The sequence below is a fragment of the Phacochoerus africanus genome, chromosome 10 (genome assembly GCF_016906955.1).
Source record: "Phacochoerus africanus isolate WHEZ1 chromosome 10, ROS_Pafr_v1, whole genome shotgun sequence".
Classification (NCBI taxonomy): domain Eukaryota; kingdom Metazoa; phylum Chordata; class Mammalia; order Artiodactyla; family Suidae; genus Phacochoerus; species Phacochoerus africanus.
In genome coordinates, this window is record NC_062553.1 from 19,162,422 (window position 1) to 19,306,600 (window position 144,179).

Below are 144,179 nucleotides of genomic sequence, written 5' to 3' on the forward strand. Positions count from 1 at the left end.
CAGTATTTTGAGAACTGCTTATATTAATTTTTATAATGGAAACTTAGTAAGTTGCTACTGTTTTATATCCTAAAATTAAAATAGTGTGGAAATATTTTTAAATGGTCTGACCAGACCAGAAAAGTAAAGTTGAGATATTTAAGATGAGATTATAAGTCAAGTACAGTGATTATTTTTGTAAATTTTCATGGACTTCATTCTTATTTAAATATTGTGTTCATTTTTTCAGTGAGTATATTTATAGTGTCAAACATGGCAGACTAGAGGTAATAAAAATCATCGTCTTAAGACTAGATTTCTCCCGAAGTGTGTATATTGCCTATTTGGAATGTTTGTGAACACACTGATAAGTGACGCCAAAATATCATTTTCGTACTTCATGTGTTAGTAGTACAGTTTAATTCTTTATCACCCCAAAGGATGTATTTAACTGAAATCTTTATAATTCAGTTTTTTTCAAATACATGCTGCCTTACTCTCCCCCAATTTTGTCAGCAATTGAAGACTGTGGAAACATTTTTTTTTTTTCCAGTCTCGGGAAGAATTCGATTCACAACACTTCTTTTAAATTTAGAGTTTTGTACTAATGGAATTAAAACCTTATTAAAAAACAGTGGTGATGATTTCTTTGATCGGGTTACATCCGAAATCCTTCTACAGATACAAGAAGAGACAGCCAGCATCTTATGTTTTATGGTCTTACCTGCTTTGCCACAGTTGCTCGGGCAGCTGTACAGAGACGTGGCAAAGATTCTCAGTGTTGCTTTGTTCCCGAGCCTCTCTTGCAGTCAGGCTGGGGCCATGTGACTGAGGTCTGGCCAGCGAGATGTGGGGGAAAGGGGTGTATGTGCCTTCCAGACCTGGCAGCAAAGCTCTCTGCGTCACAACCGGTGGGCACTGTTGACCATCCTCTCGTCTTCCCAGTTCTCCATAAACAAGGATTCACAAAGCAGCCAAGGCACGTGAGTCAGCTTGGAAACCTACCAGGAGAGTGTGCTGACTGCACTGGGCTGTGCAACATGAGCAAGAAACAAGGGCTCGTGTTTAGTCACTGAAATTTTGCATTCATTCTTTAAAACTTACCATAGTCTGGTCTGTCCTTGGCATTGCAGTATAAATGGAAACATATAAATCGTTTTAAAATAAAAAACCAATTATAGGAGGCCAGAAAGCAGCAGCGGTGGGTAGTTTTTTAACCTCAAATCCCCACAGAGCGACTAGGCTAGCAAAAGAAATATCACAGTGACACCATCTTCACTAAAATTAGGTGATGGAGTTCCCCGATGGTCTAGTGGTTAGGATTTGGCACTTTCACCACTGTGGCCCAGGTTCAATCCCTGGTTTGGGAACTGAGGTCCCACCTCACGCCACTGCAGAAAAAATGAGTGATGGAATATCCCAGTGGATCCAGAAATGAGCAGTTGGGGCTAAAACCATCAATAGCCACAAGATCCTAAGGGAACAACAGCTTTGGAGGAGTGAACACAAGGAAAGTGAGGCAGACTCGTGGGGGTCCTGAGAGAGAACCCAGAATCTGCTGGCATGTGCTCAGCCCCAGAAGGAGGGGCCCCCACTAGTCCCAGCAGTCTCAACTGGTGCATCCAAAACACAACCAAAAGTGGGAGAGGGCCGCCCAGCATTCCGCTGGCATCTGGAAAAGGAGCCTGCATAAAGGAATGAGGTTGCCAGGGCAGCCTGGTCTTCAGGGCTCTCAGAAGTAGCTGTTGAGAGCACACGGGCCTGCAGTGAAGGGTAGAACCCATGGAGAACTCTGGGGATAGAGGAGGAGACCAGAGGAGCCAGTTCAGAAAGTACTAGGAAGGCACACAGAAAAGCATGTTACCTAATGCTTCGTAGTAACTACAGAAGAGAGAAGAACCCTAGAACCCCCAAACCTGGAAACTCCCGGCCCACCTCAGCATCCACACAGGAATCTTCTGAAAATAATAGAAGGAAAAATATGGGAAAATCCATCTCACTTAAACATATCTACATTGGACAGTAAACTTTGAGGAAACAGGATAGGAGTTCCCTAGAGGCCTGGCCGGTTAAGGAGCCTGTGTTGTTAGTGCTGTGGCACAGGTTCCATCCCTGGCCCAGGAACTTCTGCATGCTGCAGGCACCACCCAAAAAAACGAGAAAACAGGATGACAGAAAATGAACTATCTCAGAAATATTTACAAAGCAGAGGTAAACAGTAATAGTTTTTAAAGTACTGAAGAAATTCAAGGAATGATGGAAGCTGAGAAAGAACAATATAACATCAAAATTTCTAGAAAAGTTCAGAAATTAGATGGGGAAGCAATGGGGGGAAATAAAATGAGAGCCGACAGAGCTTAGAGGAGATATCAGAGTTAACAGTATGTCCCAGAAATAACCTAGAAGGAACACAGGAGCAAAGAGACAACACATCCACAGAAACTCTGCAGCAAACCGCATACTTAGTGCTGGAAAACCTACAGCATCCTGTCTTCGTTTTCTGTTGCTGCTGTAGTAAGTAACCACAAACTCTGGTGGCTTAAAACAACACACACTCATTCTCTGATGGGCCTGCAGGTCAGAAGCCTGACACAGGTTTTACTGAGCTAAGATCAGTCAGCAGGGCTGCATTTCCCTCTGGAGGCTCAAGGGGAGCCCTTTCCAATATCTCTGGACCTCTCACATTCCTTGGCTTGTAGCCTCTCCATCTCCAAAGCTGGCAACAGCGGATTGAATGTTTTGCTCATTGCATCATTCTGACACTGACCCTTCTGCCTCCCTCTTGCACTTTTAAGGACCCTTGTTATTACACTGGTAATAGTAATACATTGGTGGTAATTGGTAATTACCAGCCAGGTAATCTAAAATAATCTCCCTGTGTTAAGGCCTGTTTGTAAAACCTTAATTTCAATCTTTTTTTTTTCTTCTTCTTCTTTTTTAGGGCCACACTCGAGGGATATGGAAGTTCCCAGGCTAGGGATCGAATCAGAGCTATAGCTGCCAACCTACACCACAGCTCACAGCAACGCCAGATCCCTGACCCACTGATTGAGGCCAGGGACGGAACCTGCACCCTCATGGATACGAGTCGCATTCATTTCTGCTGCACCATGACAGGAACTTCCTCTTGGTTTCAATTTTAATCTTAATTTTTACCCTTAATCTTCAATTTTAAATCCCCTTTGCTGTGGAACATATTCACAAATTCTAGAGATCAGGACATAGAGAGATCTTTGGGGACCACTATTCTGCTTTCCACACTTTCTCTCTCAGATCAGTAATGTGACAAGAATGCCTACTTTCCCAATTTATACTCAGTAATGTACTGGCTAGCATAACCAGTGCAGTAAAGGCAAGAAAGAGATAAAAGGACTGAGAATCGGAAAGAAAGAAGGAAAATTGTTATTATTTAAGGCGACATAACTGTGTATGTAGGAAATTACAAAGAATCTACCACTATTTGAATTAATAAATGAATTTTGCAAGGTTTGTATACCAGCACCATTAGTTAGAAGAAGAAAAATTTTAAAGATACCATTTACAGCAGCAGCAGAACATACCAGATTCCTAGGAATAAGTCTGACCAAAAAATGTGCAACTCCCCACACCAACTATAAGAAGAGCATTGAGAAAAATTAAAGATTGAAATGAATGGAAGGCAATATTGTGACTATCAAAACAATATCAAGATGTCGATGCTTCCAAGTTTGTCTATAATTTCAACACAATCAGAATCCCATCTGATTTTTTTTTAATTGACAAGCTAATTCTAAAATGTACATGGAAGGGAGTTCCCTGGTGGTCTAATGGTTAGGATCTGGAGCTTTCACCACTATGACCCCAGTTCAATCCCTGGTCTGAGAACTGAGATCTCATATCAAGCCACTGTACATGTGGCAAAAATAAAATAAAAGGTATCTAGAAATGTTTTGGCCAAACTGTGAGACAAGAACAAAAGTTGGAGGATTTACATGCTACCTTCTCTCAGAACTTAGAAAGCTACAACCATCAAGACAGTGATAATTGGGGTAAAGATAAACATATACATCAGTGACACAGAATAGCAAATCTAGAAACACTGCACACATGATAAACTGATTTTCAACAAAGGTGCCAGGGCAATTCAATGGAAAGGGTAGTCTTTTCAACAAATGCTGCCATAACCACTAGACACGCTCACAGTGAACTTTCACCTTCAGTCCATGCAGAAACCTAAATATATGAGCTAAAACTTTTAGAAGAAAATAGGAGAAAAACTTAGCGACCTTGTTTTTATAAAGATTTCTTAGATAACAAGTGGTACAAACCATAAAAGAAAAAATTAATAACATCAAAACTAAAAACCTTTTTTTTTTTGTCTTTTCCAGGGCCGCACCCACAGCATATGGAGGTTCCCAGGCTGGGGGCCTAATCGGAGCTATTGCTGCCGGTCTACACTAGAGCCACAGCAACGCCAGATCCAAGCCACGTCCGCAACCTACACCACAGCTCTCGGCAATGCCCAGATCCCCAACCCACTGAGTGAGGCCAGGGATCGAACCTGCAGCCTCATGGTTCCTAGTCAGATTCGTTAACCACTGAGCCTCAATGGGAACTCCCCAAACCAAAAACTTTTGCTCATCAAAAGACACTTAAGAAAATAAAATTTCTAGTCACAAGCTGGGGGAAAAAAATGGACAAATATATCTGATAATCTGTCTCCAGAACTCCAGAATATAGAAAAAGATTACACGCCTCAAGAATAAGCAGTAAAATAACTCATTTAAGAAATGAACAAAAGAATTTTAAATGGACACTTCACAAGATAAGATAAATGAATGGCCAGTAAGCACATAAAAAGATGTTCATCATTATCATAAGGTAACTGGAAATAAACCCACAATAAGGAAAGTTAAGCATATACCTCCCACAGCACCCAGCCATTCCTCCTCTTCCACTCACTCAAGAGAAATGGAAGCAGACGGCTGCATAGCAATGTCCATAGCAGCCTTTTTAGTAATACCCTCACCTGGAAATGACCCAAATTCACCAATAGGTGAATAGATAAGCAAACAATACATCCACACAATAAAAAGGAAACAATAAAAAGGATAATCCCAGGAATCTGGATGAATTTCGGAATCATGATGCTCATAAAAGAAGCCAGACAGAACATAGCATATGGTTCCTTTTATAGAAAATTTTCTAAAGTGAAAAAGGAAGTCATTGTTAAACAGTCCAGTGACTGCTTGGGGACTGAGGTGGTTGGGGGAGACGGTTTGCCTAGAGGCCTGAGGAAGTTTCCAGCAATGATTTCACAGGTGAATACAGTAGTCAAAGATCATCAAATTGCACAGCTCATTGTGTGTAAAGTATTCTTCATGAGACAATAAACAATGAATTATCACTTCAGTCCTATCAGATCTGGGAAAAAGTAGAAGCCTGAGAATTGGTCCAGTCGTTCTGGAGAGCAATCCCTAGTAAAATTAAAGATGCAGATACTCTGGTAATATACGCATTCATAAAACTGGTCCACGCTGTAGTGTTTATAATACTGAAAAATTGAAAACAACCTAAGCATCAGCAGGAAAATGGGTAAGTATCTTGTGGTATACCCATACAAAAGACGACTACAGAGCACTGAAAACAAACTGTAGCCACACGTATCAAAATGTACACAGAAATCTCAAAAGTGTTAGGGAAGAACCTGTAAGTTGCAAAAATATTTACACACCTCCTTTATGTAAATGCAAAGCAGTACCATATGTTGCTTTAAGGAGATATTTTTCTTTTTTTTCTTTTCTTTCTTTCTTTCTTTCTTTTTTTTTTTTTTTAATGGCTGCACTCTTGGCATATGGAAGTTCCCAGGCCAGGGACTGAATCTGAGCCATAGCTGTGACCTGCACCACAGCTGCAGCAATGCCGGATCCTTTAACTCACAGCATCTCACAGGCCAGGGATCAAACCCAAGCCACTGCAGTTGGCTTCTTAAACTGACTGGTTCTGTATACTTTATACTGCATTTATATCAAGAGTTAGATAAGAGGTTTAATTTTTATCAATAAATTCATCATGGTAGGGGAGGAAATCCCAAAAGGCCCAAGAGCTGTGAAAACAGGAACTCTTTACACAAATCTAAAAATATTCTGTTTTATGGAGTGTGGTTAGACCTCCACCCCCATTTCTTCGAAAACTTTTGTCTTTTTTTTTTTTTTTTGGCCACACCTGTGCAGCATATGGAAGTTCTCAGGCCAGGGATTGAATCGGAGCTGCAGCTGCAGGCCTACGTCACAGCCACAGCAACAGTGGATCCCAGCTGCACCTGCGACCTACGCCACAGCTCGCTGCAACACCAGGTCCTTAACCCACTGAGCAAGGCCAAGAGAGAGAATCCACATTCTCGTGGATACTCGTCTGCCTTGTAACCTGCTGACCCACAATGGGAACTCCCTTGTCTTTTTTCAATTGGTGAGTTGTTCTTGTATATTCTCTTTTTTGATGATGATGACGATGATGACGACGAGTTAGTTTTCATTAAGCAAATGTACCAATTTGTCACAATATGGCAATATTCATGCATATTGCCATGAATGATGACAGCACATTGCTGTGAGCTATTTTGCCTTTATTCAGTGCTTCTCCCATAAAGATTCTTAAATGTTAAGTGAGCCTGTAGATTGAACTGTGAAAATATATAGCAAAATATATTGGTCTGGATGTTTCCTGGTGCTCTAGTACCCACACTTTCACCACTGCATCCCCACGTTCAATCCCTGGTCTGGGAACTGATTCCACATCAAGCCGCTGCTTAAGTAGACATATATATGACATATTTGACATATATGACAAATATATGTATGTTAGAGTTCCCATTGTGGCTCAGCAGGTTACAAATCAGACTGGTATCCGTGAGGATACAGGTTTGATCCCTTGGCCTTGCTCAGTGGGCTAAGGACCTGGTGTTGCAGAGAGCTGTGGCATAGGTCACAGATGCAGCTGGGATCTGGTGTTGCCGTGGCTGTGGCATAGGCCGGCAGGTGCAGCTCCTAGCCCAGGAACTTCCATATGCTGCAGGTGTGGCTGCAAAAAAAAAAAATATATATATATATATATACACACTTATATTTATATATAAATATATGCAAATATACACACTTATCTAAGCGAAGTGCATTATCAAGCATCATTTTATTCAGTAAATTTTAACCTGCTTCAGAATCTACGTAAAGAGTCCTTTGAGAAAATAAATCCTTAAGCTCGGAAGTTTTTATTCTAACCTGCAGTAATACAATAGATTTAACTTTTGTCATCTTGAAAAGCTGTAAATTAACTTCAGAGGTTTGTAACAAGGATGAAATACAACAACGTACAGGTATTTCGTGAGAGGTGCGGAGTACAAATTCTGGTAGAGATTTGGTTTCTATCCGAGCAGCTATCTGTGTGTATTAATGGCACTTTTGGATTTGGGGTTTTAGATGATGAAATAAAGCATACATCTGTGTTTATGGATTTGGATTATTGCATAAAGTTCTAGGCTGGATATCATCTTTTCCAGAGCATGGTGACAGATTTGGATTCAAAGGCTATTTTAAAATTTTCTGTTGTGTGACCTACGGGGTTGATCTGGGGTTGAGAGGAAAAGGCACCTGAGGTCACTGGGAAATAAGTAAGAGATTTATCCAAACATGACTCCCTGAGAAACTAAGCGACATTTCAAAAGATATTTGTTCAGAATCTTAACATTGGTTCCAGCTGGGAAAATGCTAATCTGGCAGCCTGTGGCTGGTGCCTCTGCAGGTCGCCTTGTGGGTTTTTTTAGACGTGAAAATTGAAAGCATGTGATCTCAAAAAGAAGCAGCTAATCTAGTCTGTATGCAAAGAGATGTGTTTATGTTTCCTTTGGCTCCAGGAACCCTGGTTGCTCCTCAGCTCTGGTTTCACAATTGCCACGTGACAGTTAAGGCTTAAGGAACCACTGAGCTTTTCAAAAACTGCAGAAAAGTCAGCGAGCCTTGCATTTCCCAAGAGTCAGAAAGTTGTGTAAACATTTAGAGCTGGTCCCCTGGCTGCAGGAACTGGTTTAACCAGATTCAGTGACTTTCCTGCCCAAACGCCTGTCACGGTGAATAAAACCGCCTTTCATCTCCCTGTGGCTTTGGGAACAATCCAGAAAGCGATTCTACCCTTCCAGTGCTTGTTTTAAACTGCAGCATTGATGGATAATCAGGAATTGTGTTTAAAACAAGGCACTGGTTTAAACCAAAATCTCCACCGTCTTAGCATAGCTTCTAGAAATTTAGCATTGCTCTCGGTGCTGTAGGTTAGGAATTGGAAATACGTAGTCATCTGAAACTCTAGCTTAAATGCTGCTTGTTTCCTGGGACAACATCCCCCTTAATATGGTTTGAGGGCAAACATTACTCTAACGTTTCAAAAGTCTGTGGTTCGGAGAGGGCAAGATGTCCTTGCTAACGTGGAAATTTGATATCATCTAGAGGAATGCAGTAGAAAAAGCCTGTAAGTAACTCTGGGTGAAGAGATGGAGAGAGAGCAGAATATGCCACTTTGGCATAAGGGCGATTTGGCACTGAGGGCACCTGAGAATCAGCAGATGTAAGAAAAGCTCTCTGTCCTCCCCTTATTTGCCTAAAAGCAGGACAGTGTTGAGATGCCACCCCCGCTTGCTGACTCCCTCGACTCTTAAGATGAAATTCATAGATAATGTAATCTATCAAAACATCTAATTGCAAATAAAATACACAAAATATTTTAAAATAAAAGGACTGGTGGAGTTCCCACTGTGGAACAGTGGGTTAAGGATCTGATGTTGTCTCTGCAGTGTCTTGGGTCACTGCTGAGGTGCGGGTTCAATCCCAGGCTCTGGGCGGTGGGTTAAGGATCTGGTGTTGCTGCAGCTGTGGTGTAGGTTGCAGCTGTGGGAACTTCCATATGCCATGGGTATGGGGAGGGGGGGGAACCTGGGAGTTACCAGGTGGTGCAGTAGGTTAAGGATCTGGCACTGTCACTGCTGCAGCTCGGGTTACTGTGGTGACTCAGGTGTGAACACTGGCTCCAGAATTCCACATGCTGCAGGTATGACCAAAAAATGAAATGGAATGAAATGACAGTTATATAAAATTAGGTAATTATTATGTAGAGGGATCATCAGTGCCCCTGATGTATGTTCTGGAGGCTACAAAGGATGCAGGAGGAGCATCCAACCCAGTCTCGGGGCTCCCAGAAGGCTCTCCCAGAGGAGGTGGTGTCTGAACCGTCATGACAGCACTAGGTGTTAAGCAAGAGAATGGAGAAAGGGGCCACCAGAGGGGCAGGCAGCATGCTCATCCCTTGAAGCCAGGACCAGGGTGGCCTCTGCAGAGGCTGCTGAAGGAGTGTGAGCACTGGAGCTGGAGGGATCTTGGTTGGAATCCCGCCTCCGCTCCAACCCTGAGTCATCATAACCAAGCTTTCTCAATTGCTCCCTACGTTCCAGGCACTTTGGTAAGTGTTCCACATGGATTAGCTTGCTAAGTCCCTCATCCCTCTTAGACAGAAAGGTTAAGTAACTTGCCTAACGTAGCAAGTGATGGGGAGCCCCTAGAACCAAGACCATCTGACTCCAGAGCTGACACCCCTCACCGCTACCCTGTGCAGCCTAGCCGCCGATCCTGCTTCCTCATCTGGAAAGTGTGGGTAATAGTAGCTCCCCAGAGTTGATATAGAAATGAAATATTTATATTTAAGCACCAGACACATTGATAGGTGATTGTTTAAAGTTCCAATCCTTCCATTTTCAAGGGAGGAGCATCATCACCTGGAGAGCATCTAGTGTCCATGGTTTTACTTACAAATCACATTTTCATTTTGTATGTTTTGTTTTGTGGCATGTGGAAGTTCCCAGGCCAAGGATCGAACCTGTGCCACAGCAGGGCACTAATCCCATTGTGAGGACCCATCCTCATGCCTTCATTTAAGCCTAATTATTTCCCAAAGGTCCTGCTTTCAGGACCATCATATTGTGTGTGTGGTGGGGGCGGGGGGGGTAGCTTCAACCTGTCAACTTCAGGGAGTTCCGGCTGTGGCATAGCAGGTTAAGGATCTGGTGGTGTCTCTGTGATGGTGCGCATTTGATCCTTGGTCTGGGAACTGCCATGTGCCATGGGTGTGGCCAAAAACAAAAACAAAACATACCAACTTCGGTGAGAGGGGGAAGAGTTCCATCCATAGCAGTGACCCCCATCCGCAGAGGAGTCAGGATTCAGAGCCAGAGAGCAGAGACTGCCATGTAAAGTCTTGGAGGATCCTTTGCTACTGGTGGTCTCCCCTGACAGTTTTCCTCTTAAAGAGAAATAGATCTGTGTGCTGACTTTGGGGCAGCAAAGCAAAAGGTAGCCAAGGAGCCTGGGTTCCACCCCAAGAGCAAAAAGGACAGATAGATGGAAGGGAGCATAGCAGGCAGGTCAATAGGTATCCTAGCAGGGAGAATGGGGAGCAGGGTTAGCCAGTCCTTGACTGGAAAAGGGCATCGAGGCTTGCTGGTGAACAGATAGAGCCGTCCAATACTGTGGCTATGACCACAGAGCATAAGTTGGCATTCTTGGTAGTGATTGATAGAACCGATCCCATTTCAAACTGGCTTAAGGACACAACGGAATTTATTTATTTATTATTATTTATTTATTTATTTATTTATTTATTTATTTATTTATTTGGTTTTTAGGGCTGCACCCACGGCCTATGGAATTTTCCAGGCTAGGGGTCCAATCGGAGCTACAGCTGCCGGCCACAGCCACAGCCACAGCAATGCAGGATCCAAGACACATCTGCAAGTTCATGGCAATGCCAGATCCTTAACCCACTGAGTGAGCCCAGGGGTCGAACCTGAAACCTCATGGTTCCTAGTCGGATTCATTTCTGCTGTGCCACGATGGGAACTCCGGGAATTTATGACTCATATAACGAGAAACTTCAGGCATGGCTGGATCTAGGTGCTCATGTGGAATCATCGCATATTCCTATTTCTGCTTTCCCCCTATTGTCTTCTTGCTAAGGCAGGTGCTCCTTAAGTGGTGGGAAACACTACACCAGCCACTTGGTTGCCCCAGTGAAGAGTGCTTTTGTGATAGACTGTGTCACTGGCTCCAATTTTTTACCCCTTCTGACCTATGCCCTTTGCCATATAAATTTGCAATGTTTGATCACATAACTTGCTGGAGCTGAAAGAATGAGGTAGAAAGGGCAGTGATGGCTCAATCCAGGCCTTAAGAAGCTTGTCTGTTTCTCCTAGCTCTATTGTGCCCCTGTCATTTCTTATGAGAAAGATGCGCCCCAGGCTGGCCTGCAGGTTATAGCAGGAGGCTGAGGATACAGGCAGCTGAGTTCCTCTTGCCAAGATCAGCTGGTTGCTGGATGCCTGACTTAGCTCAGATAAGACTAGAGAGCTGAGCCCCTCGTGTTCATGAGAAATCATCGAGGTGACAAAATAGAAAGATTACAGCTTCCTTCTCAGCCATTCCAGCAGGAGCGTGAAGTCATCTGTCCAAACCCAAGCCAGTCCCTATGGTTCTTTGTACTCGCAACCTACAATGGGCTAACACTGGGGATGGCTGTCTTTCCAAAGGAAAACTGGAGTTCTGTTACAGAAGACAGAGAAGGCAGTTAGGGACCCACAACAAAATGCTCCTCTGGCTGCACTCACTTTCTCTGCAGGAGATCTGGGCATTGAGGGTACATATTCTATTAGGAAAGCCAAGGAGTGAGACTTCCTGATCCCTACAGAGAGCTCCCCTGTTTGTCCACATCTCTTGGTGGGGGAGACACCCAATTAGAGTGTGTCTTAGCAGCCTTAGAGATGGTGGTCTCTGAGATGGGTGGGTGACAAGGTCTGTCTCAGAGTCCTGCTGTGACTCTCAGGTTTTCTCTGCTCAAAGGCTTTCCTGTACAAATTAAAAACATTATTAGACAATCAAAAACATTCATAAATTACTGTCATATTTGTGACCTCTTCAGCAAAGATCCAACATATGCTATTTAACAAATATATCTGAATATCATGGGAGATTTCAACTTTCTCCAAAATTACCCCCCAGAAGAGAGGGAACTGGCTTAGTTTTGAAAACTTCAAAGTCTCTCACACTAAGGGGTGCTCCCTCATTCCTTATTTGGATCAACTTTTGTTACATTTTTTTCTGTTCAGGGATACTTACCTGTGAAGGCTGCAAATCCATACTGATCCAGGCTGTTATAGTGGTCCCCTCACAGAACCAGATTTATTGAAGAGAAAATAAAATATAGAATCAGAAGCTATTTCTGGTGGTATGATGTCATGAATTCAATTGCAAATTTTGTAAACAAGTCTTTTAAAGATCACAAATCTGTACTTATAAGCCAATCAAAAAAATAGAAGTGTTAACGCTAATGAGAATGATAAGGGCTTGAGACAATATTTCCAAAAACAGCATCAGCAGTGGGTCCAGAAAGTTTCCCATCCAAAGATGTAGGAGGGCAGATAATGGTCCCCGGGAATTTTTGCTGGACAACTTGGAAAAGGGCATTGTCACCTCAAAGACCAGATGCCACCGATGCCAGTGAAGATTTGAGTGAAATCACTGCATAAAACGTTCATGGAAAAGAGAAATATTTCTAAATTAATATACCTTAGTATTAAATGTGTGAGTTTAAATGTGTATGAGTACCACTGTTTTTTAAATGCTAGAAAGAGAAATTGATTATTTCATCTACAATCATACACGTATGTGTTTACCACAATTACATGTCTTGAAATGGGGTAAATTGATTCCCCTCGCTTTATTATTTTTCAAAATTATTTTAGCTCTTCTAGTTTCCTCAGCTTTCCATATAAATTTCAGAATAATATTGTCTATATCTACAAAAATCTGACCAGAATTTTGGTAGAAATTGAGCTAAACCTGTATCTGCCCTAAACTTGGGGATAACTGATCTCTTCACAAAGTTGAGTTTTCTAATCGATGAACACAAGATGTCTCTACACTTACTTAGATTCTCTTTGATTTTTTTCATCAGCATCTTGTAGTTTTCAACATACAAGTCCTATACATGTTTTGTCAGATTTACACCTAAGAATTTCAGTTACTTGAACAGTTATAAAAGGTATTCTATTTTTAATTTTGGTGTTCACCTGATCATTGCTAGTATATAGAAGAGCAACAGAGTTTTGTGTGTTTATATGGTATCTTGCAACCTTGCTGAACTTAGTTTAAACCAGAGTTATTATTGTTGATTCCTCGAAATGTTCTATATAGGCAATCACGTCATATGCAAACAGGGACAGTTTTCTTTCTTTCTTTCCAATATATGAATGTCAGTGGATGTGCAACTGTAACAAGCATCTATAAACATTGATCATAAGGTAGAAGATGACACTGTGACTCTGGAAAAAAGAAGCTGGTTTCATCAAGCGCCGCTGCTTCAGCTATGTCTCTTGGTAGCTGCTGCTGCTGTTGAGGATGCTGCCTTTTGGATTTACAACCAGACCAAATCTTTGGTCCACTGCGAAGAGCCGTCTCATCTCTGGGCTATATTCTTACGCAAGGAGGGTATTCACAGATGCTAAAGTGCTAAGGCAGAGGCAGAAAATAGGTGGGCTTATTGCCCCGGGTCCAACAAGTTGCCTGCGAGTCGTCCCCACCCCTACCTGACCCCGGCCACCCCAAGTCTCGGTACTCCTTAGTGGCAGTCTCTGGCCCGCCAGGGACGGATTTGGGGACATGGCCTCCGACCCAGAGGCCGAAGCTCCTCCTAGGCGCGGGGGGGCGCTGTGAATTACTGCTGGTGGCGGCGGCGCTCTTCCTCGGCCTCTTTGAGTCGAACTGAGGCTTTCGGGACGGCGGCGGGAAGATGGCGGCCCCCAGGGACGAACCTGGATCCGTGGAGGCAGAGGGCAGCTCCGGTCGCCAGGGGAGCTCGGGAGTCAAGGTGGTGCTTCCCTCCGATCAAGCCACCCCCGCCCCGCTGTGCCCTCACGGTAGGTCCGCGTCTGGGTTCAGCCTCGCTGTTGGGCGCCAAGGGGGCGTGAGTTACCCCGAAAGCACCTTGGGCTTTTGGGGCTCCTTGATTTTTATCTACTCTCCCATACCGAGTGTTACATCTAGAAAATGCTCCTTCCTCGGGAAGTTGGGGTCTTTAAACGTTGTAGAAAAGTCCCCACTGCAGTGGTTTTGGCTCCGCGGCTGCTATAGCTTTTTTGAAGGGGCGGAGCAGGGGCAAAAAGGTACGTTATTAAGTACTTCCCATTGCCAAGTACCTGGCGATTTCATTTGTTCATTTACTGTTCTTTCAGTTAAATTTTTAGAAAGTTAGGGAGCACGAGGGAATGAATTCTTGCTTAGAAACTAGACCTAGTTTTTCTGTTAACTTGCGGAGAGAGGATGTGTCCAATTCTAAAAGCTCAGATTTTCGTTGAAAGGATAACTGAGCGGCGGTGGCAAAGTGCTCAGCAGTTTGGACCTGGCCCTTGTTGTGTCAGAACTCAGACCCTTCACCGCATCTGTACTGACAAGTACTGACAATGGCTTTTTTTTTTTTTTTTTTCCCCTGAAGAAACCAGTTTTCAAAATTTATTTTTTAAGTAGTCAGTGTCTGATTGTTGTGACTTTGGGAGAAAAAATTGTTAACCAGTAGTGCATTATGACAAATTGTGTGTAAAACTAAAACAAGTTTTTATTTAAGGGCAGTGGAAACTAGGAACTTGATGTAGATGACTATTTGACATTTTTTCCTATTCGGAACTAGGACCCACTCTTCTGTTTGTAAAGGTGAACCAAGGGAAAGAAGAAACACGGAGATTTTATGCCTGCTCAGCTTGTAGAGATAGAAAAGATTGTAATTTTTTTCAATGGGAAGATGAGAAGGTATATCAACTTTTTGGATATTTATTTTTTATTTTTGATGTGCATGCCATTCTAATGTGAATGTATGAGGTAAATCTCTTAAGAGATGAAAATACCCTGTTTTTTGGTTCGAGATACTGGAGTTTCTATTTACTCTGAACTTACTCTGATGACTGACATCTTAAACTACTGTCTCAAAGACAGTTCTTTAAGACTTTCTGAGGTGTTAGCATTGGGTTTGCAAATGTAGATTTCTCCCTAAAGAGTGCAGGTCATAGTCATTCCAGGAAGTGTTTTAGAAAAACACTTTGGGAAAACATTTTCATTGGATATCCTTTATACAGCTGCTGGGTGACCCATGAAAGCACTTAGAGAGACAGTTAGGAGCTTGATATCCTCTTGGACTCAGGTCCAATTAAAATTTTTGAAAGTTTTGACTAGAAAACTTTCAGCTTTGTTAGGATTATTGGAAAACAGTCTTACATGCCACTCTTCTGCAGACTCGTTAAGATCACCCTGTGTGAATTAATCTCCATGCTTTAATATATTGTTTATTGTTTCAAAGTGCTGTAGAATTTCCCCAGGTTAATGTGTATTGTTTTGTTTCCCCCTGAAATGAATGCTTGTCTACAGCTTTAAGCCACTTGAGTTTCTGGCTTCTTGATGTCAGAGTGTGATAGCAGTTTTTCTAGGATGGTAACAAGTTTGATGGCTTATTAAGTGGCTTTTGTACTCTCTTTCAGTTGTCTGAAGCCAGACTTGCTGCCCGAGAAGCTCACAACCAAAAATGTCAGCCCTCTTTATCCCGATCGCAGTGTGTGGAAAGGTACTGATGCAGTGGGGTCTGTTAAAGATATCTTCCTGAGATTCTTAGTAGATTTTAAAGTCCTTTGATGGAGGAAGACTTTTCTTAAGATACTTTGATTGCCCAGTTAACTACTGTACTTAATCAGTGAGGTCTACTTCATTTATGGGAATTAAGTCAACAACAAAAAAATGTTGAAAATGGAATTAATGTAAATTGAGCACCACTGAGCGAGGCACTCTTCCAGGTGTTTTCAATGAGATATTTAATCCTGCCCAGGTGGTTTACTTAGATGAGAAAATTGTGGCTTGCAGGTGAAACTTCATTCTGTTTATGCTACTAGAATGACTGAGCAGTGACTCAAACTTATGCCTCTCTGAAACAGTATTTGTAAGCATGTAAGCAGACAGTCATCAATATATCATGTGTAGTGATTTAATTTAAGGAGCTATAAGAATATAAAACATAAACAGTTTTGTAGAGATAGGTATTACTATGACATTATCATAATGAGGTAAAATAGAATATCAAAGATGCCGAAAGTAGAAAATGTCCCCACGGTTTTTCCCTTTGAGCCCATCATCTTGGTCATTTTGTAGTACTTCCTCCTGACCTTTTTTCCTGTGCGAAGGTTTGTTTTACAAGGTTGTGGTCATAATGTGTACAGTTTTATTATTATTATTATTTTTAATAGTTATTTCCCCAGTACAATTTTTTTCCTACTGTACAGCATGGTGACCCAGTTACACATACATGTACACATGCTATTTTCACACATTATCATGCTCCATCATAAGGGACTAGACATAGTTCCCAGTACTAGACAGCAGGATCTCATTGCTAATCCATTCCAAAGGTAATAGTTTGCATCTGTTAACCCCAAGCTCCCCAACCACCCCCACTCCTTCCCCTTATCCCTTGGCAACCACAAGTCTATTTTCCAAGTTCATGATTTTCTTTTCTATGGAAAGGTTCTTTTGTGCCTTATATCAGATGCCAGATATTAGTGGATATCATATGGTATTTATCTTTCTCTTTAGGACTTCACTCAGTGTGAGAGTCTCTAGTTCCATCCATGTTGCTGCAGATGGCATTATTTCGTTCTTCTTTATGGCTGAGTAGTATTCCATTGTGTATATATACCACATCTTCCTAATCCAGTCATCTGTCAACAGACATTTGGGTTGTTTCCATGTCTTGGCTGTTGTGAATAGAGAATGAACATGTGGGTGCATGTCATAATGTGTACATAGTTTTATACTCTGTCTTATCACTTTTATCAGCTAGGCATGCATTTCATATTATTAATAAGGATATTGGTGATTCACATAAACTCTATAAGAAACTTAGATGATCTTCTTTCCTCACATTATAAGATTTTAGTGTGGAGCTAAACCACTGTTCAAGCCTTTGAACTGCCAGAGAATGGTTTTCCATATTGCAGAATTTTTGAAATTCATATTTCATGTTAATTAGAATATAAAGACACTGGCTAAAATATGAAGTATTAAATAATTTTCAAAAGGTCATTTCTTGGGGCTGTGATTTTATCTGCTGTCTAGTACTGATTCTTGAGAGCACATCTTAATAATTTTTAACACCTAAATCATCTGTGACTCACAACCTCAGATTTTGTTGCCCAAGTCTCCATCCAACCAGCCAGCCTTCTCTCTATCCCGTCATTTATTCATTCTTTGTCGAGCACTCAAGAAGAACTTAAAATGCTAGTAATGGAGTTGAAGTATATTTCAAGATCATACAGTACAAACGAGGAGTGTGGTGAGAATGTGTTGACAGTATTTGTAGAAGAGATTGAGTACTCTGGAAAGTCAGAAGCTTTCCAGCGAACTTGTGCCTTATGTGATTGATACAGTTTAAGGACATGGTATTTGAACAGGTTTTGGAGGATGAGTAAAAGTTTAAGCTTTCTGAAATATGGTATCATTGATTTCACTGCATTACTTCATAATTTCTGCTTTTTGCTTCTTATGTGCTTTCTATAGAGTAAAAAATTAGAAAACAGCCACTTCTCAAAAAAATTTTTTGGAGTTCCTGTCGTGGTGCAGTGGTTAACGAATCCGACTAGGAACCACGAGGTTGTGGGTTCGGTCCTAGCCCTTGCTCAGTGATTAAGGATCCGGCATTGCCATTGCCATGAGCTGTGGTGTAGGTTGCAGACACGGCTCGGATCCCACGTTGCTGTGGCTCTGGCATAGGCCGGTGGCTGCAGCTCCGATTCGACCCCTAGCCTGGGAATTTCCATGTGCTGCGGGAGCGGCCCAAAGAAATAGCAAAAAGACAAAAAAAAAAAAGAAAGAAGGAAAGAAATACACTAACCTTTGCTACTTGATTTTTATTATGGACCTGGCAGTATTGCACAGATTTCTTGGGTCTACCGAATAGGATTTGATATTCATTTTTCTAATCTCACTCGGTGAACCATGCTTTATATTTCAGATGTATTCAGTTGACAGATTTATGTTTCGTGCCTGAGGCTTGACTTCTAGTTTTTAGCTGCCTGTTATGCCCTGAAATGTGTTATTCTATGATGTAGTATGTTGGCACCTTTAACGGGACCCCTGAAGTCTTAGGGAAGACATATTTTAATGCTAAAATCAGTATTAATTTATGTGCATCCTGATAGTTTTGTTTAGTTGGTATTTCATTTGGTTACGTTTTTTCAGAGCTCATTTAACTCAGATTTTCGAGTCTGCTATTAGGGAAATGCTGTAAACATAATTTGTCTACTCCCAGAAAGGCAAATGGAACATCAAATGGAGATCAATAAAAATGACATTTCAAAATGCTAGCCTGCAATTTGTGAGTCATGCTGAGCCATGCAGCAGGATGAATTCCCCCCCCCACCACCACCACCACTCTTCGCTCTGGAGAGTCCCATGTTCTTTCTACCCAGCTTAAAACACCCTTGTATCTGAATGCTACACTTACAGCTGTGTAGTTGAATGATGATGATGTGACTTTGAATTGAGAGAGGTGTGCACACGATCTCAGTTGATCTTTTGTCAAGAGACGGTTAATAAACTAATAATAAAGGCTTTCTGAAGGACAGTTTCGACCAGGCACAAAATACATAAGTGGAGGTTCACTTAACATTGTTCTCCTTTTCCTCCTTTTAGAAATAATTAAACATGGTGCCTTAAGTGCCTTAAGGTAGTCCTGCGTAGTGAGTGAATTGTCCTATTAGCCCCTCATTGCTTTGAACTGTCATCTCTTCCTGATTTTGCAGCTTCTCCTGCCTTCAGTTGGCCTCACTTGGTGTGTGATAGGCAGTCCTTTCAACCATATTAAAGTAACAGAACCTGACACAGCGTCATCTATTGGGGGAGCTTCTTTTCTCCTTTTTTTCTGTAAAGCCCTTGATTGCTTTTGTCATTCATTCACTAGTGAATATTTTATTTCTCTAATATCAAACGTGTGCTTTGACTCCATTGCTCTGTTTTGGTGCTTGACTGCATGTATGGTAACTGTGTTTCGGGACCAAATCATAGGGTGATGGCAGTGCCACCCCCCTACAGTGTGCCTGTTGGCAGTTTGATAAATCATGTCTCAGTACCATAGATGCTAAAATGTGAAAATGTATGCATCTTTGAAGTGATGAAATAAAGTGATTGGATTTTGCTTTGTGATCCAGTCTGAGAGCCATTTTCATAGTGGATGTGACAGGTGTTTGTGGTCTTAGCTTCATTGTATTATCTTATGCTTTCTATTTTTATTGCTTCTTTTTATTCTTTTTTATTCTATGATCTATGTTTGCGTTTCTTTTTTAACGTATGTTCTATATTTTTGTTCTCATGGTTGCCTCTGTAACTTTTAATGCTATATTTAATCCTTTTTTTTTTAGATTGTCTTCATCTCTCTAAAAATGAGAAATGATGACTGAGTATATTCTGCTTCTTTTCTCTTTCCTTCTCTACAATTACTGTCCAATTTTAGTTGATTATTTCTTTTTATATATTGCTGGTAGCTTTTTTCCTTGATTTTTCAGTTTTAAATTATATCTTTTGGTTTATGGCGCTAAAACATGAGAAAATTAGTATACTTCCACTGTTTCCCACTTCTCTTCCTCTTCCCCAACCACTTTTATCTGGAATTAAATTATTTACATTTTGTACTCAAATTGTAATACACATGTTTTTTCTGTTTTTATTCTATGGTCAAATGGATTTGGTGCTGACTGACAGCCCCTTTGCTGTAGTTTCTTCACTCATCTCCTCTTTGGCTGAAATTGATCCTCTAGCAGGTTTTTTTTTTTTTTTTAAGGCTTTTATTTTAAAAAAAATTAGATAAAAATATTTAGGTGGCTCCTGTATGATTCCATTTATATGAAATATATATAAATCATAATAACGTCCCTTTCCTACACAGCTTCTTGTTTTCCTGCCAGCGAATAACAGTTTGGGACTTTTTGTTGTTTTTGTAACAGCTGTTTGCTCTGTTATTTACGTGTTCATCACAGGTTCAACTACAAAGCCCCTGCCGGTTGTCTGAATCCCTTCTGAACATTCAGATACAGCGTCATCTATGGGTTCCATCTTCTGGGAGACTCTGTCCTCGAGCTTTCAGAAATGCTTCCTTCTGGAATGGTTGCCCTTTCGACTTGGCATCCAGCTGTCCAGGAGGTTCTTCATGAAGGATCCAGGTTGTGTAACTAAATAACCTGAGTTCTTCCAAGTCCAGAAATGTTGCCTTAACTCCCTTCTTCCCGAGTGGCTCTGTCCTGAAGAATAACACTCTTTGGGCACATGCTTTCCTTGGGGACTTTGCAGTTCCCGAGCCATGACGGGCACTCCTATATACGTGTTTGAGTGACTAAATTTCATTAATAATTTTGAGTTTGGTGTTCACGAAGTATATCGATCTTTAGTTTTCCTATAGTTTTTTTTTTTTTTTTCCTGGTTTTGGTATTGGAGCATTGTTGGCCTAATGAAATGAGTTGAGAGTTAAATGCTTTCTGTTTTCTGGGAGAATTTGTACAGAATTGGTATCTCTCCACTGTTTTCTTATTTCCAACGGGAGTAGGGAACTCTGGTATTATTCTTATGTTTGTTCCTCTGACATAATAGGGTCCTTTTTCCCTCAGGTTTCTTGTAAGATTTTCTCTGTATCAACTGACTTTGAATAATTTTATTAGGCTGTATCTTACAGTTTTCTGCATTTCTTGTGCGTGGGACTCACTGAGCTTCTTTGATCTGGTGAGGTAATTTTTGAAAATTGTAACCATTATTTTTTCAAAAAATTTTCTGATCCCCCCACCCCCACCGCCATTCACATATTGGGCCCCTTGGTGTTTCATTTGGGATAATTTCTAAGGCTGTGCCTTTGATTATAGGGATCTTTTGTTCTGTGGTATCTCAACTGCTGTTAGTCCCATCTAGGGTATTTTTCATTTCAGACAATTAAAAAAGTCTTTATAGGTTTGATGTGGATCTTTTCATATTTTCCATGGCTTTACTTAGGCTCATGCTTTCCTTCACCTTCTTGAACATATGGAATATAGTTATAATAAAGCGGCTTAAATGTCTCTGTGTACTGATTGTATTATCTGCCATTTCTTTCTTTCTTTCTTTCCTTCCTTCCTTCCTTCCTTCCTTCCTTCCTTCCTTCCTTCTTCTTTCTTTCTTTCTTTCCTTCCTTCCTTCCTTCCTTCCTTCCTTCCTTCCTTCCTTCCTTCCTTCCTTCCTTCTTTCTTTCTTTCTTTCTTTCGCTGCACCCACAGCATATGGAAGTTCCTGGACTAGGGGTTGAATTGGAGCTGCATCTGCCAGCCCCAGACATAGCCACAGCAACACGGGATCCAAACCGCATCTGCAACCTACACCACAGATCAGGACAACGCCGGATCCTTAACCCACTGACTAAGACCAGGGGGTTGAACCCGTGTCCTCGTGGATACTAGTTGGGTTGTTACCAGTGAGCCATAGGAACTCCCTTATCCGCCATTTCTGAGTTGATTAGAATTGATTGATCGGTTTTTCCCTAATCATGGGTCATGCTTTCCTTTCTTTGCCTCCTTGGTTATGTTTAATTCAGTGCTGGCAGTGTGATTTTTACCTTGTTGTATACTAGCTGTTTTTTATGTCTGTGTATTTTCGAGCTTTGGTCTAAGATCTGGTTAGGTTACTTGGCTGTAGTGTGGTACGCTGGAGCAGGATTTGGCAGACGACAGCCTGCAGGCCAGATCTGGCCATGCCTGTTAATTTCCTTTTGGTTTGTGGTTGCTTTCATGCTACCGTGATAGAACAGTTGTGACAGAGAGACGAGTGGTTGGCCATGCTTGAGATATTTACTGGCCGATCCTTTCTTGTCCCTTGCTTTTGAGGGCTTATCTTTAAGCCTTTTAGCAGCAGAGCAGCAGTTGGGTAGGGCTGGTTTCTCCGAACCCTGAGGCCATCCGTCCTGAGCACTCTACCTGATGCTTGTGGATTCAGGGGTTTCCTATTCTGTGCACCGGGTGACTGTTCCACCTGCTCCTTTCCAGTGGGTCTCTCCCTCTTTTCACCCACCCACTGGTGAGTACTCAGCATAGATCGGAGGGGAGCCCTAGCTCACCTGGAGCGCTCACGCGGTGTTTGTGCTGTCTGCCCTCAGTGTCCCGGCCTTGGCGGACTCGAACCCCACCTCATTGACTTGCTGTGCTCTGTTTGGGGCTCCACCCCATGCTGCCAGCTCTCCGTGGGCAGGACCCTGGGCAGCTGTGCCACTCACTCCTCTCTTCCCTTCTCTCAACATTCACTGTTTGGGCTGCCAGTTGTCCAGTATCTTCAAACTGTAGTTTCATGTATTTTGTCGGTGTTTTGAGGGCCAGGATGGTGAATCTGGTCTCTGTTGCTCTGTCATGGCGGGATGTGGATGTCTTCGACAATTAACAGTTACTAATGAATGGTACTGATGGTAAATTCATGCATCTATTGCCGAGAAATATACTGGTTCTTTCCACCTGCGTGTCATGTCTTAGGGGCCCTTTTCTCTGCTGACATTCTTACTTGGAATTACTATTAAGGTTTCTTCTAATATCATGCTCTGTTTTCATTCTAGTCATAGATAAAGCTGTCAAAAGAACAGTTATCATAGAAATAGAAATTTAAATTATGGGCACGATAAGCTTATTTCTTGCTGTAGCCATTCAGAGTATCTATTTGTCACTGCCTAGGGTGCTTTGATGTGAAACTGGCTGAGATACAAGAAGTTTTAAAACCCACTTTGATTCTGTGTTCAGTTCACAGTTTTTACAGTGCAGTTCAGAATTCAGTTCAATTGAAATCATGTGACTCTTCTCAAACTCTGAGAATCCTTTAGTGCACTTTTTGACATACTTAAATTTAGACGTTTCTCACCCTCTCTGAGTCACAAAAATCTTACTTATTTTTCCTTTGTTTTCTTGTTCTGATTTCTTTTTTAAAATGATTTTTATTTTTTTCCATTATAGCTGGTTTACAGTGTTCTTTCAATTTTACGCTGCTGTACAGCAAAGTGACCCAGTCACACATACATGTATACATTCTTTTTCTCACATTATCACGCTCCATCATAAATGACTAGGTATAGTTCCCAGTGCTATACAGCAGGATCTCATTGCTTATCCTTTCCAAAGGCAATAGTTTGCATCTCTTAACCCCAAATTCTCAGTCTTTCCCATTCCCACCCCTTCCCCTTGGCAACCATAAGTCTGTTCTCCATGTCCATGATTTTCTTTTCTGTGGAAAGGTTCATTTGTGCCATATATTAGAGTCCAGATATAAGTGATATCTTATGTCATCTTTAACGTTCTGATTTACTTCACTTAGTATGAGCATCTCTAGTTTCGTCCATGCAAATGGCATTACTTTGTTCTTTTTTATGGCTGAGTAGTATTCCACACCTTCTTAATCCATTCATCTGTCAATGGACATTTAGGTTGTTTCCATGTCTTGGCTGTTGTGAATAGTGTTGCAGTGAACCGTGGGTGCATGTGTCTTTTTCAAGGAAAGTTTTGTCCGGAGAGATGCCCAAGAGTGGGACTGCTGGGTCATATGGTAGTTCTATGTGTAGATTTCTGAGGTACCTCCATGTTGTTTTCCATAGTGGTTGTGTCAATTTACATTCCCACCAACAGAGCAGGAGGCTTCCCTTTTCTCCACACCTCCTCCAGCATTTGTTACTTGTAGACTGATTAATGATGGCCATTCTGACTGGTGTGAGGTGGTACCTCATAGTAGTTTTGATTTGCATTTCTCTAATAATCAGTGACGTTGAGCATTTTTTCACATGCTTGTTGGCCATCTGTATGTATTCTTTGGAGAAATGTCTATTCAGGTCTTTTGCCCATTTTTCCATTGGGTTGTTGGCTTTTTTGCGGTTGAGTTGTATGAGTTGTTTGTATATTTTAGAGATTAATCCCTTGTCAGTTGCGTCATTTGAAACTATTTTCTCCCATTCCATAAGTTGTCTTTTTTTTTTTTTTTATGGCTTCCTTTGCTGTGCAAAAGCTTGTCAGTTTGATTAGGTCCCAAAGGTTTATTTTTGCTTTTATTTCTGTTGACTTGGGAGACTGACCTGAGAAAACATTTGCAAGGCGGATGTCAGAGAATGTTTTGCCTATGTTCTCTTCTAGGAGTTTGATAGTGTCTTACCTTATGTTTAAGTCTTTAAGCCATTTGGAGTTTATTTTTGTGCATGGTGTGATTGTTCTGATTTCTTAGCTGGTATTGCATGTACAAATTCAGCGGTTTTAAAAACATACTAAATGTGATTGTCTCCTCTTTTTAATCATCAGTAATAAAATGAAAGGAGAAAAAAACCAAAAAACAAAAAACCACAAACCAAAAGTGGCAACTTTGAAATAAGATATAAAGATGACTTGAAGAGTTCCCATTGTGCCTCAGCAGGTTAAGAACCTGACATAGTGTCTGTGAGGATGTGGGTTCAATCCCTGGCCTTTCTCAGTGGGTTAAGGATCCAGCATTGCTGCAAGCTGAGGTGTAGGTCACAAATGTGGCTCAGATCTGGCATTGCTGTGGCTGTGGTGTAGGCTGGCAGCCGCAGCTCTGATTCAACCCTTAGCCGGGGAACTTCCGTATGCTGCAGGTGTGGCCCTAAAGATAAAAAAAGAAAGATGACTTGAAAGGGATCAACTAGGATATTGGTGTCAGATTTTTTAAGGCTGTGATGATTGTTTTACTTCAGAACTGCCTCGATCAGTACTGCTAAGAATAGAGGAATTTTGTAGGAACATTTTTTCTTTTAGGGGGTAATTTTTCTTGCTAAGTATGCCATAAGAAATTGGAGAATGATCTTAATTTCTCACTTGAAAATGACTGTCTTACTGAGCTAGACCGTTTAACGCTTCCAAGTTAGACCACATGGATTTGTCAATAAGTTTAAAGATGGTAGTCGTCTCCATTCCTACCACGTTGTTGGAGTAATATATTATATTCATGTTTTAAAAGGATATTGATCTTCATCCCGTGACTGAATTGGAGCATCTCAATTCTTATGAAATCGCTGATGCTTTTCGCCTTTGTAAGGATGCAGCCAGACATAAATTCTAGCCAGCATTCCACAGATTCCTCTGTACCTTTGTTTCTTCACGCAGTATTCCTTTGGAAGTAATAGTCCTTTTTGTCCATTAAAACTGGTGAAAATCAGTTGTCTTTAAAGCAGCAAACTTACAAGGTGTTCCTTTGTGTTTTGTTGTGTCTCGAAGGTACTTGAAGTTTATTGAGTTGCCCTTGTCTCAGAGAAGGTTCTGTCAAGGATGTCAGCAGTTGCTGCTGCCAGGCGATGGGGAGCAGCATCGTGAGCATCAGGTCGTGGGTGACATTTCTATCACCCAGTTAAAAAGGCCCAGTCAACTCCTTTATCCCCTGGAAAACAAGAAGACAAATGCCCAGTATTTGTTTACTGATAGGAGCTGTCTGTTCTTGGTAGACCTGCTCTCTGCCCTCGGCTTCAGGAGAGTCCTGTGTGTGGGGACGCCAAGGTATGTTAGAGGTCGTTTTAAACGCTCCTCCCATCTCCCCGGCTTAAACTGTAAGCTGGAGTTCCCGTTGGATACAGGTTCGTCCCTGGCCTCACTCAGTGGGTTGAGGATCCAGTGTGGCCGTGAGCTGTGGTGTAGGTCGCAGACGCAGCTTGGAACTGGCATTGCTGTGGCTGTGGTGTAGGCCGGCAGCTGTAGCTCCGATTGGACCCCTGGCCTGGGAACCTCCATACGCTGTGGGTGCGGCCCTGAGAAGCAAATAAAGAAATAAAGAAATAACTGTGAGCAGATTTACTCGGTAGTTATTTACTGTGTGCAGGGTACAACATGAACCGTCAGGTATACAAAGAAGGTATAAAGCATGGTCCCTCTGAAGGGGTTTGCCGTCTTTATTCCATTTGAGAGAAATCTTTGTAGAGTTCTGATGTATGATAGAAAATTCTGATTTGATTCTTAAGTGATTTATTATAATTTTAAAGTTCTCTGTTTCAGATGAGTTCCACCCTTTTAAAAATAGTTGCGAAATTGAAACCTGCTAGATTTTCTTCAGTGTTTCAGGGACATATGAGAAATATAAGGAAAACGTTGAGGAGTTTTTTTATCTGTTTGCCTGTTGCTTGTGACGTTTGTTATTTCTTACTAAATTTGCTTGCATTAATTGCTTTAGGTTGCATGAGCTGATCAGGTTGAAAGCATCAGGGGACAAGAAGTCTAACATTAAAAGCCTTTTATTGGATATTGACTTTCGGTAAGTTTACGAAATATAATATTTATTTTCCTTCATTGTCTCCTGTTTCTTTTTAATGTCTTCCTCTTGTTAATCCTGTCACAGTCCTTTATTTAACATTTAGAAGCAATAATTGGTTATAAGGTATCATTTTAGTCAGATAAACTCAACATGTAATCTTCCGTATGTCAGACAGGGAGGCAGTAGTTTGCTCTTTTTGCTAGTGTGCTCCCAAAATTTTCTCTGTGAAAGTGTCTCGTTGTCTTTGGCTTATAATTTAGAGACATATTTCTTTTGAGTGAAATTTCTTCTCGTATACTTATTTTTCAAAGGTAATTCTGAATTTCCTCCAAGATTTTGTTTGGTCATGATGTTTTAAGTGTGGTAAAACATTTATTTTATTTTTTTTACTGAATGATGGACATACTGTCTTTCCCTGAAGTGAAGGGAGTGCTCACTGGGGAGCAGACAGGTCCCAAGGCAGAGGATCAGCAAACAGATAAGCTTTGTGGGAGGGGTCAGAATTAAAGGGCCCTGATGTGTCGGGACAAACAGATGAGACAGTGGACCACACCATGAACCTGCCGTCTGGTGGTAATTGCAACAATACAGACTTTTGATGTCCAGCAAGGATGGCGAATGTGTCTATGCATAGATTCCCTCATGCTGTGAACTTGACATACTCTTCCCAGTTTCTGTAATTGTCTGAATTCCAAGAGTTCATGGTGAGCGAGTCTGTAAGACAGCAAGTTTTTAGTATTTTTTACTTCTTCTTGATTGTATTGAAGGAATCAAGCTTTGAAGTTTTTTAAAAAATTTACTTAGTCTGGTAGCATCTATTTGGCCAATATTACAGTAGTTACTGGAGAGAGTCTATGAAATTAGAGATATTTTTTCTTCCTGAATACAAGGTAGATAGACATTTACGATGTAGAAAGTCACAATAAAAAGCATAGCTTTTGTCATTTTTTTCTTTAGATTTCCAAGTCAGCTTTAGGTTATCCAGTGTAAGCAGTACGTTTCTCAGAAATGACCCATTCTTTCTGCAACCCTCGTCCCTTATTAACAGGACTAGTATACTTACAAATGCCTGCTTGATAGGAGTGATCCTTTGCAAAATGGAATTCTGTAAATAGTATAGATTTCCTCTGAAAGATAAACTTGATTTTTTTTTTTTAAAGTTGAACTGTAAGGAGTTCCCATTGTGGCTCAGCAGGTCAAGAATCTGATCAGTATACGTGAGGATGCGGGTTCAATCCCTGGCCTCGCTCAGTGGATTAAGGTTAAGGATCCGGTGTTGGAGTTCCCGTCGTGGCGCAGTGGTTAACAAATCCGACTAGGAACCATGAGGTTGCGGGTTCGGTCCCTGCCCTTGCTTAGTGGGTTAACGATCCGGCGTTGCCATGAGCTGTGGTGTAGGTCGCAGACGCGGCTCGGATCCCGTGTTGCTATGGCTCTGGCGTAGGCCGGTGGCTACAGCTCCAATTCGACCCCTAGCCTGGGAACCTCCATATGCCGCGGGAGCGGCCCAAGAAATAGCAACAACAACAACAACAACAACAACAAAAAAGACAAAAGACAAAAAAAAAAAAAAGGATCCGGTGTTGCTGTGAGCTGTGGTGTGGGTGCAGACATGGCTCAGATCCAGGTCGCCGTGGTTGTGGTGTAGGCAAGCAGCTGTAGCTCCGATTCAACCCCTAGTCTAGGAACTTACATATTCTGCACATATGGCACTAATAAGAAAAAAATGAAATGTAATTCACTTAAAATTTAACATTTTCAAGTGTGTATTTCAACACTCTTGGGTATATTCAGTATGTTTTACAACCATCACCTATAATTCCAGAACATTTTTAATCACACTGAAAAAATTCTGTACTTCCTCTGATAACCACTGATCTGCTTTCTGTCTCTGTGGATTTGTCTGTTCTGGATGTTTTATATAAATGGAATCATACAATGTGTGACCTTTGTGTCTGGCCTCTTTCATTTAGCATAATGTTTTCAGGATTCATCCATGTCATAGGATGTAACTGTGCTTCTTTTATGGCTGTGTAATATTCCACTGTATGAATATATCTACTTCCTTTTTAACTACCATGATTCTTTCCTAAAGTATTATTGTTAAATTATTATAAATGTATTATTTTAGGGAGTTCCCGTCGTGGCGCAGTGGTTAACGAATCCGACTAGGAACCATAAGGTTGCAGGTTCGGTCCCTGCCCTTGCTTAGTGGGTTAACAATCCGGCGTTGCCATGAGCTGTGGTGTAGGTTGCAGACGCGGTTCGGATCCCGAGTTGCTGTGGCTGTGGCGTAGGCCGGTGGCTACAGCTCCGATCCGACCCCTAGCCTGGGAACCTCCATATGCCGCGGGAGCAGCCCAAAGAAATAGCAAAAAGACAAAAAAAAATAAATAAAGAGTATTATTTTAAAGTTAGAAATTTAACTTTGGGGTTCTTATAATAACAGTATTGTCATGTGTCAATCCCTGTTCTTTTTTTTTTTTTGGCGTTTTAGGGCCACACCCATGGCATGTGCAGGTTCCCAGGCTGGGAGTCGAATTGGAGCTACAGCTGCTGACCTATGCCACAGCCACAGCATCCTAGCCAAATCTGTGACCTACACCATAGCTTTAGGCAACGCCAGATGGCCACTGAGCGAGGCCAGGGATCAAACACGCAACCTCATGTTTACTAGTCGGATTCGTTTCCGCTGCACCACAATGGGAACTCCCTCAATTCCTATTCTTACTCCTTTGTGAGAGTAAGGTCCTCACAGTAGCCCTGTAAGATGGATGCTGTTAACATCCTCCTTTTCCTCAGGTGGGAAAACTGAGATACAAAGAGATTAAATAACTTGACCAAAGTCACAGTCTATAAATGTCCAGGTCAGGACTTAAACCCAGTCACTCTGGCTCCAACAAGTAAATTATCCTCTAGAAGTAACTTTGCTTTCGGAAGAGTATATAGCCCATTTCGCTTATCATCCTTCTAGCTTTCTCTTTCTCCATCTATCTCCTTTGTTTGTTCCACAACAGTTTTCAAATGAGTCAGTAACTAGTTCCTAGATTATTTGTATTAGAATAAGGCTCTCATGTTAGTCAGGAGTCTTTCTTTCATGAGAGTCCCAGAAATCCATTTATGTCAAGGAGAATGTATTGGCTCACGTTACTGGAGCCTAAGATGTGGCAGGCTTTAGTCTAGTCGAGATCCTGGGCCCCGGGCCCCACACAAATTGTCAGGGCTCCGTCTTTCTCTCTCCACCTCTCGTTCTGTGTTTCTCTCTGTATTGGCCTTGTTTTACAGGCAGCCTCCTCCATATTGCCAGGGACTTGGTGGGCAGCAGGTTTTAACTTACATAGTCTAAACTTAACTGCCCAGTAGAGAAAGGCAATCTTTTCTGAGATCTCCAGCAGCAAAACTCCAGGGAATACCCTGCTTAGCTTGGCTGGGGGCACACATCCATTCCAGAACCATCACTGTCGCCTGGCAGATAAGGTTCCCTGGCCGGCCCTGACCAGCCTCAGGGAGTGAGTTCTCCATAGAAAGTAGCTGTTTGAATGAAAGGAAGGGAGATGTGGCTGCTGTAAAGACAAAAAAAAAAAAAAAAACCCAAAAAACAAAAACAAAACTCAGATGTCCACAACTGAATTATTCCAGACAGTGTATATCACCTGTCAGCAGCATGTAGGTTTTCATCTCTCTTGGGATTGTCGTAGTCTGCCAGGGCTGCCATAACAAGACACCACAGGCTGGAGGCTAGAAAGCCCAGGTTAAAAAGTGTCCGTAGGTGTGCTCTCTTCTGAGGCCTCTTACTTGTGGATAGCTGTGTCCTCGCGTGGGCTCCCTCTGCGTGTGCACACCTCTGGTGTCTCTTTGTCCACATTTCCTCTTCTTATAAAGACACCATCATATGCATTGGAATCCACCCTAACAGCTTCATTTTACCTTAATCACTTCTTAGTACAGCTGACACATAATATGGTACTTCGAGTCTGTTTCAATTAAAAGTTTTTGAAAGATTAAGTGCATAAAAATTAACTTGATTACCTCTCTAGAGGCCCTAATCTCCAAGTACAATTACATTTTGAGATACTGGGGGGGTTGGAGCGTCAGCATATGAATGTGGGGTGGGAGGAATCAACTGAGTCTCTATACTTAGGTGTAGAATTGCTTGGTCATATGGTAATTCTATGTTTAACTTCTTGACAAACTGCCCAACTGTTTTCCAAGGTGACTGCACTGTTTTACATTCCCACAGCAATGTATGAACATTCCAGTTTCTGCACTTCCTGCCAACACTTGTTATTGTGTCTTTTGGGGTATCTCATTGTGGTTTGTCCTGTATTGTATTGATTGTAATGATGTTAAGCATCTTTTCATGTGCTTATGGCCAGTTGTTTATCTTTTTTGGAGAAATGTCTATTCAGCCTTTTGCCCATTTTTGAATTGCTTATTTGTCTTATTGTTGAATTGAATGAGTTTTTAATATATGCTGGATACTGGGTCCTTATAAGATACATGATTTGTAGATATTTTCTCCTAGTCTGTGAGTTGTATTTTCACTTTTGATGATGCCCAGTTAATCTCTTTTTTCTTTGGCTGCTTGTGTTTTAGGTGTCATATCTAAGAAATTATTGCCTAATCCAAAGTTAGGAATATTTGCACCTGTTTTCTTTTAAGAGTTTTTAATTTTAGCTCTTCCATTTTGGTCACTGATTTTTTTTTTTTTTTGAGTTAATTTTATATATGGTGTGAGGTAGGAGTCCAGCTTCATTCTTTGTATGTGGGTATCTAATCGCCTTGACACCATTGGTTATTCTTTTTCCATTGAATTCTCTTGATACTGTATTGAAAACCAAATGACCATGAATGTATGAATTTATTTGTGGACTTTAATTCTGTTCCATTGATCTATGTCTATCCTTATGCCAATCCCATGCAATCTTGATTATTGTTGCTTCATAGTGAGTTTTGAAATTGGAAAGTGTGAGTCTCTCAACTTAATTCTTTTTCAAGATTATTCTGGCTATGTGATTCCTTGCATTTCTGTATGAATTTTAGAATCAGCTTGTCAGTTTCTACAAAGCAGCCAGCTGAGTTTTTACAGGGCTTGCTTTGAATTTGCAGATCAATTTGAGGAGTATTCCCATCTTCATATGTTCTGGTTCATGAATATGAGATATCTTTCCATTTATTTAGATTTTCTTTATTTCTTTAAACAATATTTTATAGTTTTCAGTGTGCAGGTCTTACACTTCTTATGTTAAGTTTTTTTTCCTACATCTAATTTATTTATTTTTTTGTTAATTAAATTTTTTAAAAAGTTTATCTTGGGAGTTCCTGTTGTGGCTCAGCGGTAACGAACCTGACTAGTACCCATGAGGATGAGGATTCAATCCCTGGCCTCACTCAGTAGGTTAAGTATCTGGTATTGCCGTGAGCTGTAGTGTAGGTCACAGACATGGCTCAGATCCCGCGTCGCTGTGGCTGTGACTAGGCTGGCAGCTGTAGCTCCAATTCTACCCCTAGCCTGGGAACACCCATGTGCTGCAGATACCACCCTAAAAAAGACAAAAAAAAAGTTTATTTTGCGTTGTTCATTGCTAGTGCCCTGATTTAGTTTTTTAAATTGCGGTAAAATACACATAGTATAAAATTCACATCATTAACCACTTTTTAGTGCACTATTTCATAGTGCTAAGGAAGTGAAGTTCATTTACATCTGTGGGCGCCATTCGCCAGAACTCTTTGCATCTTACTTGATTTAATTTGAAAGATTTAACTTTTCCTCTTTAACTCTTTTGCCTTAAATGCCTGGCCTTGTAGTTTGACCTCTCTTGAGCCTGTAGTTGAACTCCTCTGGTCAGAGTAGGGAGTAGGGGATGTGGATCAAGTTGCTTTGTATTTTAGGGAATACACAGATACTGTTTTCTTTTCATGTCTGTAAACCTGTGTGTGTGTGTGTGTGTGTGTGTGTGTGTGTTCCAAACAAGAGCTGAAGGTATCATACTGTGGCTATCCTAGTTTAGCTTCTTTGATAGCCTACTCTGTTTCTGAGTCAGTTCTGCAAAAGGTCAGCATTGGGTGCTAAGCGAGAGCTGGTTTATTGAAATATGTTAGTAGCCAGAAAAAACTCAGCCCACTGTCTGTGTTTACATTAAGATGGCGTGTGAGGCTGGTTCAGATTTTTCATAGGGATCACAGTTGAGTGAGGAAAACATTCTGATTTAGAGTACAGAATGGCAATGAATAGTTCCTTTTGGCACTTTGTGGCTCGTTGTTGCTCCACAGAAGGTCTGCGTGCAAGGCTGCCGAGGACCGCCTCAACTCCAGTGCTCTCCGTACTTGTGCTGTAAATGTCCCTTTCAGGGGGTCTAAGATGTGAAGTTAACATTCACTAAGATGGATTTCTACATGCTCTAATTTTAGCGTGAAAGATGTGAAACTCTTTGGCAAACTATCATCTAAATAAAGTTATATCAAAAAATGAGTTTCTTAGGTTCATTTCATGAACTAATTTTATTCAGCTCCTGATTACATTTCCTGTGTGTCGAACATGTTTCACACTTGGTAACTGACTCTCATTTGAAGAGAATGAATGGCCAAATTAAAGGAATGTCCTTTTGAGCAGTTTTCAAGTGCATGCATTTCTGATTGGTTTTGTTTGCCTTATTCATTGGAGAGAATAATTCTATGTGGCAAATTTCATTTTAAGAGGGTAATGTTGAGTGATTTTTCATAATTTAAAATGTGAATAATTATGCTCCCTTGTTTGTGTTTGATGGAAACTTAGAGCTGAAATCTTGGCTTTTTTTCTCTCTCTGACTGTGCCCACTGCTGCCCAGAACATTTTGGACAAGTGTGCTGTCCTGAATTTTATGTACATAAAATTTTCTTTTTTGATTTAAAAAAAATGACGATTAATAGTTTCATTTTGAAGCAATGAAAAAAAATGGAGGGGGTCTGAAATATATTTTAAAAGGGAATGTATTTTCCTTTGCTCACACAAAGCAATGCAGGAGCGAATACCCTCAAATGACATTGGAGCCCACAACTGTGCTATTATTGATACATATGTAAATTTAATAACTGATATATTATCAGCTATTTGGGATTTGGTTAAAGAGGAAGACATTTGTTTATTAATGATAGTTGACACTGTCCCATTCCAGTGGGCCAGTTTCTGGAATGTTCCTTAGGTTACAGTTTATACAGTTTATAGTTTAAGTATTCTTCAGTTATCTAAACCCTCTGTTTCTTTCTTTCTTTCTTTCTTTCTTTCTCTTTCTTTCTTTCTTTCTTTCTTTCTTTCTTCCTTCCTTCCTTCCTTTCTTTCTTTTGTATTGTTTTGCTTTTTAAGGCCACCCTCTTGGCATTTGGAAGTTTCCAGGCTAGGGGTCAAATCAGAGCTGTAGCCACCGGCCTACGCCACAGCCACAGCAACTCAGGATCTGAGCCATGTCTGCCACCTACACCACAGCTCACAGCAACACTGGATTCCTAACCCACTGAGCAAGGCCAGGGATCGAACCTGCAACCTCATGGTTCCTAGTCGAATTCATTAACCATTGTGCCACGACGGGAACTCCCTCTGTTTATTTCTTCTGTGCAAATTTATGTTTTATGAAATCAGCAGATGTACTAGCAGTATCTTAAAGGATCCTAAGGGATATTGTACTGAGAATGGCAAACAGCTATTTTTCCATCTCCATAGAACAAGAAGACATGGGTTTAGATTATAGGAGAAGAATTTGATTGGACTTAAACACAATTCCCTAGTATTAGGAATATTGAGACATAAATCTTTATAGCTGGTATTTATTAAAATAACAATCCCTAACATTTCCAAATACGCTGTATAGTTGGCATTGTAATAAAGCACTGTACATACATTATCTTATTTATTCTTACCAAGTCCATTGAGGCAGAAACTATTTTCCCATTTTGTAGATGAAGAAACTGGGGCTCAGATAGGTTAGATAACTTACTAAGATCGCACAGGTAAAAAATGAGAGACCCAGAGTTTGAAACCAGATCACCTGACTGTAGCGCTGTACTCTTAGCCAAAGTGTAATAGGAAGGGGATAAACTAGGCTTGTCCTTCGTATTAAATGCTCAGCAAGGATGGTGAATCAGTTACAGATGGTAGTGGACAACTGTGAGTAGAAGACAAGCAAAGAAGTGCCACTGTCATGATTTGGTTCAAGAAGTGGTGTTAAGTAAGGATGTGCCCTTGATTTTTTTTTCAGGCGTCCCCCTAGATTATGAATTCTGTAGAAAGATGGTGTGGTTCATATTTGAATTGTTTATGACAAAATTGTGAAAGTTCAAAATCCTGTTGAGATAAAAGAAGTTTCTGTATTATACAAAAAACCTCAGAAATCAGCAAGAGAGACATAAATGGAGAAAACAGAGATAGGCAGTACAAATATAATTAAGGAATAAAGAAAACTCAGCCTTGTAAGAAATCAAATAAATGCAAATTTAAGCCATAATGTGGTATGAATTTTGCCTAGTAAATTAGCAGAAACTTATAAAATGTTAATACCTAGAGCTGGTACTTTCATTCATTACTGATTGCATTTTAAAGTAGTTTGTTAGAAGAATAAAATGATTCAATCAGTAAATAAATATCCTCTTTCCTGGATTAATTCAGTAAATATGAAATGCACATACTTCTTTTTCTTACATATTGAAAAGCATATTTTATTAAACTAATCTGCAATAGACTAGAAAAACTTTGTATTAAATACCTTTTTTCGTTAACCACAGAAGAAAATAATTAACAGCTGTTGAGCAGAAAGGTTGATTCAGTATTTTCCTTAAAATTATTAACTATGAGAGATGTATTTTAATTGCCAACACATCTCAAGCTTAGATTGCATAATAATCTATCAGGGACATGGTTATTTATATATAATTTTTTGTTCCATAGGAACATGTTTTTTTATATATGAATATTCTATAGTTTTGTCACTGGCCTATTAAACTTGAGACCATAAATTAAGTTTGTCATTCACCCACTATTATGGATTTTTTGAGATTTGGGGGAAGTATTCTTTTTTTTCAAAAAAAAATTAAAGGAAGATGAAATTGCGTTTATTATAGGTGAGATTTTGTAGTTTTTAAATTTTTTTTCATAATTTTAAAATTTGGTTTATAGTTATATACTCTATAGCTATGACTGGAGAAGTAACTACAGTAAAAAACAAAATTATTTTACAGGTATTCACAGTTTTATATGGAAGACAGTTTTTGCCATTATAACATGTTTAACCATCACTTCTTCGATGGAAAGGTAAGAATAATAACCATGTCTCTTTCTTCTTTTATTGTATTTCCGCCCTTATTTTCCTAGGGTCCCTCAAGAGCAGATGGTGGCTGTTCCACCATTTATTGATATTTATTTTTGTTCTTTCATTGAGTGCATATAGAGCATCTAGAGGTGATCACATGATTCGTCCTTCATGACTTCACTGCTTTTGGGGTAAAGATCCACTTTCGCATCAAGGCCTCCGTAGCTTTGTGTGATCTGACCCCTCCCACTCTCCAGCCTGTCCTCTCCTCATTCCTGCTTTGTTGTTTGTGATCAGGACATATGATATTCATCGCAAACTGGCCTCTCCACCACAGGGGCTCTCGCCCATGCTGTTCCGTCTATCTTGTCAGCTCTTTGCCTTGTTAATTTCCCTTCATCCTTCAGAACCCTCTTTCAAGTCACTTTCTCCAGCCTCCCCTAACCCTCAGACAAGGTCAGGTTCTCCTTTGTAGATTTGTGATACTATAATTAAATAATTCTGTGGTTAGTTGTTAGGTGTTTGCCTCCCTGATAAATTTCAAGTCCCAATTAAGGGGATTTATGGTTTTATTAAACTGATCCTTAAAAAACAGGCAATGTCAAGAGTTAACCCCGCTCTAGGAACTCTGGGTGATAATGCTGTCGATTAGGTTCATTGCTTTTAACAAATGTCCCACTCTGGTGGGCGATGTTGATAGCGGGGAAGGTTATCGTGTATGGGGCCTGGGGAGGTGGGATATCTCTGTACCTCCCTCGCAATTTTGCTGTAAACCAAACATTTCTCTTAAAAAATAGCCTTAAGAAAAAGTAGAGTGGCTTAAAAAACAACTTCTTTCAATATGATGTTAATAACATCATTGTAAATAGCATAGCAAAGCTGATATTTTTACTCCCAATTTGAGCTCTTTGTCAATCCTATTACAGAATAAAATCTATAACCAAGTAATCACACCTGACAGGAGGCTGGCCAAAAGCATTTGAAATTATCAAGACTACTTGAAGCATGTCCATACATATATGCATACATATCAATTTTTAAAGAATTGCGAAGTGTTGCTGCTGTGGCACAGTGGATTAGGAATCCAGCTGCAGTGGCTCCAGTCACTGCAGAGGCATGGGTTTGATTCTCAGCCCAGCGCAGTGGATTAAAGGATCTGGTGTTTGTGGAAGGTGTGGTGTCTTGGGCTCAGTCCTGCGGCTCGGATTCAGTCCTTGGCCTGAGGACTTCCACATGCTGTGGGTGCGGCCATTAAAAAAAAAAAAAAAGATAAAATTGTGAACATGTTTAAGTATATATTGTGCTTTAAGATATCAGCTAATGATAAAATGACTAAAAAACTAAGCATTCAGGAAATGAAAACAGGTTCAAAATTGTTGGTTGGGATTAAAAAATGAGTCTCCTGACTCAGTAAGTATACCCAGTGATTCATTCCTTCCATCAGAGTCAGTTTAGCATTGGGAGGCTTATTTTTCAGCGGTAGAAGCTGTGAAAACCAAGTATTGAAATAAAGAGCTGTTAGAATTAGATGTATTTCACTGCCTTCCAAAAGGCTTATGTGGTTGATAATCACTCGAATTTGAGAACTGGTTAGATGACCGTGAAGAAGAACAAGGAATGAAAAATCGCTTGACTGTAGGTGGTGAGGAGTTTCTCACCTCAGACAGTGACGGTGGGGAAAAGATAAAAAAGAGATGGATTCCGAAGCATTTCGCAGATGGAAACAAGAAGTCTTGTTGTAATTACTGTGTGTACACCTGAAACTGATAGAATGTTATATGTCAGTTATACCTAAAAAAAAAAAGGGAGAAAAAGAAGACTTACTGACGTGTGCCGGGGAGAAGTCAGAGATGATGTGGGGGCGAGACCTGGATTCGTCTCTCATCCCTCCTCATAGAGAGCAGGGAAGTGAAGTTTGGAAACGGGTTTGCGGGGCTGGCGGAGAACATCCACATGCAGTGTCCCGCGGGGCCTTGAGCTCAGGGCTGCCCTCAGCCCTAGGGACACATGAGGAGGTCATGGGTTTATCGTACTGCTTGATGCTGCAGTAGCGGGTCAGGTGTTTGTTTTGAATACCATGCCTGATTTCGCTTTTTATTTTGAACAATGACGAGAGTAAAATTACATTCAAACACTCAGGAGTTGGCTAGCAGTTTCATATATTTTAAGAAAGGAATACATAATTAGCCTTTTTCTAGGAAGTTCTCTGTAACATTTATTGGGAGTTCATAGAATTACCTTACAAGTTTCTAGAATAACAGTCGGAATAAGCTGCCAAGACTGAACTCCAAGCCATCTTTCCCAGAAGAAAACAGTCGTTGCGCTCAAGCTCTCCTTTCTCTGTATTTTAGGAGCCGCGCCACTGGAGAGAATGGTCTATGGAAAAGTATTGTTTCGTAATTTTCCTGTCTGCCCTTTTTCCACCCACTTCCTGAGTCAAGGCTTTCAGCGGAGATCACCATCTGCTAATCAATCACTAAAGTGTTTAAGTGGCTTCTAGGTGCCTGTCTGTGAAGGCATATAAAGCCTCTGAGGCACCAGGCACCTCTTAGGGTCTAAGGAAGCCTCTGCCACTGCACAGAAGCACTTCACAGTCCACGGGATTAAACAGCAGGAGTTTCTTGCATGGGATTTTTTTCACAGCAAATAATATAGTCTTTTGGGTAATAAGAAACGTCATAGGCCTTAATTATGAAGTGTGTATAGAAGGGCTTGTTTAAAATGCCAAGCTCTTGGAGTTCCCGTCGTGGCGCAATGGTTAATGAATCCAACTAGGAACCATGAGGTTGCAGGTTCAATCCCTGGCCTTGCTCAGTGGGTTAAGGATCCGGCGTTGCCATGAGCTGTGAGCGTTGCTGTGAGCTGTGGTGTAGGTTGCAGATGGAGCTCCGATTCGACCCCTTGCCTGGGAACCTCCATATGCCATGGGAAGCCCTAGAAAAGGCAAAAAGTCATGAAATAAAATAAAATGCCAAGCTCTTTTTTAGCGGTAACTGAGATGAAGAAAAGTTTTAAGTTACTGTCAACATTGGTGGCCTAAGCAAGGGTCTGTGTCCCGTAGGTGGTCAACATAGGACCCTCGGCAGCTCAGGATGGGACATTCCACCATCGATGCTTTCCTGGAAAGATATTCTTTAATGTTTTTTTAAATTTGGTTAGGGGTTCAAGGTTTGTTTGCTCACTTTTCTTTTTTCCACTTTTGACTCTAAGGAATCTGAAGGTTTTTCAGTAATGTCGTCTGTGCTGTTAGTCCTTGTTGGTGTTGGCAGGAAGTGCCAGGCAGCTTTTGAAAAATGGTCAACCTTACTGACACCATCCGTCGCTATAGGACTTCTCGGAGGAAGTTAATAAAAAGATTTTCCTTTATTAGGAGAGGAATTAGGATGTTGTGATTTTTTTCCTTTCATCAATTGGGTCTTCTAAGTTGACTTAGTAGTAGAACGATATACATTTTATTATAAAGTACTTATAGGTTTATTAAATTTTAAATGCCATTAAACTTTAAAATCTTCTGCCATTCTGTATTCCGGAAGTTTTTATTTGCTTTTATAGGTAAGTACTTGAAAGCAACTACAAAGTCAGTAGGCTAGAGCTACTGTTACAGGTCTATCTCTTATTGATTTGTCTCAAAGCAAAAAGTGATAAATATCCTAGAATTTTTTTTTTTTTTTGGTTGTGCCCATGGCACATGGAAGTTCCAGGTCAAGGATCGAACCCACGCCACAGCAGTGACAATGCTGGATCCTTATTAACTTCTAGGATTTTTAATGTTAACTTTGCAATTACTAAAAACACTTCAGTTTGTTGTGAACGGTGTTAGTAACATGATTTCATGGTCTGGATAAATTCTGTTATTTGTGAACCTTCATTTCCTTACGTTGCATGTTCACATGTGCCTGTCCTTTACGTGGTGCTCAGAAACACGTGCCTGTTTAACTGGTAATTTGTGGCTCTTATTAAACTGAACTTCCAGTGGTGGACTAACCAGTAGGAAGAATGTCTTATTTGTTTTTGTGTCTCCAGTGTTTAGCACAGTCCCCGCTTCTGTTTTTTGAACCGAGTTTAGCGTTTTAGATAGTCTCCGTGGGTAGTGAGTTTCTCTCTTAGGTTACTAAATTTAATTTTTTAATTTACCCATTTGAAATGTGTAGACCTCTGATAGTGATCGTGTTTGAATTCACAATTTAAAAAACCCATTTATCAAGGAACCCAAAGATAAAAATCTCACGGGGCTGAATGAGAGCGGCTTCAGGATGTCACTGAGGGATTCTGGGAGGCAGGAAGGGTGAGATGGAGCCTCATACATTCTCCTCTGAATAGGATGAAGTGCCTCCTGCTGGTCCTAATCTCGAGATGAATGTGTATTTGTTCCAGGCTGCCCTTGACGTGTGCAGAACGTTTCTCCAGGAAGATAAAGGTGAAGGAGTCATTATGGTGACAGATCCTCCCTTTGGTGGCTTGGTTGAACCTCTGGCTGTTACATTCAAGAAGTTAATTGCTATGTGGAAAGAAGGTCAAAGCCAAGGTATGTAATTTATTACTTACTGCAAAATAAACATGCATCTGTGTATCTACTTCCTGTCGAGTATGAGCAGAGCTCAGCGAATCAGAGCACCGATTCATGTCTTGGGTTCTCTTCTTTTTTTAAAAAAATAGACTTATTTGATAATGACTTTATCATCATGATATACTCTGTATTGTTCTAATCATGGGTTTTTAAAATGGCTCATAGGTAAAATATTTGTTTATGGTGGGCATAAGGGGACATTATGAAGAGTAGCAGTGGACTGTTGTCATTTATTCAGCAAATGTTTACTGAACGGCCACTGTGTTCCAGATACTGTTTAGGTGCTGGGGATGGAGTAGTGGAGACAGACACTTGTCTCTGCCCTCATGGAGCTTCCAGTCCCTCTTCCCAAAGTCTTACCCGGAGCTCCAGGAGGGCCCCAGCCTCTGGGCCAAGCTCTAAACCATTCTAAGAGTTGTGTGGGAAGCTTGGCTATCCAGCAGCCTAACAGTGGTTCTTGGTGACACACTCGACCCTAGCAGGGGATCAATGACTGGGGGACATTCAGTTTCAAGTGTCTTAGAACTTAAGAGTGTTTTTTATAATTATCTAATTAGTCAGGACAATCATTTTTCAGTTTCCAGCTGGAAAGTTGATAAATATGAGTGTCAGGAATTTGTGATCAAGCTTCTCCATTAATTGTGCTATATAAATCGTGTGCTTTGGGGACAGAATGCAGATGAAGTCTAAAACATGACTCATAATGCTAAGTATTCCACTTATTTTTGGTTCTGAAGTCTACTTATCAGAGTGGATAAAGTCACTGTTGTTGAGGAAGCAATAAGGAGGTTTGTGGGCTTGAATTCCATTCTGCTGCTTGTTAGCTGCATGGATTTAGACAAATTGCGTATATTTTGAAGCTTCAGTTTTCTATCTGTAAAATGGGACTACTAAATTCCAGGGGTTATTGAAAGGAGTTAACACTTAGAACGTATTTAGCATTGTGTTTAGCCTGTACTAGGTGCTCTGTAACTAATAGCTGTGTCCTCTGTCTCTTATAAAAATTAATTTTGATAAAATTGTTCATAAGCCTCTTGATTCAGAAAAGATGGATTCACCCCGAGAGCTGGAGAATGAGTTATGGCGGAGCTGGGATTCGGACCCAAGGCCTTCTGCCTTCTGATCCAGGAACCCTTCCACCACGTCACAGCCACCTTTGTGCTTCGAAGTCACGCTCATTTTTAATTTCTCACTTTTTTGGTATTATATTTGCCTAGACTATAGGGATATGCATATCCTGTGTAGCTGTGTTTGGATACAACAGAACGTTTCCATTGACTTTGGGGAAAGGTCAAACTGTAAATGGCGTTGCGGTACATAGTTTCTCCTTTTGTATGATTTGGGTTTTTGAAGGATTACAATTTCTCCCAGTACCAGATGTTTTTCAGTTACACCTGGCTGCTTTATTTTTTTTCCTTATAATATCAGTCCCTAATTTGCTTTTCTCTTGTTTTCTTTTGTGATCCATTAGATAACGGGCACAAAGAATTACCCATATTCTGGATTTTCCCCTATTTTTTCGAAGCCCGAATTTGTCAGTTTTTCCCAAGCTTCTGCATGCTGGATTACCAGGTATAGTAAATATTCTGTTTTCTGGCATGGTCGAGGAATGGATTTTCTGCTTAAATAAATATTCTGATATGACTGTCCATCAGTTTCATTAAATGTATACACGATAAGCTGTATAAAACACTAAGACCATACCGTAGGTAACTTAGTGCACTGGTTCCTACATGTCTCTAAGCTCTAAGGTGCTTATTAAAAATATAGATTCTTAGGTATCTATAAACCTACTATATCCAAATCAGAGGGTAAAGCCCTAAGAAAAATGATTGTACCCAGCTTCCCAGGTGATTCTGAAGGGCAGCTGGGTTGGAGACCAAATGATCTAATCTTTTATCACCAGGCGAAGCGCCCCCAGGATCATCATTATGAATGTGGGTTTTCTCTGTTTGGAGGTTCTGCAGAAGCAAATCGCTTTTGCTGGTGGGTGGAAGGCCACATGCACTTTCCTCTGCTACTCAGAGGATGCCAGGGGCCGAGGAGGGGTGTGCCCAAGGTCGTGGGGTGACAGGGAAGCAGAGTTGCTGGGGTGCGTGTGTGCAGATCCAGAACCGGCTCACCCGACCTCCTCCTCGCATCCCCGCCCTCCACCTCCTCCTGCCTTCGTGTCCGCTCTCCTAGTAACGTAGGCTGTCTAAACAAACGGTCATTCATTACTTCGCATTAATTGCTCTCATGGGCTTTATTCTAGACCTGCCTTCTTTTGCCTCCTCACCATTTCAAACCCTTGTCCACAGTGAAAACTCGTCTCTAAATGTGGACAAAACCGTTTTCTGAGGGATAACGTGTTTTGCCATTTTAGTGTCTCAGGTACTGCACAAAAAAAGACCTGAAGAAAGAAGAGTTTTACCCCCACTCGGGGACTGTATGAGGGATGACAGTCTAGGGATGGCTGTGACCATGCCGACAGCAGTAACCTTCCTCTGCATGTGTTGTGTGTCAGGCACAAGGCTAAGCCTTTTAACGTGTTATCGCAAATAATTCCTAACACCTTACCAAGCGGGTATATTACCACTGTGCTCATCTAACAGGTAAGATGAGTGCCAGAGAGTTAGGTAAAATGTGTGGGCCTAGCTAGGAAGTGGCAGAAGCAGGATTAAAACCCAGTTCCTTTCAACTCCAGATTTCAATCTCTCTTTCGTTCAGTTATTCATTCAACATGTACAGGAGCTTTGGAAAGATTGGAGTTTCAGTTCCGAGAAATAGTTCCAAAGTCCAAGCTTATTAAAAACAATGATGTAAGTCAGTGCCCTGGTGAAAAAGGTTCACCACATCTGATACGTGGCCTAGTTAGAAAAACCGTTTTTTCAATAGCCAGAAAGTCAAACTTTGGAAAGAAAAATTAGAATAAAACTTATAAAACAAATCTTTGTTTTTCATGATTCTTGCGAAAGATAAGAACACTACTACTGCCCATTGCGTGTTCAGTTGGAGAAGCTGATTTTGCCAAATCTCCTTAGGATGTATGAAAACCTTATTTGTTGTACCTCCCTTTGATAATTTTTCTGATTTTTTTTTTTTTTGAAAATGTCTCTGGACTTATTACCCCTTCTTAGCCTTTTGCATTCTTTTTTTGTTGTTACTTTAACTTCATTTCATGGTAATTTTTCCCCCTTTATATTAGCCACTCTCATCAAATGAAAATTTTGATCGTCTCTGCTCCTCCTTCACAGTTCTTTTCCCGTAGACCTTGATTAGGGCTTCTTTCTGACATTGCCTGAGTTGATTTTAAGCCCCCAAGCCACAATGCAGTAGGAAAAAAAAAAATCACTAAATCTCCTTTTTGGAAATACTTTTCAAGTGAGAGGAAAGTGGAAATGCTGCAAATCTTCATAAAATATAAATCGTGCAGATTCTTCAGTGATAAAGCACTTGATGAGTACAGAATAAAATAGTTATCAAAGACCTAGAAAAGCACGAGTTTTATTAAGGGCAGATTAGAAAGGAAGGATGTGATAATGAAAAGAAATTCTGATTTAGAGTCAGAAGAAGTTTGAGTCTTAGCACAGCCTTTTGAAGCTATTTAATCTTGAGGGAAGTCACTTTATCTTTCCAGGTCTCTGCTTCCTTACCTATAAAATAAAGTGATTGAACCAGAAAAGGGATGGCAGGTAAATTTTACTTTCAGAGCTAAGCCTGATAAATTGGTAGTGACTGGAGAGTTTGTTGAGAATACCAGGCTCAGTGGCAGAGAATAGTGTGATTGATTAGTGATGGCTGCCACAGGCCTCAGGGTCAGGGTCAGGGTCAGGGACTGGTGGTGACTTTCAGGTCCTGTATTGGCCATATCTGAACTAGACCATCTCACTTCCCTTCCACCTTGAATGTGCTTTTGTTTCTGCTTAATATGGGACATTTGTCTGGATTGGGATCAAATCCAAGTCACAGCTGCGACCTACGCCACAGCTTCAGCAATGCCAGATCCTTAAACCACTGCACCACAGCAGGAACTCCGTCTTTGTTTTTTTAAAAGGGGATTTTTTTTTTTTTCTTGCTATTTAAAGGTGCACCCGCTGCATATGGAGGTTCCCTGGCTAGAGGTCAAATCGGAGCTACAGCTGTCGGCCTACCACACAGCAACGCCAGATCCAAGCCACATCTGCGACCTACACCACAGCTCATGGCAACGCCAGGTTCTTAACCCACTAATCGAGGCCAGGGATCGAACCCGCAACCTCACCATTCCTAGTTGGATTTGTTTCTGCTGCGCCACAACGGGAACTCCTAAATCATCCTTTTTTAGAAAACTATGTTTTTCAAGGCTGGTTTCTTGTTCAGAAATGAAGATATTTTGGCGGGCATTTCTGAGAAATAATTGTAAATTATAAGATGACAGGTGAATTCTCAAAACGCAATATATAATAAACATAAGAAGCATAAAACGTGATGTTTTTAAAGTGATGAGGAATAACATCATCACATGGTATTTAAAATAAGAGGTTACATGGAATATAGTGAATGTGACTAAAAAACCTTATTGCTGTGGTCGAAATTGGTCGATGGAGCTGAAGAGTTCCCTTGGCATCTTTTGAATATACTGGAATTAAACAGGATACAATTTAGGGAGTTATGACAATACAGGTACATACTCTGTTAAATTTAATCCTTATTTCCTGGCATGATGCCTGGAGCATAGTAGGTACAAAATAAACATTTGTCGAGTTGAATGTCCTGGTTTCCATCTAACTTGTTTCAGTCTCTTGTTGCAGGAGAAATTTGCGTATAGATAAAATTAAAAGTTAGGAATTGCAGAGATTTTGTGCTTTCCCTCATTTCTATACAGTACTTCATCACATTAATCAGTTCCATGGGAGAAATTTTCTATTTGAAAGTGCCTCTCATCATCATTGTGAGTAAAATGTCAGGGATAATGATGGGAAAATGGTGTATCAGCTCTACCACTAGTGATGGGCAATTTGCAAAATTGTGTTTGCTTTACCGCGCTTCCATAGGAGGTTTATTTGTGTGGATGAAGCTATGAAATATGGATGTATGTTAGAGGTACATTAATTTACCCTAGCAGCATGCATTTTACATACCATATGTTTATAGTTAATTAGCACAACAAACCCACATTTAAAAATAATAATAATCTCAATTAGGTTATGTAAAATCAAGTAATCAACCACCTTCCCGATGCACACATTCTCTGACTCCTTGGGTTACCATAAAGAAATTGTTCTGTCTTCCCTCTGTTCCATCTGCTATCTATTGTGTTGCATGGAATGTTCCATTTACTAAAAATCTTTCTAAGATACTCTTTTCCAGCATGTGAAAATCTTCATTAAGTTTCTCTTGGGAAGAATTTTTTTTGTTATGACACTCATCGATGTTGAAAATATCTTTGTTGGATTTGATAAGGTACCATATATTTACCGAGTACAAAGAGGAGGTGCATTAGGGAAAAATTATGAATTTAAATTACTTTTAAAGAAAACTACGTAAGATACTGTTTTAAGGTGATTTTGAAGTAAAGTCTACTTTTCTACCTTAGCTTCTAAGGGGTAACATATATTCATAGAATTTTAAAGTTGGAAAGACAATATAGAGCTAACATGGGCTAACTTCCCAGCGTCATAATCCTCCTCCCCACTAAATTCACGACAGGCAGTCGTCTAGCCTCACTTGAATGCTCTCAGTGAGCAAAGCCCTACAGCCTTACAAGGCAACTCAATTTATGTAATAGCTTTAATCGTTAGAAAATTTTCTCACGTGGAGATAAAATGTGCTCCCTATTAACTTCTAACCACTGGTCCTCCTCCTCTTTTCCAAAGCAGTAAAGGATAAGTCTAACGTCTATTCCACATGACGCCCCTTCAGTTATAGAAGAGCTTTCAGATCCTCCCAGCCGTCTCTTCTCTGAATAAACCCAAACACCCCCAATCTGTTCAACTCTAAATCCTGTGCATCCCCATTACTTTCAATAGAAACGAACTGGTTTTATTAATGTCTCTCTTCAGCCGTAGTGGCTGAACGGAGGGCTTCCAGTGTGATCTAAGCTTCCCTTCTTGCTTCCTTTGTCTCTTCCTTTGCTTGATGTTACACTTGCGTGGAGGCCACCTGTGAGCCTGCACCGGCTTTCACCTGCTCGCCACGCAGAACGCCCTAGGGGTTTTTTCCCCACCATGCCTCACTTAGCGGGATCTCCTCCTCCTCGGCTTCCTTTTTCTCCCCACTGCTGAAGCTTGTTAATCAGTGTTTCTAAAGTTACTCACCTATAAATCCAGCACCATGAGCGTGGCCAAATAGAGAGCCTGGGAATCTGCCACTAAAGGCCTCTCTTGTCATTGATTTCTTACATCTTTGCAGTGCTCTCATTAGAGAGTTAGCTTGCCAGTCAGTTCTGTTGTATATTCTTAAGTGTAATCTTATTTAGGATCTAAATAGTTTATTACAACGTACTTGAAAGTTGGGATCTACCTGTGTGAACCTTATAAAAATTTCAGGATATTCTTTGGAATAATCTAAAGCAGTCATTCTCTAACTTTAGTATGGCAGGGGGTTTGTTAAAAATACAGATTTCTAGGGCTCCACCCCCAGAGTTTCTGGGTTATGAGGTCCTGGATGGGGCAAGAATTTGCATTTCTTTCTTTTTTTTTTTTTTTTTTTTAGGGCCGCACCTGAAACATATGGAAGTTCCCAGGTTAGGGGTTGAATTGGAGCTGTAGCCGCTGGCCTGTGCCACAGCCACAGCCACGCCAGAGCCGAGCCGTGGTCTGTGACCTACACCACAGCTCCCGGCAACACCAGACCTTAACCCACTGAGCAAGGGCCAGGGATAGAACCTGCATCCTCATGGATACTAGCCAGATTCATTTCCACTGAGCCTTGACAGGAACTCCAAGAATTTGCATTTCTAACAAGATCCCAAGGTGATGCTGATGTTGCTGATCCAGGCACCACACTTTGACAATCGCTGATCTGAAGAAAGGTGGACTTTAGTGGCCAGGTAATTCGTGGCAGGTTTAAAAACAACCTGAGAATGTATATGGATGACAGGGTGGAGGAGGAGACAGGAGCAAGAAGCTAGTAGAAATCATGCTTGTTGGCTTCAGCTTACTTTCCAGGCAATCTGCTGAAACGGAAAGTTGAGGTAGGGATCTGGAGGGAGGTGAACGTTTGAAACAGTCATTGTGGGGAGAACAGCTGCAGTCAAGGGTCTCTGTCTTCATCTCCATCCTTCTGTCGCCACCATGTGCCGGGCGCTGAACTCAGTGATTACACACTCCGTCTCCTTTCATGTCCACAGCTGCTCTAAGTATCAGTAGCCTCTTTTCCCAGATGAAAATGATGCAGGCTTGCCCGAGGTCACATAGCAAGTGAGTGGCGGAGCCACTGCCTGGCCCCCAAACCTGGCTCTGTCGGGGTGATGGTGGAAGGCGGGACTGAAGCCTCACGGAGCCTCGGGCAGCTGAAAACTGGCCCCAGGTGGATTTCATGGATTTCACGTGCAAAAAACGAAAAGCCTAACCAAGCTGGCACAGATCATCAGAGGTGGAATTTTTTTTCACGCCAAAGCTAAATTCTTAATTACATAATGGCCTTTTTGCAAAGTCTTTTGCGTTGGATAAGAGATTGGTGTTGTTGTTTTAATCCTAGGTAACATGAATTTATCATAACAAAGTTTACCTTTTTTATAATGAAGTTTTACCCTCGTAGAGACCTCTCTGGGGCTGATTAATAAGTACACTCTTGTTTTTAAGAAATTCTTGGAGTTCTTGTCGTGGCGCAGTGGAATCGAATCCGACTAGGAACCATGAGGTTTCGGGCTCGATCCCTGGCCTCCCTCAGTGGGTTAAGGATCCGGCGTTGCTGTGGCTGTGGTGTAGGCCAGCAGCTGTAGCTCTGATTAGATCCCCTACCCTGGGTGTGGCCCTAAAAAAATAAATAAATAAATACATTCTTATTAAATACTTCGATTTAATTTGTACTTTGGCATCATTTTGTCCATTTATTGGTTAAAGAATCTGAATGTATGTTGACTCATTTGAGAAATCTTTCTTCTTATTTTTTTTTAACTTTCTAGGTAGATTATGATAATCACGCACTTTATAAACATGGAAAGAGAGGGCGGAAACAATCTCCTGTGCGGATTTTCACCAATATCCCGCCCAACAAAATAGTCCTTCCCATTGAAGAAGGGTACAGGTAAGATCACAGAGGGACCTTGAAATACGTGAGTCACTAAAATTAAAGTTCTTTGTTTCTGACACCAAAATGCTTTTACTATTGACCCATGTAGTTCTTCCGTTACTTTTAAATTTGGCCCATAATGTTTTATTGAATTTAATTGGAATTACACCCAGTTTTTGTAATGAATGCCCTGTGTACTTTTAGGGTTTGTGAATCTCAGTAAGTATATGCAGCTGATTTTTCTTTCTTTTCTCCTTAGATTTTGCTCTCTGTGTCAACGATATGTTTCTGTAGAGAATCAACACTGTGAACACTGTAATTCTTGCACATCCAAGGTATAGATTTCTTTAGAATTTTTTTTGGTCTGGTTTGGTTTTTTGTTTTGTTTCTTTCTACACCTGTGGCATGCAGAAGTTCTTGGGCCAGGGATTGAACCTGAGTCACTGCAGTGACCACATTGAATCCTTAACCATTAGGCCATGAGGGAACTTTTTTAGAATGTGTTTTTACTCAGATATATTAGTTTTATTTTAGTTCACAAGTTTCATTATATTTGTTTATTTTTTAAAATATTTATATTAATATCAATGATGAATTACACTTTAATACAATATTTTTCTCTAATTTTAAAGTACAATAGTCTTTTAAACATACTTAGTTGCCTTCATCATCTTTAACAACTATTTGGGTTATTTTTATATGGTACTGTATGACTGCTAGAATTAGTAGTGCTTCAAATAAGTCAGTAAATGAGAGCTACATTTTGTGAGGGCAAAATTAAGATGTTTCAAATAAGGCATTGAACTATTAGATGCCATCGTTGTTCTGATGAGGTACTAATTAATTAATAACATGTGTTGTGCACTTTTCAAGTGCCAGGCTATCCTATGAACTAGGACATCCTACACGGACTAACTCATTTGCCCCTCAGCCTCCCAGAGCCCTAGCAGACAAGGCTCTTGACAGGTGCGGAAGGACTATGAGGGGCATACCTCCTCTGTTTTTAGGAAGGTGGGATCACCCTTAGATTGTGCTGTTCTTTTAACTAAATCCAGTCAGAGAGAACATGTGACGTTTAATTGGCTGATAAGCACGTATCATTCTCCAAAGGAAAGGCTGTGTTTTTATAACTGTTGGAAAGTACATTTGTCATAACTTTATAATTTTTTTTACTGGTTATGCTGGTTTTTAACTGTGGTAACGCATCTGATTCTATAGATTTTCATTTAGTTTAGAAATTACCTGTATTCTTCATTAAAAAAAAATTATGTTCAGATCATGCAAAGTACAAGATGAGGAGGACAAAATGTTATTATTTAGAGATGCACCTATATGTCGCAAAAATAAACAAAGGAAGTGATCATCACAAAAGCCAGGATAGATGTTTCTGAGTGGGGAAGAAGGAATGCTGGCTTGGGAAGGGCAGGCGTGTGGGCCAGTGTCGAGGGACATTTGGTGTTCTTTCTGTCTCTGTGCTGGGTTCATCAGCGTTCACTTTATAATACTCATTAAACTGGGCATATGTGTTTCATGCTCTTCTCTAGGTGTGTTTTATTTCAGAGTTTTACTTGTTTGTTTGTTTGGTCCTTTAGGGCCACACTGGCGGCATATGGAGGTTCCCAGGCTAGGGGTCGAATCAGGGCTGTAGCCGCCAGCCTACACCAGAGCCACAGCAACAGCTGAATCTGAGCCTCGTCTGCCACCTACACCACAGCTCACAGTAACGCTGAATCCTTAACCCACTGAGTGAGGCCAGGAATAGAACCCGCGTCTTCTTGGATGGTAGTCGAGTTTGCTAACTACTGAGCCACGATGGGAACCTATTTCAGAGTTTTAAAATTACCCAAATAGTAACCTGTAATTTCTTTCCTTCTAAATTACATTAAGTTCTCAAATTATGAATGTTATTAAGGATTATGCCAGGTAGACACATAAAAATTATGAATCATTAATTCTCCTAAAATTTTCATTGAGTTCTTCTTTATGCAGATTGGGTTGCTTGATCTGGAGTGGACTTTCAAGATCTTTTAGATAAATCGCCTAGTTTTAGAGTTAAGGAAATTGGGGCCCATCAAGGAGGCATTTGAGTTGAGTGGAGAAGTGCATAAATTAAAATCAAAGTATTTAATTGTAAAGCCCAGGAAAGTGAGAAATAAGGAATGAATAATTTACACAAATTTTAATAAGACATTTTAATTTTTAATTGTGGAACTTGATTTTTAATGACAAATTAAGCATAATTTAAAAATTGTTTTTGTAGGATGGCAGAAAATGGAACCATTGCTTTCTTTGCAAAAAGTGTGTAAAGCCTTGTAAGTATTTAGACTTAAGAGTTGAGCTCCCATGCAAACATTTGAGTTTTTCTTCATCTAAAGAGGATTTTTAGTTAACGGTATTTACAAAAGAAAAAAAATTAATAGAGTGACTTGGATTCATTTTACTTTTTAACTTACGATTACCAAAATGTACATTCTCTCCTTCAGAGAGAGACATGAATGCTACCCTGTTTCAGTGTGGCATTTGGTTTGGCTTATTTAGTGCAGTTTTGTATCATTGTGTCAGTGGCCCTAAGCATATGACTCGTTAGAGAAGGGCTGGATTTGTTGCCATGTGTCAGAAAGAAGTTAGCTGATTTACGTGGGATTCCAACCTCTTAACCTTGGCCTTTAGCCAAATTATAAGTAGCTGTGCGAAGCAATCAGAACTATTTGAAGTAAACACTGTTCATGCTTCCTTATCATAAAGGTTAATCAAATGAAAAATTACATTAAATGAACCTCTTCTAAAACCCAATTTTTATTTTACAGCCTGGATCCACTGTAATACTTGCAGTCACTGCGCTCTTCCAGATCATTCTTGCCAGGGCCCTAAAGACGGCTGCTTTATTTGTGGTGAATTAGATCATAAACGCAGTACTTGTCCCAACATCTCTACAACGAAGAAAGTTAACACGTTAGTTGAATTCTTTTACTTACTAGAAAAAAAAATTTCCTTGTGTATTTGTACTGAGCAATCTGCGGAAGTATTCAATAGTCAGAGGTTCTGGAAGTGCTAAAGTAAATGAATTGTTGCTTTCACTGTTAGATATGGTTTTCCTATATAGGGGGAGGGAAATGAATGAAAGAGCTTATAATTTTACAGGTGAGACATGAAAATAATCAAAATAAAAGGATGAAAGTATCTAACTTCCTATATAATTTATATAGGAAGCCAGGTTATACCAATGACAGTCATATATTTAGAAAAACCATGGTTATTTCAACTGGATTAACTTGAGTGTTTGTACTTTTTCCTTTTAAACTGAAGGGATGATAGGTACTGAGCCGTCTTGTTGTATTATGTGCAAACCAGATAGCCAATTAAGATAGCCTGAAAATTGAGATGAGGATAAAAATTTTGAGCTATCTTATGACTTGTGATGAAAAAAACAATTAGTATTAGAAATATCTGGTGTTTCAGTAACTGCTTATGTTTATATCAGAGTTTTTCTCCGTTTGTTTTTATTTTTTTGGTCAGTGGAAATTAATGTTTTTCCATTAAAGCCCAGCCATTTGAATTCTTCCAACTATTTAAACTACCTTTTCCATTGCTTTTTATCAAATTTACTTGTAATAATTATTTCCACTAAGTAGCCCAGGGTAAAAGTGGAATTTTTAAAATTACTTAAAGAGGTGTATTAAAGAATTTTATAAAATATTCTTCCTTATAAACCTTCAAGAATAGAATACAACCTAATAAAGTATTGATATGGGGTTGTTGCACTGTTTACAGTGTAATTCTGGTTGCAAACAGGAGTTAGTAACAAGCTCAGCCTTTGATTCTGGGATCTCATGACCCATGGAAACTGGGTTTGCATTTTGATAATATAGACTCTTCATTGGTTCTTAAATAACCCTGGCTAGTCTATTTGGTAGTAATATATATATGTGTATATATTAGTAATGTGTGTGTATGTGTGTATATATATATATATATATATATATATATATATATAAGTAGTGTGTGTGTGTGTGTGTGTGTGTGTGTGTGTGTGTATAGTCTTTTAGGGCCACACCTGCAACATATGGAGGTTCCCAGGCTAGGGGTCCATTCAGAGCTGTAGCCGCTGGCCTATACCACAGCCACAGCAATGCTGAATCTGAGCCGCATCAGCAGCCTACACCACAGCTCACGGCAATTCCAGACCCTTAACCCACTGAGCAAGGCCAGGGATCGAACCTGCGTCCTCCTGGATGCTAGTTGGGTTCCTTAACCGCTGAACCACAGTGGGAACTCCTAATATATTGTTTTCATTGAGGAAAATCATCTAGTATCTTTTAATACCATATTTTATCAAGTTGAATTCAAAGAGCAAACCCCTTAGGATGTGGTATACCACCTGATAATTCTTAAATAGTATTACTTTCTTCTCTTAGAGAAGACTTCTAAACTCCTGCTAAGAGTTATCTTCAGGTATTGCTTTCAAAAAAAAATTTTACAATGAAATTGACAAGGCAAAATTTTTTCTATATATAAAGTAAAAAATTTTAGTAGTTTTTTTCTTTTAAGCATATATAGCATAAAAGAGCTTTCCTTCTTACGTGTTTTATCACTGTCTTATGTTAATTTGGTTTTCTTTAGTATTTTCCTTTGGTTGTAAACTGCAATGATGCTGGCTCCCTCTTGTGGTTAGAGCTCATTTTTACAGTTACTTAAATACCTATAATTTAGAGGACAAATACTAGGTAGTTTAATTTTTTTTAACTTTATAATGATTTTTATTTCTTCCATTATAGCTGGTTTACAGTGTTCTGTCAATTTTCTACTGTACAGCAAGGTGACCCCAGTCGCACACACATGTATACATTCTTTTTTCTCATATTATCATGCTCCATCATAAGTGACTAGACATAGTTCCCAGTGCTATACAGCAGGATCTCATTGCTTGTCCATTCCAAAGGCAATAGTTTGCATCTATTTTTCCAGTCTATCCCACTCCCTCCCCCTCCCCCTTGGCAACCACAAGTCTGTTCTCCATGTCCATGATTTTCTTTTCTGTGGAAAGGTTCATTTGTGCCATATGTTAGAGTCCAGATATAAGTGATATGTTATTTGTCTTTCTCTTTCTGACATACTTCACTTAGTATGAGAGTCTCTAGTTCCATCCATGGTTGCTACAGATGGCATTAATTTGTTCTTTTTTATGGCTGAGTAGTATTCCATTGTGTATATATACCACATCTTCTTAATCCATTCATTTGTCAATGGACATTTAAGTTGTTTCCATGTCTTGGCTGTTGTGAATAGTGCTGCAGCGAACATGCAAGTGCATGTATCTTTTTCAAGGAAAGTTTTGTCCAGATATATGCCCAAGAGTGGGATTGCTGGGTCATATGGTAGTTCTATGTGTAGATTTCTGAGGTACCTCCATGTTGTTTTCCATAGTGGTTGTACCAGCTTACATTCCCACCAACAGAGCAGGAGGCTTCCCTTTTCTCCACACCTCCTCCAGCATTTGTTACTTGTAGACTGATTAATAATGGCCATTCTGACTGGTGTGAGGTGGTAGTTTTGATTTGCATTTCTCTAATAATCAGTGATGTTGAGCATTTTTTCACGTGCATGTTGGCCATCTGTATGTATTCTTTGGAGAAATGTCTATTCAGGTCTTTTGTCCATTTTTCCATTGGGTTGTTGGCTTTTTTGCTGTTGAGTTGTATGAGTTGTTTGTATATTTTAGAGATTAATCCCTTGTCAGCTGCATCATTTGAAACTACTTTCTCCCATTCTATAAGTTGTCTTTTTGTTTTTTTATGGTTTCCTTTGCTGTGCAAAAGCTTGTCAGTTTGATTAGGTCCCAAGGGCTTATTTTTGCCTTTATTTCTGTTGCCTTGGGAGACTGTAGGTCAGTTCAATTTTAAGACAAAATATAACATTTGATTTATACCCAGTTTACCACTGTTGAAAGACTTTACTTCTGGTGAGTTTTGTTTAACAATCATATTACACATGAATATTTTCTTTCTGTTTTTGTTTACTTAGGTTCTAGTGAAATGTTTAGTTCTTATTTGAGTGGAAAAAATCAAAGAAAGGGGTTTTTTTTATTTTGTATACAGGCATGTATAGCTTCATTTTCTTTGCCATCAAGAGATTAGACTTTATTAAATTTGCTAAGTCATCACTTATTAGGACATTATCCTACTTTTAAAAAAATGGCTGGAGAGAAAGACATGTGTAACATACACAATACAATATAAAGATGACAGTTTCATATGTTTTGTTTAGAACTGAGAATACCCCAGTCCATAGTGCAAAATCTAAATATGGAAAAATATAAAGTTGCCAAGCCAAACTCTGAATAGTAGGCATGTGGAGCTACCAATAATAGCTAATATTTATGTAGTAATTACTATATGCTTAGCATTTTACATTCCTGAATAATTTATAGTAGAGTATGAAATACCAGGTAATTAAGAGCACCGTTTCTTGAATCAGGCCAATTCTGCCACTTCCTCACTGAATGGATTTCATAGTCTCAGTTTCTTCCCCTAAAAAAAAAAATTGGGGGGAAGGAAAGGGAAGGGTGACATCTGCCTTGTTTCAGTCTCCCAACTCCTTGAAGCCGAAGATCGTGTGCCATCATTTTTCTACTCCCAACACCTCTTAATATATATATCGAATGAACAAAAAGACTGGCTTGAGCTTGGTCCGGTAGAAGATTGTATACTGTTTATGAGGCTTCTTTCCCATGTTCTGGTTCTGGGAAGATCAGGAAGCCTTCCTCTGGGACCTGTGGTGGTTTGGGAGGAGTGAAGCTAATGAGATGGCTGGGCAGCCGTGGAAGCCTCCAGGTTTGCCAGTGCTGGCAGCCCCAGCCCATCCCTTCGTGTGAGAGCTGATGAATGGCATGATTTCTGCTAGCTTGGAGAAAGGGAATGAACAGACCAGTAACCTTTCTCAGTTATAGGGTGCCTGCAGCTTAGTTCAGAGAGCATCAAAAGCAAAGGACCTGGTTATGGTCTTTGTCTGTTTGTTTCTGGTGTGGTTTCGTGTTTTCAGAGCATGAGTTCCAACTTGCTGATTTTGCAGCTGGTCTTCAAGAAGAGACCACAAAACGTGGACAGTCCTGCATGGCACTTGTCAGGGCTTTCTGATCTACTGAGGAAAGGAGACTTAGCTGTAGGACCATAAGATGGGCCTCTTTAAGCATCGGCAGTTTTTTCCATTGTGCTATTTCATTTTTCTGCCACTGTTAACTGCCACTGTATCGGTCTGTTTTCTGAAAAATGTCATGTAGGAATTTGGAGATTGAAGTGCTGAGTAGAGCAGTACAGATGTAGCAAAACAAAAACCAAAAACCCCAACCAAAAAAACCTCCCAACTCATCAGCTTGACTGTTTTACCTCTATGGTGTGTTTGTTTCTGAACGGATTGTTCTAAATCTGTAGTAACCATCTTTCAAAGAAATTTCTTTCCTCAAACATTCTGCTTGGTCAGGTCTCTATCTCCTTGTTATCATGGTTAGGATTCTGAGGATTTATGCTTATAATACAGTAACTCCTTTCCCCTCTGTTTTCTTACTTGGTTATCTAGTTAATTAAACTTCAACATAATTACATAATTCACAGTGCTCATTCTACAAAATAATTTAGCGCCTTGTTTTTCAGAGCTGTCAGAAAGCAGAAGCACAGAAAAAGCAGTAAGATGAAAATGGAGACCACTAAAGGACAATCCATGAATCATACATCTGTTACAAGGAAGAAGAAAAGGAGAGAACGAGCCCATCAATATTTTTGCTCTTAAATGTCCAGTGACTTGAGAATAAGAAAGATTTATAGTCCAACCTTTGATGCCATTTTCTGAAAGTGCCACACTGGACTTAAAAAAAAAACTTCTGTTGCTTTCAAAGGTAGGCACCTTTCTAAGCTTGAAAACAGGCAGGTGGTATTGGCTGGTTTATAGACCCCCTCACACACACCCCCAAACCCCCTGCCAGCAGCCCTTTTGGAGACCTGGGGGCTTGTTCCATCCTTAGCTGGTTTACTAGCTCTCAGTGCCTTTTTTCTCTTTTTAAATCTCTTCCAGTCATATTATTTCAGCCTCTTTTTTTTTTTTTCTGAAAAATGGGAAGAGGGCATTCTTTTGCAGAAAGAAAGAAGAAAATGAAAATGAAAACCTTAGGTTTGGGAAGTTTCTGTTGTTGCTCAGTGGGTTACGAACCTGACCAGGATCCATGAGGTTGTGGGTTCCATCCCTGGCCTCGCTCAGTGAGTTAAGGATCCAGCATTGCTGTGAAGTGTGGTATAGGTCACAGATGCAGCTCAGATCCCAAGTTGCTGTGGCTCTGGCTGTGGTGTAGGCCAGTACCTGCAGGTCTGATTCAACTCCTAGCCTGGGAACTTCCATATGCCACAGGTACGGCCCAGAAATGAAGAAAACAAACGAAAAACCCCTAAGGTTTTGTTTACATTGAACATAAGTATATGTTGTTAGATATTTAATTTGTTTTTCCTTTTAGGGCCACACTCAGGGCATATGGAGGTTCCCAGGCTAGGGGTCGAATTGGAGCTACACTGCTGGCCCACACCACAGCCATAGCAACGCAGGATCTGAGCTGCGTCTTCGACTTGCACCACAGCTCATGGCAACGCCTGATCCTTAACCCACGGAGCGAGGCCAGGAATCAAATCCACAACCTCATGGTTCCTAGTCAGATTTGTTTCTGCTGCACCACGACAAGAACTCCTCTTGTTAGATATTTTAAATTAAATGTTAAAATATCATACAATGGCTAAAACCCCACCTGTAAGGAGAGATACAATGTACAGGGTTTTTTTTTTTTACACAGAATCTGAAGATGACGGAAAGAATTTTGACAAAGGCAGTCTAAAGATATAAAGATTATTATTAAATATTTATTTTTCAAGTACTTTTTTCAGTTGTCCTTTGATGGTATTGAATCACCTAAATGTTGAATGAGTGAGGTACTTAGAATTATGACTTGCTCTGTTATTGTGTCTTCGGCAGTACGCTTCTCTGTAAAAGCAGTAGCAGAAGGCAGGATATTTTGGTGATTAAAACTCCTCATTCCTATTCTGACACTTCCTGGTTGTATGTTGTTGGCCAGGTCACTCACTCTCAGGAAGCCCTATTATGATAACGGGGACAATACTAGTTATACCTCAGGTTTATGGCTCAGTTAAATGAGGTGCGTGAGCCTGGCTCTCAGTTCTCCTGTTAGTGGTGGGAAACATTAACGAGTGAAGCTGGCTGCGGAGCTGATGGTCAGCGTCTGGTGGTCCAGGAGCAGAGCATTGAAGGCAGTAGCTTGGACACTTGTCTCCCCATTTCTCTGCTGGGTATCTGACAGTATTTCCTTAAGACTGAGGAGTGTTAAATGGGCCTGCGTTTGCAATATAATGACTTTTTCTTTCTTTCCCAAACGATTTTAGGGCAGGTTTGGAGGCCTCTCAGCTGGGGCTGAGCTAGAGCCCTGTGAGTGAAAGTATCTCGGATTTGAGTTAGCATGGTGTGATGCCTCACGTGGAATATTCCAGTTGTGGCTCTGATCACTGTGGTCCTGGTAGGTCAGGTATGGCCCTAATCTGTGCGGTCCTCATAAATCAGGTGACATCAGAAGATGAGCTGAGCTCCTGGACTTAACAAGCATCTGAAAACTCTTCTCTGGCCCCCTTGTTAACATGGGTTGCTATGGTGATAGGAGGGGCAGATTTCAAGGTGACTGGATGAGATATGAACCTCATAGAATTATCGTGAGGGTGTCCCTCAGATTCGGGCATAGAGGTAGACATTGCCTGACTAACATGGCATTTATGACACTGTGGTAAAAATCTATTGAAATCTCTCCGGAGGCTCAGACACCTGAAAGACCAGGACTGATGACCTGTGGTTATTTTCCTCACTATATTTTCTTAGTTTTAAGATACCATCAATTGTAAAATGCACTACTGATGTAATCATACCTTAGGGGGAAGAAAATACACCTATCTCATTAATTGTACATATTAAATTTTAGATGTCTTTTTTTTTTCAGAAATACTGCGACGTGGGAAATAAGTCCATCTTAGAATCGAGCACATAGGGTGTTCCTTATAATCAGGAATTCTGTACATTAAAACTTCTTAGAGAGTTAAAAATAGGACATGTGGTGGTTCTGTTCTTGTGTTGAGTTAGTACTAATTTTAAGGACTTAATCTCTTTCTTTTCTCAGAGGATAAACTAATAAAATGAGAAGAAAATGTCTCTGGGAAGTAAAGTGTGATGGGAGATGAGGTCATTTGTTCTAATTAGAAATCCACATGTCTGAACATTAAGATAACCTACTCATAACAACAATGGGGGAAAATCCCTGACATTTAACAGGTACAACTTTCTAAGCTTTTTAAAGGACATTTTTCTTAAATAATTACAACTCGATTTCATTCTACTTCTTACTCCTATTACAAAATGTAATGAAATCAAAGTTATCTGTAGGCCCTGAATGATCAGATTTCAGTGTTTTCCTTACATGCAGTGAGATATTTAATTTATTTCTCCAGTATTCCACAATCTTTTCATCTCGTTCTCTTCTTTGGAATATTTCCCTCTATACAGCATCTCTTAAAGTCTCTTGGAGCCTTAAGGCCCTGGCCAAGTCCCTCCCATAAGTCCCTGATACCAGCTGTACCTTCCTCTCTGGTCTTCTTGCTATTCTGCACCCACATTTGAGGCACTGTTCATGTATTATTCTGTGCTGATATTCACAGATTCTGTTTCCCCCAAAAGTTTCAGTTTCTTAATGTCAGTACCCACTTCAATATGAATTATGTATTGTAGGTGCTCAATGAAAACTTGAAAGCATAGAATAACCTAGAGGTTTTCAGGAGGTCAGTGCATTCATTTTCCAGGCTGCCATAACAAAAAAACCACAGACTGGGTTAAACAACAATTTATTTTCTCACAGTTCTGGAGACTGGAAGTCCAAGATCAAGGGGTCAGCAGGGTTGGCTCTCCTGAGGCCTCTCTCCTTAGCTTGCACATGGCCACCTTCTCACTATGTCCTTACATGGTCTTTCTTCTGTGTGTGTGCTTTCCTGTTGTGTCTTTGTCTCCAAAGTCCCCTTCTTATATGGGTCCTGATCACTGGATTAGGTTCCACCCTAAGGACCTCATTTTACCTCCTTGTCTCTCTAGATACAGTCCCATTCTGAGGTACTGGATTCAGGCTTCAGCATGTGGATTTGGGGAAACAGTTCAGTCCCTTAACAGTCGGCGTGCCTAAGATGTGGAGAGGCGTGCTCTTTTCTCTTTCTTGGAAGGACTGAAAAAAGACCTAAACAATGTTGGGAGGAATTTAGAACGAAGAGGAGGACTATTCCAACACTGAGGGTTCAAAGGTTGGGATGTGCTGTGTGAGAAAGATCAGCAGCCTTGTCTGGAAGTCTTTAAACTTAGAATAATTCAGCTTTCAAGGTTATTTTAAGAAAAACATTTAAGTTGATTTCTGACCCCTTCAGAACAATCTATAAATCCTAAGTATCTGGGAGAAGTCTGACCACAGGCAGACAGCAGAGGTAGTGCAGGTTGAGTTCCAGACCACCGTGATAAAGCGAGCCCCTCGATGAGTCACATGAACTTCTTGGTTTCCCAGTGCATATACAAGTTATGTTTAGGGAGCTCCTTGGTGGCCTAGCGGCTAAGGATTTGGTGTTGTCATTGCTGTGGCTCATGTTCGATCCTTGGCCCAGGAACTTCTTCATGCTGTGGGTGCCACCAAAAAAAAAAAAAAAAGTTATGTTTATATCACTGCAGTGTGCAATAGCATTGTCTTTAAAAATATGCATACCTGAATTAAAAAATACTTTATTGCTAAAAAAAAATGCTAACCATCATCTGATAACAGGGTTGCCACAAACCTTCACTTTCTTAAAAAGATAAAAAAGCAGTATCTGTGAAGTGAAATGAAACAAGGTATGCTTGTAGCTTTTAAATACAAGCCTACGAAAGGTCCTTGTCTAATGCCACCACCTTCACGATGTCCCTTGTTGGTGTCGCCAGTGGAACCAGGACATTTCTTTCCAGGGAAGTAAAAACAGGTGTGTGTTTGTGTGTCTTTTCATTTCTCCTCCTTTTCAGGTACTTAAATCATGCCCTGCATTAGCACGACTCTTTGTGCCCATTTTCCCTTGTAGGTTAGCAGCCAGTTGATGGCAGGACCTGTGGACATCATTGTGAGTATTCACTGGCTCATAGAGCTGTGTCCTGCCCATGGTGATATCAGACCAGCTGCAGTACGCGTGGCCTCAATCCTCCTCCCACAACCCTGGGAAGCAGGTGTTCAGACTAACACCTTTCCTCACCTTCCCAGTAAAAGCATCAAGTGAATGGAAACGGTCACTTATGCTTCCAAACCCAACTGTGTGCTACATGATAATAAGATGCTGATAGAACTGCCCAAGGAAGGAAAGCTTAAACAAAATGCACAGGAAAATCCAGCTCATTTGATGCGATTTGAATTGGAACATTAGGACATAGGTTAAATTACTTGAGGGTCAGCTGGAAAGTCATTGCAATAAAGAGAAGATAAGATCTCTGCCATTTGATTTCAGGAGATTGTGTATAAATGTACCTCATCAAGGCTGCAAGGAGAAAAGGCATCAAAAGTGAGCAAGCAGATCTCAGAGATATGAGGGGCGAGTTTTATCCTATTAGCTGGACAGTCACCAGAGTTTCATGCTATTGCGGTGCTTGGTACCCTTGCAGACTAGAAGTGTGACATCCAGTGTCTTCTCCTCTGAATGAGGAAGTCTTTCAGTGACTGCGTGGGAAGCCAGCACTGCTGAGGGGTCATTGGGACCATTTTTTAGCTCACCTAGAGAAATAGGAAGTACGTTCCTAAGTTAAGATTTATGAATGGAGAACTAGCCTTGTGTGTGCCAGGAATAGTCAGGACAGGTCTTCATCATTGTTTGGGGACTAACAGAGCATAGAGGCCACCTGGTCCTCAAGGTTATTAAACAGTATCAACTACAAAGCCCTTAACAACAAAAAGAAGTGATTTACCACACATTACAGGCCTGCGTAGGGTCAGTGGAAAGACAGGAGGAACTGTACGGACCCGAGGCGGTGTCAGTTCTGCTAACAACCACACACCATCCCAGAACATTAAACAATATCTGAAAATGCATTTCATGAAGAACAAAGGCAAGTCCATTCTCCCCATTAGAATATGGCCTCTGGTAGAACTGGGGGGACCATGCTAAACTGCAGCAAAAGCAAGGACAAAAGGCCATCTCCGAAAGGGAGCAGGGCAAGCATCAAGAGTTACACACAGTGCCTGGCACAAAAAAGTGCCTCGGACACTTGTTGCTGAATGAATTCGTCTACCTCTGTCATCTTTTTCCCAGGGCTAGATCCATAGAGAGGGGGAGGAAGATGGGGCTCGTTCAAAACTGAAATCCTGCCGCTTTCTCCTTTGAACAAGCAAAAGGAGTGAAAGGTAGCTGGCTTTGTACCACAGATTTTAAGTTCAAGCATCGCAGGGTGGTACTGTCACATCCTCTTAGCCAGGTTCATAACTTGTGGGAACTTTTTAACAAGTTAACATATTTAAATGTGTCTGTAACAAGAAGCACCAGGTAGGTTCTGATTTACGTGTCCTTCCAGGCTGACCTGTGAGCCTTTGAGGGGGAGACCCCATGTCCCGTGCATTTTTGTGGCCCAGACTCCTTCATACAGCAGATGCTGCAATAGCTGTGGGACAAATCTTGGGGAGCCCGCAGTCCTCATGTATGAAGATGGGGCCACTACTAGCAATAAGTTGTGAGGCTTAAACGGGATTCAGAATCAAGATATTTATGTCAGATTTAAGAGCAGGGCTCTGGAAGCACCTAGAGCGTTTTCATAAATAGGGTCCAAGCCCATATTTTAATCGGTCTGAAGTGCTGCCCGGGTAAGGGTTTAAAAAAACAACAACAACAAAACCGAGGTGATTCTATTGAGCAACCAGGACTGAGCACCGCTGTATTTGAGGCTGTCAAAGTGGCTCCAGCGGCTGGAGACCGCTCTCGAGCTCTCGCGAGGAAGTCCGGGACCCGGAAGTGCCCGGAGCGCGCGCGCCGGGCGGCGGGGAAGCTGCGGCGCGCGGCTGGCGCGGGGCGGGAGGGAGGGAGAGGCTGCCTGGGCCGCCTTGCCTGCGGTGGGGCATCTCTCAGGTACCGCCGCATTTGGGGCTCTGCAGGAAGGGCCGGGGACCGAGGTGCCACAGGCACCAGGCCGGGACAGGGCGGCCGCGGGGGGGTCCCTGCTGCCTTCCGAGTGGGGTGTCCTTGCAGGGCCGCCCCCATGTTGCGTTTCGCGACATGTTTCCCGTCCTTCCGGGTGGTGGGAGAGAAGCAGCTGCCGCAGGAGATCATTTTCCTGGTCTGGTCACCCAAGCGGGATCTCATTGCTTTGGCTAACACGGCAGGCGAGGTGAGTGAGCCGGCGTGCCACCTGTCCACCCCGCCCCTTCCTTCCAGACCTGCTGAAAACTAAGGGACTGGATGTGGGACAGGTCATTTATATGCCCATTTCCTGCATTTTATGGGCCAAACAAGTTTCCACACAGCTTGACACAGTCAGACAGCCCTGCATCCCCAAGACTCTTTTAGTCATTTATGTGTTAAATAGGCTTTTTAAAGACTCACGATGTGTCATTCATGAGCTAGACATGGTAGCAGGTCCACAGATTCTGCCCATAGTTTACTTGCAGTTTAGACAGAAGAAAAATGACCTATTGTCAAGCTTCAGCTGCGAATGACCATGCATATATATAGAGAGCTGCCACAGAGGTTATACTAAGAATCTATATTTCATTGTACAAGTTTTACAGTATAGGTTGGATAGCTACCTCCCATTAAAAACACTTTGAAGTTAAACTGATGCTTCCCTGGATTCCTGATGGAATGTGCAGGAGTGTTGTCAGCTAGCATTTCTAGTTCACATGATATTGCATTTCATCCAGTGTGACCCAGTTGTACCCACCTTTCTGCTGAGAGTTCATCCTTACCTGGCAGCCATATTGTAAGGAAACCCTCACCCATGCATCTTTACTCCTTTGACCTTTTGGCAGGTTTCCTGGTTATCTGGCCAGATGAGAGTTGTGTTGTGTGCAGCCAAGTTTGGAAACGAAGTGGTGAAGAGAATATATCTGCCAGGAAAACTTAGCAGCCTTCAAAGCTATGTTGACTGTCAGGACATTGTTGCCAGGGTATTGATGTTGGCTTTCTCAAGGCCGTCTATGAACCCTTCTAGCCTCCCACCCCTGCCAGGATGCTTTGGCGCTCTGGGACTCTAGAGAGGAGTGCGAGATAGTACAGCTATAGTAGCAGGAAGGGAGGGAGAGAATTGGGGCATCAGTGTGATCACATGGATGTAATTGTGGTCACTTGTTGCTTCTGTTTTCTCAGTGAAGAAGAAGGAGTGCTATTTAGGAAGAAGATGGGAGAAGAAAGTATTGGAAGCTTGAGGAGAAAAGAGAGGCAGTGAAAAACTGACAAGTAGACTAGTAAAATCTAATGGGATTGTTGATCAGCATCAGGAGCCACATGAGGTTAGTGGTTTTGCAGTTTGATGAAAACTAGTGCGCTGGGTTATATGTATGTCTCTTCCATTTAACTGTGTGGGCGCAGGCATGGTTAGATTTAACCTGGATTGTTGTGACAAAGCAAGAGGGATGCAAGGGAGCTGAAGTTACATGCAGAAGGGATGATTGTGATGATGAAGTTTGAATTCTGACCCGATGGAGTAGGGAAGGGAAGGCGTGTGTGGGGTGAGGGACACTGAAGAGGTGGTAGAATCAATGGATTGGATGTCTTGCTGAGGCTGAAGAATTGATGTTGGATATTAATAGGAACGAATAGGAAAGATACAGGCAGTTTTGGAAAGTGGGAGCTTTGGAACTGAAGATTATGGCAGCATTTGTAGTTGTTGGTAATAATAAGGTCACAGGCATGACCCTGGAAGTGACTGAGTGACTGAGGTGAGGTAGAAGATGTGATCATTGACAGAGAGGTAGTTGAGAACAAAAAAACCAGGACAGTGTAGCTCTTGAAATCACCAGGAATGGCCACGAGTGGTATTGGAAACCATGTGTGAGCCAGACAGGAGTCTGAACCTCCCAGGAATGGGGGGGGGGGTGGCCTAGGGGTCTGTAGATGACTGCAGCTAAGAAGGATAGCAGGTGGTATGGTCTGATTGCATATGACTCAAAGTTACAGGATTTTTAAAGTGAGAAGAAGTCCCTGCTCTGCCACAGTGGGTTAAGAATCCAACTTCAGGGAGTTCCCGTTGTGGCTCAGTGGGTTACAAACCCTGCTAGTATCCATGAGGATGCTGTTAGATCCCTGACCTTGCTCAGTGGGTTAAGGATCTAGTGTTGCTGCAAGATGTATTGTAGATTGCAGATGTGGCTCATATCTGGTGTGGCTGTTGCTGTGACATAGGCGGCAGCTGCAGCTCTGATTCAGCCCCTGGCCTGGGAATGTCCATGTGCTATTGGTGCGGCCGTAAGGAAAAAAAAAAAAAATCTGACTGCAGTAGCTCCAGTCCCTGCAGAGATAGGGGTTTGATCCCTGGCCTGGCACAGTGGGTTAAATGATCCAGCATTGCTGCGGCCGTGGCATAGGTTGCAGCTATGGTTCAGATTCAGTCCCTGGCCCCTGAACATTCATATGCTGCAGATGAGGCCATAAAGTTAAAAAGAGAGAGAGAAGACAAACCATCCACCATCTGGTAAAGGCACCCAAGTGTGTTATGCTGTAGCCCTGAGGACTGAACTCCCCTCTTCCATGTGTTGTTACAGGGACAGTCCTTGTACAGGAAAATGCTCTAAGTCTTACAGCTTAAAGGTCATCTGTATCAGTGGTGCTTTACGAAAAACAAAAGCAAAGAACAAATTGTTTTTGTAAAATGATAAAGTGCTCCTCATTGCTTCCTTTCTTCCCCACATCAATATAAGAAGTATGTAAAAATGCCCTGAAAACATATCGATTACAGATAACAGCTATTTTTGTCTGTACTGCTTTTGCTCAGATCTTATTCATCTTTTACTTTAAAAAATGTGTAAAATTCGAGAACTTAAAATAGGTAATATTAAAGAACTTTTTGTAAGTTTTTAATCTTCTGGCCCAGTCGTAGCGCATCCATGCAGAGCGGCCACCACCTGAGAAGCCTGTAGGGAGGCAGCGTTCTCAGGTGAGAAGCACATTTCAGGGAAGAGAAGGAAGGTCCTGATTCCTGACTGTGAATTCCAGAGGGCACACAGCAAGGGTTTCAGAAGTAAGGAAAAGCAGAGGTGGGCTCGGAAAAGAGCATTGAGTCTGGGGGCTGAACCGTTCCTTGGGAGTTCTGGATTCCCTGTAATCTGGAACAGGCGTGCAGGGTGCTCTGAGGTTAGCTGTGGGCGTGGGAACTAAGGGGTGTGTGTGAGTTGGTGGGGGGGGCGGGTCTTCAGGAGCACCTGCAGTTCTAAGGCTTTTTTTGTCTTTATTCCCAATGGCTGTAGAGAGGATGGAGTAGGGACCACTTTTATTTTAGCACAAGGTGCTCCAGGGCATTCTCTTGCCCCTCCGGGGTGGGCATTTTCCTGTGTGTAAATGGAATGGCTAAGTGACTTGTCTGAGCCCATGGCCAGTAAGTGACACAGCTGAAACTGTTGTGTGATTCCAAGTTTAGTGTTATTTAATTATATACAGCCACCTTTCCCGTTCCGTTTGTGTCCTTTATTTCTTTTTTTGTCATCTTGTTGGATAACTTCATATTGCTTTCTGAAAAATAAGTCTCTGTGACATAAAAGGTAGGGAAAAGTATAGGATACAGAGTTAAATTAGACCTCCTTTCACCTGTTTTTCAGATATTGTTATCTTTTAATTTCTTCTGATAGCTCAATATTATACTTGATATGAGTTTTTAAAAATTCTGTAGTGGGGATCTAAGATTGTTTTAGTTTTGGAAATGGATTATTTATTATGTGCCATTATATCTGTTTTGTCTTAGGTTTTACTTCATCGACTTGCAAGTTTTCATCGAGTTTGGAGTTTTCCACCAAATGAAAATACAGGAAAGGAAGTGACCTGTCTGGCTTGGAGACCAGATGGCAAACGTAATGATAGTATTATAAAAAAAACATACATTTTTTGTTTTTCAGAAAGAGTATTCTGTAAAGAGAGCTTACTTCCGGAAAGAATTTATTGTTCATATTATATACTAGAAGATTCTAGATACACATTTGGAAACATTGTGATTTCAAATGCTTTAAAGTGCTTTCGTAGAACTCAGAGCACCTTGTTTCTCGGCAGAGATATCTCTAAGATGAAATCTGACTTCTTGGCAAAGAGAAGTCTGAGAAGAAGTTTGATGGGAATATACAGGGACTTTGGTTTTGTTCTGCCATCATCTTGTCATCCTGCACTGTTTGCCCCAAGCTTGCTTTGCCACTCCCTAGTGAGTTCAGTGCCATCTCGGCCCTTTTCTCCCCAAAATGTGTTTTAGAATTAAACATGTGGCTCGTAAATATTCTTTTTTTTTAAATCATTTATTTACATACATATATTTTCTTTTCTACTGTACAGCATGGTGACCCAGTTACACATACATGTATACATTCTTTTTTCTCACATTACGTGTTCCATCAGAAGTGACTAGACAGAGTTCCCAGTGCTACACAGCAGGATCCCATTGCTGATCCATCCCCCAGGCAACATTCTGCATCTATTAATCCTAGGCTCCCAGTCCATCCCACTCCCTCCCCCTCCTCCCTTGGCAACCACAAGTCGAAAGGTTCTTTTGTGCCGTATATTAGATTCCAGATGTAAGTGATACCATGTGGTGTGGCTCGTAAATAGTCTTTCTTCACGGATGCTTGCCTCCCCTGAGGGACTGTCCCCTCTGAGCCCCTTCCTTCAACTTCTGCGTGATCTTCCTCCTCTTGGTGTCCTGTAGGTTGTAGCTTGCTATATGCTAGCGCTGAGGACTGAACTCCCCTCTTCATGTGTTGCTCCGGGGACAGCCCTTGTACAGGGAAATGTATCAGTGGTGCTTTACAAAAAACTAAAAGCAAAGAAAATGATAGGTACTCTGCTTACTTTTTTCCTACATAAATATAAGTATGTAAAACTGTAAGTATGTAAGTAAGTATGTAATGTCCTGAAAACATGTCCATTACAGATAGCAACTATTTTTGTCTGTACGCATTTTGCTCAGTTCTTGTTTCATCTTTTACTTTAGAAAATGTGTAAAATTAGAGAACTTAATTAAAAGTAGAGAACTTCTGTTGTAAGTAATATTTTGAGATCCTGTACTATTCATCCAAAAACACCAGGAGCTCAAAAATCATGAAAATTGGTATGTGTGAAAATGTGTTTAAGTAGATGATTTTTTTTTTTTTTTTCCTGCACCTGCAGCATGTGGCAGTCTCCAGGCCAGGGATCGAACCCACACCACAGCATTGCCCGGAGCCACGGCAGTGACAACACTGGATCCCTGGATCCTTAACTGCTGGGCTACCAGGGAACGCCTATATGATATTTTTATTGTTAAAAATGTCTCGTGGAGTTCCCATCGTGGCGCAGTGGTTAACGAATCCAACTAGGAACCATGAGGTTGCGGGTTCGATCCCTGGCCTTGCTCAGTGGGTTAAGGATCCGGTGTTGCCGTGAGCTGTGGTGTAGGTTGCAGACGTGGCTCGGATCCCCTGTTACTGTGGCTCTGGCGTAGGCTGGCAGCTACAGCTCCTATTAGACCCCTAGCCTGGGAACCTCCCACATGCCGTGGGAGCGGCCCAAGAAATGGCAAAAAGACCAAAAACAAAAAAACAAAACAAAACAAAAAAACAAACAAAAAAAAGTCTCGTGTTTTTGGACTATAAAATAGGGTTTTGTTTAGTAATGATTATTTTAATATTACTTTAAATTGGTTTGAAGAAGGTAGACTTGGCTTGCCTCACATCTAGTGTGTGTTGGTATGCAGTAAAACTCACATCCTTCTATTTGGAAATTCTTAAATTTGATAGGAAGACGGTAGTGGCTTACGTAGAGAAACAGTTCTAGATAATTTAGCCACAGTGAAAGGAAGAAGATCAGTACTTGATGGCCCTGTTCATTAAGGGTTAGAAATAAAAAAGAGGAATAAAAAACACCTTGCAAGAACCAAAAGATGGAATCACTTTTTAACTTTTGGATAGGGACCAGTATGACTTGGTGATAGGATTTTTTTTTTTCTTTTTTGGCCACCCCATGGCATATGTAGTTCTTGTGCCAGGGATCAGAGCCGAGCCTCATTAGTGACCTACACTGCAGCTGCGGCAACGCAGATCCTTAACCCACTGTGCTGGGCTGGGGATCGAACCTGTGTCCCGGCACTCCGGAGATGCCACCAATTCTTTGTGCCACAGTGGGAACTCCGATATGATATTATTGTTTATCTGTTGACTCCTGTTCTGTATTTTCTGCTTGGCATCAAGGTTTCAGTCTAGAGTGTCTGGTGTGGAAGATGTTAAGGACAGTACACAAGAAAGCAGATTGCTCATGAAAGATGAGCATTTGAATATAAGTGTAAATAACAGCATAACTATATGCAATGATGGCTTTAATTTTTTAATTACCTGAAGGATTGGGGGGTTAAATACTTTCTATGATTATGATGTATTGAAAATAGTAAAATTGGGCAAGAAGCAAAATGCCCATCTTTCTCAAATGTGCTCATCTTTTCTGATTATTTCTTCTTGTTTTTAGTTTTGGCCTTTGCTCTTGCTGACACCAAGAAAATTGTTTTGTGTGATGTAGAAAAACCTGAAAGCTTGCACTCTTTCTCTGTGGAGGCTCCAGTTTCTTGTATGCATTGGATGGAAGTGACCGCAGAGAGCAGGTAGAGTAACAACAAAAGAAAAACTCCAGTTGTCACGGCAGGATGTTCATGAAATTTTCATTTTTTATAAGTGGAAACTTAGAAGTACCTGAGTATTGAGTATGTGCATTTAACTTTTGGTTTTAAGCTTGTCAAGGGGAAATTTTTTAATGCTTTTGTAGATTTTTTTTTCTCTTTTTGAAAAAATCTATTTTCTTACTGGAGCGATAATGCTTGAATGGCTGAGAGTTTTCTTTTCAGTTATTTTTAGTGGTTTGTATCAATGACTTATCCTTTCAAGTACTATTCATTAAAATTACTGATTAGTAAATTGAAGTTCTATATCCCTTTTCTCCATGTATTTCATCTGGAGCTTGTGTGTGTGTGTGTGTGTGTCTCAGTAAATATCCTTAGAGTACAGAAAGTGCTGAATTGAGCATTCTGTTTTGATGCTGAATGGGTTCTTTCTGTGTTTGTGGTCCCTGTAGTTTCCTTGTTTCGAGAAAATAATTTTGCCTTAGTCCGCAAAGTCAAGTACTTGGCCAGTTTTGCAGCAGAGATGACCTAAAGGATCAAGGGGTTTACAGAATACTGAAAAGTAAAGTTTCTTTTTTGAGCCAATATGGTAATTTTCTTTCTGTTAGCTTCCCCCTTCTAATTAAGCTTTAAATTAATTTCAAAAGAATTTGTAAATCCTGATTGTTAATTGATAGATTTCCTAAGGGAGGGCCTGTAAATTACTGGATAACAAGGAACTAGTCTGGGGTTTGAAATTCACTGTAGATAAAACAGTGATTAATCCATCATCAAGTAATCAAAAGTTGCCAATGGTCATGTGAATTTATAGAAGATTAGAGGAGCAGAGAATACCATGTAGTTTCTCTCCCAGTCCAGTTACCTGCTAGGTGTATTTCCAACACACTTTTTATTAAGAGTTCAGAAATGTTATGTGGAGTTGCCAGGGTCTCTCAGGGCGCCACTTTTTCACCTTCTTACTCATTTATTTCCAACCATATTTGGAGGTAGTCTTGAAAAAGAAAAGGGGATACATAAGACTATTTCAACATACATGGTATTACCTTATGTATCTATTGGGTTGTTAAATTTCCAAATGTATGTACGCCATAGAACCCACCATGAAATTATATAATAATTGCATGGAGTTCCCTTCTGGTGCAGTGGGTTAAGGATCCAGTGTTGTCACTGCAGTGGCTCAGGTCGCTGCTGTGGTGTGGGTTCAGTCCCTGGCCCAGGAACTTCCACGTGCTGAGGGTGCAGCCAAAAAAAAAAAAAATTTTGTAATAATTGTAGTGTTCTTTAAAACTCCTCTTGGTACTCATGTGTTCAGTAAGGTTCTTAGAGGAGGGTTAAGAAATTATAAATTCTCAGGCAGTGTCTGATACTGAATACATGTGAATAAATTTCATATGCTGAGAAAATTGTTTATAAATAAATATTTGTTCCTCTGAATGTAAAGTGGGAGTGGGTAGGCTGATTTTCTTTTTTTTTTTTTTCCAGAAATAAAGTTCTAAGTAAATGAAGAATTTCCAGCCTTTCTATTTCTTGTTTTATGATTGTTATGGTGGCTTTTTTTTAACCTGGTAAACTATGTGTGATGCTTGTTTACTTGGTAATGTGTGATGTATACAACTGGCATTTAAAAAAATTAGTAATTTTTAATGGAAAGAGGTGAAGTCTGTGTTTTTACCTGCTTGTTTTTGTTTTGTTTCCTCCTCTGCAGTGTTCTAACATCCTTTTATAATGCTGAGGATGAATCAAATCTTCTCTTACCTAAACTTCCTACGTTACCAAAAAAGTAAGTATCGGAGTTAAATTCATTAAAATTAATCTTGCGGATTTCTTTCCTTTCCTTTTTTTTTTCTTTCCTTTACTTTTAACACTGTGACAATTTTCTCATGTATTTTTTAAAAAATGTATTTCTGTTAAGAGTATTTTTACTGAATCTCTGTTTTTCTCTAGTTATAGCAACACCTCAAAAATATTTAGGTAAGATATGCCTTTTTTGTTTCCATGTAAGATAATCTTTTCTTATTTGAAAGATATAGTTGAAAGATAACCCAATTTATTTTTATATTTTAGTGAAGAAAATTCGGATGAAATTATTAAGCTTTTGGGAGATGTCAGGTAAATCTTGCACTTATCTTAAATAACATGTCTAATTTTCTTAAATTTGATATTTGAGGCAGTTTTTAGACTCAAGTTTCAAGGACAGTTTCTTTGTCTTTTTATTTTACTGCTGACAAATACCTCTATTATCTAATAATATCTATTCTTATTTTTGCAGTGTGGCCTTTGTGTCAAGTTTAATATTATGATGTACTTTCATTTCAATAAGTTAAGGAGGATAGAAGTGCTAGAGTTTCTAAATTTAAATTTGGGATATTCAAGTTCTTTAAGCCTATTTTAAGACATTTAGCATCAGAGCCATGATAAAACTGAGGGGCATATTTCATTAGTTAGAGTAGGGATGGTTTTGTTATTGAGAGTAAGTAAATACAGTTATCATTAAGATAATATATTCCTATTTTACTGGAAGCTGATATTTTTTAAGATAAAATTTATGTTGTTCCTTTGGGGAAAAAAAAAAAAGGAGGAAGGAGCCCAGTGTGATTGAGTCTTGGGGAATCTGTGCGGTGAATGGGTTCCCCCTCGAGGCGCTGGAGTGCGCGGATTGTATGTGGGCAGGGACGACGCCTGTCTTGGTTTAGGAACTCAGTCCTCTCTGTTGTCCTCAGCTTGTTGCATTGTTTTTAATTAGGCTCAATATTCTTGTCCTTGGAGGCAGTTCTGGATTTATTGAGCTTTATGCTTATGGAATGTTCAAAATCGCTCGTGTGACCGGGGTAAGTTTTTCTTTAAAATTTTCTGTTTCATTTCCCTTAGAATACGGCAGCTTTATAGGAAAAGAATGAAACATTACTTTTTTTCTTAGTTTCAGTTATTGGAATTATTTTTAAATGTGAAGAAGATAACTTTCTTACTAAGATAAAATAGTGATAGGATGTCCATGAAGCTCAGGGGGTTTTAGTGGAATTAGTCATGTTTTTTTACCTTTACAAAAAGATGGACAGGATACGCTAGATTGTGATTGAATGTTTTTCCAGCCTTGCGGTGTTGAAGAGCTACAATTTGTGTTGGGAACGTGATGAAAGTCATCAGAAGCTCAGGCTCAGTCGCAGTGGTCTTCTCCATAGCTTTTTCTTCTTCTTACCATTCTGCAAAAGGATGGAGAATAGGGTGGGCTCCGTGGATTGTGCTAGTTCTCCAACACTTGATTTGTGTGTTCTCCCCTTGTTGGGGGGGGGATGGGGAGGTGGTGGTGGTGGTGTTTGTGTCCTTGCATCTAAATGACACATGCCTTTGTCTCCTGCATGTGTACGGCAGGAGCTGGGCATGTGTGTTTCTGTTATTTAGAGCTTCGAATTTTTGCTTCCTTTGCTGTAAGCAGAGGCAGTCTGGCAATAATAATATAATGGGGATTTGACTGTTTTACAGATTGTGGGTACTTGTCTTGCATTATGTCTGTCCAGTGATTTGAAGTCATTGTCAGTGGTCACAGAGGTTTCTGCCAGTGGTGCTTCAGAAGTTTCATACTTTCAGGTGAGTTGGGCAACCTGATAGCAGCAGAGAGTAAGTATATATATTTAAAGGTTTTATAGTATTTAAATTATCCATATCACTGGATTCTAATGGTCATTAAAATAAAGCAAAAAAAAATTGACTTGGCGCTTCTAAATATTATTTAGAGAGTTTTATTAGTGAACACTTTACTATTTCAGTGGCCCAGCGTGATTTGCATCCAAACAATGTTTTTTTGTTTTTTTGGTTTTTTTTAAGAGCCACACCTACAGCATATTGGAAGTTCCCAGGCTAGGGGTCGAATCAGAGCTGCATCTGCAGCCTGCACCACAGCTCACGGCAACACTGGATCCTTAACCCACTGAGTAAGTAAAGCCAGGGATCGAACCCACATCCTCATGGATACTAGTTGAGTTCATTACCATTGAGCCACACAATGGGAACTCCCAAACCATGTTTTGATGGTCTATTAATGACCATATTAATTTGTTGCTGTACCAGTTTATCTTTGTACTGTTTTCTTAAGATTCTGATCCTAGTAATAATGAGAAGAGCTAATACTCATTAGTCATTTAATATGTGCCAAGTACTGATGCAATACAATTCATTTGACTCCTCACAGAAACTCAGTAGGGAGGTAATGTCATTATCCCCATTTTGCAGATGAGTGAATGGGGCACCCAGAGAAACTAATTTGCTTGGTGAGAATTGGAAGGTGATGCTGGGCAGTCTGGTTCCCCAGTCAGTGGCCTTAACCAGCACATTGCCTTTTGTGTAAGATGATTACTTCATGTTGGAAACAACCTGTTTGATTGTGTGCTTTTTGTATCATAGATGTAGAAACTGCTTGGGCCCCTATAGAGTAAAGAGATGGTAGCCTTGCCATCAAGAAAATCTTCCCTAAAATTTCTTTTCAGTTAACCCAGCCCCTTAGCCTAAGGGCACGGAACTCTCAAACACAAGTAGGACGAAAAGATGCAGGATGTGAATGTGTACGATGCTGTCCAACATGTGCTGTATTCAGAACATCAGAGAACGCTTGACTCCTGATATTTTCTGGAACAGTTGTTAATATTTGCTCTTCATCTGTCAGTTCTGTGAAAATATGACTTGCAGGACTGCATTTGATGCTGTAGTAAAAGGATGCACCATTTCTTTGAAATTTTTATGGTGTATATTTTTAATAACAGTGAGATAATTGAAGTACCTTTGCAATAGATATTTAACTTGTATTTATCAATAGCCTATAATTCCTTAAAAAACTTTTTATAGATAGCTTGTGATCGCTTAAAAAATTCCTCATAATAGTTACAAATTAGATTATTACCTTTATTCTAACTATGTAGAGGGGATTGCTAACTTAAAGAGGATGATCAACACTGCAAATTAGAAAATTCTAAGGTTACAGAATTTTCTTTTTTTTTCTTTTTTTCTTTCTTTTTTTTATTACTCAAATGAATTTATCACATCTGTAGTTGTATAATGATCATAACAATCTGATTTCACAGGATTTCCATCCCATAACTCAAGCACATCCCCACACCCCACAAACTATCTCCTCTGGAGACCATAAGTTTTTCAATGTCTGTGAGTCAGCATCTGTTCTGCAAAGAAGTTCAGTCTGTCCTTTTTTCAGATTCCACATGTCAGTGAAAGCATTTGATGTTGGTGTCTCATTGTGTGGCTGACTTCATTTCGCGTGATAATTTTCTAGGTCCATCCATGTTGTCAAAAATGCTGGTATTTTGTTCTTTTTAATGGCTGAGTAATATTCCATTGTGTATATGTACCACATCTTCTTGATCCACTCCTCTGTCAAAGAATTTTCTATAACCTTAGAATTCTGCTCAAAAGGAGCAGAATTCTGACAAAGTCTCTCTGATATGTAGTTAGACCTTGACTCTTCTTCTAAATTATAGGTTGTTTTTTTTGTTTTTTGGGTTTTTTTGAGCTGAGGATTTAATTTATCTGTACAATAACTAAATATGCCTGCTTGTAATTCACCTTATTATTTTGACTTGACAGCTTGAAACCAACCTATTGTACTCTTTCTTACCTGAAGTTACTCGAATGGCCAGAAAGTTTACTCACATTTCAGCACTTTTACAGGTATTTATTTATAGCTCGTTTTATGTGAATGTTCTGTAAATAAAAAAACCTGAAAATCTTACTTTTTAAAGCCAACTATATGTGGTAGAGGTATCTAGTCTGATTAAAGTTTATAATGTTCGTTAAAGCAAGAAAAAGAAATTTAATTGGAAATCTACTCCCACCTATCTATATTTCTCCAAAAGAAAAGGAAAAAAAGTAGTTTAAATCTTTTAAAACATTCTTGTAAATAAAATAATGTTTGAAATTTTGAGTATTTTTGCAAATAAAGTAATATGGGAAACAGTCACCATATAAGTTAGCTCTTGTACGTAAATAAATGCACCCCCAAATTAGCTTGGAATTCTATACGTTGGTGATTTAGTCAGTTGACAGTTTGGACTGGGCTCAGCCGGAAACTTCTGTCATTCTGGGCCTGGTTCAGTGTCTAGGTCTGGACTTGGTCCTGTATCGTTGGTCAGCTGGCGGCTCCAAGTGTCCCTTGGCTGTGATGGCTTGTTGAGGCTCCACATTCCTCATCCCCCAGCAGGCTAGCCCCAGCTTGTTCATGATGGTGGTGGCAGCGGGGGTGTCAAGTGCAAGGGGAAGCTTGCAAAGCCTTTTGAGGCCCTGGACTCAGTGTCACTTCCGTTGCTTTGGTCACACCAAGACGGGAGGCTAGCCCAGATTGAAGGATTGGAGAAATTGACCACATCTGGATAGAGGAGTTACAAAGAACTGTGGCCTTCTTTTTTCAGTTTGTCACAGTCACTAATGAACTTCACGTCAGAGGTTCTAGAGATCAGTATCTTTAAATCAATACTGTTTGAAAATTGAATAGTTGCCCAGCCAGCGTTTTGACAGCGAGTCTACATCTTATATGTAAAAATGTACATGCACATTTATATGTAATCTAATGTACATCTTATGTGAAAAAGCTGGAAGATATCTGTTTTCCCAGGTAGAAACTTAAGACTGTTTGAGGATTTCCCATTGTGGCTCAGGGGGTCAAGAACCTGGCATAGTGTTTGTGAGGTTTCATGTCGATCCCTGACCTCACTCAGTGGGATAGGATTGGCATTGCTGCAAGCTTTGTGTAGGTTGCAGATGCTGCTTGGATCTTGCATTGCTGTGGCTGTGGCTTAGGCCTTAGCTGCAGCTCTGCTTCAACCCCTAGCCCTGGGAACTTCCATATGCCATAGGTATGGCCTCAAAAAGAAAAAAAAAAGAATGTTTGGTAGTAAAGTGGTTATCAAGTGTTAGCTATAACCTCTTTCTCTGGCTTAACTGAGTTGAAATGATTTAAAGTAAATTCTGGATTTCTTTGAGACAAATTGAGTGTAAAAAGTATGTAATACTTAATTAACATATTGACTTAAATATTTTTTGCTACTTTAATGTCTTTTTCTTCTTGTTGATAGTATATAAATTTGTCACTAACATGTATGTGTGAAGCATGGGAAGAAATACTGATGCAGATGGATTCTCGCCTCACCAAGTTTGTGCAGGTAATGCCGCGGACGTTTCCCATGGAAGGGGTTAAAGAGGCCACCATGTCCTTGTTTACTTCATGAAGGACGTGAGAAAACCTGGTCTGCCTTTTGTAAAAGGCTCAGATCTTGATTTCTTCCGGCTCAGTCTAACGCCGGACTCTTACTTCAGAGGGAGGCAGCTCTCGTCCCATTGGCACAGTATTGGGTGGTGGGGCAGGATTGTGAAGTGGAGCTGATAGGGGGCTTGGGGAATCAGGACAGGTGTGAGAAGGGCTGGCAAGCTGTGTTCTGCAGCTGCTGTCCAGATAATCTGTTTAAATATGGGTTTGAGGGAAGGTGAAAGGTAAGAAAGGGAGACATGTCCTGTAAATTTTTTTTTTTTTTTTTTTTTGCTTTTTAGAGCCGCACTCGCGGCATATGGAGGTTCCCAGGCCAGGGGTCTAATCGGAGCTACAGCTGCCTGCCTACACCACAGCCACAGCAACGCAGGATCCAAGTTTCGTCTGTGACCGTGTAGGTCATAGCTCACGGCAGCACTGGATCCTTAACCCACCGAGTGAGGCCAGGGATCAAACCTGCAACCTCTTGGTTCCTAGTCGGATTGGTTTCCACTGCACCACAGCGGGAACTCCCTGTAATTTTGAATAAATATGCTTGTAATTAAAAAAATACAGATCATGGAAAACCCGTCATGGCTCAGTGGTTAATGAACCTGACTAGCATCCATGAGAACGTCCTGATTGGACCCCTATGCTGGGAACATCCATATGCCATGGGTGTGGCCCTAAGAAAGACAAAAAAAAGGTAGAAAAAAAAATACAGATCATAATTTTATCCGTCTTTCTCTAGGAAAAGAACACAACCACATCAGTGCAAGATGAATTCATGGACTTGCTGTTGTGGGGAAAAGCAAGGTAGTAGACTCATATTAAATACACTTGCTTTTCCTTCTCTTTTAAAAATAATTTATTTCAAAAGCAATTCATATTCATTGTAAAAGAAAGAAAGAAAATCCTGGTGCACAAAAAACAAAAAAAAATAGTATATATCTTTCTAGGCTTTTTTTGTTCATGTATTTATCTGTTATGTAAATGTGATCATTTTGTGTGCATGTGTAATATATATATATATATGTTATATATGTATGTTTTAAGTGTATAAAAATTTAAAAATTGTATTCAGCCAAGTCAGTCTTTTCCTTTATATATTTGCCTTAGCATTATTCTCAAAAAGACTTTTCCTATCTTAAGTGTTCAAGATCTGTGTTTTCTTCCAGAGGTGTTTTTGGTGGTTTATGTTTTTATTTCATTTACATGTTCCAGATGTAGCTTATTTGGTTATATGCTATGGAAGATGAACTTTTTTTTCTAAGTGTTTAGTTAATTGTCCAGTATAATTTATTGAGTATTACACCTCCTTACTGATTTTTTTTTGCCTTTTTTAGGGCTGCACCCACAGCATATGGAGGTTCCCAGGCTAGGGGTAGAATCAGAGCTGTAGCCACTGGCCTACGCCACAGCCACAGCAATGCGGGATCCAAGGCGCGTCTGCAACCTGCACAGCAGCTTATGGCAACGTCATCCTTAACCCACTGAGTGAGGCCAGGGATTGAACCTGCGTCCTCATGGATACCAGTTAGATTCATTTCTGCTGAGCCACAATGGGAACTCCCATCCTTACTGATTTTATTTTATTTTTTATTTTTTTATTACTCAAATGAATTTATCACATCTGTAGTTGTATAATGATCATAACAATCCGATTTCACAGAATTTCTGTCCCATAACCCAAGCACATCCCCCCAACCCCCAAACTGTCTCCTCCGGAGCCCCAAGGTTTTCAATGTCTGTGAGTCAGCATCTGTTCTGCAAAGAAGTTCAGTCTGTCCTTTTTTCAGATTCCACATGTCAGTGAAAGCATTTGATGTTGGTGTCTCATTGTATGGCTGACTTCACTTAGCATGATAATTTCTAGGTCCATCCACTTACTGATTTTAAATACCATTTTAGCACATAGTACATTTTGTGTCTACTTCAGTTTGTTCCTGGATTTTATTGTTTCCTATTGCTCTCCGTTCCTTTGTGAGTATGACAAAGTCTTCATTTTCGTTGGGCTATTTCTTTTTATTTATTTTGTTTACACATCTTATTTGTACTTTGAAATTTAAATATTTTAAGTGTTTGTGGAGAAGACTAAAAATACTTTCTTTTTCGTTTTAGTGCTGAACTTCAGACCCTCTTAATGAACCAGTTAACAGTAAAGGTGCGGTTAAAATATCTTTATATTTCAATGGTGATGAACACATTCTTAATTTTTTTTTTTTTTTAGAATAGCATATAGTACTTTGTATGCTAAATAGATGTTTTTTTTTTTTCTCTTAATTAGGGCTTAAAAAAACTTGGCCAGTCTATAGAGTCATCATATTCCAGTATTCAAAAGTTGGTTATAAGTCACTTACAGAGGTATGAAGATGATACAGAGTCTTTTGTTACGGCATCTACATGTACTTGGCAACCTTCCTTTCGTCATCTGACATTCTCTTTTTGAAGCTCTTCCACCTAAAATTGTTGCATTAGCATTTGAGGGGACTCTAGGAGTACCCGAGATATAGAGAATCAAAAATGGAAATTCTGCTTTTATGAAATAACTTTCCAAGATCTTTTCACCACCCTAGGCCCTGTCTGGGCTTTTTTCTCACCGAGACAGCCATGAAGTATATCTTGAATAGCTAAGATGAAATTAAGTATATTTGTACATCATTTTTCGTGGTATGTAAAAGCATGTATATATTTTTGCATTTAACTCCTTGGTAAGGTGTTGTTATGATCATCCTCGTTTTACCTAAGTAGAAGCTGAAGTTGAGAACCAGTCATACACCTGGCCCAGGGTTATTAAGTGTCGGAGGAAGACTGTCCAGATGTTCAAGGCTCATGCTGTTTCTGGTCACAGCTACCTCACTGAAGCAGTTTGCAGGTGTTCAGTGTTTGACTTAAATTTTGGTAAATCCCATTATGCCTTCACCTCCGTCTTGATCACTGAGGTGCCCTCCGGCCTGGTCTCCTCCAGTCCACACTTAGCCCCTCAGATGTGTTCTGCACAGTGGATCTGATCATGTTACTCTTACTTAAAAACTTCCAGTGCCTTCCCATTTCTTAGGACCAAGACCGAGGGATGGCCGGTAGCACACCTGCCTCTGCCTCGCCCACACTGGTGGCCTGCTCAAACGTGACATTGTTTTCCCCTGCCAGGGCTTTTGTACATCCCTCTTGCCTCCTGGAACACTCCCACCCCGCTCTTCTCTTTCATTCTCCAGCCCAGCTCACATCTCACCTGTTCAGAGAGGCCTTTCTCCAGTCCCCAGATTAGATCAGGCTCTTCTGCTGTGCCTGCCTCTGCTGTGTTTCCCCTGCGGCCTCGATGGTCGTTGGAATGATAGGCTGTCTGCTTGTGTGGTGATCCCTGTCTCCCCCGTTAGACTGTCGGTGTCATGAGGATCCTTTTTGTTCACCATTAAGCCTCCAGTACTTAGCGTAGTGCCTGACCTAATGTCAGACCTTAATAGATATTTGTTGTGTGCTCAGTACATAGTTGTTGGGTGAACACGATGACCGTGCAACCATCTTAAAAGTGCCAGGACGAGCCGTGGAACATGATTTGATCTTGTAAAATTGAATCTTTTGGTCATGTATTTATCTCACTAGTCGTGACAACCAAATGGTTCTGCTACAGTTTTTAGAAATAATTTTGAGACGTAATTATTTCTCATAGGAAGAAAGTGAAAGTTACTTTCAGTTTTTATTTCTGAAAACTTTCGAAATACTCAAGCAGTATTCACGCTGCCTGCCACCTTGCTGATGGTAGTGATACTAATTTATTTCTGCTGTACTTTTGCTAGTGGCTCAGAGTCTTTATTATACCATTTGAGTGAACTGAAAGGAATGGCTTCATGGAAGCAAAAATATGAGCCTCTTGGACTCGATGCTGCAGGAATAGAAGGTAGTAATTTAATTTCTTAATAGATGCAGTGAACCCACTTTAATTATTTGAAAAATGATATTTATTTATTTACTTCCCTTTAGATGCTATTACTGCAGTGGGTTCTTTCATACTCAAGGCGAATGAACTTCTTCAGTAAGTATTGGGGATACTGGGATACTGGCATCATTGACTTGAGAACATTTCATCTTTTACTTGTAAATAAGAGCCTAGCAAATTGTCATGATTTTCTTAAAATGGGTTTTTAATTTTTTTTTTAAATTATACCTTTACATGATTAAAACAAGCCAATAGCACAGTGATTTCATAAATAAAGTGGTATTTTCCTGTCCCACCCTTCCTCACCTCATGTCTGCTCTTCAGAGGGAATCCTTTTAACTCTTGTAACTGTTTCTGTTTTTAATTCTATCAGTTATTTCCATATTTCTAAATTATATGACCGTACTGCATTTCTTTTACTTACCAATTTTTAGAAATTATTCCATGGAGCTCCCTGTTGTGGTTCAGTGGTTAACAAACCCAACTAGCATCCATGAGGATGCAGGTTTGATCCCTGGCCTCACTCAGTGGGTTAAGGATCTGGCGTTGCCATGAGCTACGGTGTAGGTTGCAGACGAAGCTCGGATCCCACGTTGCTGTGGTGTAGGCCAGTGGCTACAGCTCCGATTGGACCCCTAGCCTGGGAACCTCCATATGCCGCCAGTGCAGCCCTAAAAGACAAAAAGGCAGAAAAAAAAAAAAAGAAATTATTCTTTGTGTTTCTCTCTGTTTTCCCTAGACTGTTTGCTTTCCTTTTTGCTCACACTGTCCGTCTTTACCGTGCCGTCAGCATCTCTCTGTCTCAACAGTAGTGTATTATCCCTGGCATCCCTCCCTCTCTGGTACCTGCTCCGTTGGTCTCCCTCTGCCTGCACCCGTCTGCACGCTGGCTCCAGCTCACGCTGGCCACCACCCGGGCATTTTCTTCAGAACCGACATTTACTAAAACGGGGAAGACTTGGGGGAGTTACAGGAGATGTACATGTATTTTATGTTCCTCACTTGAGTTTCCCTGATTAGATTCAGGTTATACAGACCTGGCCAGGATACTACGTAATTGGTGGAGTGTCCTTCAGGGGTCACAGCCAGGCAAATGATGTCTGTCTGCCTCTTTAGATAATTTTGATCATCTGGTCAGTGTATTAGGCATATTAAATTTGAAATGTCTGCTAGATGCTCTGGTGGAGCTGTCCGCCTGTTGTTGATTGGCTGAGACTAAGGTTCAAATGAGGGGTCCAGGCTGGAAATGTCAGTTTGGGAGTCAGCAGCACACTGGGGTTATTTTAAGCCATGAGCCTGGATAAAATAGTGAGTGTCCTTAGAGGAGAGATCTGAAGACTGAACCGTGGGCTTTCCCACCTTAGAAGTGGGGTGATGGGGGGCTAATGAAAGAAACTGGAGAGGCAGAAAGACCAGGTTGGGGGTGTCCTGCAGGCCGAGCGAGGGAACCACTGCAAGAAGGAGTGAGGGACTGGTTGTCTGATACTGCGAGTCAGGTAAGGGGAGGGCCAGGAATGAAACAGATTGTCAGAATATCATCAGAGTAAGGATTGGTGACCTTGATAAGAGCCACTTCTGTGGAGTCACAGGAGCAGCTATGATGCAGAATGAGAACAGATGCAAAAAGAAAATAGCAAATGCAGTCTCTTGAGGTTTGCTGTAAAGGGAATGGCCAGCAGTTAGAAGTAGGTGTTGGCCTCACACCAGTCAGAATGGCCGTCATTAATAAATCCACAAATAACAAGTGCTGAAGGAGCTGTGGAGAAAAGGGAACCCTCCTGCACTGTTGGTGGGAATGTAAACTGGTACAGCCACTATGGAGAACAGTTTGCAGATACCTTAGAAATCTATACATAGAACTTCCATATGACCCCGCAATCCCACTCTTGGGCATCTATCCGGACAAAACTCTACTTAAAAGAGACACATGCACCCGCATGTTCATTGCAGCACTATTCACAACAGCCAAGACATGGAAACAACCCAAATGTCCATCAACAGATGATTGGATTCGGAAGGTGTGGTATATATACACAATGGAATACTACTCAGCCATAAAAAAGAATGACATAATGCCATTTGCAGCAACATGGATGGAGCTAGAGACTCTCATACTGAGTGAAATGAGCCAGAAAGACAAAGACAAATACCATAGGATATCACTTATAACTGGAATCTAATATCCAGCACAAATGAACATCTCCTTAGAAAAGAAAATCATGGACTTGGAGAAGAGACTTGTGGCTGCCTGATGGGAGGGGGAGGGAGTGGGAGGGATCGGGAGCTTGGGCTTATCAGACACAACTTAGAATAGATTTACAAGGAGATCCTGCTGAGTAGCATTGAGAACTTTGTCTAGATACTCATGTTGCAACAGAAGAAAGGCTGGGGGAAAAATGTAATTGTAATGTATACATGTAAGGATAACCTGACCCCCTTGCTGTACAGTGGGAAAATAAAAAACAAACAAACAAACAAAAAAAAACAAAAGAAGTAGGTGTTGGATTTTTGTTTCTTTTTACAATGGGAGAAGTTAGAGCATGTTTACGTATGATGGGGATGTTCTTCTAGACAGGGAAGGGTTGAGATGGCAAAGAGGGGGAGGATTGCTAGAGCAAGAGAATGCAAGAGGGGATGTGGTTTAGTGTGTCAGGGCGGAAGCTGGAAAGATAATTCCTTCAGAGTTGTTGGAACGAAGGCCAAAACAAACAAAAAGATGCTGGTGTATAAGTAGATGGGGGCTTGGGAATGTTCATTTCTAATTGTTTTTATTATCTTAAAAAAAATTTTTTTTTGTCTTTGTTTATTTTAGGGCCATACCCGTGGCATATGGAGGTTCCCAGGCTAGAAGTCAAATCAGAGCTATAGCTGCCAGCCTATACCACAGCCACAGCCACGCCAGTTTTGAGCTGCGTCTGTGACCTACACCACAGCTTATGGCAACACTGGATCCTTAACCCACTGAGCAAGGCCAGGGATGGACCCTGCGTCCTCACTGTTACTAGTCAGATTTGTTTCCTCTGAGCCATGATGGGAACTCCTAAAAAAATTTTTTTAAATTAAAGTATAGTTGATTTACAGTGTTCCATCAGTTTCTGCTATACAGCAGTGACCCAGTCATACATATATACACATCCTTTTTCTCATATTATCATTCATCATGTTCTATCACAAGTGATCCACATAGTTCCCTGTGCTATACAGCAGGATCTCATTGCTTATCCATTCTAAATGTAATAGTTTGCATCTACCAACCCCAACTCCCCGTGCATTCCACTCACTCCCCCCTCCCCCTTGGCAACCATAAGTCTGTTCTCCATGTCTGTGGGTCTGTTTCTGTTCTGTAGATAGGTTCATTTGTGCCATATTTTAGATTCCACGTATAAGTGATATCATGTGGTATTTGTCTCTCTCTCTCTGACCTACTTCACTTAACATGAGAGTCTCTAAGTGTCTAGTTGCATCCCTGTTGTTGCAAATGGCATTATTTTATTTTGTTCTTTTTTTTTTTGACTGAGTCGTATTCCATTGTGTATATATACCACATCTTCTTAATCCATTCATTGGCACAACCACTATAGAAAACAGGAGGGAGGTGCCTCAGAAAGCTAAATATAGAACTACCATAATATCTGGCAGTCTCACTCCTGGGCATATATCTAGACAAAACTTTCACTCAAAAAAATACATGCACCCCTGTGTTCATTGCAGCACTCTTCACAATGGCCAAGACATGGCTATTGTGCAGCACTTTCCATAACAGCCAGCAACCGAAATGTCTATGGACAGATATTGAATGTTTTTATTATCTTAATGGGAGTAGGAGGTGTTCTGTCATCAGCTGAAGGTGGGCTGGGGAGGTGGTGTTGAGCTTAAGAGTGAAGGAAGAGCTCGGAGCCATTTGTCTAGTGCAGCAGAGGGTGAGCGGGAGGATTGTGGGTAGGGCCAAGGGCCGCTTGGTCAGCATTCGCGGAAGGACCAGCCAGCGTGGCGGTGCAGTCTTCTTCGGTCAGGATCGGTCAGCTGCTCGGGTGGGAGCGCAGAATAGATGAGGAGTTTGATTTACTAGGCGTAGTAGGTAAAAGGAAGCCAAAGGGGAGGCAAGAAGTTGAAGCAAGGGCATGATTAAAATGATAAACCTCCAATCTGCTGGTTTGGGAGAAGCGTGAGGGCATAGGGGGCTGAGAGACTGTGGAAGGTGGTAGGACTAGCATGGTGGATGGTGGTCTCGGGGGATGAAGGTTGGGCTACTGGAGAGAAGTCCCTGGAAAGATGGTTGGTGAGTGTGGGATGCTAGAAGTGAGATTTAGAAGGTTCAGGTTGGTAGGAAGGGTCTAGGGTGTGAACCTTGGAATAGAGAGCCGGGCGGGGGAGGGGAGAGGGCACCATCGCAGACCTGAGCCGTGCTGTTGAATTGTTTATTATGGCAGTCCCATCTTTTAATTTCGAAAATTGTGTTCTTGTTCGTTTAATCACTTTTCAAAGCTGTGCTCTTGCTTTGTGGAAGTGACATCTTCTCACAGCTCTCTGAGGACGTTAATTAGATTTTTTAAAAGTCACTGCCCCTCCCTGAATTATCTCCTCTTCGTGTGTCACTTTGCTGTTTGTTTTGGTCTCTTGTTGCAAATACCTGATGCCCACTCATTTACTCATATTTATTCATGAGGCAATTTAAAGTTGTTTGGAGTTGCTGGGTGCGGGGCAGCCCAGAGCCTGCGGACGGGAGCCAGAGCGTGCGGGCCTGTGCTGTGGCGGCCAGTGCCACCGGAACCGCCTCGGCCTGTCCCAGTTTATTTGGCTTTGAAGAACTCTCTTTTTGTCTGGAAGGTCGTAGACGCCTGGATGTTCATATTCTTGGGAAAGAACGTATTGGCCACTCCGTGTTTCACTTTGTCCTCCTCTGTCCTGCCCCACATGTCATCCTAAAGTCTTGAATTGAACTTGATGTTTCCAAGGACCGAGTGTCCCCGGGGTCCTGCAGGGCCGTGACTCCTGGCTGCCCTCTCTCCACAGTGTCTCGCACGTGGCTGCCTCCCTTGAGCTTCACCAGTAACCAGGCTTTGGTCGGCTTTTGACATTTCTGAAATTTATTTTAATTTTTCCTACCACCCTCTTTTTTGTGTGTGAATTTATAACACAGACACACACCCCCACCACCACCATCCACCATCGGTTTTTAAGGGGGTTTTAGAAGGTAGAGCTTATTATAGGTGTGTGTGCCGAGAACAGAGTGGGAGGAGAAATGACATTGCTTTCCCTCTGTGTTGAATTGTTTTGGTTCACCACATTTGCAGAGAGTAAACATAAAATATTAAGTTTTCCGTGGTCACCTTTTAACATGCATGAAAGGTAGTTGATTTAACTTCTTGCTCCTTTGAGATACGTAGATAGAGCATTATTTTAGGGGATAAGGAGAAACTGAGGCAGTGAGGGTTTTGATGTTAGCCTGTAACAGATCCATGGTTGCCTGGGGTGGGAGTGAGAATATTGACGGGAAAGACAGAAAGGAACCTTTCTTTTTCTCATTTTTGCTCCGAGAGAGTTTGGATCACTTGGTAACACAAGCGATGTCACAGTCTTTCATGTCTGGTGTTTTACTGTGTACACAGAGGTTAATGATACTGACCTCCTTCTCCAGCTGTATTATGAGACGTGATGCCTGGAAAGGACTTTGAGATTTAGGGATGGGAAGTGCACACATTATTTGCTTAGAGTAATTATCTTACAGATGTGAGCTTAAAGAGATTTTTAAAAAAATGATATCCATCTCTATATCCGGAAACAGTTTCATCCAAGTGAAGATGACTTCCACTTACAATACTTAATTTTGGGGATACACTTGTGTAAAGCCCAAGGCAGTTCTGTTTTTGAAATATGTTACTCTTAGGATAAGAGCATCAACTTCCAAAAATAATGTCTACTGATACTGGAGGTAGCGAGAGTGACATAGTACAAATTTATAATAATGCTTTTCCGTTGTGCTTGATGTTTTTTTTCTTCTTACTGATCAGTGAGTATTTTTCTTTAAACTGAGAGTAGTGCTGAAACTAGTTTTTTTTTTTTTTCTGACTCCTTTTATTTCCAGAGTTAGAAAAAGATTTCATACTTTACTGAATGCTGGGGAAACTATTACACAGTTTGTGGCAAGGCTATTATAACCAGTTAGAATCTGAGTTATTTGCTTTATTTTTGAAAAGAATAGGATTTTCTATTTTGATATTTTTATTTTTAGGTATGTGTTTGATTTGTAAAATCTGTTCTAAGGGCTTAAATGTCACCCAGAGAGGTTATAAGAGAAGAGTAAGGATTGTTATATTCCATGATAATTGAACAATAATACATGAGCCCCATGTAATAATTTCACCCCTGCTTTCTTTTATTTTTATCTTTTAGAGTCATAGATAGCAGTATGAAAAACTTCAAAGCATTTTTTCGGTGGCTTTATGTAGGTAAGTTCATTGAATGAAGCATTCTTTTTTTTTTAACACTTTAAAAAATTGTAAGAATATCACTTTAGATATTTCAGTTACTCTAGTAAAATTTCAAACACTGGGGGAGTAGGGAGAATAGTATAAATGACCCCCCTTCTATCCATCCCTCAGTTTTAGCAGTTTTCAACACACGGCCAGTCTTATTTCTTCTGCACATCCACCCTCCACACACATAACCTCTGCCATTGGTTGTCTCTATCACTTGCTGATAAATAACCCTTTTTTTTACCGTGTAATATCACCTTGGGTTAAAATAACACTTTTTAAATCTCTACTTTGTATTAGGCACCATTAAGTGTTAGATTTGAGGGGGGAAGAAAGGAGAAAAAAAGAAGACATAGCCTCTGCCCTTGAACAGCTTAAAACCTGTGTCACACTTTGGCCTTCTGTCTCTAGATCTGTGTCATTCGTTATGGTAGCCACTAGCCACGTGCGGCTATTTAAATTAAGCGAAATTATAGAGCATTACATGCCCGTTCCTTAGTCACGCTTGCCACATTTGAAGTGCTCAGGAGCCACCTGTGGTTAGGGGCTCCCATGTTGAACAGCACAGAATTCGAATAGTTCCATCGCCCCTTCTAGTGGACAGTGACACCCTAGCTAAATAGACTGCGGACCACGTGTGGCCTTTCTTTGTGTCTCCACAGTGTCTTTGCGCGTGTAGGTGATTAACAGAGTTACTGACTTGATTTTAAATGTCTTAATGCTCCCTCTACAGGGTATGCATATTTTATTGAGGTCCATTTGTACTGCTGTTTTTGTGACCTCTCTTATTAGCTTTGAAATAATTTAGTGTACCTTTCCTTCCAACATAGGCAAAATTTAGTTGTAAATGGATCTTATCCCATATTTGTTAAAATTCTGAAGAGTAAAATAGAAAATAAATCACCTGTAGTGTGCTAACATCCTTTAAACAAATAACTAAATCTTTAATTCTCATATTTTTAAAATAAGACTTCATATTTGTTGGCCTAGTATGGTTGCTTTCAATAAAAAAAGGAATGTGATCTGTAAATGTTGGCATTTAAAATTCTTGGATTTTTCTCAAAACCATACCAACACTAGCCAGAATGGGGAGCCAGAGTGTTTATCAGGCCAGCCCATTTAATATCAGAGTTAATTAGAATAAAATACAATGTTAAAACTAAATGAAATCTTAGAAGTGATTTTCTTTTACAGAAGTAGTAGCTTGGCTTACTTATAATTATTGGAGTAATTAGGCCATTTATATTCATATTGAATGTCCAAACTGTAGTAAGAAGCTGGATTAGAAGATAACCAAATTGCTGCCCAGTGCTGTCATTAGGGGAAAGCACGCTGCTTTTGTTGGAGGCCTGGAGACCTAACTGTAATCAGGTGCTGCCGCTCGTTGGCACTCTAACCTTGATTTGCTTTTCCGTGAAATGCAATCTTCGTGAAGGCAGGGACTTCCTTTGTACTGCTGTATCCCCAGTACCTATATTACACTCATTAGGTAATTTTTGGATGGATAATTGATTGAGTAGAACTAGAAGTTTGAATTAGGAGTTCCCGTCGTGGCTCAGCGGTTAGTGAACCCGACCAGCATCCATGAGGATCTGGGTTCTATCCTGGCCTCTCTCAGTGGGTTAAAGATACGGTGTTGCCCATGAGGGTCTAGGTTGCAGAGGTGGCTCACATCCGCCGTTGCTGTGGCTCTGGCATAGGCTGGTGGCTACAGTTCTGATGGGAACCCTAGCCTGGGAACCTCTGTATACCGAGGTGCAGCCCTAAAAGACAAAAAAGACTTAAAAAAAAAAAAAAGAAGTTTGAATTCACTAAAAACATTTTATTTCTTAAAATAATCTGTATTTGCAGAATCACATCCAACATGCTTTTTCCTGACCAAACATAAGAAACATATTCAGACACTACGCAAAAGCACACGCAGCTTACGTCCTGGCTTAGGTGGGTGTGAGATGTGTAGAAAACACAGTGTTGATGAAGACAACCCCATGTGAGGACAGATAGCGGCAACCCCAGATAGTGAGAAGGCATGTAAATATATACGTATGTGAGTGTGTGTGAATACACATAAATCTTAGGGCAGATATCTTCACGTAGCAAAAAAGCCCAAGGGAAGGAAACACATTTGTTTGGTTTTCTAAGGCTTTTTTTTTGGAGGAATTACTTGCATATTTAAGAGAAGACATATCATGAGTTTGGAGGAATCCCTGCACACTGAGTCCAAGGCAAATTCAGTTTTGTTTGTCTGGAGTGGCGATGGGTTGAATTGAAGGAGAAAATGAAAAATGCTAGTTTAGGATGGCTAGACCCACTATTTTGAACCTGGAAATATAAATCAAATTTAAGTTATTCACCCTTTAGTCTTTAGGAAAGAAAAAAGTTTTCCTTGGTGATAGGAAGCTGTTGAAAATGGAAAATATAGTCCAGGGAAACAGAGTTAGTCTTTGGAATGCATCTATAATTAAAATTAGGTTTGTAGTTTCCCTTTAAAGATAGTTTTAAAATTTATCTTTCCAGCAATGTTGAGAATGACAGAAGACCACGTACTTCCTGAGCTGAATAAGGTAGCGTATATAGTAGTATTTTTCCTAATACTGGTTGCCCTGGTTGAGCTCAGCTTGGCTGGTCATCTTCATAGTCTTAAGCAGTTATTAGTTAGCAGGATGTTAGGCTGTAGACACAGTATAGATCCTAGTTAAGCCTTTTAAAAAAATTGTTTAATATATACATTTTTTAATCTCAAAGAATACCTTTATTATGGCTATCTAAATTTATCATTTTCATATTTGAATAAGATGTTATAATCTGTATAACACAGGGTGTTTTGATTCCTTACTTGTAACTTCCTAAAATCTAAAATGCATATTTATTTTTGCTGGAAATCTAATACTTAGGTATGAGTACCTATATTGATGTCTGGTCAGCACCAGTTTCTTTCTGACTGTAAGGATTGTGACAAGTGGCAATGGAATCTCCTTCTAGAAAGATCTTACAGAATAGGGCAAAATTCCCACTTGGTTCCTGGGGCTCACTCATCCTCACCCCTGCCCAAACTGCCGTATTCAGATAAATGAGGTACTTTTGAGCATGAAAAAGTGGAGAGCGTCAGAATTAGCCTTGGTGGATCAGATGAATAAGGGGTCACAGCCTTTATATACATCTCTTGAGCTGTGGATGTCTGGCCTTGCAAACCAGGGAAGTTCATGTTTGCAATTTACCTGACATCATTCCTAGCTTTATTTTGGGGGATACAGTATGTTAGCTGTTGAGAGAGACCTCAAAGTGTGATTTCTAGAGGGCTGAAGAGCTGGGGTAGGGAGAAGGCAGGGTCATCGAAAGAAGCAGAGGCCAGCACTGAAGCCGGCAATGCTGTTGGGTTGCAGCCCTTAACTCAGGTTGAGGTTATTTATCTGGACTGACAGTCCCCCACTCCTGGAGGAGGGACTCTACACACGCAATCTTAGCAGAAGGCTTAAAGGAATAAACAGCCCTAGGCCATAAGGAGTTCTGTAGCTATTGGATTTTCTGATTGGAAGATGGGTTTAAAATATCTAATTACATGCTTTTCAGCGCCCTGCGATTTCGTATTTTCAGAGTTGTAGAATTTCCTGAATTTCTGTGGACATTTCTCTGAAGGAACTTTGCCTATTTGTTTCATGGCTTTTAGTAGATAGTAAAAGGTCACATTTATTACTACATAAGATTTTACTGGGAAGCTATCTTTTATCTTGATTTGTTTTCTTTTTTTTTCCATTTTGATTTTGATAGATGACTCAAAAAGATATCACATTTGTTGCTGAATTTCTTACTGAACATTTCAATGAGGTAGGAAATTGGTATTTCTGTAGTGCTTTTTAAAAAAGAATTCCAATAAACTTGAGTAGTGGTAAGAAGAAATCAAATGTAATCCAATTTAGTTGAAGTTCTAAGCAAAACTATTGAGCTAATTAATGGCGGCACTTCTTTGTTAAATGTAAAGCCTATTAATTGGACTTTGGTTTGTGTGCGTCTTGCCATCCAGGCGGGAAAAGAGTAACTGCCACTAACAGCCTTCTTTAAAAATAGAGTTCTGGGTTTAAATGTAAGGTTTTTGTTTTTGTTTTTGTTTTTAATGGATTGACTTAAGAATTAAACTGTGTTTGTTCTTTCTAGGCGCCAGACCTTTATAATCGAAAAGGAAAATACTTTAACGTTGAAAAAGTTGGTCAGGTATGGGCTCTGGATTAAACTTGGTTACTAATTTTTTATTTTTAAAACTTTAACAGTGTTAGTCTTTATTATACAAAACTTTTTGAAAGTAGTGGAATTCAAGATTATGTCATAGTCCAGCCCTTTTAGTAAAATAACCAAAAAGGAGCAGTTTTTAAACTTTTTGGTCTCAGAACCCTTTTATATTCTTAAAATTATTGAGGACTCCAAAGAGCTTTTTGTGTGGATTGTATCTGTCAACAGTAGATATTATTAGGTATTAGAAATTAAACAGCATAAAGAATATTCTGTTTGTTAATGACGAGTAACTGTATTTCACAGAATAAAATTAAGAATGGCATTGTTTCATATTTTTGCAAATCTCTTTGATGTCTCACTTAAGGCAGCTATACCCATGTCTGCTTCTGCATTCCATCAGTTGTGATATGTTGTTGGTTAATAAAGTCTCGTTTCACACAGGTGTTATGTTTGGAAAGGGAAAAGTATTTCAATAGGTTTTTAGGTAATTGTGAATATTCTTTGATACTACATTAAATTCTGACAAGTGATAGTATCTTAGGTTAGTTTCAGTGTGGACTCTAAATTGCATCAGTGGGCTTTTCACACTCTGAACCATTAAAATTCATTCACCTCTCTTGCACTTTGGATGGATCTTTTATCCTGTGCGTGATTTTGTAATACCATATATTGGCATTTGGAAAGTGTCGGTTTGCCAAATTACAAGGATCCTCCATGTGCTTACACCTTTCTTCGTACAGTATTCAAAAGTCAGATTTCATTCATATCATCACCAATCTCTTCAGACAATCTTATCTACTATGAGGTTGTCAAGCACATAGTGGCAGGTACAGGTTTTCCAAAATTTTAATTTTTGCTTGAATGTTTAAACTTTGTCATTGGCAGCAAATACTGTCAGTTGTTTCACTTAAAGCGACAGGCTCACTTTATGTATTTGCAAGAAAATATCTGCCAAACACCCAAGAACGAATGATCATAGTTTGTCTGTCAGTCATTCTTTTGAGTAAAAAAAAAACCAGAATTTCATTAAAACAAAGAAGTGCTTAGCTTGACTCACAACTACATTTTCATAAATGCTTTAATATGCAGCAAAAATATTTTATTTAGACTTCATAATTCTGTCACTCAGAATATTAAAAAGATTTGGTTGAGATTTAGTAAAATTAATCATTGTAATAGCCTCATCAGAGATTAGTGAAACTGTATGGCAGAAAGGAATACAGTGACTGCTGGTATGGTTTGGGGCCACTACCTTGATTCTTAGTGACAGTGCCAGCAGTTTTCCCTGCCTGCGCTTTTGACCCTCCGGGAGATCTCACTACAGTGAAAAGGGCAAATGATGTCTTTTCTTTTTTTTTTTTTTTTTTTTTTGGCTTTTTAGGGCTGCACCCAAGGAATATGGAGGGTCCCAGGCTAGGGGTCGAATCGGAGCTACTGCCAGCCACAGCCACAGCAACGCCAGATCTGAGCCATGTTATACTGCAGCTTGCGCGGATCCTTAATCCAGTGAACGAGGCCAGGGATCCAACCCATGTCCTCACAGATGCTGGTTGGGTTCGTTACCACTGAACCACAACGAGAACTCTGGCAAGTGATAACCCCAATACTATTATAAGAATAGTATTGACCTTATAGATCTTTGAAAGCATCTTGAAGACTCTCAGAGTTGCATGGACCATACTTTGAGAACTACTGCCATAGAATGGATGGACAGTTGGTACTTTTCAAATTAATTTATAAACTTACATAAATTTATGTTTCATGAAAATAGAACATGAGATCTGAGCCTAACTTATGATCTCTCCATCTACAGCATTCTGGTCTTTTAGTACTTTGCAGTTTGTTCAGTTGCTTGGCATTTAGCAAATTTTGGTCCTCTCACATCATAGTGCCCTTTTGAAGGACTTGGCAGTAAAACAAAATAACTTAAGGAGAATACTGTTAAATAGAAACAATTTTTCAGTTCTTCAGTTTACTAAACTTACACTTGTAACCCTGTATCCCTAGTACTTGAAAGACGAAGACGATGATCTTGTATCACCCCCCAACACAGAAGGGAACCAGTGGTACGACTTCCTTCAAAACAGCAACCACCTCAAAGGTATTTCCTGAGCCAGGTCGATCTTGGCCGTGTTTATATTTATTTGAGACCAGTCATCAGCGAGCGTACTTGCCGAATTCTTCTCTAAGTTCTTTCGACTTCGCTTGGGTGTCCATTTTATTGGATCAGAGAAACAGTAAAATAATAACAGCATATGACATTACCATGATGAAAAACACTGGTATTAGTTGTGACGTCGTGAAATTGCTTATATTAAGTATTGTCTGTTTTGTACCCTATAAAAAGGAGGATATTGGGAAGGAAACGGTAGCGCCTGTTAGAGAAGTCTATTTTGCCAGTTCCAATTTATTAACTTTTAAAAGCCTGTAATGCTTTTAACTCCTGTAATGATGCATCACTGTATATTCCCAAGGTTGTATTTTTCTAATATGCTTTTTAATGTCTTTCATTCTCTTGGATGTTGATATGGTAAAACTTCATTTAGCCAACATTATTGGGGTTGCAATACAAAATAGCAGCTATTAATTATGTCAAAAATTCTCCATTTTAGATGAAAACCTTTTTAAACCAGCTGTTTCTTTGCTTTCTCAGAGAGTCGTCTGACCACAGTTTAGTTGTTTCTTAGATCCTTGGGGTAATAAGCACATACATGTATTTACCTCCTTTAATTCTCCTGAGAACCTATGGCTTGGTACTAGTTATCCTTATTTTACTAATGAGGAAACTGAAGGTTAGAGAAAGCCTGAGATGATGTAAGCTGGTAAGCAATAGAGCTAGGATTCTGCTCACTTGAGAGCCTCAGTTTTTGCCTGAACTCAGTAGTAGTCTCTGCTTCTGTCTGGTTGCTATTTGTCTAAATGAGTGAATGAACTGGGGAGGCAGAGAATTCTCAGGGCCAGGACTTTTTATTGCTCTTTTGATTTAATCCTATAAATCCAAATTCTTTGTCCAAGCAGGTCATATTTTATATTTGCTTAAGAATCTTAAGATCACTTGGAGTTCCCGTCATGGTGCAGCGGAAGTGAATCCAACTAGGAACCATGAGGTTGCAGGTTCGATCCCTGGCCTTGCTCAGTGGTTAAGGATCCAGCATTGCCCTGAGCTGTGGTGCAGGTCGCAGATGTGGCTTGGATCCCGCATTGCTATGGCTGTGGTGTAGGCCAGCAGCTACAGCTCTGATACGACCCCTAGCCTGGGAACCTCCATATGCCGCGGGTGTGGCCCTAAAAAGACAGAAGACAAAAAAAAAAAAAAGAATCTTAAGATCACTGAAGAGAAGTATGGATGTAAGTTAGCTGTTGCATGGAGGGAGAATAAAAGTACAGCTGACTCAGCTCATTGACTGTGTTTCATCAGGATGTCCAAGGAGTAAGGAAGGATCCTGGGGAGGACTGAGGGCAACGTGCCAGCAGTGGTGGCATCTGGACCCTCTCACTCTATTGGGTGAATACCCATCCTGGGAACTTTGGGCTAAAAGTAGGTCCTACCCTTTTTTCTACCCATAACTTCTGTGACCGAATAGAGAGGCCTAATCTTAGTTCCAGGCCTCTTGTTTAACTTCAGATTAACTCCATCTCGCTCTCTTTCTTCTTTTTTGTTTTTCTTTTTTTTTTCGCCACACCCACAGAATGTGGAAGTTCCCTGGCCCCGGGGTTGAATCTGAGCTGCAGCTGCAGCCTGCACCACAGCTGCAGCAATGCTGGATCCTTAACCCACTGCACCTGGCCGGGTCAAAGCCTCACCTCAGCAGCAACGCGAGCCATTTCAGAGATAATACCAGATCCTTAACCTGCTGTGCCACAACAGGAATTCCTAACTCCACCGCCTCTTAAATGCTTAAGATTTTGTAGTATGTGAGTTTGGACGGGCTCATTAACCTCCCAGTTTCTTAGTCTTGTATAAAGTAATAATGACTATCATTATGGAATTATTAAGAACCTTTCTTTAATGGAACCTCTTCTTAGCACTTTGCAAAAATCAAGTGTTGAATACTTAATGCACGTATCTTCTCGGGGGACATGAGGGCATTAGTGTTGTATGTGGGTACAGGTCAAAGGTTGGTGCCCTGGAAGCTGGGCTGCCAGGACTGGAATCTTGTTCTGCTTCTTCCTGGTGTGCGGCTGAGGGCAACTTGCCTGACCTCTCTGTGCCCCAGTTTTCCCATCTGCAAGGTGCAGGTGATAATAGTGCCTCTTTCAAAAAGCTATTGTGAAGATTAAATTGATTAATATGATAAAGCACTTAGGACAGTGCCTGGCACGCAGCACATAAACAGTCAGTATGCATCTCAGCCGTTTTGACAGGGTTTTTCCTCCTGAGACCAATTCTGACACCAACTGAGTGTCCTGCTTGATTCTGACACTCATCACGCAGAGTTAGCGCCAGACTCCACGGGGTTAGGGCCCCAGTCCCTCAAGACTGGCCCCACTTCAGAGTTACAGTCACAAGTATCGGGTTCCCAGGGTACCTGAATTTCTGTTCCACTTCACACAAAGTTGGGGGTTCCCAACCCCCCTCCCCGCTTCAGGTTTAATAATTTCCTAAAGTGGCTCAACAAAGCTCAAAAACAGGGTGAGGAGATGCGCGGGGCAAGGTGCTTCCCTCCCCACACCCTGTGTACCGCCCTCCCAGGACCCCCAGGACCCACCAGAGATGCTCTGTCTGCTGCTTAGGGCTTTTATGGAGTTTTCCCTATGGAGGCATGGTTAAGTCACAGGCGTGGGGGATGGGGCTCAACTCTGGCTTCTCTCCCCTCCCCAGGAGGTGGAGGCTGGGCTGAAAATTCCCAGCTTCTAATCAAGGCTTGGTCTTTATGGTGACCAGCCCCCATCCTGAAGGTATCTAGGGACCTTATTGAAATAGAAGATGCTGCTGTCATCCTTATCCATCAGGAAATTCCTAGAGTCTTAAGGGGCTCTGGGCCAGGAACTAGGGATAAAAACCAAATATCTTTCTATGATGGCACAGCATCTGTCCCCTATTGGGAGCTTAAAATGTTAGTAGGATTAGAACTCCTTTTATCCAGCATAGCTGGGACATGAGGTGCTGTGAGGCCGGCCTGTAGAGCACAGTGGAAGAGGGTGGGCTTTGGAGTTGGACTTGGATTTGATTCAGAGGTCTAGACTCTTAGTCATTCTCACACTGAACAACTGCCTGAACCTCCTAAGCCTCATTTTTTTTAAAAAATCAGTAAAATAGAGAGTATGATGCTTGCTTTATACAGCTCCTGTACACAATAGAAATAGCAGATATAAAAAGAACCTGGCATACTCGGTATTAGTACATGACAAATTATGTAGTACTTTCTACTGACGACGCAGCCTTTTCACGAGCAAAGAGCTTATTTTCATAGCACCAGTTTCTTGTCTCCTGTTTTTGTTTTCACTATCACACTCTTCCAAAGCAATGCTGGATTGCTGTTATTACACCCCTGTGGTAAAAAATAGAGAAAAATGACCTTTATTTCATTGTATGTCTTAGGGTTCCCAAATCGCCCTTTTCTTTTTATAGCCAACAGAAGCATACCGTTGGATTTTGGTGGGAAAAATAAACTATAGAATAATAAGCTGCTAGGCCTCAGCTAGTAGTCAGTGTGGTGGGTTTGGGTGGGCTGGCAGCGGGGCTGTTGGAAGGACGGTGAAAGCAGACCACGGTCCTCTTTAGTGGGGTCACATACGACCGAGTGGATTCAGTATCAGATAAGCTGTGCGGGCTGTTCTCACAGCAGCTGATTTTCTCCTAATTATCTGGTTTGTTACAGTCTTTTTTTGGTTTTTGTTTTTGTTTTTGAATCCAGAAAGTCCTTTGCTGTTTCCTTATTATCCTCGAAAATCATTGCATTTTGTGAAAAGGCGGATGGAGAACGTTATTGATCAGTGCTTGCAAAAGCCAGCAGTAAGTTTGAAAGAAATGCATGGTTTTTGTGTAGGAGCAAGAGTGTCCACAGTATGTAAGGGGTCCTGGTGATGAAGGCGTCCCACATCCGAGTGCTGTTGTTCAGCTGCTTCGACAAACAAAAATGGCAGCGTCCTATGGTTCACCCGCATAGTTCCTCTTCTTGTTAGTTTCTTACATACGTTAAAAAATAAGTCAATATAAGATTATTGAGCATGTGGACATTCTTTACTGTTTTATTTGTTCTCAGAACCAATTTATCATAAATGGTCTTGGGTACAGAGCTGATGTGTCTGTTCACTGCTGAATGATGGATGACTGAGGCTATGAGACCAAAAGAGGGGGTTTCTAACCTGTCATCGCGTGTCTCCGAGGTCCTTTAGCTCAGAATTTTCTCCCTTCCTTACTGTCATGACTGTCATTAAAGCTCTTTGCGTGAGAGTTCCCATTGTGGCTCAGCAGTAGCAAACTGAGGCTAGTATCCATGAGGACGTGGATTCGATCCCTGGCCTCGCTCAGTGGGTTAAGGATCCGGCATTGCCGTGAGCTGTGGTGTAGGTCGCAGATGTGGCTCAGATCCCGAGTTGCTGTGGCTCTGGCGTAGGCTGGCGGCTGCAACTCTGATTCACCCTCTAGCCTGGGAACTTCCATATGCTACACCTGCAGCCCTAAGAAGAAAAAAAAAAGTTCCTTGCGTGAAGGTCTGGTGATACAGATGACTTGTTCCTAGACTTAAACAGTGACAATCAGTCACTTTCTGTGGCATATTTATCTGTGTGTACATACATGCTTTAATTATATTTTTAAATCTTATTTTATTTAGGATGTAATTGGAAAATCAATGAATCAAGCAATATGTATTCCATTATATAGAGATGCTAGAAGGTAATTTTTTTTACCTTTTGGGTCATACGATTCAGTGGCCAATTGGAATTTTTCTTACTTTTTTTTTCCCTTTTGTTTTAGTGAGGACTCCACACGGAGATTGTTCAAATTTCCTTTTTTGTAAGTGTGTGTTTCTCTCTTCCCTCATGCGAACAATATGGGTTTGTTCTGTGCATTGATAGCTAAATATCATGTTTTGACATTAATTTTTCTCCTTAGGTGGAATAATAAAACTTCAAACCTACATTATCTTCTTTTTACTATTTTAGAAGATTCACTTTATAAAATGTGCATCTTAAGGAGACATACTGATATTTCCCAGTAAGTATTAATCTGAATTTTGAATCAAAGATAACATTTTGTTGTATTTAATAACAAAACATATAACTTCCCTTCCCTCCATTTAGTTAAGCTACCTTATGATTTTAGGCTTGTTAACGGTTCTTAGTCTTAGTTTTCACATTATTAAGGTGATAATGCCAAATTAGGAAGCTACGTGATTCCTTCTAGTTCTAGGTTATTTAATTTTGCCTTGGTGTATAGCTGTTGCATGTAGGCTGTTTTTAGGGCTAGAAAATAGAACACTCATGGTGACATCTCATGAACTTGTACATGTTCAAAACTCTATTTTGAGTCCCTTATGGAAAGGATTTTTACCTCTGGTTAAGTATGGCTTTCATTAAACAAGAGACCTTCTTTTGAGAATCCAGATGAAAGTTCTGAAAGACAAATCATCTTCAGAATGTCCCTATTATCTTAAATGCTTTTAAATCTAAATTCGACAGAAATTTTTTGAAGCCAAGATGTAGCCAAAGAGAAATAATTTGGTTGTCTCAAACATCTTCATTTTATAAGGTGTCTTGCTGCTTTGGTGACTATGAGATTTTAAACCCAGTTGTAATTTTGATGTTAGGTTTAAATTAGGCATCGGGATTCTAGAGGGAGTGTCATGGTGTTTTGGTTTGGGATTTGGTGATTAGGTAAATGTACGAACACTGACAGTCATGTTCCTTCAGGCTTATTTAGATTATTGTCTCTCCATGTTGTCCTACAAAGTCTCTTTCTCCCCCTTCTTTCTTCAAGGTCTGTAAGTAATGGACTAATCGCTGTTAAATTTGGGAGCTTCACATATGCCACAACTGAAAAAGTGAGACGAAGGTAACTCCTGACTGTTGTTTGGATGCAGCGTGTGTATAGTAAATACAGTTACAGGAATAGGGTGAGACTCGGCTACAGTGATGATGTGCTTAGAAGGCCTTTGTCACTCACAACATAGGGGCCTGGGTTGGTAACGTATTTTATCCTGAGAAGATGATTTGACTTAAAATCCAATAGAACCTTACTGCCCTACAGGAGTGTATGTAGCATGGTTTCCTGTAATTGATACCTCTGAGCTCTCTGTCTGCTGAGAGAGCAGTGGGGTTCAGGGGCAGGTGGCTGAAGTCTTCTTATGATCACCAGACATGTGAGGTGGTACCGTCACTGCCATGGGATTTTCTTTGGGTGCACAGGGTAACAATACCTGTGTCATCCCGAGGCTTTGCAAGACAAAGAACTGACACTAATCCTGAGCAGATGTTTCTGTCACTCTTAAAAGGAAGTTCTTTATGCTACTATCTTTGAAGTTGTTGTGTCTTTTCATATGTAAATCTTATTTTTACTTTTCATTCTAGTTAAGTCTGTTTACTATGTGCATGCATGTGTGTGTGTGTGTGTGTGTGTGTGTGTGTGTTCATATAACATTCATGTCAAGAGTTTTCTGGAACTAACATGATGGAGGATAATATGAGAAAAAGAATGTGTGTGTGTGTGTGACTGTGTCCCTTTGCTGTACAGTAAAAAAATGACAGAACACTGTAAACCAACTATAATGGAAAAAATTAAAATCACTTAAAAAAAGTTTTCTGGGGAGTTCCCGTCGTGGCTCAGTGGTTAACAAATCTGACTAGGAACCAAAGCTTGCGAGTTCAATCCCTGGCCTCACTTAGTGGGTTAAGGATCCGGCGTTGCCGTGAGCTGTGGTGTAGGTCGCAGGCGCGGCTCGGATCCCTGCGTCACTGTGGCCGTGGTGTAGGCCGGCAGCTACAGCTCCGATTTGACTCCTGGCCTGGGAACCTCCATATGCTGTGTGTGTGGCCCTAAAAATACAAAAGACAATAAATAAATAAATAAATAAGTTTTCTGGAACTGGGAGCCAACTTCGCAGGTTTTTCTTTTTTCATGATTACCCATTTGTATTTGTGAATAATCAGTATAACACATACCTGTGACTTTAGTGTAAACTAATGATATCTTTTAAATGTTACCATGTGGAATGTGGCTTGATGTTTTTACTGTCGGTTTTTCTGCTTGGTACCAGTGCAATGTTATGTATACAGTATTTCCTCAGTCATGATCTATCTTTGATATAACAAAACTTATTTTAATTCTAGCACCTACAGTTGTTTAGATGCACAGTTTTACGATGATGAAACGGTAACAGTAGTTCTTAAAGACACCGTAGGACGTGAAGGAAGAGATCGACTCCTGGTCCAGTTGCCGTTGTCTGGGGTGTATGACAGCGAAGACTCTGCAGAATATCAGTTCACTGGGACTTACTCTACCAGGTAACTAACTCGTTAGTAAGATTGTCGTTCTGACAGAACGGTTCATTTTTTTTCAGTGTATATTGTACTTTCTAGTTCTTTAGGTATGATAGATAATAGTTACTAGGGATGATCATAAAGTCAGCTGGGCAGAAATACTCCTTTTAATTGAAAAAATACTGATTTCAGCAGTTCTTCTGTCCTTTTGCTTTATTAGTAAATCAAGAATTACTTGCTTAAACAAGGTAGGGGATTATTTGGGGTGGACAACGGAACTTCTCTTTCACAGGTATCATTAACCCCAGTTTGTAGTAGAATTATTTTAGATTTTGCCTTTAGTATTTTCCTTTAAAATTTGGACCTCGGTAGCCATGTGGAGGGCCCATCGTCCATCCCAAGAGGTGGCTTTAGAGTGAAATTTTGGTAGGATTGCTTCTCTAATTTAAAATGTGTCTATTGGCTTTCCTTGAAAGTGCATCAAACACCTGACTAAGATTTCTGCTTTAATAAAATATTCTGCCTGTTTGGAAGTACAGTATTTTCACAGAATATAGTGTCACAGCATCTTTATACAGTAGCTGGTAGAGTTATGTTGGAACTGGGAATCTTGGCAGAAATCAAGCCCTGATACCCCCTCTGGTAAACCAGGGGGAAGAGCCCCATTTCACTCTGGGGCTGGTTTCTTCCCTGTCTAGGCTGGATGAGCAGCGGAGTGCTATTCCCACCCGGACCATGCATTTCGAGAAGCACTGGAGGTTACTGGAAAGTATGAAAGCCCAGTACGTTGCTGGGAATGGTTTTCGAAAAGTGTCCTGTGTGGTGAGTGTTTAACAAAGGAAGGGACTTGGGACTGTGGAGGCTTCTCAGTGCAAACATTTTGCGATGTAAAGCTTTTGATTATGAGTCCATAGTGGCCTTAGCTGTTCAGTTCTCTTGTTCTGAGAAAGCTCACTAAGTAACTAACACATTGAGATTTTAATAATCATGAAATTTTCACTGTATGTGGAGATCCTTTTATATGAAACGAAAGCTGGGTTAGTGATTTTGTTGTAAATTGATAGGAAAATAACTTTCCCACAAAACCGCTCTTTATTCAGATTTCTGATTGTTTATATATAATGTATTAGTTAATCCATTAAAATTTCTTTCTTAATTTGGCCTTTTCTTTAGTTAAGCTCAAATCTCCGTCATGTAAGAGTGTTTGAAATGGACATAGATGATGAATGGGAGCTGGATGAGTCTTCAGACGAAGAGGAGGAGGCCAGTAACAAGCCCATAAAAATAAAGGAAGAAGTGTTATCTGAGTCGGAAGCAGAGAACCAGCAGGCCGGTGCTGCTGCTTTAGCTTCAGAGACGGTCATTAAAGTAGAAAAACTTGACCCTGAGCTAGACTCCTGATGTTCAGAAAGGACATAGACGATGGACCAAGATGACCACTACTTAACTTTTTTGTGTGAAATAAAAACAGTAAATTTTTATTTTACTTTTATTCTGCTTCATCTGCTCTTAGTGATGTACCACCATGATAAGACTTTCTTTTTGCTGAGACTTCTTCTTAATATTGTGTGCAGAACTAGTGTCTGTCACAGGATCTGTGACAGAAGCACATTAATATTTCGATAATATTAGAGCAGAAAATTATATTTGAACTCGTAGGAATATTCGGATCAGAAATTCTCAGTCGTTGAAGGGTTAGTGCTAAGAATGAATCGTGTATGTGGTGGGCAATCAGTGTGTTTCACATTTTGAGTGTACTTGGGCAGGATTTCCCATGAAGCACATACACCACCACATCAAAATCACCTGGGCCAGAGATTAAAAATGCAAATACATGGGTGTTACCACAGGCCCACTCAGAATGTGATGACTGGGCCCAGGCCTGCTTTTTTTTTTTTTTTTTTTAAGAGTGGCACCTATGGGATATGGAGGTTCCCAGGCTAGGAGTCGAATCAGAGCTATAGCCGCTGGCCTACACTACAGCCACAGCAACACAGGATCCGAGCCGCATCCACAACCTACATCCCAGCTCATGGCAATGCCAGATCCTTAAGCCACTGAGCGAGGCTAGGGATCGAACCTGTGTCCTCATGGATGCTTGTCAGATTCGTTTCTGCTGAGCCACAATAGCAACTCCCAGGCCTGGAGTATTATTATTATTTTTAATAAACTCACCTGATCTTGTGCCCACCAAGGTTGAGAACCATTATTTTCCGCAGAATCTATTTTTAGTAATTAGATATTATTTTTTAGTTGTAAGTTGTATTTTTTTAGTTAGTAGTTGAAAATTGATAGATAGATTTTTTTCTTTAAAAATAACCCTAGTAGGAGTTCTCTTGTGGCACAGTGGGTTAAGGCCTTGTCACTGCAGCAGTTCTGGTCACTGATGTGGCCCTTGATCCCTGGCCCAGGAACTTCCACACGCCTCCAATGCAGAAACAAACAAAAACCTAAATGGTGGTGAATTTCACCTGCAAGATGCCCACACGTCCATAAATCTGCTTCGATGATTGATGGTGGGCTTAATGGTGCCCCAACTCTTTGTGCACTGAGGGTGTAGGCCACCTTTCAGCCCTAGGAAGGTCATGTTCAGTGGGCGATGCTGAGTTGGGTCTGTGTGGGCCTCGTGTTTTGGTAAATAGTCCATTTCAGTCATAAATGTCCCCTTTCTCCAGGTGTGTGCAGTCAGACGGAACTCAAAGTGCCCCTAGACATGTAGTGTGCTGTGTGGTTACTGCTGTACTGACAGTAAAACTGTCCCATGTGTGACTAAATGACACTGTGTGTACCAGCCTGATGGATGTTTTAAGTAATAAAATTAGGAGATACATTTGTAGCTCCTGCCTCCTGCCTCCAGCTTCCAGTTTCTCCTATCCCCAGCCAGACTGGATTCCTGATTCCTGTTGCAGAGGGAATGTTATTATTTTAAAATATATTTTCCCACTCTTCAGATGGTAACACTGGGTATTTAGGAGCCCGGCTAGATGGGTGGCTGGTTGCTATAAACTACACCACGTGTGATTGTCAACATTTTAAGTGATGCTGCAAAACTTTCTAACACAAATAACATCTCGCCCTTTTTCCTTTCCAACACTTTTGTCCTGCCCAATTGTTGCAGGAAGACATGTGAAAGATTTAAAATTAAAACAAAAAAGTTCGGTCTGCTCTCTTGAGATGTCACGTCTGGGGCCATTGTGCTGGCGGCCGTTTCCTCCCTGCTGGACAGAGTGGCCCACGTGGGCGGGGAGACCCTGTGACTGGTTTAATGGAAGCCCAGTCAGGGGGCAATTATCCAGGTCAGACGCTGCCAAGCAGTGGGGAAGGGAGTGGTGAGAATTGGCTGTTATCTCTGAAAACTGAATGCCAGGGGTGGTTACATTTCACATAAACTTCAGTCTCCTTAATGTCTCTCCAAGGCTCGTGGCTCCGCCCCTGCGCTCTCCCCAGCATCATCACAGGGCTCTGCCCCCAGCTCAGACGGGCTTTCTTTTTGTTATTTTATTTATTTTTTTTTTGTGCTTTTCACCTGTACCCATGGCATATGAAGTTCCTGGGCCAGGGATCAAACCTGAAGCCGCACTGCCGTCTATGCCACGGCTGCAGCAACACCAGATCCTTAACTCCCTTTTGCAGGGCCAGGGATTGAAGCCACACCTCTGCAGCAACCTGAGCCACTGCAGTCAGATTCTTAACTCACTGCACCACAGCAGGAACTCCTTTCTTTTCACTTCTTGAAGGAACCAAATTCTTTCCCACTCCAGAGCTTTGGGACATGGCCCTTTGTCAGGGATGTCCTTTCTCGGTGCTTCACAAGGTAAATTCTCACTTAACTCATTTCTCAGCTCAATGACTGTACCTCAGAGATGCCATCTGTGATTTTAGGAGTCTCTCTTACCCTTTCCCTTCATACCAGTTGTCACAGTTTGTGGTTGTGGACTAATCTGATGCTTAGTATTTTATTGTCTCAATTATCAACCTTGTAACATCAGACTCCATGTCTGTTTTGCTTACCTGTCTATACCCAGTACCCAGCATATGGCCTGGCACATAGCAGGTGCTCAAAAAATCCTTGATTCAATTACCAAAAATATACAGCAAAGCAGACACTGACTTGAAATATGATAAAGAAGCATGATGCTGCTTCCACGCTCGCTCACAGGAGTGTACGGGGACAGGTGCTGGGGGCGGGGACTGTGGGTAGTGCGACACTTTTCCCCAGGAGATAAGGTCTCAGCAGAGAGATGAGGAGAGATGTGTGATGCTGTCCTCCTCGTGTGGGAAAGTGAATTCGCCAATTAAGTGTTAGCATTGAGAGTCCTCGGGAAATGGGTGGTGATATGCATTCATGTGAGTCCAGTTAATGGGATCTTTTTCTCCCCCTGTTAGGGGTTGGGTGGATTAGGTGGAGTGTTGGGTTTTGTCTGGATTGGGGTTTTGTCAAACCGGTGCAACAAGGCAGAGAGAAGGCAGTAAAACAGTGCCCGGGCCAGTGGGTTAGAAGGTGGAGGATGGTGGGGTTTTAGAATCCGAGGGATGGAGAGACAGGCAGCGGCCAGTGAGGTGGTGGCAACTGAGGTCAAGAATCGAGCGCCTGGGGTTTTGGAATGGCTCATTCATGCGGCTGTTAAAGTCGCCATAAAAGATGTCAGCAACGAGGGAGAAGGTTACCCGGAGTTGAGTGCTGAGGTCACCGATACAGGAGAATCCGGTGACAGCGGTGAGGGGAAGGAAAAGCTGCCTGTGCTTCCAAGGATGTCGGGGACTTTGAGAGGCCGGGAGGCGGTTCTGAGCCTTCCTCAAGGTCACTTTGGAAGGAAGTGGTGTTAGACAGACGGGGCAGGGCTGGACTCCCAAGCCCCACACCCGTTGCCCAAGAGGACCTCAAAGCAGATAAACACCCAGGGTTGCGGGACACCTAATGCAGAATAAAAATACCCAGCCAGCTTGTGTGGCCAGGCAGTGTCTTTAAGTGATGTATCAGCCACAGGTTAGAACTTCCTACATCTGGGAGAAAGGATTAAAGGTGGTGATGGCGGTGGGGGTGGGGGTCAGTTCTGATTTTGAGAGCTGGACTCCCCTGCTGGCTCTGGGAAGTGGCGCGTACAGTCATTCTCCTGCCTAATCCTGTCTTGAGCCCCACCGTGCTGGCTGCAGAGACAGTGGCATGAGGTGAGGAGGTGGCCCCAGGCCATGGCCTTGGAGAGTGGGCCTGGGTGGGCCAGGCTCTGAGCCCAAGGCAGGGCCTGGGGGTGGGAGCAGGAGCTGAAGCATCTGTATTTCCCACCGAGTGGGGGCGCAGTTCAGGGCCTCCCAGGAGCTGGATCCTCTCCTGGATCATCCAAAGTGTTCCTCAGGGGGAGCCGCCCAGTCCAGGGGCTCCAGCTGTTTGGGGAATCAGGCACTTCCGGGGCCCCTTGGAGATGGCGCTGGGCCTCAGCAGGCTGCATAGCCGACCCAGGAGGGCTAAGGCCCAGCTGGACCTGGGAACCTCTGCATCTGCCAAAGTGTACACGAAAATCCCAAGTGCTCGGTGTCAGGACAAACTTGAAGCTGGTTGTGACCAAAGGGTGTCCACCTGCACCTGCCACCATCCATCCTTCCCCCTCCTCCTGTCTGCACTGGGCTTTTCTGTCACGGAAGAGGAATAGCAAGGGAGAGACTGCAGGTGCTTTATGTACGTTTTCTCCTGTAGTTCTCTGATCAGCTCTGCAGCAAAGAAATTGCTGTCCTTAGTTAGGATAAACAAAAAAGATCAGACAGGTTCCACGTGTCCCAATCACACAGCTAGTCGGTGGTAGGGCCGGGATGCAAAACAAGTCATCTGACCCCAGATGATAATAATTGCTGCAACAATGGAGTATTTTGTAAGAGCGAGTGCCATTCCAAACACATCCCATGAACACCTCATTTGAGCCTCACCCCAAGGTGAGGTAAGGGCTATTGTCAGCCACCACCCCATCTCACAGATGCAGCAGCTGAGGCACAGGTAGGATTTCTAGCTTGTTCACGGGAATTACACGGGCAGCGGGGTGGGGGGGGTGGCAAGGATGTGAGGCCAGGGAGTCTGGGGCAGCACCCTTGCCCTTAACACTATACCTGCTGCCTTTCTGGGGTCTGTGTTTCTCAGCCCCGCTCTCCCTCCCGCACCCGAGCTGCCCTGCCCCCCTGGCTGCGCTCCTGGGCACAGATTTCCCACCGTGGCGTGACAGCACACCTGATGGCGATGCCAAGGCTGCTTCTCAGAGCCCCACTGTTCCTCATCCCTATCAGCTCTGGGAGGAAACAGGCCGTGAGAGGGAGCAGTGCGGCTTTTCCTACAGCCATGGGAGTAGGATGTGGGGACCCCAAATTCTGCCCCCTGAGATCAGTGTGGTTTCTTCCAAGACAGCACTGAGCATGCTGGTTACCGAGCCCTCTTGCTTCGCCTCCTCAGCAGGTTCTCGAGTGTGTGTGTGTGTGTGTGTGTGTGTGTGTGTGTGTGTGTGTGTTTAGGGCTCACAGAGACAGAACTATGCTCTCCCCAGAAAGGTGAGAGTGGGAAAGCCGCCACTGCATTTGTGCCATGAATGTTCTCTGTCCCATTTCTTAATGCATCGAGATTATTCTGCATTGTGTGGGTCTATGGACTTCCAATGGGCAAAAGCTTCCATGGAAAATGGGGGGCCAGGCCAGGGGTGAATGTGCAGTCTGCAGCAGGGAGACTCTTTAAAACTGGAATGCTTGGTGGTGAACACTGTGAGAAGGACCTTGTGACTCCGTGAAATACAGACTTGGTTGAGTGACAGGCTGGCTGTCATCTCTGCCTTGAGTCCTTAGCAGAACCATTATGTTTACTGAGCACTAACCACAGGCAAGGACCTGGATTAATAAAGGCGCTATGGGTATTAGCCCATCCGGCTGCCCCCACCCCATCACCCGTGAGAAAGGAAACATGCATTGGTACTGAGGAGGGTGGAGAGGCCCAGAGAAGTTAGGTAATTTGCCCAAGGTCACACAGCGAGTGAGTGGCGGCGCCAAGTTCTCTGTTACAGGCTGTGCACCTGACATCATCCACCTCCTCCCTTTACTTATGAATGACGTGCCTTCCCCCTTCTGGCACGTGAACTCCTCGAGGGCAAGCTCACCGGCCGCCTAGGTGTCCATCCTTCACGAAACACCTGTGCCCTCTGGGCAGCCCAGCTCTAAAATGGAAGGAGCCTGGCACGGAGCCCTGTCGGGGAGGCCACAGCGCCCCCTGGTGCCTGAGAGGTCTAACTTGAGCCCCAGGCCGGCCAGTGCAGAAAGTTCCGGGCAGCGGTGCTCTTTAGGCCGGGCCGCAGAGCTGAGCCATCCAAGGTAGGTGGGAGCTGCTCCCCACGGCTGCCCCGGGCGGGTGTCTGAGGCTGCTCTGTGGGGAAGCCTCACCGGGAACCTCGGGTACCACGTGGCCTCGGTGGCTTCGCTGGGTCGCCAGGCAGTGCGCTGCCACATCCAGCGGCCAGGGAAGGACATCCCGGAGGGGAAGACTCTGCGGGAAGGGGGGTGTCGCCACCAGGAGACGGGGGTCCGGGGGTCGTCTTGGAGGGGGGGTGGTGGGGGAAGGACGGATGAGAGCCCCTGCGGAGGGCAGCACTGGGCTCGTTTTTGCTGCTCCTGACACGTGGGTGCGACGCGGCCTGGGGCTCCGGAGGGCCCGTTCCTGGTTTAATGGTCTGGAAAGAAGCAAAGACCAACGGAATGAGAAGTGTCAAAGGCTGTTTATTCGGAGCGTCTCTGAGCAAGGGAGGCAGGCTGGCCTTTTGGCAGAGACTCCGAGGCAGGAGGAAGGGCTGGGTGGCTTTAGATAAAGTGGAGAAAGGCAGAGGCTCCAGGCAGGAGGCTGCGGCCCGGGAAGGTTACCGCAGAAGCGCGACATCCTCCGAGATTCGTTAGGGCGCATATTTGGCTTTCTCGGGTCGGTCCTAAGTTGAAAGCAGGGACAGACATTCGGGGAACCGTCAGTTATTGATCGAGCCCTGGCCTTCGGGGCTCACTGTGACAAGGACTCTTGCTCCCGGATTGTCGCTGGAGATGGTGGTCTCACCTCCTGCAAGGACCACTTGTGTGCAGGAGGCTGGCTTCCAGGGCTGGTTGTTGTAGCTGAGGAGCTGGTTTCCTGGTTTCCATGTTTTTATACATGGTCTGGCCCTTGACTGTAAATTCAGTTTCTCACAAGTTCTTGACAAGGGGCCCCCTAGTTTCATCCCACGCTGGGTTCTACAAATGACATAGGCGTTCCTGTGTTCATCTTTGGACTCGTAACTTAGGGAAGCATTCCTGATCTAGGTGCAGTTTTCAAACTTTTCCTTAGGGTTCAAGGTTGTGTCGTCCCCAGGGACTGAGGCCCTCCTGGTGGAAGCCAGGTTCAAATATCCGGGAGAATGTCCTTGGGGCCTGCTGATAGGTCTGTTTCCTTCCCAAGCCTGCAGTTCCTCCTCTGTGTTTTTTCTGTCTTGGTAAGATCAGCATCTTCTGGACAATGTCGTCAGGGAGCTTGCGCTGGAACAAACATCTAACTTGGGTCAGATTTCACTAATTTGGATCCTGTTCATTTTAAGTAGAGAAGTTTTGGTCTATTTTATTTTATTTTTTGCTTTTTAGGGCCTCACCCGTGGCATATGGAGGTTCCCAGGCTAGGGGCTGAATCGGAGCTACAGCTGCTGGCCTTCCCCACAGCCACAGCCACTCAGGATCCAAGCCACGTCTGCGACCTACACCTCATGGCAACGCCGGATCGTTAACCCGCTGATCGAGGCCAGGGATTGAACCCACATCCTCATGGATCCCAGTCGGGTTCATTAACTGCTGAGCCACTAAGGGAACTCCAATTTTGGTCTATTTTAAACCAAAAGATCTGCTAAGCAAAGGCACTAGGCAAAAAGTTTTGAGGGAGGAGGGAATATGTAATCTGTGAAGAGCAAAAATATCAAGGACCTAATCAGTGCTATGTTATACAAAAGCAATGAATTACTTTGTAAGCATAAAATCTAATTTCTTTTTTTTTTTTCCTTTGGCGGTGCCCATGGCATGCAGAAGTTCCCGGGCCACACATTGAACCTGAGGCATACCAGTAACCTGAGCTGTGATAATGCTGAGTCCTTAAGCACTGGGCCACCAGGGAGCTCCCCTAAAATCTAATTTCAGTGCATTCTTTGCTGTTCATGTGTTAGAGAAGGTCATTCAGAGAATGTGACCGCTGCCGGTTGACCTGTGATCTAGACCTGAGCAGTCGAGGTTCCTCACCTCCCCTGTCCCTGGAACCTATGTTCTGCTCACCTGTCCCATGATAGGAGCTGTTGCAAGGATGCAGCCTGGAAGTAATGTGTGGTTGAGTCCGCCTGAACCCAGTTAAGACCTCTACATAGACTCTAAGACTGATGGGTGGGTGTGGAGGTCTGGGACCACCCCAAGCAAGCCTCATTTGTAAGTTCCTTTGCATATTTAATTAAATTTATTTATTTATTTATTTATCATCTTGTTTTTGAGCGGCACCCGCGGCATATGGAGATTCCTAGGCTAGGGGTCCAATCAGAGCTGTTGCTGCCGGCCTACGCCAGAACCACAGCAACGTGGGATCTGAGCTGCGTCTGCGACCTACACCACAGCTCACGGCAACACCAGATCCTTAACCCACTGAGCAAGGCCAGGGATAGAACCCACGTCCTCTTGGATACTAGTCAGATTTGTTTCTGCTGAGCCACTACAGGAACTCCTCCTTTGCTTATTAAACATGCCACCGACCAGTCTGGAGTGGCTGCCTCTTTCCTGGCCACTCCTTGCTGCTCTGCCTTGGTGGGGCCAGTGTCACATTCCACCCAGGGAAAGCTCAGGGACCAGTGTCATGAAAGCGGCCCCACAGCCCGCTGCCTGTAGATGGAGCCTGGTAAAGGCATCCTGAAACAAGCAAAAGCAAGAGAGTGAAGTCTTTCGGCCAGGACTTGCTGATTTGAGTCACTGCAAAAAAAAAAAAAAAAAAAAAAGGCACATCTTTTCCAAGCCTTACACCCACGTGCTGAAGCTTTTCTGTACTCCTGTCACCCTCACTGCTCCCTGTCACAGGTTTCTCAAGGACACCAGCCATGGGTTTTCCCTGCCCAAAGACTGCCTCCTTGGAGCAGTCCCCCCTCCTCCTGCCCCCAGCCCCAACCAGAAGCTCCGGAGGTGGACAGAGCAGCTCTGGGGCCACCCTCTGCCCCTTTGTGGGGACCTTCACCAGGCTTCTTCTCAGAGCCTCATCTTCCTTATCTGTGAAATGGGAACAGTGATCCAGCCCTGCCTGGGGTCCACGTGAGGGCCGTGGAGAGAATGTTCACAGACGGGTTAACTCATGCTGGCCCAGACCCACACTCAGTACACCCAGCCGTGGTGAATTCCGGCTGCCCCTCACCGCCACTGCGTTGCTGGGGTTGCATTTTTCTTTATGGTCAAGGAAGATGGTCCGTTGAAGTTTCACCACAGGCACTGGCTCTGGCTTTGAACGCCCTCAAACTCTCAAAGGATGAACCTTGTTCTCCACTGAGGACATTCCAGAGAAGATGCCCGGAGGGCTGGTGGCAACTGCCAGGGTGGTCTTTCCTAATCTTTGGAAAAGCAGCACAATGGGCTGGAGGACAGGTGTGGCCGCCCAGGGTGCCATTCGCAATAGGAAGGGCTCTTTGCATGCACAGTTCTTTTTTTTTTTTTTGCTTCTTGCTTTTTAGGGCCACACCCGCAGCATATGGAGGTTCCCAGTCTAGAGGTCCAATCAGGGCTTCAGCTGCCGGCTTACACCACAGCCACAGCAACGCCAGATCCGAGTCGCATCTGTGACTTAGATCACAGCTCACGGCAATGCCAGATCCTTAACCCCCTGGGCAAGGCCAGGGATGGAGCCGGCAACCTCATGGTTCCTAGTCGGATCCATTTCCACTGTGCCATGACGGCAACTGCTGCACGTGCAGTTCTGAAGGCTGGTGTGGGGAGGAGACCCTTTGCTCGGCAGTCACATGTCTGAAACAGGGTGTTGGGGACTGGCTGTGTACATGACACATGTCGCCGGTTAATAACCAGAGGGCATGGGCGCTGCTGCCCCGCTCATGCCCAGGTTCCTCCCTCCTCTGCCTCGGGACACTGCCGGTTTAAAGACCAGTGCGTCCGGCTGGTATCTGTGCGCTGACTCATGGGGACAATGCAGTCGTGTCACATTTGCAAACACCTGGTGTTTCCCTTGGCCCTGCATGGCCAGAGGAACACAGTAGGTGCTCGCTACATGCCTGACCTCACTTCATGCCCCACTGCCCTGGTGTCTTGGTGAACTCGAGCTCACCCCTCTGACCCTCAGTGCTTTGCACTCTTCAGAAAAGTCTCAGAGGCCCGAGGAACACCTCAGGATGGGGGACCGGAAAACGAGATGGAGATGCACTTTTTTGGGTTGAAGCAAAACCCAGATTTTTGTCCCGGGGGTTTTCAGGCTTCCGGGCTTCTTATAATTAAAGGCGGACGGGGGTAATAGAATACACGAAACAAGACCAGCACCAAGCTGGAGCCGCTGCAGCCGAGTCCCACACCCCCCACCGTCGTCCCCAGCCGTCTCTTCTCCTCTGTTTCCCGGATCCATAGCTTCTCTCTTAGTCAAGCCCCTGTTTTGGGGGGCGGGGGGGAAGCACACTTTTCAGATGCTTCCTGAGAAAGGGTGCACGGAAGTAAACTTTCTAAGATGTCTTATCTCTGAAAATGTCTTTGTTCTGTTCCGACAACCACTGAGAGCTTGGCTGGTTAGAAATGATTTGCCTTGGAGTTCCCATCGTGGCTCAGTGGAAACAAGTCTGCCTAGTAACCATGAGGACGCAGGTTCGATCCCTGGCCTCAAGGAGTGGGTTAAAGGATCCAGCATTGCCCTTGTGGTGTAGGTGGCAGGCACGGGTCAGATACAGCGTTGCTGTGGCTGTGGTGTAGGCTGGCAGCTGTAGCTCCGTTTCCACTTCCAGCCTGGGAACCTCCATGTGCTGCAGGTGCAGACCTAAAAAGACAGAAAAGCAAGCAAGAAAGAAATGATTTGCCCTCAGTTTTGTTTTGTTTTGTTTTGTTTGTTTGTTTTTTGGTTTTTAAGGCCACACCCTTGGCTTATGAAGGTTCCCAGGCTAGGGATTGAATCAGAGCTGCAGCTACAGGTCTACGCCCCAGCCACAGCAACACTGGATTCTTAACCCACTGAGCCGGGCCAGGGAATCAAACCTGCATCCTCATGGATACTAATTGGGTTCATTTCTGCTGCACCACAGCAGGAACTCCCTGCCCTCAGAATTTGGAAGTCGCCGTTCCCTGTCCCTAAACTTTCTGTGTTGCCAGTGACCCGTCCACCATGTGTGATGACAGGGTGATGGTTTTGTTTCTGTTTCTCCTCTGGTGCATTTGGACCCTCTCTTTCCCCCCAGTATGCTGAGATTTTGCAGTGATGTCTCTTCATCTGGGACGATTTTCATTCACTTATTAGGCTCTTCTTTTTTGGATTAAAGTATAGTTGGTTTACAATATTAGTTTCATGTGTATAGCAAAATGATTCTGTTATACATAAAGTATAAATACATAGAGTGTATTTAGTATAAATATACTCTTTATGAGTATAAATATACTCAAAGTATAAAATATAGATACATAAATTATCTATTTTTTTCCAATTCATTTGCATTATATTTTATTACAATATATCGAATGTAGCTCCCTGGTCTATATGGTAAATCCTTATTGTTTATCATTTTATATTTGGTCGCATGCATCCGTTAATCTCATATTCCCAATTTATCCCTCCCCCCTTCCCTTTGGTAACCATGAGTTTGTTTTCTCTGTGAGTCTGTTTCTGTTTCATAAATAAGCTCATTTGTACAATTTTTTAGATTCCACATATAAGCGGAATCATAAATTATACAGCCTTTGTCTTTTTCTGTCTGACATGCCTCACTTCACTCACTGGGCTCGTCATGGACTTTCATCTGGGAAGTCCTGCCCATCCTTTACAAATAATCATAAAATATAAAATCCTTTCTGCTATGAATTCTCTGTGGCCACCTGGTTCTCATAGACTGTGTTGATTGCTGCTGTCATTGAACTCCTACCGTAATCAACCTTTGGCTGCAATCCCCTTTACCGCAAAGCTTAGCGCTCCACTTGGTTCCCCAAGTCTGGTGATCTCCATGGCCTAGAGACCCCAGAGTGACTTTGTTGTTGTTGTTATTTTTATTTTTTTATTTTTTTTATTTTATTTTTTACTTTTTTTTTCTGCTGTACAGCATGGGGACCAAGTTACACATACATGTATACATACTTTTTCCTCCCACTGTTGTGTTGCGATGTAAGTATCTAGACATAGTTCTCAGGGCTACACAACAGGATCTCATTGTAAATCCATTCCAAGAGCAATCGTTTGCATCCGTTACCCCCAAGCTCCCGATCCCTCCCACTCCCTCCCTCTCCCCCCTGGCAGCCACAAGTCTATTCTCCACGTCTATGATTTTCTTTTCTGTGGAAGCGTTCATTTGTGCTGTATATTAGATTCCAGTGATAAGTGATATCATATGGTATTTATCGTTCTCTCAGAGTGACTCTTCTAACCAACACGCTGATGGGCTCTCCTCAAGACTCAGCAGAGGCTTCTTTTTTTCATCCAGAATAAGAGACAAAACCCTAAGTGACCAGCCCCTGAATGAGTGTGCCCTCCTCTGCTCCCGCTCCGCCCTGGCACTCTTAACACGTGTGTCCTTCTCTGCTCCCGGCCCCTCCCCGGAACACTTAGTCCGCCTCCTCCCTTTGCTCAGCTCCAGCCTCCTGGCCTCCTTGCTGTATTTGGAACCCCACTCCAGGCCTTTGCCTGCTGTGCCTCTGCCTGGAAGACTCTCCCCCAAACCACGGGGTGGTTCCCTCCTTCCGCTTTGACTCTTGCTCCGTTCGACACCCTTTTAAAGCTGCGAGTCCTTGCCTGGGCTCCCTGGTCTCCCTGTTCTTCCCTGTTCCCCCCAGGCCCCTGGCACCTTGGGGGGAACAGTGCATGTTGTTGTTTTGGATCCAAGTGTGACATTCCCCCCCCCCCCCCCCCCGTGAGGATGAGGACTTTTGCTGTTTTGTTCGCTGATGTATCCCCCACCCCCCTGCACATAGTAGATGCTCAGGAAACACTTATGCCCCCAGTGCTGTTAGTGGAAATCCTAAAAGCTCTGATAACCAAAAGTTGTTTGTTGTTTATTTTGGTAACTGACTTGGCATCAAATATGCCCTGAATTTGGTGGCAAAAACCTCACCTGAACTGAGGTTATTACTAGCTCTTCAGGCCACTGAGGGTGCAGATTAGTATGTTTTGATGCAGAAATATGAATATGTCTAATTGTGATGACGGGTGCAGGACCGGGGTGGACCGGCCCACCTCCTGCAGTCCCAGCCTCTGCCTTTTCCTCCCTGAAGTTCTAAATATAAAGGTTCTTCTTTTATATTTAGAAGAGATTTCAGGAGGCAGAGGAGGCTGCGTGTATGTGTGTGTGTGTGTGTGTGTGTGTGTGTGCATGTGCGTATGCCTGTGTGTTGGGGTTCTGATACAGGGAAATGAAGGTGATTTTGTCACACTGATTAGATCTGTCCTTAAAGGACTTAGAGTGGATTTCAGGAAATAACACAGAGGGCCATTGCACTCTGCCCCCCACGGTGAAATTCCTGCAACCCCGGAGTTGGTTTTTGTTTTTAGCAAAGGCGGGTGCAACCCCCAGAAACCTCCTGAGGATGTAGATCAGCTGAGGGCTCTTAGAGGGAAACCTGGGCTTCTGGGTGTCACACTTGCTGGAAAAGCCTTTGCCTCTGGTTTCCTGGCACCTGGAACAAGGCAGAGTTCCCTGGGGAGGGAGCCTGTGTGTGTTTTCCTGAGTCCTTCTGCGGCTTGAAGCCTCTCCAGTGATTAAGCAGAAATAAGCCAAGTGTTCCTGGGGTCAGCCGGCATATCAGATGATTCTTAAAACAAACTGAAGCAAATGCTGGACTTAACAAGAGTGGGCTCTCCAGAATTCCTGGGCAGCGGGGTGAGAGCCGAGAGGTCTCTTACAGAGCCGGGAGAGCAGGGTTTTAGAGGAGGTTCGAAGCATTTAGGGACATGGGAGCAAAGTTAGTTAATTAAAGGGGTGATTTGAAATATGGAGCCCGAGGGTCCCAGAATAAAAATCATTAAATTATTAGAGACCTTGAAAATTTATTCACGAATCCAGCAAGCAGAAGAGCAGGGCAAATAACATAATGAACAGCCATGTGCCTGCAACTCAGGTTTATAAAATTTTACCATTTTGCAAGATTTCTAATAATGAACAAAGTGTTATAGACCCAATTGGGGTCCCTGTGTACCCTTACCTTTCCTCCCTCCCTCTGAGTTTGGTTATTATTCCCATGCGTGTTTTTATATTATTAATACAAATATTGTCTCTGTAAGTAACTCTGTTATTGTATATATTTTTAAACTTTACATATCATTTAGAATATACAGGTTTTTTTTGTGGGTTATCTATTTTATTTAATTTTTTAAGTGACACATTTTTTTAATTTTAATTTTTATTTTTTATTTTATTTTTAATTTTTTCAAATTTTTAAAATATTTATTTATTTATTTACTTTAAGTGAGTCACATTTGATTTTATTTTAATTTCCTCATTACATTATTTTTTTTTTCCTTCTATACAGCATGGTGACCCAGTTACACATACATGTATACATTCTTTTTTTTTCACATTATCATGCTCCATCATAAGGGACTAGACATAGTTCCCAGTGCTACACAGCAGGATCTCATTGCTGATCCATTCCAAAGGCAATAGTTTGCATTTATTAACCCCAAGCTCCCAATCCATCCCACTCCCTCCCCCTTCCCCTTGGCAACCACAAGTCTATTCTGCAAGTCCATGATTTTCTTTTCTGTGGAAAGGTTCATTTGTGCTGTATATTAGATTCCAGATATAAGTGATATTATATGGTATTTGTCTTTCTCTTTCTGCCTTCACTCAGTATGAGAGTCTCTAATTCCATCCCTTTTGCTGCAAATGGCATTATTTTATTCTTCTTTATGGCTGAGTAGTATTCCATTGTGTATATATCCCACATCTTCCTAATCCAGTCATCTGTTGATGGACATTTGGGCTGTTTCCATGTCTTGGCTATTGTGAATAAAGCTGCAATGAACACGCGGGTGCGTGTGTCTTTTTAAAGGAAAGTTTTGTCTGGATAGATGCCCAAGAGTGGGGTTGTTGGGTCATATGGTAGTTCTATGTATAGATTTCTAAGGTACCTCCATACTGTTCTCCATAGTGGTTGTACCAGCTTCCATTCCCACCAACAGTGCAGGAGGGTTCCCTTTTCCCCACATCCCCTCCAGCATTTATTATTTGTGGATTTATTAATGATGGCCATTCTGACTGGTGTGAGGTGGTATCTCATGGTAGTTTTGATTTGCTTTTCACTAATAATCAGTGATGTTGAGCATTGTTTCATGTGCTCAGTGGCCATCTGAAAATATACAGAATATACAGTTTTCCTTATATAATAATATATAATATGTATGTACATACATTATGAACTGTTATTCCACTCTGTACAGCCTTCTGCCACTCACCTTTTTCAGTCGTTCAACATTATGCTTCGGGGATTTGCTCATGTTCATCCACAGAGTGATAGTTCAGTCATTTCAAGCCCGGAGAACATTCCAGCTTGTTAATATACCACCAGTTATTTATCCATCCTTCTGTTGATGGCCATTCAGGCTGTTGCAAGTTTCTGCTATTACAAACAGTACTTCAGTTAACACTTTTATAACATGTCCATGTGTTCTTGCTAGACTTTCTTTAAAGCATTTATCCAGGAGCGGAATTGCTAACTCAAGAAGTCTGCAAATATCCAGTCTTATTTACTTCTGCCAGGTTGGTGTCCAGTTGGTCAATATCCAGACCCCCACCAGCAGGGGGTAAGAGTTCCTGTTGCTCCACTTCCTCCCCAGCTCTTTAGTGCTGTCCACGTGTCTCACCCCTGTGAGGTGAGGGTGCTGGGCCTTGAGCCAGCAGCATCCCCAGAGGCTGAGGAAGGCGCCCTTCTGTTCTCAAGAGGGAAGCAGAGGCCACCCTCTACTCTCCCCCAGCCCCCTGCTCTCTCCATCCTTTACCCTTGAACTCTGTGGGGCCCTGGCTGGTCTTTATGGATCGAATCATCGCAGTTCCCTGGTCTTTGCTTTCCCCTTGGCTTTGACTTGAGAGAGGGGCCCACACAGGAGACCGGATGGGATGAGAGGAGAAAGCCGCACTCCTGGCAGAGGCGGGCTTCTTTGGTCTCCGTCGACGCTGGGCTGGCTCCAGCTCCCGCTGGCTCCAGGGGTGCTGTTCTGTCCCCCCGCCCTCTGGCCTCAGGTTGTACCAGCTCCCCACTGAGGCTGGTCTCTGGGGGCGCTGTTAATCAGCCCACTTGTTATAGACAGTAGCTAAACCCTTGGTGTGGGCCATTCAGTCCTTCCCTGAATGATGTGCTTTTTGAATTTTAAAATAACTCTAATACGTATGAATACTGTCCTCCATCTAGTGTCCCCCATAAAAGGGGAAACCATGCTTGGAAGGGTGTTGGGAGGGAAGGAGAAGTGGCTCCCTCTAGTGGGCAATCATGGTAACAGTATAAAGCTGGAGGAGTTGAACACAGGGGGTTAGGAGATGGAGGGAGAGCAACAAATGCTGGCTTGTTCCTCCTTTGGGACCCCCTCTCTACCCTCACCCCCCCCCTCCCCCGATGGCTTCCTTGACAAATAGGCGCCTCTGACCTACAAGATATTATAACAAATACTCACTGTGCATCAGACCCTAAGTACTTTATCAGTAGGCATCCATTTAATATTCATAATAACCCTAAGAAGTAGGGACTCTTGTTAACCATGTTTTACAGAAGAAACAAAGGCACAGAGAAGTTGTGTAATTTGCCTGAGGACACACAGCCAGTACGCTAAGAAACTGATGAAACCAGGGTCCTCCGGCTGCAGAGTCTGCGCCCCTGACCGTATCCCCCGTGGCCTCTTGGCTTCTCGTCTCCCCAGGCCTCTTGTTGCCTTCAGGCGCTGATAACACCTCCATCATCTCCCGTCACCCCTAGACTGAGAGTTGCCAGAGCCCTTGATTATTTCATATCCTTCATCTCACTGGGTGCTCTGCAGAGTAGGAGCCCAAGCACTGGAACCATCTCCGCTCTACAGATGGGAAATGCAGGCCCAGAGAGGGACAGGACGGGCCCAGGGTTGCACAGCTGCTAAAGTGTAGAGCTGGAGCTGAAGGCAAGTCCGCCTGCTCCCCGCCGCCCCTCTCCCCCGACCTCCCTCGTCTGACTCCCGCAGCCATTCCTCCCCATGGCAGGTCCCTCGAAATGTCCCTTTGGGGCCCTTCTCCACTTTGCAGCATCCTCTGCAGGCTGACACTTGACTTCTCCCGGCCCAGCTGACCCCGTGCATTCTGGGGAGGCAGATGGGCCCCTTCAGAGAATATTTCTGAGCCCATCTTTTCTCCAACTTTTCTGTACATGAGAGGCCCCCTTTGAGATGTCTGTTAAAAATTCAGATTTCTGGACCACAAATGTTGAGTCATTTGGTCTCGGCATTTTATGCAATTGTCTGAAGTGCCTCTGATCCAGGGGGTACCACATTTTGAGAAACCATGTTTTGAGCGGAACAGTTTTGCCGTGGATCTGGGTGCGGTGAGGGGACACGGCGCTGCCCCTGCAGTCAGAGCCCTGAGCCTTGGCAGCAGAACTCGGAGCTGTGGTGGGAGATGCGTGAGGCGGACGGCAGTGGGGCTGGGAGTTTCCTGGAATCACAGTGGCCTCTGGCTGTGGCCTAAGTGGCCATGAGGATGGGCTGCTGTGACAAAGTACCACAACAGAAGTGGCTTTACGGCAGAAATGTATTTCCTCACAGCTCTGGAGGCTAGACGTCCAGAAGCACGGGGTCAGCAGGGCCGAGCTCTCTCCTGAGGGTCTCAAGACAGAAGAATCTTACCCTGCCTCTTCTCGCTTCAGGTGTTTGCTGGCAACTTTTGGTGTCCCTTTGCTGGGTGATGCGCCCTTCAGCCTCTCTCTGTGTTGTCACATGGCTGTCCTCTTCCTGAGTCTCTCTCTCTTCTTCTTCTTTGCTGCGCCCACGGCATGCAGAGGTTCCAGGACCAGATATCAAACCTGAGCCGCAGCAGCGACTCGAGCCGTGGCAGTGACAACCCTGGATCCTTAATCTGCTGTACCACCTGGGAACTCCTCTCTCCTTTTTTTTGCTCTTTAGGGCCACACCTGAAGCACATGGAGCTTCCCAGGCTAGGGGTCGAATCAGAGCTACAGCTGCTGGCCTACTCCACAGCCACAGCAAGGCCAGATCTGAGCCTCATCTGACACCTACACCACAGCTCATGGCAACGCCGGATCCTTAACCCACTGAGCGAGGCCAGGGATTGAACTGCCTCCTCATGGATATTAGGTTAATTTCTGCTGAGCTACAACAGGAATTCCAAGATTAATAGTTTTTAATCAAAAGATGAGCTAACACACAGACAAAAAGATAAGCTAACATAAAACTGGATTTGTAAATAAAATCAGAGGGAAGGGCGTATATCCAGGTCGCCTTTCAACCTCTCTCTGTTCTTTGCCAGGATTCCCCAGGGTCATTGGCTGTGAATGAGCAGATACTTATCTCTCCAGATGGTTTTCGAATACTATCCCTCTTTCTGGAACCCCATGGGTGTGAAGCTAGCCCCACCGACATAAACATTTAGGTACTTCGGGATATTCCAAATACAGTGCAGCACAGTGGAGGGTGGTAAAGTCTTGAACTTCCAACAGACGAGGCCACTGCATAAGATGGAATCATCCCCTCCTCCGCTTTTGTTGGCGATTTGGTTGCCATGGTGATGGCAGATTGAGAGGGGATTGAGAACACATTGTCATATGGGAACTTTTTTTTTTTTTTTTTGGCTTTTTAGGGCCGCCCCTGCAGCATATGGTAGTTCCCAGGCTAGGGGTCGAATTGGAGCTGCAGCCCCCAGTCTACACCACAGCCATAGCAATGCCAGATCCGAGCTGTGTCTGCAACCTACACCACAGCTCATGGCAACACTGTATCCTTAACCCACTGAGCGGGGTCAGGGATTGAACCCGAGTCCTCATGGGTACCAGTTGGGTTAGTTACCGCTGAGCCACAACGGGAACTTCCATCACATGGGAACTTTAAAGCCTTTGTGGACGTGTGACAGCTTCTCTTGTCGCCGAGTCCCTCTTGGCCTGTGACATGCCTGACTCTGGTAGCAGAGTGGACGCTACGTGGACAGTAACGGCCCCATATGTGGTTCCACCAAGTGGCTTCTATGTTCTTTTGAATTGTGTCCCTGGTAACCAGAGCACAGCAGTGGGTCCTGGCACTTGGCTGGGCTGCCCTGTTGAAATGTTTCTCTGCTGATGTTTTGGTCTAATCTCTCGCTTGGCCCCCCTTCCCAGGTCCTATTTTTAGATGGTTGTTCCCTCTCAGATCTGTCTGGAAGTTGAGGCTTCCTGCTTTGCGCCAGAGATTACTGGGAGTTCCCCGCAAGTGTCTGCTTGCTCGTGCCCACCAGCCTCCTGCCTCATCCTTCTTGCTGAGGTTGGGCAGCGAGCTCTGCCCAGAGCTGGACACTGTGTGGGGCGAGCTGATGGGCAGTGTAATGGGCAGCTGGTCAGGGACAGCAGCGCAAGGTTGGTGTAATGTGGACTGTGTGGTCCGTTTCCATACCCAAAGCACGTCCCTCGTGGTGAGGTCCAGCATGGTTCTGGAGATGGGGAGAAGCCAGCCCAGCCCACCCCCGGGTCCCAGCTGAATGTGACTTCCTTCCTGGCTCAGCTTTTGAGTGAACCGAGAGAAGAAATGCTGGTTAAAACACGTGGGGCTGGGGGAGTCCCCTTCGTGGCTCAGCGGTAATGAACCCAACTAGGATCCATAAGGATGCAGGTTCAACCCCTGGCCTGGCCTCTCTCAGTGGGTTAAGGATCCAGCGTTGCCGCGAGCTGTGGTGTAGGTCACAGATGGGCCTTGGATCCCGTGTTGCTGTGGCTGTGGTGTAGGCCAGCAGAGATAGCTCCACTTTGACCCCTAGCCTGGAAACTTCTACATGCTGTGGGTGCGACCCTAAAAAGCAAAAAAAAAATTAAAAAAAAACTTTGGGGGTGGGCCGGCTTGCCACTGGGTGGTTGTGTTGGTCTGTCCTGTCCTCTCATAGGGAGGTCTCAGACAGGAAGGCTGCTGCCCAACAACCCCCAGCAAGTTTCCTCCACTGAGCACCCTCCATGCGTCCCCAGCTCTCCTAGATTTTGTGGGGAGATGCAGACCTGATCTCTGCTCTCGAGGAGAAAATAACACAGTACAAAAAGTGGTGTGAAAATAACTGCATATAGAGATCAGAGATCTACACCTGAGAGCCTAAACCACCCAACTAGTAGGAGGAAACGTGGAGGAAAAGCTGAATGACATTAGATGCGGCAGTGATTCTTGAATACGACGTCGGAACACAGGCAACAAAAGAAAATATAGATAAATTGGACTGCATCAAAATTAAAATCTTCTGTGTGTCAAAGGATGCAATCAGAGTGAAAAATGCAAGCCACAGAATAGGAGAAAATATTCGCAAATCATGTGTCTGAGAAGGGATTAATATCCAGAATATTCAAAGAACTTCTACAAAGAAACAGAAAAAAAAAAAAAAACCCAATTGCAAAATGGGCAAAGGACTTGAAGAGACAATCTCCAAAGAGGATATACAAGTGGCCACGTGTGACGATGCTCAACTGATTGTTAGGGAGATGCAAACCAAAACCACGGTGAGATGCCACCTCACACCTATTAGGGCGACTACTAGCAAAAAAAAAATTCTTGGTCAGGATACAAAATTGAAATGCTCGTGCATTGCTGCTGAGAATGTAAAATGGTGCAGCTGCTACGGAAACAGTATGGCGATTCCTCCAAAAATTCAAAATGAATTACCATGTGCTCCAGCTCTTCCACTTCTGAGTATAGACCCCAAAGAACTGAAAGCAGAGATTTGAAGAGATATTTGTACACCCATGTTCATAGCAGCATTTTTCACGATAGCTGAAGTGTGCTGGGATCCAAGTGTAAGAGATCCCTGGGTGGGTGGTATAGACGTACAATGCGGTCCATACACGCAGTGAAGGATTATTCTGCTTTAAGAAGGAAAGGAATCCTGACACATGCTACAACATGAATAAAGCTTAAGAAATGATTTCAAGTGAAATAAGCCAAATAATGTAAGAGTCCATTTACATAAATTACCTGAAGTTATCAAATTCATGGAAATAGTCAGCAGGATGGCAGTGACCAGGGGCCAGGGGAGGGGAACGGGGAGTTACTGTTTAATGGGTACAGAGTTCTAGTTTTACATGATGAAGAGAGTTCTGGAGATGGATGGTGGCGGTGGTTGTACAACAATGTGAATGTACTTAATGGCACTGAGGAGGGTACCGAATAGTTTAAGGTGACAAATTTAATTGATGTGGATTTTGTCACAATTAAAAAAAAAAAAAAATCATGAGATCTCGTTGTGGCCCAGCAGGTTAAGAACCTGACATAGTGTCCGTGAAGACGCGGTGAAAGCGCCCGTGACTCCTGCTCAGTGTGTTAAGGATCCAGCATTGCTGCAAGCCACAGCATAAGTCACAGATGCAGCTCAAATCGGGCGTGGCTGTGGCTATGGCTGTGGCTGGCATCTACAGCTCCAATTGGACCCCTAGCCTGGGAATTTCCATATGTTGCAGGTGTGGCCATAAAAAGAAAAAAAAAAATCAAACCTCTCAGCAATTCTTTGAAGTAGGTAGGGTTCCCATTTTACAGATGAGAAAACGGAGGCATAAAGAAGTTAGAAAACTTTCTTAAAATTCCATAGGTAATAATTGATGGAGCTGTACATCGAATCCAGCCACTCTTCTTCCTATAAATATCCATATAGCCATCCTCACTGGCTTCAGGGCTCTGCTCAGTGTCCCCCCCACTGCCCCACTGTCACCCCCACCCTGCACAAAAGAGCAGTTCCTCCTCCAACACATCCCCATCCTTGTTACTCTGCTTTAGGTTTTCTTCTCAGCACTTATTACGACCTGAGTTGTAATATACTAGTTCGCTTAAATTTTTGCCGTCTGTCCTCTGGCTTCCTGATGGCAGGGAGTTGGCCTTTTTGCTAATCGTGGTGTCCATGTGCCAGGCACATAGGATGTGCTTAATACACATGTGTTGAATGAATGAATCAAACATGTATGGGGTGTCTTCTATGTGCCAGGCACTGCCAATATGTCAGTGAACTGGCCCCAGCACTGCTGGTCTGGTGGGGAGATGGGCAGACAAGCAGATGTTCACAGTAGATGCAGAGGGAACACCCAGCCCAACCTGGGCAAGGGCCAGGAAGGCTTCCTGGAGGAGGAACAACCCTCTGGGCTTAGTTCTAGAGGATGAATTGGGGTGTCCAGGTGAAGAAGAGAAGGAAGGGCTTTCTAGGCAGAGAGAGCAGCATGTGCAAAGGCCCAGGGGCCTGAAAGAGCTGCTACATTTGGAAGAACCGAGTTACTAACTAACTGGGAGGTTGGAGTGCTAGAGAGGAATCCGCTTGGGTACAGACCTCGCTGGGAAGGGGTGGAGACTGGCGTTTATGGAGCAGCCCTTCTCGTTCTGTGAACCTTGCTTTGCCTTCACCGAGGAGGCCACACACATGCCCGTCTTGGAGGCCAGGACACTGCTGCTCAGCATCAAAATCACACAGGTGGTGGAGTCAGGACTCAAACTCAAGTCCACCTTTGCAGAGCCCGGGTGTTCCTGCAGCTCGGAGGACAAGCCTCCCCCCTCTGGCTCCTCCTGACTCCTCTGAGCCCCCTGCCTGCTTAGGTCCCTAGCTTGACCTTGTCCTGCCCAGTAGCAGGGAGACAGATGGATACATGTACTTTATACTGAAAAATGGAAATCCCCCCCCCCCGCCCCCGCAAGAGTCAATTTTCACTTGTTTGGAGGTGACCTGGGCCCTGCTGGGAGTGGATGGAAGTGAGCTGGGACCCAACTGTAGCAGAAACGCAGGGAATGGCCTGCAGCGTGGAGCCCCGCTGGGCAGGGAATGAGATGCCGCGTGCCTGCCTGGGCGTGCCTGAAGCGGTCCTGAGTCTGGCCTCACTCTTTTTGACTGTTTGGCTGGATGTAGGATCTGCGTGAAAAGTAATGTCCCATCAGAAATGCGAACGCTTTGCCTCCTGGTCTTTTAGCTTCCTGTCCATGGTTGGGAAGTCCCGTGCAATTCTGATTCCGCAGTGGGAGGCTTTTAGGATTTTCTTTTTAAACACTTCATTCTGAAATTTCATGACAATGACAGTGTATGTAGCACTTTTTAAAAATTGAAATATATGCTTGACATGTAACACGGTGTAGGTTGAAGGTGGACCACGTGTTAGGTTGGTACGTTTTGCTGTATGGTGATCGTTTTCGTGTTTGCTAACCCCTCTATCCCTTTTCTGTACAGTCCTTTTTTGTTCACTATGCTGAGTACTTGAGCCCCTTAAATCTGGACACTGTTCTTGAATTTGGGGATGATTTTCTTTTTTTCTTTTTTTTTTTTTGTCTTTTGTCTTGTTGTTGTTGTTGCTATTTCCTGGGCCGCTCCCGCGGCATATGGAGGTCCCCAGGCTAGGGGTCCAATTGGAGCTGCAGCCGCTGGCCTACGCCAGAGCCACAGCAACTCGGGATCCGAGCTGCGTCTGCAACCCACACCACAGCTCACGGCAACGCCGGATCGCCAACCCACTGAGCAAGGGCAGGGACCGAACCCGCAACCTCATGGTTCCTAGTCGGACTTGTTAACCACTGTGCCACGACGGGAACTCCTGGGGATGATTTTCTTATTTCTTTGACCATTTTCTCCTCTGCCTGTTCTCTGAACTCTCTGCTTCGACTGAAAAACTTGGGGGCACCGATACTGATTAAATGTAGCACGCACGTCAAGCCCTCAACACAGGGCAGCACACGGGAGTGGCTCAGTGAGAAGTCACGGTCACTGGGGTTCAGAGGTCAGGGCTGTGCCGGCCCGTCGTCTACATGGCCGCTGCAGGAAGGCACATCCTCTGCCAGAGCAGGTCTGGGGAGCCGGTAGGTGAAGGGCTGGCCATCACTTCCGCCCTTGGCATCATCCATTTACAAATTCCCTCATTCATCCTACACATATATTTACATGTGGGGCTTTTACTACTAAATTCCAGCTAAACTGGAAAATACTGATTAAGCGTATAACAGCCTGTTAAGTTTTAGCCTCACATTTTCTAGGAAGCCGTATTGCAGCACAGCTTGAGGTTAGTTAGTGCTCGCATTTGGGGGGACTTTGACTGAAGGTCATTTCGGATTCTAGGTCAGTGGGTAAATGTCCATACGCCCTTGGGAAGCTCATTTACTACAGGGTATCAGCTATGTGCTGGACACTGACCTGGGCATTCAGGCCCCTGCCTCAAGGAGCTTGTTTTCTAGAGGAAGAGACAGATAATAAACAGATAAACAAATAACTCTGCAGATGGTGGGAAGTGCTCTGAAGAAAAACTAGATAGTGGAGGAGGAGAGAAGAAACCAAAGGATGTACAGCCAGGGTGGCTTCTCTGAGCAGGTGGCACTTGAGCCGTGGGCCGACTCTGGGGAGGGGGGGGGAGCCATGTGGATGGATGCCCAGGTCACAGGAAAGCAGGGGGTCCCTCAGCTCAGTTGTTTAGCAGGTGGCTAGTGCCCTGGGACAAAGTGGTGGTAATGGGATTGATAGCCTCTCAGGGTGTGAGCATCCCGAGGTCCCCAGGATATGACTTTTTTATAGGAAGGAGGAAGAACGGTGGAGCCACGTGGGTATCAGGGGAAGCTCCTTCCTGGGCAGAGAGAACAGCAAGTGAAAAGCCCTGAAACAGGAATGTGCTTGCCGAGGGCAGGGCTGAGCTCGGAGCTCGGAGCCTCAGCCCTCAGAACACCTTCTATGTCATGGGCAGGACTTGGAATTTGTTCTAAGTAGGATGGGAGCTGCTAGGGGGTTTTAGGTTGCAAAAGGCTCATTCTGAAGGCCTTGCAGAGGCAGGTGGGGGGCAGGGCTGGTGGGCTGGTGGATGAGAAAGGAAGTGGGGGGGGCAGTCAGGAGGTGTTGCAGGGGTCCCTGTGGGGCCCATGGTGGTGGCGCCAGTGTAGCTGTCATAGAAGTCAGCTCAGGCAAACCCCTCAAGTGGTCATGGGGGGTGGGGTGGATGGAGCAGGGTAAGGTGGATGGGGCTGGTGTCACCTTGTTGGTGATGGGGGCAGATGGAGTTGGCTGTCACAGATCTCAGGGTTTGTATAAATGCAAACTCCAGGAGTTCCCACTGTGGCTCAGTGGGTTGAGAACCTAACTAGTATCCATGAGGAGATGGATTTGATCCCTGGCCTCACTCAGTGGGTTACAGACCCGGCTGTGGTGTAGGCTGGCAGCTGAAGTTCCAATTTGACCCCTAGCCTGGGAACTTCCATATGCCAGAGGGGGGCCTTAGAAATAAATAAGTAAATTCATTTATTTAGTTTTGCTTTTTAGGGCTGCATTTATGTCATATGGAGTTTCCCAGACCAAGGGTCCAATTGTAGCTACAGCTGCCAGCCTACATCAGAGCCACAGCAACACCAGATCTGAGCCACGTCTGAGACCTACACCACAGTTCACGGCAACGCTGGATCCTTAACCCACTGAGTGAGGCCAGGGATTGAACCTGCAGCCTCATGGTTCCTAGTCAGATTCGTTTCTGCTGCGCCACAATGGAAACTCCAGTAAATAAATTTGAAAATATGCAAACTTCAGTCTCAGCTGCTTTGCTTCTACTGAGCCATTTGCTCTTCTGTACTTGGTGACCCTGCCCGGAGGTCACCCATTTCCTGAGCCTCGTCCTAGGAGATGACTGCGCTCGTTGGCAGAGGCCGCCGTAACCAAGGGCCGCACACTGGGAGCTCAAACAACAGAACTGTTGTCTCACAGCTCTCTCCGGAGGCTGGACGTCCCAGCTCGCGGTGTCAGCAGGGTTGGCTCCTCCTGAAGGCTGGTGCCCCTCCTTGGCGTGTAGACGTCTGTCTCCTCCCTGTGTCTTCGCATCATCCTCCCTCTGTGTGTCTCTCTGTGCAGACCTCCTCTTCTTCTAAGCGCCCCAGTGATACTGGATTAGGGACCCCCCCCCCACCCAGTGGCTCCATTTCCACGTAGTTACCTCTTTGGAAAGCCTATCTCCAAGTCTGGCTGCATTCTGAGGTCCTGGAGGGTTAGGACCTCAATATATGAAGTTTTGGTGAGACCCAATTCAGCCCATAACAATGACCCTGAGCCCTGTGTTGGGGTTCGGTGCTGGTTAGTTCACCTAAACCCCCAAAGGCTGGGATGATGGTCTTTCCCCGGGGCTCGTCCCCCAGCCTGGCCTTCCATGTCCCCTCCTTTCTCCCTTGAGCTTGGACCCCCCACCCCCCAGCCAACACACACACACAAAACTAGCCCAAGCTGCTGTGATCGGACCATTGTTTCTGTTGCCTGCCTGCCTTCCTCATTCATTAGCCAAGCAGCCGAGCCTCAGCAGTGAGGCACTTTTCCTGGCAGGGTTGGCCCTGTAGGGTCCATGAGGCTCGGAGGGAACGTGCACCAGCTCCGGGGCTCAGAAGTGCCTGGGTTAACCTCGCTCACATGCAAGTGGTCTTCCACGGCAGGGGGACCCCTTGAGGAGAGCTTTCGTGCATTTTCTCATAATAAGAATGTGGTGGTATCTCATTAATGGACTGATTAAGGAATCCTTCTAGAAAAAAAACCAGGAAAATGAGAGAAAAGAGCTGAAACATCCATTTTGTTAGCCTGCTTATAGAACCAGAGAGAATAGCCTGTAAGATATATATCTTCACTAGGAGGGAAAATATTACGGAATTTTGACTCCAAATGTTCTTGTGTTGGGATAAAATAATAGCTTTTCTATTTAATGTCTTTTTGGCTTTCCTCTCCTCTCTCCACCTTTGTTCTTAGGATGTGTTAAGAGCGTTAAGCGGGGGCTAAGTGAGAGACGGTGTGGGAAAGGTGGTTGGGGACCAGGTTTCTCTCTAATTCTGTACAGGATGGATGAAGTGTGGAGTTTTTCTAAGCAGGAGGCAGCTTGACTCCAGAGGCAGGCATCTGGGTCTCAGTAGCAATGCAGTCTTTGGTCTGATCCCTGACTTCTTTGTAGAACGGGAGCAAGGTACCTTTCACAGGCTGCTGGGGAGCTCTGTGTGCTGGAGTACTTGGTCAACAACCGCAAGGCTGTTTTTGGTGCTCTCACCCATCCGTGTTCCCTTTGGGAAAGATTAACCAGGCCATGGGGTGTAGGCTGAGTTAGAGCAGAGCCCCAGGGGAGCTGGGGCCAATGCTGGCGGTCATTGCCATGGTAACGGACAGGGCTGCTGAGGACGACAGGGATACAGGGCGGAAGGCAGGTGGCTCGGAATGATGATGCTGGGCGGGATGGTCCCTGTGAGGTGGCACCCCAGAGGCTGGAAAGAGGACAACACAACCCCTGCAGGTTTGGGGCTGGGTGACGGGAGAGAGTAAACGACAACAACCAAACACACGGGACAAACAGGAACAGGAGGGGAGGCCACGTGTTCATGTGGGGCTGTGTTGATGTGCCTTGAGATGCTGGTCCCGGAGATGGGTACAAGGGAAAAGCTTGGGGAGTAATTAACGCCAAGAGGAGGTGCTGGTGATGCCTAGCGTTGAAGGAGTGACTAGAATCGGTGAAGAAGACAAGGGCAGACGCACACCTGGAGAACTGAGCCTTTGAGCTCAGTGTTGGAGCCACGGCGTCGGGCTTGGCCCTGAATTTATTTACCTTGAGGGGTTGCTTAATTTGCTCTGTGCCTCAGTTTCCTTCTCTGTAAAACTGGGGGTGAAGTTCCCGTTGTGGCCCAGTGGGTTAAGAACCCGATTAGTGTCCATGAGGACACAAGTTCGATCCCTGGCCTCACTCAGTGGGTTAAGGATCTGGCCTCGCTGTGCGCTGTGATGTAGATCACAGATGAGGCTAGGATCCCTCGTTGTGTAGGCCGGCAGCTGTGGTGTAGGCCGGCAGCTGTAGCTCTGATTTGACCCCAGCCCAGGAACCCCCATGTGCTGCAGGTGCAATGCTAAAAAGAAAAAAAGGGGGGGGGGGATGAAAAACAGAATCTATTTCATTAGACTGTTATGGAAAGTAAATGAAGCCATAAGTATGAAACTCTTAGGACTGTGTCTGGCACACAGCTCTCAATAAATAGCCATTCTTAAAATTCACGCATCGAGGCGTTTCCTCAGTGGTTAACGAACCTGTTTAGGATCCATGAGGATGCAGGTTCGATCCCTGGCCTCGCTCCATGGGTTAAGAACCTGCAGGCTATGGTGTAGATGGAAGATGCGGCTTGGATCTGGCACTGCTGTGGCTGTGGTATAGGCCAGCAGCTGCAGCTCCAATTAGACCCCTAGCCTGGGAACTTCCACATGCCATGAGTGTAGCCCTAAAAAGTCAAAAAATAAACAAAAAAAATAAAATTCACCTATCAAAGGGTTCCTTCATTTGGGGGCTCGCCATAGAAGCTTCCTTCCACTTATTTATTTGGTTACTATTATTCCACATGTAGCTTACAACTAAACACCAAGCGTGGGCTTATGTGGTCTTGCGGAAAGCAAAGCAGCATTCACATGCATGAAGCCTCCTTCATTAACTGGACATCGCTGGCATTAATTACGGTTTCAGTACATGAAAGGATGGCCTGAATCTAAGAGTCCTTACTTTGAAATGCAAGATCTGCGAAACTGAAGTCTCCTAGTGGAAATGCAAATGCCTCAAACTCCTGGCTTTGATCAAGGGCCCTATGGGGCTCCTGGGCCCAAAAGCCTGTGTGTGTCCCCTGTTTCTTGTTTTTAGGAAATGGGCCTCATTGAGCCGCCACGGCCTTCCCTGAGTTCCAAGAGTAGCAGATTCAGACAGTTGCTGATCAGAGAAGGAAGGGGATGCAAAGACAGGAGTTCCTGTCGTGGTGCAGCGAAAACAAATCCAACTAGGAACTATGAGGTGGCGGGTTCGATCCCTGGCCTCTATCAGTGGGTTAAGGATCTGGCGTGTTGCCATGAGCTGTGATGTAGGTCGCAGATGTGGCTTGCATCCTGAGTTGCTGTGGCTGTGGCTGTGGTGTGGGTTGGAAACTGTAGCTCCGATTCGACACCTAGCCTGGGAACCTCCATGTGCCACAGGTGCAGCCCTAAAAAGACAAAAAAAAAAGAGAGAAAGAAAGAAATAAATGAATACTTTAAAATTGAACAGCTTGGGAGTTCCTGTTGTGGTGCAGTGGAAATGAATCCGACTAATATCCATGAGGATGCGGGTTCAATCCTTGGCCTCGCTCCGTGAGTTAAGGAGCCAGCATTGCTATGAGCTGTGGTGTAAGTCCCAGGTGTGGCTTGGATCCCGTGTTGCTGTGGTGTAGGCCAGCAGCTGTAGCTCCTATTTGACCCCCAGCTTGGGAACTTCCATATGTCATGGGTGTGGCCCTAAAAAGCAAAAAAAAAAAAAAAAAAAATTGAACAGCTCGGAGCCCTTTCCTGTGCTTTTCCCTCCCTGGATTGCCTAAACACAGTTGAAAGATTAGGTACCCTGAGCACAATTGCCTGTGGGTTAAAGATGATTAGCACATGATGTTTTTTAGCAACTTTCCTAGTTTGTTCTGATCTCTGAACCATATGCCCTTTTAGCAAGTACTCTTATTCTAGGCAATAACCCAGAATACCACCAACCAGGATCACACTGGGATCTCCTAACCCCAGCTTCGGTAACAACGATTCCCCCAAACAAAGAAGAATGCAAGTTTGCCCCAATCCTGATTCTTATCTGAAACCTTGTTTTTGTTTTGTTTTGTTTTGTTTTGTTTCTTTTTAGGCTATAAAAATCCCTGCAATTCTTCTCCCAAAGAGGGCATTAAGGCATTAGCCTGCTGTGGCCTCCTTCGCCTGGCAAAGCAATGAAAACTATGTTTTCTCCTTCACCTGAAACTCTGTCTCCACTTTTCATCACCGGTGGCAAAAGGGCGAGTTTCTGCACCAAACATGGGGCCTCGTCTGGGACCCACTCATGGGCAGCTGGCCCTGGGGAGCCCCTGGGCTTGGTTGGACGCTTTGGGGTTTCTCTCCACACCAGCCTCCCTCAGGAGAGTGGAGGGTAGAAGGATGCCCTTCAGAGGCCAGATCACAGGGGTCCCCACTGTAGGGCTGTGCCCCCGTCACCTGGCACCTGCCGTCTCCGTGGTTGGAGCTTTGGGATGGGCGCAGAAGACGGGGAGAAACTGCGATAGCAGCTGCCAAGGCCATCTTCACCCTGAAGACCTGCTCTCTGCCCACATGGACCTGAACCTCCTACTCGGAGAAGCCGTTCTGGGGAAGAAGGAAAGTAGCATCCGTGATGTCGAGACCCCCCCTTGCCAGCGTCTGGGTAAGTCCCCTGCGTGCACTCTGAGGCCCCTTGGATCTGGTTGGTTTGAGAATTCTGGGCTCTTGCTGGCAAGTCTGTTTGTAAAGACACCACTCAGACTCAGGTCCTGGGTTTAGTGGGACTCGCTTTGAGCCGCTTTGAGCTGTGGCTTCCTTTTGGCTGGCAAGGAGTCCAGCTTTGCTTGCAGTTTGGCATGGGAACGTTTAATTCCACATAATATGGGAAGTGCTTCTCCCGTTCCATCTGCCAGGTCCCTAGGAAAGATTTTGACAAACTGGTCGACCTATAGCTATGAGCCCAGGACTAAGAAAAATATGATATTTTGTTATAACACTATGTGGCCACAATATTTTTAGATTCTAGAGAAAATTGGTTTGCGTGAGACTCTTTCGAAAATTCCAAAACTGTTTTCGTATATATAGTTGGGAAAAGTAAGCTTGATAAAATGTCCTTTCAGAACCTGACCTCGAGGGAATAAGTCGTTTTTGGAGAAGTAGCTTTTCTCGCTCTGCGCCTTGAGACCAGGGCTCTCAGGAACAGTTATCTAGATCATCACTAATTCCTGGAACTAAGGAAAAAGAAAAAAAACAAAAACAAAAACAAAAAACCAGAGAAAGAAGCATTTTTAAATTTTACTAAGTTTAGAAAATGAAGCTATGAGATCTGTGGGTTGTGTCTGTATGCTTATGTGTGCATTATGCATATTTAACCTTTGCATGGTGTTATCAAAATTAAATGTAAATAAGCCCTACGTAATTGGCTTAGAGGAAATTAAGTGCATATGTAAATTCTCAAATTATGAAAGGGAACTGGCCAGAATTAAGTTTAGGTTCATGCGAACTGGGAAATATTCAGTATTAAATTAATATCTGGTATTAAGGTTAAAGGTTGTTGATCTGATTAATACAGACATGTCTTTAGAATTATCAACATTAAGTATAATACCTTATTGTACCTAGGTTGAATCAATATGTTTGCTGCCTTCCTGAGATGTTCTGTATAAGAAAACACATGTTTTTAGAAATTATTGGTATTCATGTTTACCAGTCTACAGACTGCTGATATGGAAGACAGTCCATGAATGCTTTAGAAAAATAGGATGTGTGTTTTCAGTAAAGAAGGAATGAGGAATGGAACTGCATTTTGTTAAGGGAAAAGAAAGTCTGGCTTGTAGCTTGTTGTTTCAGATGGAAAAATGAGGGACGGACCCATATGGATACAGAAAGTGATGGAGAGTTTGTGGGAAGTGGACACTGAGAAAATAATTTTGTGCATGGTTGGGACTAAGTTTAGAATAAATTTAGTTGAGCAAATTAATTTTACAAGTTTGCTGGTGCAAAACTTGAATTTGGCCTTTCTCTCCGTTAAAAAAACAAAGTGTTCTTGGAATGTGACTTTTGATAACAGATTATGTGATGTTCTTTGCCTTTAAGTGATCCGTATTTGCTTCCTCGAGCTCTTGTAACTTTAGAAAAAGTATTATCCACAGTGACCAAATTTAAAAAAAAAAAACAAAAACCACTGGGAGTTCCCGTCGTGGCTCAGTGGTTAACGAATGCCACTAGGAACCAAGAGGTTTTGGGTTCTATCCTGACTGACCTCGCTCAGTGGGTTAAGGATCCAATGTTGCCATGAGCTGTGGTGTAGGTCACAGACAAGTCTTGGATCCCAAGTTTCTGTGGCTGTGGTATAGGCCAGCAGCTACAGCTCTGATTAGACTCCTAGCCTGGGAACCTCCATGTGCCATGGGTGTGGCCCTAGAAAAGACAAAAAAGGCAAAACAAAACAGAACAAAACAAAACACTGATATTTATGATGAATTTCCTATCACATTCTGATTAAAGTTCTTTTGAATTCTGCTAATTTTGGGAAACTTGGTGTCGTAGACATCTTCGAGGGAGAAGAAAAGTTAAATTAATTAGGAAAATACATGGAGAGCAATATCAAATGAGTGATAAGCCTCTTCAGATTATACAATATGATGTCACAACAGTAAATAAGTTTCTTTGTCAATTGCGTTGTAATCAGATTTTAAGTGTGCCTTCTTTTTTTTTGTCTTTTTGTCTTTTGTTGTTGTTGTTGTTGTTGCTATTTCTTGGGCCGCTCCCGCGGCATATGGAGGTTCCCAGGCTAGGGGTCGAATCGGAGCTGTAGCCACTGGCCTACGCCAGAGCCACAGCAACGCGGGATCCGAGCCGCGTCTGCAACCTACACCACAGCTCACGGCAACGCCGGATCGTTAACCCACTGAGCAAGGGCAGGGACCGAACCCGCAACCTCATGGTTCCTAGTCGGATTCGTTAACCACTGCGCCACGACGGGAACTCCAAGTGTGCCTTCTTAAGTCTTTTGTCATCATAGACAGTCAATGGCTTTACTCTGATGCCTTTGCAAAAATGCTTCCTCTTCAAGAAGATCTATAGAAAGGACTTTTTGAGAAATACAAGTTTCTGATTTTCAGACCATAATGCTGAACTGGGTAAGAAATTTAAAAAATCTAATGGGAAATCTGATAGCTTCATAAACTGTTAACAAAAAAAGCATTTGTATATATTGGACTGAGTAAACTGGTTGTAATTTTTATGGTTTCTATCTGAAATAGTACTGGCTTTTAATTGGTGTTTTCCAGGTGTAAAGAAACTCTTCCCCTCAAGCTATTTATGACTTAACAGCAATTGGGTAAATTATACCTTTATTCAGTTTTGAAGCATTTCTCACTTCTATCTGGTCCCTCCAGAGACTGGAAACTCATAGATTCCCAGCAACCTTATTAGATAAATTAGGAAGGCCACCTTGCAGGTAGCCTGGAGGAATTTCAAGGTATTTTAGGAACTTTGAAAAGGGAGGAATTCACCTAAATCTATAAGGCTAAACCTCTGACAGGCCCTTGGCATGACTTTCCTGGCCCTAAGAGACCTCTCAAAGCTCAGTCTGACCCACTCCTGGGCATCTATTCAGAGAAAACCATGACTCGAAAAGACACATGTACTCCAATGGTCACTGCAGCACTAATATACAATAGCCAAGACATGGAAACAACCTAACTGTCCATTGACAGAGGAGTTGATAAAGAGAATGTGGTACATATACACAATGGAATATTACTCAGCCATAAAGAGGAATGAAATAATGGCAACATGAATAGACTTAGAAATTATCATCCCAAGTGAAGTTAGTCAGTGAGACACCAACCTCATAGGCTATCACTTACATGTGGAATCTAAAAAAGGGATACAGTGAACTTCTCTGCAGAACAGATACTGACTCACAGACTTTGAAGAACTTATGGTTTCCAAAGGAAACAGGTTGTGGGGGTAGGGATGGACTGGGGGTTTGGGATAGAAATGCTGCAAAATTGGGTTGTGATGATCATTTTACAACTATACATGTAATAAATTCACTCAGGTAAAAAAAGTATTTTCGACCAAAAAATAATAAAAGCTCAGTCTGAGATTCCTTGTAAAATTTTTAGGAAAGCCAATTTTTAGAAAAGCCTTTTTTTTTTTTTTTTTTTTGTCTTTTTAGGGCTGCATCTGTGGCATGTGGAAGTTCCCAGGCTAGTGGTTGAATCAGAGCTGCAGCTGCGGGCCTACACCACAGCCACAGCCAGGCCGAATCTGAGCCTTGTCTGTGACCTACACCGAAGCTCATGGCAACGCTGGATCCTTAACCCACTAATCGAGGCTGGGGATCGAACATGCATCCTCATGGATGCCAGTCAGGTTCGTACTGCTGAGCCACGATGGGAACTCCCTAACTGTGGGATGGATTTATGTGATTGACACCAGGCTATTAACCTACTGAATTCTTAGGTCTTAATGCTGCTTTAAGTGACCTGCTCCCTCGTCTTGACAACATCTTCAAAAATTGGTTTGGCACAGGAAGCTCTGGGCTTAAATCTTTCCTTGTAACTCTCTGAATGTTATTGGCTATATTGTTTGTATTTTGCTTGTTTTACAAGATTATTGTTTCTTGTCTTACCAAATGGGTGACTAAGCCTCCAACAAAAATAATGATGACCAGGCAACTTGAAGCAGTTGATCAAATATATGATTCTTTACCAGATCAATGATTATAGCAGTGTAACTCTAGATGCAGGACGATGCGACAAGAGGGAGGATTTTCCTGGACCTTAACAGACCAGTGAGACAGGTGGTCCGAAGACTTTCGGCTACTGTTAATAAGGCCTTGTCTGGTAATAGCACACTAGGTGGCCTATCGAAGAAATCTCCACCAGACCTGGGAAGGAGCATTCCCAGCACTGTCACCAAATGGTCATGAAATGCCTCCCAAAGCTATGGTCGAGCTTATGGCCATGGGGGAGCCCTGTGACCTGGAGGTTGGCACTTGCCATCTGCCTCTACACGGATTGACTCCTGAGTCACTGCAGCTGCCGACCCTCAGTGCCCCCTGAAAGGAGCTTGGGGTGAAGATCCAGAGTGAGGCGCTCTGCGCTCTGAGAGAACTGGCAGAACAGGACTTCCAATCGTTAGACATTTTTAGGAGAAGCTTATATGAGCCCACTTCTTGCATCTGCTCTTATCTAGAAAAGCACTGAAATCCTTAACCGTGACATCTGCCTTGACCTAATGGAAAAATACCATTAAAAGTCAAAACACAGGAGCTACGGTTCAGACGTCCAAAGTAATATTACGTGGTATTATGATCGTGGTTTCAGACGAGTCCTTGTATTGCTGGGAACTTGAATCTTCTGAGCTGAATGAGCTCAAATATATAGCAGTCCATTCTTAACTATACTCACCACGATGTACACTACAGCTGCAGGGCTTGTTTATTTTGTTTTGGTCCCCTTTACCCATCTCACCCACTTCCCCACCAACCCCACCTCTGGCATCCACCAATCTATTCTCTGTATTGTCGACTGAAAAAAAAAAGCACAACTGAAAAGTCAAGGCTTGTACTTTATTAGGAAGACAAAACGTAGGACTTAAGCCCAGGACACAGCCGTTCAGATAATTCTGAGAAACTGCTCTGAAGAGGCAAGGGGGTGGGGGCAGGATATATAGGAGTGTTTGCAACAAAGAGTGGAAACGTCAAAAGATGAGTGTGAATTAAAGACCATCAGATATCTCAAGTCAAGGCATTTAGTGCTTTTCTGTGATGGGGCAAAGACTGGAGACTCTGGACTCACGGAGATCATTCCTTTGATGTGCTCCTCAGCTCTCCGGGCCAGTATCCTGTGCTTTCTTATCCTGCGTCTTCCCAGGGTGCATTGGTGGGGGTGGGGTGGGGGGGTGGCTGCAGTGGCTGAGGGCTTGTCTCCATCCTGAGTTCCCATAGGGCTCACAGTCAGGGGGCTGTGGTGGCTTGATGGCTGCAGCGTCCTTTGTTTACTGATCTGGGGGCAACCTTTTTTCGTTGATAGTGAATTTAGCTCTGTTTTCAGATTCCACGTGGGAGATCACACAGTGTTTGTCCTTCTCTTTCTGACATTTCACTTAGCGTAATGCTCCCAAGGTCCACCCATGGTATTGCAAATGGCGGCATCTCCTTCTTTACGACTGAGTAATTTTTCATTGTATATATGTGTAAATATATAATATATATGTATATATAATATATATTATTTAATATTTATATAATATTAATATATATAAATATTTTATAATATTTTCCTTATCCATTTCTCTTTCACTGCACACTTAAGTTGTTTTCATGTCTTAGCTATTTAAATAATGCTGCAATGAACATAGGGGTGCAAATATCTTGCCAAGTGAGTGTTTTCATTTCCTTTGGATATGTACCCCAAAGTAGGATTGCTGGATCCTATCCCATGGTAGTTCTGTTTTCAGGTTTTTTTTTTTTGTCTTTTTGTTGTTGTTGTTGTTGTTGTTGCTATTTCTTGGGCCACACCCGCGGCAGCATATGGAGGTTCCCAGGCTAGGGGTTGAATCGGAGCTGTAGCCACCGGCCTATGCCAGAGCCACAGCAACGCGGGATCCGAGCCGCGTCTGCAACCTACACCACAGCTCACGGCAACGCCGGATCGTTAACCCACTGAGCAAGGGCAGGGACCGAACCCTCAACCTCATGGTTCCTAGTCGGATTCGTTAACCACTGCGCCACTACGGGAACTCCTGTTTTCAGTTTTTTGAGGCGCCTACATACTGTTTTCCATCGTGGCTGCACCAGGGTACAGTCCTGCCAACAGTGCAAAGGTTTCTTTCTACATTCTCACCAACATTTGTTATTAATTTTAGCAGTTATTGAATACCTGGTACATGCAAGACCTTCCAGAGACTCATAAACCTGAGGGGAAATAGACACACGTGTAGGTACGTAACTGGCCGTGAGGCGATGCCTGTAGTTCCGTGGTGGTTATCTGACCAGGGTTCTAGGACTTCCAAGGAAAGGCTGATTAATTCCACTTGGGGCCCTCCAGACCGCTGTCCAGGGCTTACCTTGGATCCTGAAGGATGACAGAGGAAATGGCACGAGCAGGGACATGGAGGTGGAGAGTCTGCGACATATTTGGGAAACTGCTTTTTGGGATGAGGCAGGATGGAGCCAGACCTTGAGGGACCTGAAGTGTCAAACTGAGAAATGTGAACTCTTTCAGGGGAACTAATCAGGTCCTTCTGGCTTCGTGTGGAGGATGGAATTGACTTTAAGAAGAAGTAGTTGTTGGAGTTCCCAGTGTGGCTCAGTGGAAACGAATCTGACTAGGAACCATGAGGTTGCGGGTTCGATCCCTGGCCTCGCTCAGTGGGTAAAGGATCTGGCGTTGTTGTGAGCTATGGTATAGGTCCCAGACGTGGCTTGGATCCCACGTTGCTGTGGCTGTGGTGTAGGCTGGCAGCTGTAGCTCCAATTCGACCCCTAGCCTGGGAACAACCATATGCTGCCTGTGCGGCCCTAAAAAGCAAATAATAATAATAATAATAAAAGAAGCAGTTGTTGCATTTTTTGGGTTCAGCCAGGGAAGACTAGACTAGAGTAAAGAAGGACAGTGGCAAATAGAAGGGAAAGGAGGAGAGAGATGAAAGTTCCTCCTCATCCTTGATATTCCGGATTGGAGAGGTCTGGCTTAACCACACGATATAAAATATTCCAATCCCTCGTTACACTTCTCCCTTAACTTGCTATGAAGTTTTCCTCCTTGGCATCAGTACCATCTATCATAGCACATCTTTGTTTTTCATGTGCTTTTTTTCTATTTCTCTCACTAGATTGGAAGTTCCATGAGGCAAGTCTTTTTGTTTTATTCTTTGCTACATCCTTGGTGTCAGAACCATGCCTGGTACATAGTAGTGGTGCTCAGTACATACTTACTGATTAAAAAATAAATAAGTAAAATCAGTTTTGGATGCCATCTCCAGACTATGTAAATCAGCAGAGCAAATATGGTCAGTTAGCCCCTGTTTTCATGTATGGATTAAATTTACTTCATTCTAAAAAACGTTGAGGTGGCTCCAGAAATCCATACACTACAAAACGATTTAAGAAGTATAGAAATAAACCAGATCTAAAAGAAAAAAAGAATAGGATGGTAAAGCACAGAGAGCATACATCAGTATGCAGATGTGGGTGCCATAAGGGCTGCATTAAGATTTCCAAGGTAGGAAGCAAATCTGTGTCTGAGTTTCTTGACAGCCAAAGCAAAGAGGGAAACACAGCCAGCTCCGAGACCCTCAGTCTTCATTAGACAAAGACATGCCGTTTTCTCAGAAGCAGCCTAGGATTCTTTTTTTTTTTTTTTTTTTAATGGATAAAGATGACCCTGAAACCATCTGCTTTAGCCTTCATGCTCTTTGGTGGGGTGACTACCCCCTTAGCTAATCTGGAGAGAGCTTAGACTTGTGTTCAGCCTCCCTCATCTATTCCAAGAGGTGACCAGAAATATATTCAAACCAGAAACAGCAGTGACAGCTGAAGTGATACTCAAGAGTATGATTGGGTGGGAAAGGAATGCAGATAGATGGTTCCTGCCCTTCTGTCCCCTCCAGAGCCTAATATCAACCTCCAAGTCTTATCTCCACTGATACAGAGGAAAGTTGGAGAGAGATCTGGCAAAAGTCAATGAACTCTCAATCTTCTGTCTCTCCTTCTGATTTCTTCACGTTCCTTTGAAGTACCACTGAAGTGAGAGGTTTGGTGTGGCTGGTGGTGTATTTCAAAGACAGACTAGGTGAGACTGGGTGAGGAAGCTGATTTGAAACATGATTAAAAGGAGACATTGACTCTAGTAAAGGATTTTCTTTTTAAAAAGATGTTTAAAAGGATTTTGGAAAAAGTAATGCATCCATGCGGTAAAACAAAATTCAAATAGGGCAAAAAGGGGAGTGCCCGTCGTGGCTCAGCGGTTAATGAACCCGACTGATATCCATGAGGACCCAGGTTCAATCCCTGGCCTTGCTCAGTGGGTTAAAGATCTGGTGCTGCCCTGAGCTGTGGTGTAGGTCACAGACGTGGCTTGGACCCTGCTTGGCTGTGGCTGTGGCTGTGGCTGTGGTTAGGCTGGCAGCTGCAGCTCCGGTTCAACCCCTGGCCTGGCAACTTCGGTATGGCACAGGTGCAGTCCAAAAAAAAAAAAAGGGCAAAAAGGGCCAACCAATAATGCCATATTTTTGTATATTCTGGCAGGAATGTTCATCTTTGTACAAATACAGAAACAGTTTTTGCTATATGCATGAGTACTTTTGATGCAGACTCTTCCTTTTTTTTTTTTTTCTTTGACTTATTGTTTTTTGGAGAATATGCCCTCTGAGTTTCTAGTAAGCTGCTTTATTCTATATGACCGCCATCTACAGATTTCATTTCCCGACTCATGGATCTTAGTTTGTTTCCAGGGTCTGCTTCAGGGACATCAAAGAAATTTGACGGCATCAGTCAGGGCTCTGGAAGGAAACTCAGAAGGTTCAAACTAAGAGACTGATGATGGGGACAACTTTGCAGAGGTGTGGGGGAACCACAGATGGGCACCGAGGCACCTAGGAGCCGACCACAGCCGGAAGCCGTTACCACCCCTGGGCCTGAAGGGGAAACTGGTACAATTGGAGCCTCAGGAAAGCAGGTGGAAAGGGGAAGGGCCACCTGTGTATCTGTAGAAACACAGCATCAGAGATGGAAAGGGCAGGGAAGAAATACCTCCCCCCATCCCCGTCCCCTCTCTTTCTGCCCTGCAGTCTCCTGTCAGTGCCTCCCAGCAGCCAAAGCCAACCATGGAGGCCAGCAGGCAAGGGGCCCAGGTGACCCGTGGGATCACCTTCCCTCCTGGGACAAAGGTGGGCTCGTCTGTGTTCAAGCATCCAGGTGGTGTGCAAGATGCACCCGCTCCATCATCTATGGAAATTTCCGGAAGTGGACATTCTAGTTTAAAGACATGTGCATTTTTATTATTGTTTTGCAAGTCAATATTCTTTTTTTTTTTTTTCCTTTTTCTTTTTAAGGCTGCACCCACAGCATGTGGAAGTTCCCAGGCTAGGGGTCGAATCGGAGTTACAGCTGCCGGCCTACACCACAGCCACAGCGACACCAGATCTGATCCACGTGTACGACCTACACGACAGCTCATGGCAACGTCGGATCCTTAACCCACTGAGCGAGGCCAGGGATTGAACTCACGTCCTCATGGATACTAGCCATATTCTGAACCCACTGAGCTACAACAGGAACTCTACCTCCAAGTCATTTTTCTTTCCCCTTTCTCTGGGTTTTCTCTTTCTGTATTTCTGTATTTCTATTGGGAATAATTTTCCTTCTATCTGAAAAAGTCCCTGCAGTATTTGAGTGCAGTTCTGTTGGCTAAGAATTCTCTGTTTTGCTTGTCCTTTGACCTTTTAATTTTGAAGGATGATTTTATTGAGTAGAAAGCTCTAGGTGGGCAGTTATTTTCTTTCAGCACCTTGCCTTCTGAGTTTTATTGTTTCTGTTGAAAATCACCTCATGGAGTTCCTGCTGGGGCACAGGGGGTTGAGAACCTGACTGTAGCGGCTTGGGTCACTGCATAGGTGAGGGTTTGATCCGCTGCCTGGTGCAGTGGGTTAAATGATCTAGTGTTGCTGCAGCTGTGGCTCAGATTCAATCCCTGATCTTGGAACTTCTGTATGAGGAGAGTGCAGCCTTAAAAAAAAAAGATAGAGGGAGTTCCTGTCGTGGCACAGCAGAAACGAATCCCACTAGGAACCATGAGGTTGTGGGTTCGATCCCTGGCCTTGCTCAATGGGTTAAGGATCTGGTGTTGCTGTGGCTGTGGTGTAGGTCGGCAGCTTTAGCTCCTATTCAGCCCCTAGCCTAGGAACTTCCATATGCCACGGGTGTGGCCCTACAAAGCAAAAAAACAAAAAACAAAAAACTGACTTTTGTTTTGCTTTGCAGGGTAACTTTTTTTTTTTGTAGTAGCGTAAATTGTTCTGTAAAAACATGGTTAAAGTCTGGCTTATGGCTGTTATTCTCAGAGGGGAGTTTCTCAACCACAAGTCAAGCTTGTGATAGATGGGTGCATTACCTCTCTTGTTCAGCAGATACTGTCTGTCTACCATCTGTCTATCTATCTATCTATCCGTCTGTCATCATCATCGGTCTCTCATCTCTCTAGCTAGCCCATGTTTTTACCAAGAATGTAGATGCTGGGGAAACTGAGCTTCGTGTAGTGATCTCCAATGTGACCTTCACCTTGCCAAGTCCTTACATCAAGCGTCCTCTCCCTGATGACACCAGTTAACACTCTTGCTCTAGGTCACAGGGGAGCAGGAGATGTCTCTGGTCCCAGCTCTTGCTGACTTATTTGGAATCTGGCTCCCATCTCATCTTTGGCTTTGGGGTATCTCCCTTACTTTCTTTCCGTCGCAGTCCATGCATTTTAAAATATATTAAAAAATTCATCTAACCTTTTTAAGTGGGTTGTTTTTTTTGTCTTTTTTTTTAGGGTTGCACCTGTGGTATATGGAAGTTCCCAGGCTAGGGTTTGAATCAGAGCTGCAGTTGCTGGCCTACACCACAGCCACAGCAACTCAGGATGTGAGCCGAGTTTTCGACCTACACCCCAGGTCACAGCAACACCAGATCCTTAACCCACTGAGCGAGGATAGGGATCAAACCCACATGCTCATGGACACTAGTCGGGTTCATTACTGCTGAGCCACGGCAGGAACTCCTGTTTTTTGTTTATTGATAGCAGGAGATGCTTCAGGATCTTCAGTCTGCCGAAGCACCGCCCATTCATTAACCCTTTAAACATTTATGTTTACTAAGCGCCAGATACCCTGTGAAGAGCCAGGGGCAAGCAGGTGGCTGGAAGGTAGATTAATTTTCTCTTTGTTTCCATAAGGACAGACTACTTTCCTTTTTTTTTTTTTTTTTTTTTTTGTCTCTTCTAGGACCGCACCAGCGGCATATGGAGGTTCCCAGGCTAGGGGGCTGATCGGAGCTACAGCTGCTGGCCTATGCCAGAGCCACAGCAACAACACCACAGCTCACAGCAATGCCAGATCCTTAACCCACTGAGCGAGGCCAGAGATAGAACCCGCAACTTCATAGTTCCTAGTTGGATTCGTTAACCACTGAGCCACAACGGGAACTCCTGCTTTCCTTTAAGAGGAATTTACATCTTAAGGCAGAAGGAAAGGAAAGTAATATCAGGAAGGATGGAGAGCTTCGAGTTTTCTTTAAAAGTCCATGTAGTAATATCTGGGCCTGTGGTAAGGAGAAAATAATGTAAGCACAAATGGGTTCATATTCTGGCAAAATTTCAAAATTCCAAAGAATAAGAGAAAATTCTGAAAACTTCAAGAGTGAAATGCATCTTTCCTACAAGTAAGCAAGAATCTAATTGGTATCAGACTTCTTAATCATGACCCCAATGGCTAGAAGACAACAGTGATATATTTTGATATATTTTCAAATATTAAACAAAAAACATTTTGAGCCTAGAATTCTATACTTAGGTAAACCAGCTTTCAATTAGAAAGGCAAAGTAGATATTTTGAGATATGTAAGAACTGAAAATTCTCTTTGAAAAGACTACTTGAGGATATAGTCCGGTAAAGGAAAAAAATGAATACAAG

The 144,179-nt window shown here is 42.8% G+C and overlaps 2 protein-coding genes across 5 annotated transcripts; both read left to right on the top strand.

The window, feature by feature from the left end:
* The first annotated feature begins 13,794 nt into the window (after nt 1-13,794).
* Nucleotides 13,795-56,223, top strand: ZCCHC4 (zinc finger CCHC-type containing 4). Of its 4 annotated transcripts, XM_047798938.1 has the most exons (13): nt 13,795-13,963; nt 14,731-14,849; nt 15,572-15,654; nt 25,337-25,612; nt 26,280-26,360; nt 35,568-35,640; nt 40,013-40,163; nt 41,677-41,777; nt 48,295-48,416; nt 48,661-48,736; nt 50,662-50,713; nt 51,209-51,353; nt 56,048-56,223. In XM_047798938.1, the coding sequence occupies exons 1-13, from the start codon at nt 13,837-13,839 to the stop codon at nt 56,181-56,183; spliced, it is 1,542 nt and encodes a 513-aa protein (XP_047654894.1). In that variant the 5' UTR covers nt 13,795-13,836; the 3' UTR covers nt 56,184-56,223. The 4 variants fall into 4 exon arrangements, with proteins under 4 accessions (XP_047654894.1, XP_047654895.1, XP_047654896.1 ...); XM_047798939.1 differs by lacking the exon at nt 25,337-25,612; XM_047798941.1 differs by lacking the exon at nt 14,731-14,849 and having other exon boundaries at nt 13,796-13,963.
* Nucleotides 56,224-62,530: 6,307 nt separating this feature from the next.
* Nucleotides 62,531-102,097, top strand: ANAPC4 (anaphase promoting complex subunit 4). The gene is made up of 28 exons (XM_047798822.1): nt 62,531-62,852; nt 66,417-66,522; nt 69,152-69,284; nt 71,005-71,079; nt 71,244-71,270; nt 71,364-71,408; nt 72,043-72,127; nt 72,780-72,884; nt 74,889-74,972; nt 76,373-76,459; nt 77,294-77,358; nt 78,664-78,706; nt 78,830-78,906; nt 80,340-80,440; nt 80,524-80,575; nt 86,873-86,928; nt 89,473-89,519; nt 90,724-90,780; nt 91,108-91,164; nt 93,190-93,283; nt 97,041-97,138; nt 97,962-98,023; nt 98,105-98,143; nt 98,243-98,344; nt 99,107-99,181; nt 100,456-100,629; nt 101,304-101,427; nt 101,779-102,097. Exons 1-28 carry the CDS (start codon nt 62,724-62,726, stop codon nt 102,004-102,006), a joined length of 2,427 nt encoding a protein of 808 aa, XP_047654778.1. The 5' UTR covers nt 62,531-62,723; the 3' UTR covers nt 102,007-102,097.
* The last annotated feature ends 42,082 nt before the right edge of the window (nt 102,098-144,179 follow it).

Coding starts and splice junctions, on each gene's coding strand:
- ZCCHC4 (XM_047798938.1), top strand. CDS start 13,837: ATGGCGGCCCCCAGGGACGAACCTGGATCCGTGGAGGCAGAGGGCAGC. Junction 26,361..35,567: donor TTATTGGATATTGACTTTCG/GTAAGTTTACGA, acceptor ATTATTTTACAG/GTATTCACAGTTTTATATGG. Junction 51,354..56,047: donor ACAACGAAGAAAGTTAACAC/GTTAGTTGAATT, acceptor CTTGTTTTTCAG/AGCTGTCAGAAAGCAGAAGC.
- ANAPC4 (XM_047798822.1), top strand. CDS start 62,724: ATGTTGCGTTTCGCGACATGTTTCCCGTCCTTCCGGGTGGTGGGAGAG. Junction 72,128..72,779: donor AAATCGCTCGTGTGACCGGG/GTAAGTTTTTCT, acceptor ACTGTTTTACAG/ATTGTGGGTACTTGTCTTGC. Junction 89,520..90,723: donor TACTTCCTGAGCTGAATAAG/GTAGCGTATATA, acceptor TGATTTTGATAG/ATGACTCAAAAAGATATCAC.